The sequence below is a fragment of the Calliopsis andreniformis genome, unplaced genomic scaffold (genome assembly GCF_051401765.1).
Source record: "Calliopsis andreniformis isolate RMS-2024a unplaced genomic scaffold, iyCalAndr_principal scaffold0001, whole genome shotgun sequence".
Taxonomy (NCBI): Eukaryota; Metazoa; Arthropoda; class Insecta; order Hymenoptera; family Andrenidae; genus Calliopsis; species Calliopsis andreniformis.
Window position 1 is genome coordinate 41,260,827 of NW_027480422.1, and position 144,179 is coordinate 41,405,005.

The window sequence follows — 144,179 nt, forward strand, 5'->3', positions numbered from 1 at the left end:
ACCAGTCAATGCTTTGTTCAGCAGCGACAGAGTTTCCACTTTTGCTGATGTTGCTGCTGTTGCTCGACAATTCGGAGTTTCTAGTACCGATGAACTACAAAAAGAATGGAACTTTTTGTATAACGGTACAACGCAAGCCCAAAAAGACGACTGGGCAAAAATGATCTTCGACGACATGTGGGCAGACATTTGCAGATTAGAAACTCCTGAAAACATATCTCTCTTTCCGTACCTCAAATCTCTAGTAAACACAGTCAGATGTCTGCCCCACTCTAATGCAACTGCGGAACGAATATTTTCTATGCTGCCCGATATTAAATAAAAAAAAAGAAATAAAATAGGAGCCGATCTCCTAGATTCAATCTGTGTGGTGCGCACATCCTTAAAAGCTAGGCATGAGACTAGTCGCACCATGTCTGTCGATGACCGACATCTAGAGCTCATGTCAGGGCAGCATTTGTACAAAAATTTGACGCGTTTAGAGACCTTTAAACAGTTGACTCTAAACGCTGTCGAAAATAGATAATTCATCTTTCTGTGTGTACCATTGATGGACGGAATTCGAAGTTTTTAAACAGTTGCAATTCCCAGAAACATAGTCCTCCGTATCACAGATCTGTCACCTATCCTTTCATCAGAAAAATTTCAAAAAGGTAACTTATTACAATTATATTTATAATTTGTTTTAATGTATCAGAATTACAATTTTAATTGTGTTTGTTTTTTTTATGCATGAACCGCCCATTTGTCACATCGATAAACTGTATTTTTCGATTTGACAAATGAGCGGTTTATTTCTAGTGCTACAACGGAGAAAGGACTGAACAACGTGCACGAATCAGTTAAAGGAGTTTTAGGTAAATTACAGAATATTTAAAAAAAGTTTATTGTAACGTTAATATTTGTTATTATGTTATTAAAATTTTGATTATGATTTCAATTATTTATTTCTCTCTTCTTATAGGCGATTAAACAAGGTATAGTTTTCGGAGACACCAATATTCATTCTCAAATTAGGACTCCGGAACATTAAAAAAAAAAGATAAGTTTATAGTAGCATTAATACTTTGTTCTATATTTTTATTGCAAACAAGATTTTAATTGTGTATATTTTTTCTTTATATGTATGTAGAGCAACAGAAGTGGTTTTGGCAACGTGTGTGAATCAGTTGAAGTTTTTAGTAAGCCAGGATTTTCTCTCGAAACTTGAACATCAAATGATATAAAATTAAGAAAAAAAAAAGGTAAGTTAATGGAAATGTAGTATTTTAGGTAAATTTGTTCAACTTATAATTCTGATTTCAGTTTATTTTTATCGTGAAGTCATAACATAAAATTATGAATTCATTAAAATCTGCAGTATTGGGATTTGAAGTGTGTCGCCTAGTCGCGAGTCGCCGTTTACGTTAGCGACCGACGACGGCGACGGCGACGGCGATCGGCGATTCATTTTGCCTTCCTCTGTGCCTCAGCTCGAGCTTTCGCCTCTGGCAACGTGAAACATGGAACATTGCCTGAAAACAACGAGTAACGCGGACCGCACACGCACAGGGGACGCGTAGCTTGTGTGCGCATCGATGGAAGCATAGTGGGGGACGCCGGTAGGTCATAGTGAGGGAACCGTCGAGCGCCCAGTGCCCACGATTTTGGCATCACTGTCTGGCAGCACAGCCCGGAACCGGACTGGGAAGTTTACAAAAGCTTACCCCAAATCGACCCCCGAAAGAACCTGTGGCAAATCGGGAGGCTATTCGGTACCGGCGCCGCGGACCCCCCAAACTCACGCAGGAACTGCAGGTGCACCGGATGCACAAGGCCACCGACAAGAAATCCATCTCAGCCCAGATGGTAGGTAGCAAGAACTAAAAGCCCGATGGATAAAGTCTAAGTCAAGACTTGATCTCTCGAGGACGAGAGATTCCGCAAGGGGGGAGGTGTAACGATCCACGGTCTTCCCTCTCACTCCATCTATTACCCTCTCACTCCATCTATTACCTTCTCACACTATCTATTACCTATCTATTGCTATCTCTCTATCTATCACCATCTCTCTTTATATTTGTATCTTTCTAATACTTTATTACTATATTACTACATATTATATTATCCTAACACCAACTAATATTTTTGTACCTTATTTTTATACCATATATTATGAGTTTCAATTATATATTAACATAAAAACAGCGTATATCGTCCAATTTCATTCACGATTAGAATAAGACCGCCACTAGGAAGTAAGGCATTACGCATGCGCTAACTCCGACTAGCGGGTATATAAGGAGCTGCGAAAGCAGCAGGAGACACACTTCTCTCATCAGGCCGCGCGTCTTATGCGTGCCAAAATCCGACTCCATAATTTACAAAAGGATCAACTGCCATCGTGGCATTTACTTAAGCAACTCATCGTCTCCCATCTCCATTATGCCTAAGAGACAAGGGACAAATTCAACTATAAATGGCTCGGATGTTGGACTTGTTTCGCATTCGACGGGCGGCACTACAAAAAAGGGGAAAACTGAAGAAAAAACTCCTGTAGTCAAGGGAAATCCAATGGACATTGAAGTTCAACCTAACATTCCTATAAAAAACAGGTTTGAATTTATAAATACAGAATTCTTCAGAAAACAACTTTTATTTTGTTTCAGGTTTTTTTGTAAATTTTTCCTGAATTATTTAATGCATCCCTTACGGACATCATCTCAAGAGTTTCTCAGGACAATATTTCAAGCCAGTGCGCAGTAGGTGTAACCACCTCCCAGCCATTATCATATCAGGTCTCAATAATTTATAAAAAAAAAAAAAAAAAAAAAAGCAGGAGACACACTTCTCTCTGGCATCAGGTTCCGAACAGACGAAGATCTTGAAGGCAGCTGATATACTCGTCCAGCGAAGGGCTTACGGATGCTTAGGCAATTAAGGCAAAGATTATATGTTTCATGAAACCTTGAGACCGCTCTGAGGCTATAGCCACCTATAGCTTTGGCAGCGACCAGGACGTGCGAGACAAGATCTATTGCAGACACACACACACACAATACACTTCACTTTGTACAGAGGATCCTCTACCGCGAATAGTATAAATAGTTACATAACCTAACTCTCGTTCAACGACATATATATATCGTATTTGCATAACTCTTGCGTTATCGAGATAATTAATAGATAATTATAATCACGTTTAATATAACCTCACAAATAGATAATTACATATAATATAACCTCATATCATCTTATAATTTTATTTAACCAGATTAGAATAGTTATCATTGTTGTATTAACGTTAGGATTAGAATAAGTATTATTGAATAAATTATTGTTAAGAAAGATATAAGCCTTGGATTTTAACTCCTTAACCGCACGCCACACGAACCCCCACCTTTTCGTCCATTGGAAAGCCGCTCTCCCATGGACAACGTAGCATAGGTTTAAAGCCGTTACACTACGCTTGGCTCAACGTTAGTTCCCAAAAGATTCTGGGCTGTTTACAGAGGGGTGGGGACACTAATGGGTCTACCTTGTGTCTTCATATAATATAATCCTCGCCCATTAGTTTTGGAAATCTCTCGTCTTAAACATATGCCAACAAAAAATTCGAAGCCAATAAAATATTTCAATTTATTTTTACTCATAACTTTCTGGATCAATTGAGAACTGAAACAAATCGCTACGTAAGACAGTTTTTCGCTAATTTTGAAGTACCAGGTGGATTTCGAGTAGCAGAGTGGAAGAAAACAACAATCCCAGAGTTGAGGGCTTTTATTGCCGTTCTTCTGGAAATGAGAATCATACGTAGATCTATAATTTTTAGTTACTGGTCAACACACCATAGACATATTCCATGGTTTCAGTAAATGTTTCGCCACAAAAGGTTTCAATTGCTTTGCAAGTTCTTTCATGTTGTGAACAACAACACCATTCCAGCATGAGATAGTAATGAATACGACCTATTAGCACTATTTGAACCTGTTATCGCCCATGCAAATAATTAAGTTTCCTTATTTATCTAACCCCAGCATTCGAGTATAGATAAATCATTTGTACGCACGAACAGTAGACCATTACTGACGTAATATTTGCCAAACAAGAAACATCATAGTTGGGGCATCAAATTCTGGATACTAACCGATGCAACTTTTCATTATGGTTTATCATTTTCTTGCTATCGGCTATTTTGTTGTTTCAAATAAATAAAATTATGGATAATATCCAGGGTACCTGGATGTCGTCGACTACTGAGTCGTTTATACACAGTGCGGCCGAATAACATGTACAAGCGAGCACGAGGTGGTTCCTTATGAAAAAATGAAAACAAAATATAGAATAAAATGTTTTCATTTAAAACTTAGTTTTTGAGAAAATTCAGTTTGAAGATTCGATGCATACATATACTGTTACGGCTAAGTTACAGTTTGTTGAGCAACGTATAACGCGTATCATGTTTCTAAACAATGATCTGAGACTTCTTCTGTTATGTTATGTGCTTAAGCGGTTAGTTTTCGTTCACCTAAAGGTCGCTTCCCATTGCTGTAAGTTTGGGCCGCGAGCGCGTTCGCCGTCCACTTGAAACTGTCAACTCTACGAACAGGAGGGTCTAAAGTACCCAGCGAGCTTGCACCGTGATCTGCTTAATCACCAAACGAGCCCGGCAGACCCGAAGCGACCATGCACCTATGCTCGTCTAGTGGGAACGTCTTTTCGAACAAAATTCGCCGAGCACACACAATTAATGACTAAACGAGCCCGTTACAGAGATGGGAAGCGACCTTTACGATGATGTACACGAATAGGAAATACGTTGATATGATCCGAGCTTTGGGAACCTGTACTGAAAATTTGTCTGTTATTGTTCGTTATTACAGAGAGAACCATCCTAACCGAAGGGTTCCTGATCGAAGAACAGTGCAAAGAATAGAAAGGGGTCTCTTGGAAAATGGTTCTTCTGAACCGCGACGTCGAGATTGTGGTCGTGTGCGTCAACGAAGTTCTATTAAAAATAATGTTCTGGAAGACATTTACAATAATTCTAGACTTAGTTCATGATTGTTATCTTCTTGGTACGACGTCAGCGATAGAACTGTTTTCAACTAACAAGGGCACAGAGTAAAAAAAATCTGATCGGTTCGGCCTTTAGCACAGGTGTTATGGGTACTTTAAAGTAAAAAAAAAAAAAAAAAAACGTGGACACTTGAATGGTTCCATGATTTTTCTAAAAGTGGTATCATGTTTTGTGAAAAGTGGTAATTACCTCATCTTCTAGGTCATTTTGAAATAACTTGTATACGGTGAAAAAACATTCTCACTAAATTTCCGAGAAAATGCCCTTAAAGAGAAACTTTTCAGCTTTCCAAAACACCCTTTGCAATTTTCCTACGATTACTCAGTCGTAAGTTATGGGCGCTCAACGTTAAAAGTGTCATTTTTCATACAACAGTAAATAACATGGTAACAAAAAATGGTAGAACAAATCTAAAAAAGGAAATTGAAGGGAAAAGTTGCCGCCTTAAAAGCATTTAAATGGATTCGCGAAGAAAAATTTTTTTCATCCCATGCAACACTTCAAAGTTGACAAAAATTTTAAAAAATTTTGTTGTTGCGGTTTATCTTGAAAAAATGGTTCTATACTGTGCAAAAAATTAATTAGGTACATGATTTAAAAACTAGAAACTTCAAGCTGAAAAATAGCTGCTTTCAATATTTTTTACATGTATTTTTCACGGAGATACTACCGTTTGAAAATGACCAAATTTTTCGCAAAATTTTAGTGGACCCTTAATTTTGTGCACCAGTGTATTATACTATCTTATATACTACAGTAGTGCCAGGCAGGATTGTTCTGATATTCTTGGTCAAGTGGAGAAAACTGAGACTGTTATTGGACGTTGGGTACTGAGATTAATGGAGACAGCTGCGTCGTGTTATTACAGAATGTGCTCCCACCAGTCTCGCTGGTTTCTTCATAAGTACTCGCGAATAGTTATAGGGAGTTCGTTTGCGATTTTATGTATGTAGGACACACAAACGGTTCGCTTTCCCCGCATGATTAAGAATTTCAGAGCAACCCTGGTGCCCGATTATTTGGTTGGAATTTTTCTGGAATTGCTAGCCGTCGCTATCCTAACCTGTTGTTAGAACTAACTTCGTGAAGGGTCCTAAACATATTTCTTTTCAGAATCTCCAGACTTTAGGATCTTAATATGTCACGCCGGTTTACATTTCATTCGCACCCATTCTTTACTACTCTATCTATTTATTCATTGTAAGGCAAACCACCTGGAGAAATAAAGCATTCCGGAATTCCTGGAAATAAACTTTCGGAGATACGTGACTAAATCTGGTCCCGAACTATAACTAACTACTTCTGTATTACTGTATTGATTACATACTACAATATTTACGAAAATTTTACATCTATGTACATATTGCGTCGAGTACTGCGACCCTTATCCGCAGATGTTTATGACATAAGCGCTATCTGATTACTGCCGTGTCTGACGGTAAAATGATGGTTTTCAATTTTCCTTCTGTCAGTCTATTTAGATCCAGAGGAATCTTGTTTTGTTTTCTGTCGTGAGTCGACATTCGGGTGGTCACTGCTATTGTTAGACCGATCGGTGTCTGTATCGTGTAGTAGCTTGTCCATGTGGTCGCCTTATGGTAACTGGTCCTCTATAGACGCTGCTCTTCGGTTTTGCTCGCTTGGCCTGTATACTGTCCGTTGTTTTTACATAAAATGCGATAAAGCCCACGCGGCAGTCAGCTCGATGCCGGCTAGCTGTGATGCAATCGTTTGAATGGTGGCCATGATTGACCGATTGACTGGTATTGGTCGGCCAACGGACGTTGCTGTTCCTTCGGTGGTATTGACCCGTGTTGTCTGACAGACATAACTGCTAAGGCTGGTGAGTTGGTAACGGCTGGCGACTAAGACCTATACTCCTTGGTCGGAGATGGTTATGACCGAGACTGAACGGGTAAAGGAGCTACGGGCTGATGCTGTTCAACTGGTGGTTAATTGGCCGGTTGGTAGCGGCAGCAGATGTTATTCGAGACCGATCGGCTGTTAATGGCGGTCGACTTAGACGGGCGGCAACGACTGCTTCTGTCCGATCGACAGTGACCGAGATTGGCTTGCTAGCGTCTGTGATTGATCGGCTGGCGACGGCCGCTATTGGTCAATCAGTGATGATGGTATTGAGACGAAGCTAACCGTTTTGACTTCCAGGTCGTTTGGATTCATCAAGGGTATTCTCGAGTTCTTTGGTTAGTATGGAGGAACTCGAACTTTTGTCAAGTTATTCTGCTCTTCTTCGTATTTAGTTTTTCCCCAGTGAGATCTCCACTGCTTGTTTTCCCATTGTTCGCTTTATCGATTTGTCGCATGTATCCGTGCCTTTTATTCAATTTATAAAAATCCACAAACCTGAGTGCAATACCTTAAGATACCTCACGTAGCTTCGGGTGTCATCTTCGAAGATCTGTTTCACTGCCTATCGAGCGAGTTCTGCCGCGTCATGCAAGTGATCGATATTTTCGATACGTGTATTCTGTCATGTCATCCAACGTTTCAGTTTCTGTTCGTAGTTCAGGATAGCCGTCGTTAACTCCGCCAAGACGTGTCAATTAGTTTGTATGCGATTGTCAGTTCACGGAACCGCAAATCCTGGGAGTAGTGATTCGCTCCTGTAAATTCTTACATTTGACTAGATTGTCTTGCAAGATATATGCTGGTATTTTCTGTCGTCGATGGTGTAGCTTCATGGGAGCGTTGTAAAATTTTGGCTCTCGAATTGCCTCACGTTGTTCGTGATGACTTAACACGTCGTCTTCCTCGGAAAACGAGTACACTGAACGTAGTTCGATCCATTTCATAAATTTGTCTTACATCACTAATACTGTAGTGTTACTCTTGTTAAAGCGTGGCAGTGATCTTACGAGACCGATGAACACAACATCCCACAGATTGATGATCTACGTTCTATGCATTCCTATGGATAATACGCGCTGTAGTGCTGTAGGCACTTGGTGCACTTTCAATCATGGCGTGCAGCATTGTAGAACATTTTGGGTCAATGATAGATTGTGCTAGCCGTGTGTTGATTTTTGAAATGCCCAAATATGCTGCTGTGGAAGTCCCGTAGCTTTCTTAGAGGATTTTTTGTTTTAGAGACTGGGGTAAATACATCTTCTATTTCCGGTCTCTGCGAAGGCCGATGGCATTGCGAAATCAGCAATATACACGCAATATACATTACCATTGGTTATGCGGTAGTCCACGTAGCCCGGCGATTATGTTCCCACAGCTATGCATTTACTCTTGCAGCATGAGCATCTGCCGTAATCCTCCATACATCCAGCTTCCTCGGGATAACGTGAAGGCATCGATCATCAGGTTGTTTTTCCCTTTTCAACATTTTATGAAGAAGTTGCGAAGATTTCGTTATGTTGTCCATTGTCTGTAGCCAGGTTAGTGTGTGGTGGTAGGTGACTAGGATGGACTCTTAACCTTTGTAGATACGGTTTTATTTTCCTTAAGCCTTAGACGATAACAGGGCATTTCTTCTCTGTCACCGAATAATTCTTCTCAACCTTATTTAGTGTCCGGTTCCCATAAGCGATTACTCACTGTTCGTTGCTTTTCCCCTATATTGTCGAGGAAGGCCAATGCCCTCGGTTCCAAGGCAGGGTCCAGTTACTTTATCGAGGAATCATTAGAATGCAGCAAGAGTTGAGTGGAATTTAAACGGCACTACTCTGAACTGGAAAAAAACCGTGTTTGAGGGCATTGAATGCAGTGATTGATCGGCTTTCGACTGCAAGCGGGACTTTTCAATAGCCATTAACTAGATCAATTGTGGATATATACTTGTCTTTTTTAGCTTGTCCAATGTTACCTGAACCTGTAGCTGTGACATCTACAGATGTCACTACAGATAGTGTTGGCCAGGTAAGCTTCGCAGACTTGGGGGTAGTTTGAGAATCTGATTGGCCAGCGTTTTATCAATATCCTCCTATCGTTTTTCTGCGGCTGAGTGTTCATCTTCAAGCTTCTACCTGCTTGAAGTTTGGTAGCTGTTAGTGAAGGAGCTACTGCAGTGCTTCCTATTGTTACGGTGTACGGTGGGTTAGTCCCAATGCGGGCTGGCTCGTATCAGTTTCGTCGGTTTACGTTTACTGATGTCTGCTTATCTCTGTGCAAATCCCCCATGTGTCCTAGTATATCAACTCCTAGCAACACTGACTGAGTTAGTGTCAGTAGAATTGTGTACCAATATATTATATTTCATCTATTAATACATGCCGTTACTGTAATTTCCAACTATACCAAAATCTCGGAGTTATCGACAATTTGGACGTGCTTTTGTTCGTCGTCCTCTCGTTCTCAAAGTATTGACAGAGCACGGGCATGTCGTCTTGCATGTATAAACGCGTCGTGCCAGTATCGATCAGTACGCGGTACTCCCACTCGTGAATTAGGAGCCTGAGATGCACTGTGCCCATAGTTGGGTTAAGCCTTGATTGCCGGCTGGTATTGCGTTTCGCGGCTGTTGGTGGAAATTTCGGTCTATTGTCCTGCGGTCGGTTACCCCGTAGTAGTTGCAAAAAATTCTTGGAGTGTTTTGGTATTCTTACCGTTAGTCTTCTTCTACTTGCTAGTCTTCTTTCTCTCTTCAGGCGGTGAAGTCGTATTTGGTCGGTACATCCTACATGGTGTTCCTCCTTATAGGAATAGGAGGATAGGTGAGAGTTGGTTCTTTCCTCAGGTGCTCGGACTTTGCGATGAATCGTATCAAATTCAAGTAGTCATGAACGTCCTCTAGCAATATGTACTGACGGCATTCCTTGTTAAGGTATTACCGTTCCAGTGTCTCTCCCTCCAAGAGTTCCCCATGCCGTTCCTCATCACGCATCGGTGTCATGACAGTCTCCAGGGAGTGTCATCTTGTTCTATCTGATCACTACTATTGAGTACAGATGGTCGCCAGGAGATTTCTCATCCAAGCATGTGGCAGGTACTGTTCGTAAAAGCCGTCCACGGACTTCCCTCGTGTCGTTCGCCCTTCGCTAATGTTCTGAAGCTGTGTCAGTACTTAGACCACGGTTAGTAGCAAACGTAATGAGTTCTTCTTAATTCAGCCAGTATGTTCAGCTGACCTGGCTCATCCGTGTTTCCCCTTCAACTGTCCTTGTTTGTGTTTTAAATTATACAACCACGTTCAGCGCAGCAATTGGAGGATCGAGAAAGAGGTACCGATTTAATCGCAAAACTGGCCTTGCTGTTACGAATAAGTGAGACCAGTAAATCCCAAAAACACAATTTATTCAGTTACGAACTTGTAACTAGCTTAATTGATACTTACTACTATGACGCTGATAATAACGCAAAATAAAAGCCGCTGCTCCTACTATATTATACAGATCAGATAGATTCTTTGCTCCTTGATATCAGGTGTTGGTTTTCAAAGCAGCAATAATTTTGAAAGAAAACGGTACGAACAATGTACAGATCTTGATCTATCTAGATTTAAAGATTTTCAAAAATATTTATGATGAATGGGAAATGAAGATTTCCTTTTTTACAATTTTTCCGAAAATTACGCTTCTAAATACTTTTTCCTCAGTTACTAAGCAGCGCGGTATAATAAGGAGGTATAATAATATAGCGTGTGTATGTTTTCTAAAGAAAACTTATATTATTACAAACATTATTTATAACAACAGCATAATAGAATAAATATATATTTCCGCCTTTATGTATTTTTTCATCCATTTATTTTACTTTAGTGGCGGCGACAGACCGACGCCACGTCGCCTTCGAATGTTTAGATTAAGATTTGGAATGAACGTCTGAATGTTAGCGGAGTGTATAAGGTTCGAGAGGATGTTTGGAAGTGTGTATCGAGTGTCGCGCAGAGTTTAGAGTGCAAGCGAATCGGTGAGAAAGAGAAGAGAATGGCTGTGGAGAATGTCAGTGGGTCAGTGATTATGAAAAGAGCATTCTGATTTGAGAGGCAGTAACGAGCAGACACGCGGACATCGCGACTTTTATACCGCTTGAATAAACTAAGTCTCATGCACCAAATTGAGTCAAGCCTATTACTTTCCGTCACCCATCATCCTCGCTAAATTGGTGACCCCGTCGTAATCGCGACGTGATTGTGACGTTATCGTGATCGTGAATGCGATATCGGGTATACCGGACCTAATAGACCTTTGCATGTGATTCGCAGAAAGTGCCAAGACACTATACTTATTCGTAGTTAAGTGTAGTTTTTAACGGTTAGACTTTAGTGTAAGTAGTCTTTTCATGTCCGATAAGGAAACAAAAATACAATTTTTGGTCGACACAGGAGCCGACCTCTGTTTGTATGGTGCAGTTACGTTAAGGTTAGATTTGGGACTGCGTCGGGCGTTTACGTGGCGATTCGTTGTGGCCGAAGTATCGAAACCAATAATCGGGGTGGACTTCTTATACCACTACGGACTTTTAGTGGATATATGCAACCGTCGATTGTTGGATAATGTGACGTTTTTGTCGGTACTTAGGCAGCTGGCAGGTCAGAGTGCGGATTCGATTCCGTGTCTAAAAACGGTTTCGGGCGGTTCGGTGTACATAGAACTTCTGCGAAAATACCCAGAAACCACAAAGCCAGAGAGAATTCCGGCCCCGGCAAAGCATTTGACGATGCATTACATAAGGACGACGCCAGGTCAGTCGGTCACCTGTAAGCTACGGCGTTTGGCACCTGATCGACTGAAGGCTGCAAAACAGGAGTTCGACACCATGATCAAGCTCGGAATTGCCAGACCGTCGGAAAGCAGCTGGTCGTCACCTTCGCACGTAGTGCCGAAAAAGAAATCGAGAAAGCGGAGACTATGCGGTGATTATCGGACACTTAATGCGCGAATATTGCCGGATAGAAACCCCGTTAGACATATTGAAGATTTCGCGCAATCTTTATCCGGAAAAAATGTGTTTTCCACGATTAATTTAGTGCGCGCGTATAATCAGATACCCGTGAACCTGAGGCTCTGTGTAAAACGGCTTTAACAACCCCGTTTGGATTGTTTGAATTTTCAGCGATGCCTTTTAGTTTGCATAATGCAGCACAGACATTTCAACGATTCATTGACGAGGTGATTCGCGGGTTGGATTTCGTGTACGCTTATATAGACCATATCATCGTGGCATCAGAATCGGAAGAAGAGCACCTTGAACATTTAAAAGCGTTATTTGATAGACTTAAACTGTACGGTGTAGTTGTTAATTCCGGGAAGTGTGTGTTTGGAAAAGAGAACGTGCAGTTTCTGGGTTATTTATTTAGTGACTGAAAACGGTACGCGACCTCTAGACAATAAAGTGCGTGCAATTGTAGACTATCCGCAAGCTGCTACAGCGAAGCAGCTCAGGCAGTTCCTAGGTATGATGAACTTTTATAAACGGTTCATACCTAGGGCTGCGCAGGTTCTGGCACCGTTAAATAACCTGCTGCTGGAAAATCTGAAGGGTCACGCACCTATTATCTGGACACCGCAAGCGACGGCGGCAAGCGACGACATTCTAAGAGTCGAAGCGGACGCTAGCGCAGGCTACCCTATTGGCGCATCCACGGATCGGCGTCCCTTTTGCGCTTACGTGCGATACTTCGGATTTCTCCGTCGGAGCCGTTTTACAACATACACAGACAATGAATGGGAGCCGCTAGGTTTCTTTGCGAAGAAGCTGACCGCTACGGAAGCGAACTATAATGCTTATAATAGAGAACTTTTAGCAATATATTTACCAATTAAGTATTTTAAACATATGGTAGAAGGTTGAAAATTTATAATTTTCATGGACCATAAGCCAATCACATTCGCCTTCCAACTGAAACCAGAGAAATGTTCTCCGAGACAATTTAGGTATTTCGATTTCATTGGACAATTTTCAACTGACATCAGACATGTAGCCGGTAAGGACAACATGGTTGCAGATGTTTCGTCCAGAATTGACGAGATAGAAGAATTCCTAAAATATGAAGAGCTGGCTAAAGCACAGGAGACAAACAAGGAACTTCAAACGTGTTTGCGCGAAGATGGGTTCTACGCACTACGTTTGAAGAAAGTTAGGATTCCTGGTGCAAGCAGTTTGCTTTTTTGTGATGTGTCGACGTGTCCGGTGAGACCTTTTATTACGAAAACATTTCACCGCGCCGCTGTTGTCACAGTCCATAGACTGGTGCATCCAGGAATTAATGCAACGGTAAAGTTAATGTCGGATCGGTACATGTGGTCGTCAATTAAACCGAACTGTAGACGCTGGGCGCGGGCGTGCATACCGTGTCAGCGTTCGAAAGTATCTAAGCATGTGCATTCGCCGCTTGGACAATTTTCTTTCTCAGGAATGTTTGAACAAGTACACATAGACATTGTAATACTACCGGTATAGGAGGGTTACAGATATTACCTACCCTGTGTTGACCACTTCACGCGATGACCGACGACGGTGGCGCGTGCATTTTATAACGGGTGGATCGCGCGCTTTGGGACCCCTTTGCGAGTGTCAACGGACTAGGGGAGGCAATTCCAGTCCTACCTGTTTAAGCATTTAAATGAGTTAACAGGACAACGGCGTATCACCCAGCAGCGAACAGTATGGTGGAACGATTTCGCCAGTTAAAGACTGCCATTCGTTGCCACCAAGAGTTCCAGTGGACAAAGGTTTTTCCCACCATATTGCTGGGCGTATGCGCAGCCTGGCGGGAAAATATTAAGACAGCAGCAGAATTGGTGTATGGTGAGACGCTACGTTTATCTGGCGAATTTCTATCGCCACGACGAGCCGAGATCGATCACGAGGCGGCTGATTTCGTTAAAGAACTGCGTCGGTATTTCCGTGGGGTTACACAGTTTCAGGGTCCCATCATGGAGTGAAGCGGATCTTTGTATTTAAAGATTTGGCGATCACCGACGAAGTTTTCGTCAGGAACGATACTGTAAAGAGCATGTTACAGTTACCATACGATGGGCCGCTTAAAGTTGTCTCCCGAGATCCAAAGAATTTTGCTATAGATACTACGGACAAATTTGTAACGGTAACTATAGATAGATAAAAGCCAGCGTATATAGTGTCAGATACTGTTGTAAGGGAAACGATCTCATCATCGCAGGAACCAGCATCAGTACTTGTTCCGCAACAGGAGTTTAGAACTACACGCTCCGGAAGACAAGTTAGGTTTCCGGATAGATTACGTATAGCAAGAGTAAAATATTTTTAGTAACGTATACGTTAGCATTTTCAGTATTTGTCGTATAGCATAAGAAGTATTATGTATTGTATTGTAATTTACTGTTATGTAGGTTTACAGTTTTGGTGTCGTGATTTCTCAATCACTGGCGGGACGGTATTGCGGCGGCAACAGACCGACGCTACGTCGCCTTCGGTTGTCATTTGGAATGAACGACTAAATGTAGCGAAGTGTATAAGATTTGAGAGAATGTTTGGAAGTGTGTACCGAGCGTCGCGCAAAGTTTAGAGTGAAAGCGAATCGGTGAGAAAGATAAGAGAATGGCTGTGAAGAATGCGTCAGTGCGTGAATGAATATGAAAAAAGCAATCTGATTTGAGAAGCAGTAACGAGCGGACACGCGGACATCGCGAGTTTTATACCGCTTGAATAAACTGAGTTTCGTGCATCAAATTGAGTCAAGTGTGTTACTTTCCGTCACGCATCATCATCATCCTCGCTAAATTCTAATATACACAACCTCAAATTATTAATTGCGTTTTAATTATTTCCATTGTCATTCTCAGCAACTTTATATTATACTTAACATTATATGCATTTTTCATGCTTGAATATTTCTTACATTCATTTTTGTGAGGATATCGTGATATATTATGTGGACCCCCCCACCGACCGTGTCGCTGGCGATCATTTGTTTCTTCTTTTCATTTGTAACCTCTCGAGGACCAGTGCCAGTCGTGACGCCACGTGATACGCAACGCTTAATAAATCCTAACAAAGAATACCGATGTTTTGTGATTTATACCTGCGCCTGCTAACACTTACCAAACAGACATACTAATCAAATCACGTCTATCTACCCAACACCAATGAAAACAACAATGTCTTATGCACAAGCGGTAAATCATAATATGACTAATCTAGAACCCACAGACACTAATATTAATTCTAATGAAAGCATCGAACTACTAACAGAAACAATTAGTGAAATACAAAAGCTAAACAGCATCTGTAATCTAAACAAATTTTAGCTTTAGTCAAAGAACTTAATAATAGATTAAAAAATACTAATTCAATTCTTGAACAAACAATAGTTTTTGCAAAAATAATCAAGAATTACAATGTATAATACAAATAATACAAAACTAACCAGAGTTTGCATCTGGAATACCACCAGTGTCAAAAACAAAATCCAAGAATTAACTCTGTTTCTAGAAACTCACCACACTGAAGCAGTGTTAATATCTGAAACATGGCTTATTAATTCAGACATTCTCAAAATAAGGAACTATCAAACAATTAGAAAAGATAGAACAAATAAATCCAGTGGAGGAGTAGTAATAATACTACACCAAAACTTCAAATATGAAAACATAATTCAACCAGAGACTAGACCAATAGAATCTTTATTCATTAAATTACATACTAAACCAATGATCACTATCGGAGCAGTTTACAACACTCCTAAGTCAATCCCAACAAACAATCACTTAAAAAACATAATTAGCCACAACTTGCTATACCTTATAGGAAGAGACTTCAATGCACAGCATACCTTATGGAACAACAGAACTAATAACAGGTTAAGCAATTTAATTTATAATCATATGCAAAATAATACTTAACACATTATCCACAATGACACCCTTTCTCATCAAGCTCCCAGAAAAATACTATATAACTAATATCCCATCCATAGTAAACACAAAAACTATCAACGAACTCTCCTCAAACCATCTCCCAATTCTCACAGAAATTACAAGTAACTCTGCCTTCTTCTCCAACTTCACAATAAAAAAAACAAACTGGGAAATGTACAAAGCCATCTGCTCGACTTACAAAATTAATAACATCATTAATTCTGAGCAACAGATAGGTCAAGAAATTAATAGACTAACTAAATCACTAAACTCAGCAGTCAGCAAATCCACAACCACAACAGAAGCTTATATTAAAACAATTACATCAGACTTAGAACTAATCAACCTATGTAAATCCAGAAATAAATTTAGAAGAAAATTTCAAAAAACTGGGAACCCAAATTATAAAATAATTAAAAATAGTCTAAATAAACTAATACAAAATAAAATTATTCAAATAAAACAAGATAGTTAGAATCAAAAACTAGAATCAATTAGCAAAGACAAAACCAACCTAAGAACTTGGAAAAATCTCAAAGCCATGATAAAAAAAGAACATATAATACCACCTCTTACTAGCAACAAGTATATCGCATATACAGATAATGAAAAAGCCAATACCCTAGCTTCAGAATTTGCCAACATACATAATTTAACCAACGATAAGACATCACCTCATGACCAAGAAGCAATTGGCACATTATGCACAATTATAAATGATGTTGCAGTTAATACACTACCCTCACTAACACCACACAGCATATTTCAAATTATAAAAAAACTCAAAAACAATAAAGCCTCAGGTCCAGATCACATCAATTCATTTTAGTTAAAAATGGCTCCAAAAAAGATAATAGTTCAACTTTTCTACATTTTCCAAACAGCCATAAAACTCTCATGTTTCCCTACAGCTTGGAAGCATGCCAATATCATTCCATTTCCTAAACCTAAAAAGGATCCAAAAATAGCATCAAACTATAGACCAATCAGCCTACTAAGTCTATTAGGAAAAATTCTTGAAAAAATAATACTAACAGAAATTCACAATCACCTGAACAACCAAAAAATAATAATCAATGATCAGTTTGGTTTTAAAGCAGATCATTCAACAATCTTACAGCTATTAAGACTAACCGAATTTATTACTACTGAAATAAATAAAAACAGAATAGCAGTAGCAGCATTTCTTGACATAAACAAAGCATTCGACACTGTATGCCATGAAGGATTAATTTTAAAAATGTATAAACTAAAGGTTCCAGTGCAAATAATTAAACTAATAATCAATTATCTTAAAAATAGAACCTTTTCTGTCTCCCTAGAAAAAATTAAATCTAATATTCAAACAATCAAAGCAGGCGTACCACAAGGTTCCGTACTAACACCAGTACTTTTCAACATACATATCAATGATATTCCAAAGAACCCTAACACAAACCTTGCTTTATTTGCTGATAATACTACATCATTCAATTCTTCTTGAAAAATAGAGCAAGCATCTAAATATATATCAGATCATGTAACTGAAATAATAAAATTTTTTCATGAATGGAAACTTAGTATTAACACAAACAAAACAATAATTATTTATTTTACAATTAAAAGATTAAAACCTCCACCACCACTGACAATAGATAATCAAGCATAACTGGACAAAAGAAGCAAAATATTTGGGTTTATGGTTAGATAGTAAACTAACCTGGCGAAAAACTGTTGAGTTTTCAGAGGAATGGGAGAGTCGTTTTACCACCGCACGTGGTAGCACAATGAAGACACCTTTTAATCCTTTAACATCCGTATATTACAAGTGCGAAAGAACAAAAACTTGAATGTTGTGAGTGACGACATTATACAAATCTTGTATTATAAAATATATAATGCGAAAAGACACAACGATACAAAATCAATTTCGTCACGTGTATTCACCTGAAGCCCGTTCGACATTCCGTCAGCATACACCAACCTTCGCCTCCGCATCGCGGCGCCACATACCACACAGGAACAGAAAATAAGTTCGCCATAACCGAAAACAACTGATACCGCGAACCGCGTATAATTATTAATCAACAAAAACAATAAAAGATAGGATCAGTAAAACTTACGGATCACTCAGAATTCTCAGACCGTTAATTAGCTCAAAAAGTCCATTATCAACAACAACTAAATTACTATTATACAAATCCTGTGCACTATCAATTTTAACATATACTATACAAATTTGGTGAACCACAGCTCCATCATATTTAAAAAGCATCCGAAGAACAAAATAAGTTTCTAAAAGTCATTTTAAATAAACCTAGAGATTATTCAACAATATTACTACACCAAGAGGCTGGAATCATGAATATATCTGAGCTAATTAGACAACACATAGACACACTCTATTGCTACAGTCACTTCAATCATCTCATCAATAAATTAGGAAACTATGATCCTAATTCTATACCTTTCAAGATTAACAAACACACACCGAAAACATTATACAAAACAAAATAAAAACATTACGAAAACACCACATAAAACACATGCAGACAGTACTCAAGAAAACGGGTTTTTGAAAGTTTTCCCCGAAAATAATCAATCTCTTTTTCAAATTCAGAAAATCTCCAGAAATTATATGATATACAAGGAAGTGGGTTATAGGAGAACCTCCGAGGTACCGCGAAATAAGCAGAGTAGAAGAAGCCAAAAAAAAAGCAGGAGACAGACTTCCCTCTGGCATCGAGTTGCCAAAGCACGAAGATGTGAGAGGCATCTACGTAGTACTCATCCAGAGAGATCGAGACCGCTCCTTTAGAGGTAGCGATCGTTCTCCAAAAATCGAGAGTAATCGATGCTCCTTTATGGACCTCGGTTTGCGTAGTTCTATGCAGGTGCGCTACGATAATTCTAAGCGAGTCAGGTACGAGCGACATCTTGGAAGCAGCAGATGTACTAAGCCCTGTTGAATCGAGACCACTCTCTTAGGGGTAGCGACCGTTCTAGCAATATAGTAATTGTTGCTCCTTTAAGGTTATAGTTCGCGCTGATCGTAAGCAGACGAATTGCCTGTTAAACAAGCGCTAGAAGCCGTTCCCAGTCCGACACATATTAACACCGTTCCTGAAGAGTATTTTCTCAAGGGCAGCGACTAATATAGCAAAGATAACGAAAGGCTTACAGATGCTTAGACAAATCAAGGAAGGGTGAATTGTTTCAAGAACACTTGAGACAGCTCCAAGGTAATGGTCACCTATAGCTTTGACAGCGACTGAGGCATGTGAAGCAAGATCCATTTACAGACACACAACACTCACACTGCGCCTCGTATAGAGGATCCTCTACCGCAAACAATATGAATGCATACTCACATATCCTAACTCTTGTTCAACGATATATAAGCGTAGTTATATAACCCTTGCGTTATAGAAATAATTGATTGATAATTATATATATATACAGGGTGTCCCTGAATAAGTGTAAGTCCCGAGAAGGGGTGATTCGTGGGGTAATTGTAAGCAACTTTTTCCTTAGCGAAAATTTCCTCCGTGCCTTCGTTAACGAGTTATTAATGAAAAGCATCGACCAATCAGAAAGCGCCTATAGCGGACGGACGGCTGTCCGGTGACAGGGCACAAGCTACGCGTAGCGTTTACTACTTGCTGTGCTCGAGTCTTGTACGCGGCTGAACAATAAAACAGCTGCTAGTATCTAGATAGAGGGAGGGACCAGAGTGGCTTAGAGGTCCAGAAGCGGCTTGGCCTGTACTGAATTTGGTACCGAATGATGAGGAAGTATGTTCTGAATTGAAGGAATCATCGACGACGGTTACTACACTGACTATTGGTACACGTAGTCACACTAAGGCTGACCCCGATACGTTTCAAGAACCGTGGCATAGCCGATATTTTTCAAGATAGAGCAGAATAGTATGACTAATAGGATGGATATGTCGTTTTATACACAATTGTAGAAGTGTGTATAATCCAATAGCAGGACTGGCAAATTGACAGCCGAAGAATTGAAGATTGCTGAAACCCGTTTGTGGATCTTTGTCCAGAAAGAGACATTCAATAGAAAGCAAGACTCACGTCTGAGAACACTCCACGCTTACACTGACAACGCAGGAGGCATAAGGGTGAAAACAAGAATACTTAACCGCCAAGATAATTATTGTTTTCGATGTCTTATTGTTATAGATTCAAGGCATATAACAGTGAAAAGACTGATACAGGAAGCGCACGAGAAAATGTGCAACGCTGAGGTGCAGACGCTGATGAGTCATCTCAAAGTGTTTAAAAAGCGGTTATATAACGAGCATTTGGCTCGTTCGCGAGATTTGCGATCTGTTGGTATACGTGACCGACCAAAGGTCGCCTTCGGTTGGATATTCCGTTGTCCTAGCAGAAAAACACGGTCTATTGTCGTATGACTCGTTTTTATTGTTTACATTGAAGTTGAAACAAAGTGAGCATTGTCGAGCAACGATTTTGAACTCCAGGCCCGATGTCGAGTGGGGACATCGAATGGGGAGAGAGAGAGCAAATCGTATCACATTAGAACGATACAAAAGATAATTGGTGAGCGCCGCGTAGCGGAAAAAATTAGCATGTTTGGTTACCAGACACTTGAAATCTTACTCGCTTCACAGCTGAAACGTTGTCTCCTGCGACTAGGAAACTGCTCTGTTCGATTTAATATGTATTATACGTACGACAGAGTACCTAGTTCGTCAAAAGGTGACAATTTAGCGACATTTGCGCTCTTGGAATCGGGGCTGCCCGGATTCTCTGAGTTTCGTCTTCGTCGAGGAGCAACAAAGGCCGCTGCCTGGTTGATCTCTGAGAGACGGGTTACAACAGAGAGAGCTAACGTACGTGCCTATCACCTCTGCGTTACTCGCGCTCTGCCACCCCGTTTAGAAGTAACCCCCATGTGATGAATAGAAGCACACGGTGAGGTGAACGGAGTCGTGGAGCCTCTGGCCGTCCTCAGCCTCCAAGATCAGCAATTTCTAGTTATAGCGTGTCCCCCCGCTCGCGAATCCCCGCATTTATCGGAATTCGTACGAAACGAGCCTTTCTATAAGGTGCAAGGTGAAGAGAAGAGGCCTCCCCTCCTCTCCAGCTACTCGCTCATCAACTTCTTCTTCGCTACAGAAGAAGTGTCGATAATACAGTCCACTGCATTCCCTTCTTGTTACAGGCAAGGTATTGCTATCCCCTCCACATAGGCTCGTGATCGAAGGCTGGAGTCAGGAATCTTCGGTACAGCTTGATTTACACTCTCGCTTACCGCCGCGGTTCGGCCGCGTGTCTCTTTTTCAGACGCCAACGTCGCTGAAGAGGCACCAAGCCGGCGTCGCCGCGACCAGCACAGGGCCCGCCCATCCACCGCCAGCCAAGGAGCCGCTGAGGACCGGAGAAGCCCCCAGCCCTCACGACACAAAAAAGTAGAAATAAAGATCGTTATTAAGCCCTTGTAAGGGCCGACTTAAAATTGAACTTGTGTAACTGTTTCTTTCTCTATACCCTCACTCTCACCTTGTCCGGACCTCCGTTAGATCACTTATTTTAAGCGATTCTAATACAGAGAGAAATATTGGTTAATAAATATACGAAGAGGAATTAAAACTGTAATTTCCAAATGTATCATCTGTAAAAGGCAGAATGTCAAACACATGGAGTCGACATGTCCACCTTTACCCGAGGACCGAGTGAGAGACGTGTTAGTATTTGAGGTAACGGGGATAAATTTAGCACGTCCGATTTTTTTCACTAACGGTCAGAAAGCATGGATATGTCTGTTTACTTGAGCAATATATAGAACAGTACACTTGGAATTGTTAACTTCGTCGTCGTATTATGATTGTAATTCTTTTATTTTTGTTTTACTTGACATTCCTGTTTAATGTTCTTTTAAAATGTGTTTATCATCAGAATATATTCACCTATCTTAATATTGCAAACGCAATACAATATATTTAATAATCAGATGTTCAAACAAGCCTCCGCCCTTCCTCGAACAAGCATCCACTACAGGGCCTGTATAAGACTAGACAAAAACGAATCCACAATAATTAATCCATCATTGAGGGTGAACTAACTGCTCTACTTTATCGTCGAATGTACTTGTTACATTATCTGGAAATAATCAAGGAACAAAAACAAGTTAAGTGTCGAAGGATACGTAAAGTGTTCTGTTTTATTTCCATGGTATTTTTTTTGGTTGTATTCAAGTGGGACCCGATAAGGGCTTTTCGCCCATGACTTTTCGTTTTGCTCTTCACTTCTGCCTGAGTCTTTGTATTGTACAGACTTCTTCCGTGCGTTACGTGTTAAAAATAAATTTCTTTTATTTTAAATCGTTGTACGATCCCATATTCGAATAGTACTGTTGACGCGCGTAGCGTTTGAGCAGAAAACATTCCGCCGACCGACGGGACCGCGCTACACACGTTACACTTTAAACCGCAGTCACAGTGGAAGAGGTCGTGGACGATCGAGATTGGAAAGAACGAGACAGCGCGGTAAATCTCGAAAATTGTATCATAACGCTAATATTGCTAAATGTCAAGAATATAAAGTACCGAAAACAGTTGAGGAGGCGATACACTCGCCGGAAAAATCATTCTGACTAGAAGCTATAAAATCCGAGTTCGATACGCTAAAGAGCAATAATACCTGGAGTTTGCAAAGTAAACCGTTAAATAAAAAGGTGTTAAAAAATAAATGGATTTACGGGGTAAAGCGAAATCAGGATACAAATATTGAGAAACTTAAAGCCAGATTAGTTGCACGTGGAGATCAACAAATACTGGGACAGGATTATGACGAGACATTTGCGCCTGTGGCAAGATTTGAGATCTTAAGAGCGTTCTTGGCTATAAGTGTCGAAGCCGAGATGTTTATTCACCATTTAGATATGGTTTCGGCGTATACACAGGCTGAATTATCTGATGAGATATACATGGAACAGCCAACGTTATTTGTAACAAAAGGACAAGAAGATAAAGTATGTAAGTCGCATAAATCCTCATACGAGTTAAAGCAGGCAGTTCGCGAATGGTATAATAAGCTAAACAAGTATTTAATAAGTATTAATTTTATTAAGTCCGAAATAAATCCGTGTGTATACGTTGATAACTCAAATGAAAATGACGTTACAATAATAATTTACGTAAACCACTTGCTGGTAGCCTCTGCCGATTTTAACCACATGCGCTGGAAAGATGTGCCACGCACGTCGTAATGCTTTTGTCACAGAATCGTCCACGACGTGGTATGAACGTCGTCATGCGATTGTTACAGAAACAGAAACGACGTGCGTGGCACGTCAGGTGGGATTGTTGTCAGAGTACAGATCATCAGTGCACTGCATAGCGTACAGTTATCAATATTTAACCCATATTCTAAAATGGAAAGCAAAAGTGAAGTTAACGACATTATTTCGACAAATGGAAAAAGAAAACACAGTGGTAGTGATAGTCATAGTGATAGTGACTTCGATGAAATAGTTTTTCCACTCCGAAACCGGCGAAGAATTTTATCTGATAACGAGGAAGAATACATAAATGAAGATTGTGAAATTGATCTTATTCCTAATGAATGGGTATGGAAAGATACCGAAAATATAACTAAAACTTGGAAATATTCACGAACTTCAAAAATAAATATACCTTTTGGGCAAACTGTCACAGTTTTACAAATGATAAATGAAATACTAACGGAAGACTTTTGGCAAATTATCGTAACTGAAACGAATCGTTACACGAGCCAGATACTCCGAAATGAAACTCACAAATTAAAAAAATATGAAGATAATTGGAGAGATACAAATACATACATTTCTTGACGAAATAAAAGCATATTTTGCTTTATGCATTCTGATGTCGCAAGTGAAGAAAAACAGTCTTCAATCTTATTAGTCGAAAAGAAGTATAATCGAAACTCCGATATTTCGAAAAATAATGCCATTTTGGAGATTTTCCCAGTTACCGCGCTTTTTACACTTTAGTAACAACGATGTTGAAGACCACAATAATGATCGTTTATGGAAATTGAGAAGCATAATCGATTATTTCAATGAAAAATGTAAGTCTATTTACACTCTCGAGGAAGATCTATCATTAAACGAATCTAAATATACAACAACAACAAAATATACAACTAAATATACTGCATTCAATTCAAGATATACACAGGTCAGGATATAAATAAAAATGCTGACACAAGTGCATCGGAAAGTGTTACAATGTTTATGTGCACAACAATATCTGGTTACGGTCACACTCTGTTTCTCGACAATTGGTATTCATCACGAAGTCTATTTGCAAAGTTACAATCTATAAAAACGAATGCCATAGGAACGGTGAGGTGTAACAGAAAGCATATGGCCAAAGAACTAGCAGCGGAAAAATTGAAACGATCTGATGTGATCTCAAGATCGTCTAATGGTATCTTAGTTGCCAGATGGAAAGACAAAAAAGACATATACGTAATGTCCACAAAGCATTCGAAAGTAGAGATGAAAGAAATAGAAAAGAAGAGGTGGAAAAATAACAACGACCCTGTAACAAAACCCAACATTGTTTTGGAGTACAATAATAGCATGGGTGGAGTCGATTTATAAGATAGTTATTTATCTTCTTTTGCTCTTATGAGAAAATATGTAAAAAGCCATAACAAAAATATTTTTTTACTTAGCGGATGTTGGGCTTTTTAATTCTTATGTTTTATTCTGTAAGAAAATGGATATAGCAAAAAGCAAGAAATTTTCCTTCCCGAAATTACGATTAGATGTGGCAGAGCAACTATTACAAGCTGTGTGTATTATCGATTATAAAAAAAAGCGGAACGATGTCTGTTGGAAGCACACCCAATTGTTTAGAGGCAACGCAATGGGGACATTTCCCGAGAAATATTCCACCCACAAATGCCAAAAAGAATCCACAGCGAAGGTGTAGAGTGTGTACCAAACACAAAAGGCGAAGTGAAACTGTATGGAAATGTAAGAAATGCCTTGTACCATTGCATGTTCCAGACTGTTTCGAAAGATATCACACGTTGCATGATTACTAATAAATAAATTTAATATTTATATTTGTATAATTTTATAATCAACCGATGCTTCATATTCTCTTCAAAAACCTATAAAAAATTGTAGGTCAACAATAAATTAGTTTAGAAAATATAAACTTTTTCCGATTTCTCTGAGGCATCGAACACTGCACCGAACGGTCCAGTGTAACTCCCAGCGAGTTACACTGGACCGTTCTGGTACACGCGTCAGTGAATTTTTTGCCAGTGCAAGTTGTTAAAGAAAGTGCTATGTCGCATGTTCCTGTGGAAAATAGTATACTAAAAATAGAACTATTCTACCACGAGAACAACGGAACAGAAGTCTTGTTTGGCAGTATTTTAAAAAACTTAATCGGTATAGAGCCCAATGTTCATTGTGTACGCAAGTGTTTCAAATAAAATATAATAGCACTAGTGGTCTTATGCAACTACTATATCCTGCCTTCACCTGGTCCCCTTCTTCGCTGTCAATAAGCGCGATATGCATCAGCATTTCATGACATTGTTATGCGAGCGATAATAACCGCCGAGCTGATTCAACAAAACAACACGTAAGTGTTTTCCATTTGGGTATTACGAATAATGACCCAAAAGGAATATTATAAAGAGGAGGGGAGTCAATCAGTTAGTTAGTCTTTCAGTCAGGATTAGTCAATCCGGGATCAGAGCGAATCTCTGACATCGCCGAGACGTGAGACCTGTAACACTGTAACAGCGAGGGCGTATCGCGTAGTAACGAGATATCGCGTACAGAGACGAAGGGAACATCTGGTAATTCACGAAGTTCGTATCCGCCTCCTTATACCGCGTAGAGAAACTCCGCGAAATACGAACTAGGAAACTGCGTGAAATAAAGGAACACCAGCGGCCAAGGTGACCAGCGACCGGCTACACTAGCGAGGTGACGTCCTTGACTTTGTACACTCAGTTAAGAAGAAGGAATTGGTATGTAAACTACGACTTGTTAAAAATATATATAATTGTTAAAGCTAAACAAGATATACCAGTTCACTTTCCTCCCTCTTCTTCAACTACATGTAAGAGAAAGTTTAATCAAGGTGTGCTTTAGCACTTTAAAAGAGCAAGAACCCCCAAGGTTGATCTCCACCGCTCGAGACGACTGCCGTCTAGTTAGGACGTAACACGACACTTGAAGTCCTAACATAAAGAAATAATAGACAGACCTACAGGTACAATTAGAGAACCACAGAAAAATATTTCCAGATAAGATAGAGTATATTTAAATAAAGATTCTGCACGTGCGAAACAATTAACCCAAGCAATCGCACGTATGATGGCTTTAGATATGCAGCCGTATACTATTGTTGAAGATGTCGGCTTTCGATTCTTACTAAATACTGCCGAACCACGGTATGAAATTCCAAATCGTTCAACATTTGCGAGAAGTATTATACCTCAAATGTATGAATATTTAAAAAAGGATATGTGTTCTGTAAAATCATACGCAACATCTCGAAAACCATTTGAAAAAAAATACATAACTTGTATGTCATTGAATTTGTCTTGAAGCGCACTACAAAATGATCTGAAAAAAAGGATATAGTTCCGTTTAAAAAACTGAACTTGACTGTCATATCTTTGAAAATAATAATCTAAAAATTAATTTGTTACAGCCAATAAATTTACCCCTTTGTACCATGCAAATTTCATGTGAACTATTTTTTTGTATCTTAAATAGTTTAGGAAATAGTGGACTGTCCAGTGTTACGTGCGACAGACTGTATAAATATGGCTATATATATGCAAGCAATTTTGCGGCACATTTTAATCTCCTACATGGGGATTAGATAGGTCTTCTAAACCTGCCTTTTTTGTCACCGATAATGGTCGCAATATAGTAAAAGCTATAGAATCTCATAAAGATTGGAGACGAATTCCGTGTTATGCTCACTCTCTGCAGTTAGCCGTTAAATCTGCACTGAAGCAAAGTGCAGAGTGCATGCTATGTTACAACGACTAATACTTTTACAAAGATCTTTAAGCATGACATTGTGTGACGAAAATATACCGGAAAATATAAGTGCCGATGAATGGAAATTCGCAGATGCCATAGTAACTGTCCTCCAATCAGTGAAAGAAGCCACCAAGATAGTGAGTGGAGAAAATTATCCTACATTATCTCAGTATCTACCAATGTACATTAGTCTGGTAAATGTACTTAAACCAGATGAAGCACAATTCGAAATAGTTTTAGAATTTTTAGAAAACGTTTTTACGTAACAAAAAAATTTTGTTATGTCCTGGTGCGTACAGGACGTTTGTATCTCGACTATTGGCTGCTGTCACCAGTGCAGGTGATTAGGGAGCCTGCACTCTCCAGAAAAAAATGTGAATTTAACTAGTGGGGCCGCTTTGAGCAAGTCTATGCGACTTATAGCTCGGGATAATTGAAGGTTTAAAATAAATCTCGCACTTTCACGGTACTGATTCTCATTTTATTATTGATCGAAATCAAAATACAAGATAGGGAACATTTCCTTAGATGGAGAGTCTGGGCGTGAATCTTTTTGATCGGTTTCTTGTTCTATCTGTTCGAACAATTTTTCTTCCAAATATGTCGCCGGAGACGCAGGGGGTGCCGTTGGGTACGAGGGGGTACTCGGTCTTAACGCGATAGACAGTCTCGGACTGCGGCCAGCATTCGCGAGTGACTCTAAACGTGTATTTGACCTTGAATGTGAAAATTGTGCAAACTTATACAAGTCACGTACAAAAGACATAGTCTTGTGCGAGCGACCGCCTCCCCCTGGCCGTCTGAGTACGTGCGCAGTTAGTCGGAGTGTCATGTCATCTTCACATACGTACTCAGCACAAATGCGTAAGGAATTTTCCAACCTATTCACAAATGGGTTGGGGTGTTGCCACGATTTCAAGGCCAAATTCAAACTCAGAGTTGGTGCACGGTCCGTGCGACTTCCGTGTCATCACGTCGCTTTCGTAATGGAACAACCACTTGCAGAAGAGTTACGCCGCCTTGAAGATTTGGGGATCATTGAGCGCATAGACTCGTCCGATTGGGCTTCACCGATTGTCATTGCTAAAAAACACAATGGTAAAATTAGAGTCTGCGCAGACTTCTCCACAGGCGTAAATCAAGCCTTGCTGGATAACCGATACCCTTTGCCCAATACGGAGAACGTCTTTGCCAAACTGAATGGAAATTCATATTTTACCCTAATCGATCTTAGCGATACCTTTTTTCAGATCGAAATTGCAGAAGACTGCAGAGACATCACAACGATCATCACGCCCAAGGGACTATTTCGGTACAGACGCGTGCCCTTCGGCATAAAAACGGTCCCGGCTATATTCTAGCAAGCAATTGAGGAAACGCTTATGAGTATAGAGGATGTGTATCCGTACCTGGACGACGTAATAACACTGTTCGACAAATTTTGACTTTTTTTCGATTTTGTAAGCGTGAATAAACATTTCAAATCATGTTTAGCGTCGTTTTGACGCTCAGCACGTCGAAATCTATAAGAAATGTTTATTCACGCTTACAAAATCGAAAAAAAGTCAAAATTTGTCGAACAGTGTAATAGAATAAAAATACAACTCGAGCGGTAAAGTTATATTTCGTGTGGGAACGTTCGCTTATTTCTAAAGATTGTGGAGTTAGAATGCGGGTTGAAACTTTAACTCAAATTCAAAAGTTAAAATCTAAAATATATTGTAACTAAATCTTTTCTTTACAACTGCGTCGTGTAATTTTTGTGACGTGTAAGAATATTTAGAAATTACCAAATAGTTCATACTCGATTTTAACGCACTGGCAATGCGAGGGTAGAGTAATTGAAAATAATGCCTGAATAGAATTTATGCCGACTCGCGGATCCTATAAGGTTTGCTCCGATTCGAAAGGGAACCTTAGCCCGATCTCACAATATAATCGACTCTGGAGCATATGACGCGACGTTGACTCTGAACGTGACGATATACAGTTACAGACAAAAGTTTCCGAACGATTTATTAATACTTGGCAAACCCGACAAATGTTTCTGAACAATTTCTTAATGTCTGTTTGTTAGGATCAATCGCAATTCAAATTACGCGCTATACAGCGCCATGGGCGTAAGATATACATATGTGTGTATGTGTGTGTGTGTGTGTGCGAACTATGCGGTTCCTCTTCCGTTTTCCCATGTGCGTTGATTGAGATGCAGAAGAGATGTGAAAGTGTGTTTAAGTTACTGACTATATTGTCATATGTTAATTTTTGTCATTTCAAAATGTAACAAATATATTACATTTTTGATTCTCAAATCACGTGAGATATGTGGAAACCTTTTTATTTATTTTCTACGCCATATTCCACTATTTGAAAACAGTAACCAAAATCCAAGACTGTTAATGTATTCTTCTTAGATATCCAGGAATCTATTTTAACGATTATAGCGTTAATAGTGAAATTGACTTCAAGTAAACAATTTTTAGTAATTGCATTCATAAGTTACAAAATGGCTCGTAAACGCATTGACCAGAAAATTGAATCTGTAGTTATAAAACTTCGTGACAAGGATAAGCTCTCATTTGGAGCAATTTCAAAACATTTACAAATATCAAAATCAACAGTTTTCGAAATTTTGAAGTGTGTGAGGAACCCTCAACTAATAAATGAAGGAGGTCGACCTCGCAAAACTAGCAACAGGTTAGTGAACTTGATTAATTATGTTGATCAAGGAGAAATTAGAGAAAAATGAAGTTGCACACAACTGAACAAATCATGTTTAGGACGGATTACAGAATCGTACGGGAATCTAAGAAGAATCCTAAATTGACAGCTCCTGAGATTCGCGAAAAAATCGGATTATTTGATGTTAGTGCACGGACAGTTCAAAGACGACTTGCTGAAGTTGGCTTACACGGAAGACGACCTGCAAAGAAGCCATTACTTACAAAAAAATATATAAAAGCACGTTTACTATTTGCACGTAAATACGTAGAGTTCACAATCGATGACTGGAAAAAAGTATTATGAAGCGACGAATCCAAATTTAATTTGTATTCAGACGATGGGAACGGATACGTTCGTCGTCCAATTAACAAGTGATTGGATGTGAAATACACGAAAACTACCATCAAATTTGGAGGGGGAAATGTAATGGTTTGGGGTTGTTTTTCATGGCATGATGTTGGTCCTCTGTACTGTATTAATGGTAGAATGGATCAAATACAATATCGTGAAATTCTACAATACACAATGTTGCCACATGCTACAAACAACATGCCACATGATTGGTCGTTCCAACACGACAACGACCCCAAACACAGCCAGATCAGTTAAAGCGTGGCTGCAAAGTAAAGAAATTAAGATTTTGGATTGGCCTGCTCAATCGCCGGACCTCAATCCAATAGAAAATGTATGGAGTGAGGTAGAAAGATTAATGAAAGGCAGAAAATTTTCAAATGGTGACGATTTATTTACAGAAATAAACCGAAATTGGATGTCCTTATCCGAATCCTATCTGCAAAGTCTTATTACAAGTATGCCAAGGAGGTGCCAAGCCGTCATTAATAGTAAAGGATGTACAACTAAATATTAATAAATCGTTCGGAAACTTTTGTCCGCAATTGTATATCTGTCCGGCTAGGGAATTATCCTATGTCGCGACAATACCTTATTACACGAAAACAAAACCAACGCATTTGAAACAATTCGTAAAAATAGAAGAGAAATGCCCCGCATGGAAGAAAAGTTGAAGAGAGGAGAAATTAGCTACCGATCGACTGACATTTTATTGGCAATGAAATGGCATGATAAAAAAGGGGTTTGGATGTTGTCTTCTGCACAAGCAGCTACATTGGTTGAAACTAGGAAAAGAGATTATCGTACAGAGTTATATAAGAAGGAACCATTATGTATTGCGGATTATAATTCTAACATGGGTGCTGTAGACAGAGTTGATATGACTTTGAGTACACTTCATTCCGTAAGGAAAACTATAAAATGGTATAAGAAATTAGTTTTCCACTTGTTAAATTTAGCCATATATAATGCATATATTGTATATTGTTGGAAATGGGACCTAAAATATGATCGTTGTGCCCTCATACTTGCCATCGCTTCACGTGTGATAGGCTTTTGTCCCATGCGTCTCTCTTCCGGTTTGACCGCGTGGTGATACACACGTTGTTCGCCGTGCTCTCGTATAATTTAACTAATAATAAGTACTATCGTATATCATGTGCGTGCGTGTGTGTGTGTGTGTGTGTGTGCGTGTTCAGTTCTTTAATAATCTTACAGGTTATGTGCCCAGATGCTCGTTCGATTTAAAAATAAATAAGTTAAAACGTGTAAAAAATCGCGAGTGTAACCGTCGCCACATGGGAAGCAGAGATCTGAACAGCAACATGGCCGCTTTGCATTCAACACACCACACTGAAAAACTGTGCGAAACAAATTACGAATCTTGGAAGCTTCAGATGAAGAGCGGGCTTATTTGTAATGAACTTTGGGCGTATACAAACGGGAAGATTGTTTCTACGCCAGAAAACCTAGATGCGTGGACGACCAAGGACCAAGAAGCACTAACATTAATTCTACTAAGCGTGTCGAAAAATCAACTAATACACATCAAGAAAGCGGAGACATCGGCTGAAGCGTGGGGATTATTACAGGAAGCCCACGAATCGAAGGGACCGGTAAGGAAAGCTGCCCTGTATAAGCAGTTATATCGAATGAAAAAGGAATTGACTCAAAGTATGACGCAATATACTAACGAATTCCTTTCAAAAGCAGAACAGTTGGAAGGAGCCGGAATTAAAATACCGGATGAGTTGCTGTCAATAATGCTGCTGAATTCTTTATCGACCGAGTATGAAGGATTTTGTATCGCGATCGAGTCACGCGACGATATTCCGAATATCGAGTCTCTGAAATTGAAGCTTATTGTACAGGAAGCCAGAAGGGACGATCAGACAAACAAAGAATTGCTCTCTAACAATGACGCGCTATTCGTCAAAGGAAAAACGAATGAAAACAATAATCATCGAGGAAACGCCAGAGGACGTAATACAAGGTCCAAGTCGACCAGATACAGCGAAAATTGTTTCAAATGCGGGAAACAAGGACGTAGATCAATGCAGATGGAAGAAAGAGAATTTCGTCGGAAATAGCACGGAAGACGCCATGCCAGCGATAGTGCTGAAAAATTCAATAACATTTACAAACCAAAACAACAAGTATCGTTAGATGAGGGCATAATTCCTTGGAGAGGACGATTCTTTATTAGAGTTTACAATGCTGGAAAAATTATAAAATACGGCATACTCATACGGATATTGTCTGAAAGTGATACAGGTTTTATTTGCAATTTTCAAGTTTATGCAGCTCAAGAATCACGGTTGATCGAAACGACACGCGCAGTAGTTTCGCCATATACTGATGTCTGGCACCATTTGTATATGGATAATTACTACAACAGCGTCGATAACGCGGAAGCCATTTAAAAAAAAAAAAAAAAAAAAAAAAAAAAAAAAAAAAAAAAAAAAAAAAAAAAAAAAAAACAATTTGCGGAACAATTCGGAAGAATAGAGGTCTGCCACAGTGTCTGAAAAAACTAATTTGAAAAAAGGAGAAACAATCTTTCACAGAAAAAATGCTATATTGGTACAAGTTTGGCAATCCAAGAAAGAAGTCAGTCTCATCTCTTCAATCCATTCCGCGGAAATGAAAGAAAGTAGTAATGTTAATCGTATCAAGAGGCAAAAATTATAAAACAAAATGCTTTGATCGACTACAACTAGTACATGAAAGGAGTAGATCGGGCCGATCAGTATTTGTCCTACTATAGTATTTTGCGTAAAACAGAGAAATGTTCAAAGCGCTTAGCTATGTACATGATGAATTGTGCATCTTTCAATGCATATGTAGTATACAATTCAACAAAGACCCAAAAAATAAGATACAAGAAATTTTTGCACGACATCGCACGGCATTGGGTTACTCATGAACTACCTGAAATTAGCACTGAAGAATTAGAGGAAATGATATCGAAACGCGACCCTCCTGGAAGATTATCCATGAATATGCGCAAATACATATTGGAGAAAATTGTTAGTGCCGGGAAGAAGAAAAATCCACAAAGACGATGTCGCGTGTGCGCAGCTAAAAAAGTGCGAAGTGAAACGTATTTCATATGTAGCTTCTGCCGTGTTCCTCTTCACAGAGGAAAATGCTTTGAACGGTACCATACTGTAAAAAACTATTAACGTGTTATCAGTTCTATTTGTACTAGTAATAAAAAAATATTATTTAATACATTGTACAATTTCAAAAATCGTTTATTTTTATGATTTCGTAAAAAATCGTTTTTTTGTTAAATGATCATACAGTATATATTTAACTGTAAAATAAAAAAAGTTTCGTTCATAAAAACGAAGAAGTTTTCGATTTACTGCGATTTTTCTGAATAACCAAACTTCCGCGTGATTCAAGAAAAATGTCCGCTGCACGCATAATTCGGTGGCGAATTATACCCGCATGCCAAGTGTTAAATGTATCATGATTTGTAAAAATTTGTATATGTATGTATAAATATGTATCGAATAATATAAGCCTTGTTGATGAAATACTTACGTACACTTAATTTTTCCCCTACATCTTCTATAAATTATATTGCTTCCTGTATTTAAATATATAAATAAACATAAGGGGAATAATGAACAATGAAAGAAATAAACATACTACAAACATTAAGGTTTGTTTTGTGACGTTGCGCATAGCGCCGCCCCCGCTTTGGTAAAGTAAGCGAAATTTGTGATAAGAAGGACCATACGGTCTCCTTGCGGAACTCATGCCGAGAGACGCCTCCTGGAGGGAAATATCGTGAATTTGAATCGTCGCTAATTTCGGGTGCCTCCGTGCCGAGCGTGCACGACGTTTCAGGGCCGTAGAGGAAACCTGAGAGACCCTGAGGCCGTCCCCGTCCCCTGGCTGTGCAGTTTCCAGATTCAGGCGCCGCGCCGTATCTACACCGGATAGTACAGGGGCCCTCCACCCTCGGAGTTGGGGGATTTGCTGTCTCCGCGGAGGACCAGAGAGCCGAAAGAAAATCTGCCCACAGCGAGCTAAATGATGGCCCCGCGGTGCTGCTCTTCTACAACGGCTCAAGCGGAAGGCGAGGGTGGAGGTGAGCCCGGAGAGCGTTGTCCAGGCGGCAGGAGTCATAGGAAGTCCTGGGGAAGTCTCCACGATGTCGAAGAAATGTGGATCGTCGCTGGAGAGAAGCGGCCCGCCCCGGGCAGCCCACTCCTCGCATACGCGCCTGAACCATAGCGAGTACTCCAAGGAGCTGTCGCGCTTGCGCAGAGAGGGACGTGCCGCGAATCAGGAAGATCGCATGCGCGCGTGCCGAGCGTCGTCACTCGTTGCCAGGGGGAGTAAACTCTTATGTATGACTTTGGACACTCATTAGTACACTTTCTAAGAGAGTTATCTCAGATGGCACCATAATCGCAGCACATCACGTGACTGGACGTGACTGATGTTCAAATTTTTTGGCGCTACTATTACCGCCAAAACCACATAGCAACACATAGCAATAGCGTGTGCCTTGATTGCGGACTGTTGCGGACTGCGAAGAGAATTACAAAAAATTTCATATTGTTTTATTAATAATAGAATTGTGTTGAAAATTTGATTAATAAGCTCACGGAATATTGTTCACTCAGTGAACTTATTTTTGAGTTTATTTTTCAAATTTTTGTGCATAATTATACAATTTTATTAAGAATTTTTTAAAAAAAAGTGTAAAACAGTGAATAAAGACATATAAGTGCACAAGACACATAAATGCAGACAGTTTATATAAACAATTTGTGTGAACGTTTGAACATCAGAACAAAATGGTGAGAGCGTGTGCAGTTCCACAGTGTTCATCGGTTGTTACTATCCCAGCGTACCACTTTCCCAAAGACGTTGTACGATCAGAGTCTTGGACTAATGAAATTCAGTGTCCTGTACTACTTAGACTGACAAACACTGAAAGGCGCAGATGCATTCAGGGTGTGTTACACACACTCTGAAAAAACCTCATTTCTGCGTTCCACTCAACGAAGAAGATTAAGACACGATACTATTCCAACTTTGGATTTGCCGATGCAGAGCCAGAACAAAGAATATGCATCTGAAAATATAGAAGCCGAAGTATATCCAGCTTCTGCTACAACAGTAGAAATTGAAAACAATAACGAACAGAAGAGTCTCATAAAGAATTGCATGAGCGAAGAAATAACTGAAACAATTTGTGAAGAAACATCATGGAATATTAATGAACGCAATGAAGCTGGTCCAAGTAGTTCAGTAATCTCAGGGCAGCTAGAACAATGTTCAACGTCACAGAAAAGTCACAGAAATATACTACTGCAGGACAACATGAAACTGTGCCAATTGACACCAAAAGCAGCTAAATTATACAAAGTTGCTAAAACAGTGATGAAACGCAACCGTTATGCACACAGGAAGAGAGAAGATTTAAAGGCACGAGTGGAACGAGCAATGGTGTTATCAGAATGTAATCTGGTACATAGATTTCAAAATCTACCCACCACGCAGAGGATGTTCATCGAAATGCAGTTACGTACATCCAGATCCATGCCACAGGTAAGTAAAATTGTAGATGTAGCTAATGACATACCAGTAGCTATCCAGCATTTTCAGCCAGCCACAACAAATCGTACCAGACATGTTACTACTACTACTACTGTTCACATGGGAGGCAACATGATGCAGGCAGTAAGAAAGGTAATGTTTACAATTTTAATATTTTTTTGCACGCTCCTCCACATGCATGAAGTGCCTGAAGACGTGCTCCAGTGATGATAAACCCTGTCACCCTGCCTGCCTGAAAAAATGATGCTGTCTTATGGTTTCTACTTATAATCATACTACTTATTTTTTCTACTTATTTCTTATAGTTTCTACTTATTCCTCTACTTAACTGCAACCATATGCCTCTAACTGGTTTTGTGTTTGGGTATGGCTATATAACTATACTTCACTTATAACTATTTATTGCTGCTGTGTAATATATGCTGTATTTTCATTGTTTATTTTATTGTAACTTGTTTATAACTTTATGAAATACAGAGTGGTCCATCTAGTGTCTGGAATTTGAACTAGCAGGAAAAATATTAAGCCGTTTTTTTTTTATAGCAAAATGAAATTCCAATTATTAAAAGGACCACCCTGTATGTTTTCAGGGAAGACGCTATACAACATACGAGAAAATACTGGCCTTAGCATTTCTGAAATAGTCTTTTAAATCGTACAGGCTCCTGAGGATGCGATGCAATCTACCAAGTGTAACCACATTAAAGAAGATGCCAAGAAAAATTCCAATCAAGACTGGAATATCACAAGCTGTGATGAAACATCTACGTGGTCAAGCGGATACCATGGGTGCGCAAGAAAAGCTGTGTGTATTGATGTGGGACGAGATGTCATTGATGTCCCATGTTGACTACGACGTTAACGAAGACAAAATATGTAATAGGTTTCGAAGACTGGGGCACAAGAAGAATTTCAAGATTTGCCGATCATGCCTTTGTCTTCATGTTAAGAGGGCTACACAGTGGTTGGAAAATGTCCATTTCCTACAATTATTGCAACAGCCAAACAAAAGCACCACAATTAATACAGTGCATCAAAAATATGGCTGAACTTTACTTTGAGGAAACAAAAATTAATGGTTTTTTTTTACATATTTTAATAATACTGGACGAGCGTAATCCAAAAATGCAGATTTTAAGTTTAGAAATCCAGCGGTTGAAAAGTTATGCGTATTTAAAGGTGAGCATTTTTAAACTATTTCGCTAGCTATTTCGACGCCATATTGGCTTGTAGAGGCAGCTTAGCCAATGAGCGGAGCCGTTGGATATGGGCAATTGCGCCACTGACATTATAATAGCGATCATTTAGACAGAACAAATCAAATTTCGATGTTCAAAGTTTTATGAGTGATTTGATTTACGTGGTGATACCACAATATTCCCATGCGTTTGAGTTTAAGGTGTTCATTGCTAATTTCTTTGATTTTGTGTATTTTCGACTTTAATATAGTATTTCTTGTAGAATAGTAGTTTAGTATCTCACGGGCCGAGCAAAGTAACAAAATAAACCAAACGAAAAGCTAACGTTAGAAGCGACGCAAACGCGACGAGCCAACGTACGCCGAACGCAAAAGCCAACGTTGGGCCAAACGAAAAGCCAACGCGAGGAAGCGATAAGAAAGAGTATAAAGAAGGGGGCAGGCGAACGCGAGAGTCAGTCCAGAGTTAGACTCTGGTGGTTTTCACGTCAAAATCATTGTCAATAATTGTAACGTCAATTGTGAACGAATAAAGGTTTCTCTTCTCGAAACTTCGTGTGTAACAAGTATAGTATTTTAACATTTATAGTGTCGTAGTATTTATAGTATTTTAGAATTATTTATAGTATTTTATCATTTATATTAGTTTTTATTTAGTATAGTAAATTAGTATAGCATTTTATTAACGTATTTTAAGTATCTTACATATAGTATTTTAACGTTTCATTCATATATTGATAGTGTGGCGACCCATGCACGCGCATGGCGTCACATTTCGAGGAATTCGGCGACATGTCAATCGCTGCCTTTCACGCCCGGGCAGAACGGTAATTAGATTAAGATTGTATATATTTCGCGGCGCCGTTCTGCCCCAGCGCGATAAGTCGCCGCCTAACTGTCGCGTAGTCCTCGAGTGTTAGAAAGAGAGGATACGCGGCAGGGGCGATCGAAAACCAAAAAGGTTCGAGGAGTCGGTTCCGGAACGCCAGTGAGCAAAGACGCTCATCAATAAAATCCTCGGGTGACAAACCTATATGTGTGAAAGTGATTTCATTTACATCTCCTTTCCCACATAATTGGTGACCCCGACGTGATTCGCTGCGCAAGGGCGAATTGAGCGCGAACGTCTCGACGTGGTTTGTGAAAAAGTGCGTGCCGAACTCGTCGCGATGGAACCTGCGGTCGTTTCGGGAATGACGAGCCCCGCCGGGTCGGACGCGACCTTAGCACCAGCGGTAGCACCAGTAGCCATCCGCGTTCCACCGTTCTGGGAGAAGAACCCAGCGACCTGGTTCCGACAGCTGGAATCCCAGTTTGTCCTTTCTGGAATCACCCGAGACGCAACCAAATATCACTATGTCAGCGCGAACCTTGAAAACAAGTACGCCGACGTAGTGATCGACATCATCAATAATCCCCCGGTGTCCAATATGTATGAGACGTTAAAGGCAGAGCTCATCCGGCGGTTATCGGACTCCAAGGAGCAGAATATTCGGCACCTGCTGGAGCACGAGGAGATCGGCGACCGGAAACCGTCGATTTTCCTGCGACGGCTGCAAAATTTCGCGGGTGATACGGTGTCTGATGATTTCTTAACCGCTTCGTTCTCACGGACGTGTATACACGCGCCGCGATATCGTTCACGCAGCCCCACAGACGCGTAAACACGCGCCGCGCTACCGTTCACGGAGTCTCACAGACGCGTAAACACGCGCCGCGTTATCATTCACGGAGTCTCACGGACGTGTACACACACGCCTACTGATTTGCTCCGTCTGGAGAGACTAAGTTTGTGGTTAGTACTAATTTGTAATTTCATTTAGTGTACGTTTGACTGTTCTGCAAAGATGACCACCATGCGACGATCTAGAAATCGAATTATTAGTGATAGTAGTAGTGAAAGTGAAAGTGCTGTGGAAAGTGATATGACTGACGAGGATGTTCCTTTGTGCGAAAGATGGAAAAATATTTTACGCCAAAGAAAATGGAATATTCCTACTGCCACGCAAAATTTTACGCCACAAGTTTGGAGGTACAGCGATTTACATCACGGTGTGTTACCCCAATCTGGTATATCAGAAGATAGTTCTTTTCTTCAAATCTTCAAATTTTTTTTTTTTGAAGAACTCATAGAGTTAATTGTGAAGGAGACTAATAAATACAGCCGAAAGCAAGGTTTCTCCAGATCTCAGTTTCATGTATCTAGTAATGATTTGCACTGTTTTTTTGCAATTATTATTCATATGAGTATTGTTCGCTTGCCGAAGATGTCCATGTATTGGAATACAAAGGCAATGTATAATTTTGTGTTTATTAGACAAATCATGTCAAAAAAAAAGTTTTTCAATATTTTGCGATTCCTTCATTTCACTAGTGTTGATGCAAATAATAATGAAATTAGAAAGACCGAAAAAATCCAATCCGTCATGGATATTCTTATTTGTCGTTTTCAAATGGCATATCGACCAAGACAGAACATTGTAGTCGACGAAAGTCTGTTATTATGGAAAGGCAGACTTTCTTTCAAGCAATACATTAGCAGCAAACGTGCAAGATTCGGCGTGAAATCATTTATTTTAGCCGAATCAGAGACAGGATATATTTATAATTTGAAATTATATGATGGACGCATATCAAATGAAGGACAGTCCAGATTAGGAAAGTCGGGTTCAATTGTAATGAATTTGTCAAGAAATTTATTAAATGAAGGACGAACCATATACTTAGACAACTGGTATACTTCCCCCGCATTATATGAGGAGTTACATAAATATAAAACACATGCGTGTGGTACCGTTCGAATGAATAGAAGAGGTTTGCCATGCGACGAAAAAATAAAAAAAATAAAAAGTTTGAATAAAGGTGAGCTGACAGTGCGCTATAACAAATTCATGACATTTAGTGCGTGGAAAGATAAAAGAGTGGTAGCGCTTCTCAGCACCGTACATACCCCAGAGTTGGTAGCCACAGATAAAGTTGATAAAAAAACGGGGCAACCCATTAAAAAACCAAACGTAGTGTTAGCTTATAATATGCACATGGGTGCTGTTGATCACACAGATCAAATTTTACATGGCATTGGATCATTTAGGAAAACAATCAAATGGTACAAAAAGTATTTCTTTTATTTATTAGATATTGCTATATGCAATGCACATGCAATTTGGAACTGCCTCCATGTAAACCGAAAAAGTTTGTGCGAAGTGAAAGAAGATTTAATATTGCAGTTACTAAATAACTACAACGATCCAACAGAGAATTTTCATCGGAAAGGAAGGAGGAATCATCTTCATCCATTGCGACTGCAATCTAGATGTTTCTTAAAAAAATTACAGCCAACAAATAAGAAATCTATGCCGATGAGACGGTGTGTATGGTGCAAGCAACAATCGATTCGCAAAGAAACCAGATATCATTGTATCAATTGTGATGTTGCATTATGTGCAGTTCCTTGTTTTGAATTATATCATACAGAGCAATAATAAATTTGAAATATTTTGAAATCAATGTTTATTACTTCTATATACCGTTTCCAAAATTAACACTTTTCCAAATTAAACTCTTTATCTAATACTAGCGTGTTTACGCGTCTGTGGGACTGCGTGAACGCTAGCGCGGCGCGCGTATACGCGTCCGTGAGACTGCGTGAACGCTAGCGCGGCGCGCGTGTACACGTCCGTGAGACTGCGTGAACGATAGCGGGGCGCGTGTTTACGCGTCTGTGGGACTGCGTGAACGATATCGCGGTGCGTGTATACACGTCCATGAGAATGAACCGGTTAAAGACTCTGTGGTTGGGACACCTCCCAACAAGCGTGCAGGCCATCCTCATAACACGTCAGAAGGAGTCGCTCTCCGATCTGGCCGCTCTTGCCGACGCGGTTGTGGAAGTGTCACCGCGTCCGCAGATCGCCGTCGCGTCGTCGGGACAGAACGACCTCCGAGCAGAGTTGGCCGAACTCCGCCGCGAAATCGCAGCCCTCCGTATGGGAGCGAGCAATTTTCGCCGCTCGCGGTCCAAGTCGCGAAACGGACGACGTGGTTCTTCGCGATCACGAAACCGCGGTGATGAGGACATGGCAACCGATGGCAAGTGTTGGTATCACAGGAAACATAGGGCCGCGGCGAAAAAGTGCCGAGACCCATGTAACTTCGCGTCGGAAAACTCACGGACCGATCGTTAATGGCGGCTATCGATTCCGAGCCCGCGACGAGCCGTCTATTCGTTACGGACCGCGTCACCAAGACGATGTATATGGTTGATACGGGATCCGACCTGTGCGTGTTTCCGCGTCCGCGAGTGAGTGGACCGCGTAACAAGACTACGTACGAACTGTACGCGGCTAACGGTTCGACAATTTTCACGTACGGCTACGTTACCCTGAGTCTTAACTTGGGTTTGCGGAGAGATTTCACGTGGAGATTCGTCGTCGCGGACGTCACGACCCCGATTATCGGCGCTGACTTCCTCAGTTTCTACGGTCTCCTCGTCGATCTGCGAGCGAAAAGGCTGAGCGACGGTGTAACCACCTTAACGACGATTGGTCGAGTCGTCAGGAGTGCCGCGGAAAGCGTGAGGGCGATATCTGGAGAAACGAGATATCACGCGATTCTCGCCGAGTTCCCGGATGTCACGCGCCCGTCGGGAGGACATCGCATGCCGAAGCACGCCACTCGTCACCACATTCGGACCACGCCAGGTCCACCTGTATCCTGCAAGCCACGACGCCTCGCCCCCGACAAGCTGAGGATTGCGAAGGCCGAATTCGAGGCCATGGTGAGGGACGGAACAGCGCGACGTTCTGAGAGCTGTTGGTCATCGGCCTTACACCTGGTCGCGAAAAAAGGCGACGGATGGAGACCGTGTGGTGATTACCGTGCGTTGAACGCGAGGACAATTCCAGATAAGTATCCTGTGCCTCACATCGAGGACTTTGCACAGCGCTTATCTGGTAAGACTATATTCTCTACCGTGGATTTAGTGCGCGCGTACAATCAAATCCCGGTGAACCCGGACGATATACCGAAAACGGCGATCACGACCCCCTTCGGCTTATTCGAATTTCCGTGGATGTCGTTCGGACTTCGGAACGCAGCGCAGACGTTCCAGCGATTCATGGACGAGGTGTTGCGTGGTCTCGATTGGTGCTACGTCTATATAGACGATATTCTCGTGGCGTCCAGCTCAATCGAGGAACATGAGTGTCACCTACGCGAATTATTTGGCCGTCTGAACGACTATGGGGTGTTGGTGAATTGCGCGAAGAGTGTTTTCGGTGCGCCGGAAGTGACGTTTTTGGGATATGCCGTAACCGCGCACGGCACGCGACCGCTGCCTCAAAAAGTCGAAGCAATTCGAACTTTTCCGCGCCCTGCAACAGTGAAGGAACTGCGACAGTTTCTCGGCATGGTGAACTTTTACCGTCGGTTCGTGCCGGCCGCTGCCCAGATCCAGGCACCTCTAAACACGGCCCTGCAGGGAAACGCCAAGGGTCGAACCCCCGTCGAGTGGACGTCGGACCGGATCGAGGCATTCGAGTTGTGCAAGGAAAGCCTCGCACGCGCGACCCTCCTGGCACATCCCGACGTCACGCTGCCGTTGGCGATTTTCACGGACGCATCCGATTACACGGTAGGCGCCGCATTGCAACAGCGATCCTGCGACGGGTGGAAACCGCTGGCTTTCTTTACCAAGAAGCTAACGCCGGCCGAGCGAAAATACAGCCCATATGATCGGGAACTTCTGGCGATATATAAAGCCGTCAGATACTTCCGACATATGGTCGAAGGTCGTACGTTCGTGATTTTTACCGATCACAAACCGTTAACTTTCGCATTCCGACAAAAACCCGAGAAACATACCCCGCGACAGTTTCGATATCTCGACTTAATCGGACAATTCACGACCGACATTCGACACGTGTCCGGTAAAGAGAACGTGGTCGCCGATGCGTTGTCGTGGATCGCAGGAATTTCTCAAGCGCTCGACTATGTGAAACTCGCGGAATTGCAACGCGAGGATGAGGAGTTGCGCGCGCTCCTGCGTTCGGACTCGTCTCTCGTTTTAAAAAAGATCGCGTTACCGGGTTCGAACGTCGAACTGTACTGTGATACTACGACACCGACTGTACGACCGTTCATTACGAAGAGTTTACGGAAACAAGCATTTGCGTCATTGCATGACCTCGCGCATCCCGGTGCGAAAGCGACTGCGAGGCTAGTTTCGGAAAAGTTTGTGTGGCCAGGTATCCGAAAGGATTGTACGACCTGGGCACAAGCATGCGTGCCGTGTCAGCGCGCAAAAACTAGCAGACAGGTGTCTACTCCGGTCGGTAGTTTCGACGCATCCTCGGCACGTTTCGAACACGTCCACGTGGATATCGTTGGTCCATTGCCGATGTCGAGAGGATATCGGTATTGCGTGACGTGCGTTGACCGTTATACGCGATGGCCGGAAGCGTTCCCCGTCGAGAATATCACCGCGGAATCCGTAGCGTACGTGCTGCTTTTCGGGTGGATTGCGAGATTCGGGGTACCGCGTCGGCTCACGACCGATCAGGGCCGACAGTTCGAATCTACGTTGTTTAAGGAATTGTCGCGTCTTATCGGTACACAACATTTGCGTACGACCGCGTACCACCCGGCCGCGAATGGTATGGTGGAACGTTTCCACCGGCAGTTAAAATCTGCTATCGTTTGTCATGCCGACACAGGCTGGGCGGAGTCGTTACCGGTTGTCCTGTTAGGCATTCGAGCGGCCTGGAAGGGCGACATTAAAGCGACGACCGCCAAGATGGTGTACGGTGAACCGATCCGTCTACCTGGCGAATTATTAGAGAACCCGCGAACGACCGACACTGGCTGCGAAACGTTCGTTGCCCAGCTTCGCGATCACTTACGAAACTTGCGACCTTCTCCCGGTTCACGCCACGGAGACAAACGAACATTCATTTTCAAGGACTTGACGACGACGTCACACGTATTCGTGCGGCACGGCGCACTTAAAGGCGCCTTGCAACCGTCCTATAACGGACCTTACGAGGTGATCGAGCGGCACCCGAAACACTTTAACATTCGCATTAAAGAGCGAACGATCCCGGTGTCGCTGGATCGTTTAAAACCGGCGTACCTGCTGCGGGACGAGGAGCTGGCCGAGACCAGCAGACCCTCACCGCAGGAGGCCCCCGCGACAGTCAATGTGCCCGAGCGCACAACGAGATCGGGAAGACGCGTACAATTCCCTGACCGCTACGTCGCATTGTAAATAGTAGTTTAAGCGAAATCAAGAGCGAACCGTAGTTTAAGAGCATAATAGTTTGTAAGCTGTATATAGCATAATACGCATATTAATCTTTTGTACATAGTAATTTTTAAGTGCGACCGCACCCCTAATTTCACCAAGGCGGGTGATGTGGCGACCCGTGCACGCGCATGGCGTCACATTTCGAGGAATTCGGCGACATGTCAGTCGCTGCCTTTCACGCCCGGGCAGAACGGTAATTAGATTAAGATTGTATATATTTCGCGGCGCCGTTCTGCCCCAGCGCGATAAGTCGCCGCCTAACTGTCGCGTAGTCCTCGAGTGTTAGAAAGAGAGGATACGCGGCAGGGGCGATCGAAAACCAAAAAGGTTCGAGGAGTCGGTTCCGGAACGCCAGCGAGCAAAGAAGCTCATCAATAAAATCCTCGGGTGACAAACCTATATGTGTGAAAGTGATTTCATTTACATCTCCTTTCCCACAATAGTATTTTAACGTTTCGCTCATTTTATTTATAGCATTTTAACGTTTATATTAGCTTTTATTTAGTACATTCAACTAGTATAGCATTAATTTTATTTTATTGTCACGTATTATTCATTTTTGCCTACTTTCCGCGTTTTTTTTCTTTTTTATTAGCTGTAGTATACTTTATATTTCTACTTTCTTTCAATTATTTATTTTTCTTTCTTTTGTAATAATGAGTGTTGGTAAATGGAATTTATCGAATTTACCAAATTCAAAAGAAAGTGCGATCGCCTGGGCTCGAGAGCATGGGTTGTTAAGGACAGATAAAAATTGTTCTGTCCATCGAAAGCCGATGAAATTATATAAGTCATCGCAACACGGTGCTGGGCGGTTTCTCTGTTCCGTTGGAAGGTCCAGATGCAAACAATTTGCAGCCACAATTGATTCCTTTTTTGAGGATGTCCGTTTGCCTTTTATAAGGCGATAAAGTTAGAATTATTTTTCGTGATTTCATCAAATTAACAATTAAAAAATTTAGCAGATTCTTAAAAACGTTTTTTTGTTTTTGTAATGCTCGTTTTAGATTGATGTATTGTTTCACGCGAGATTTTTCGTACGAAGATACTGCCCACGAGTTGTGCGACTTCACAAAAGAAGATGGTACCAATTTATTATCTGCCACTATTTCTGCGTGGTATCAATATTGCCGAGAAATGGTTGCAGATCACTTCTCAAGAATTCAAGCAGGAATGCCTAAATTAGGAGGCATTTCCGAATCTGGATCTCGTATTATTGTTCAGGTATCTTATATAACTGTTCTACAGTACTTTTTCCATTTCTTTTCTTAGTTTTTATTCTGTAGTGACACATCGTTAATTTTATATTATTTCATTTATAAAAGACTGACGAAGCCAAATTTGGAAAAAGAAAATACAATCGTGGCAGAAGAGTGGAAGGCCACTGAGTATTAGGTATAGTCGATACCAAAACGAACGATTGTCGAATGATAGTCGTTGAAAATCGAGAGGCATCGACTTTAATCGACATCATCGATAAACATGTAATTGCCGGCAGTGAAATACACACGGACAGTTTTAAAAGTTACGCGGGACTTACTGCCCATGGATATGTCCATAAAACAGTAAATCATAGTATTGAATTTGAAGGTAAGGGTTAAACTAAACTTCGTGCTGAGGACCAAAATTTTTGGTAATTATTTAGAATAAGGGTCTCCTCAACACTTTCTTCGAAACTTTTTTATATCATGTATCTTGATACGTGGATTAATTTTTCTAAATGAAGTAATTGTCGCTCTCTTTTCGTTTTCGAGATAAAAATTTGTATATGCTTGAAAATTATGGTAGCAGGGCAAGGATAGGTAGCAAAAAGGGGATTTGAGTTGGGTTAGAGGTAGGGCCAGGAAAAGAGATGTTTCGAGTTGGTTAGAGCTAGGGCCAGGAAAAGAGATATTTCGAGTTGGTTAGAGCTAGGACCGGGAAAAGATATACTTTGAGTTGTGTTACGTCCCCGTAACTTTTGACGGTAATTACTAGAGCCCATTATCTACGCATACATATATAGACATAAGCACGATTTTATTTCCGGTTCGGTTCAAAAAGGTCTTAACGGAATCATTCTCGCGCGACCGAATTCGAATTCTTTCGCGGCCCTAGCTCTGACCCAACTCAAAGTATCTCTTTTCTAACCCAACTCAAATCCCCTTTTTGCTACCTACCCTCGGCCTGCCACCATAATTTTCAAGCATATAAAAATGATTATCTCGAAAACGAAAAAAGAGCGACAATTATTTCATTTAGAAAAATTAATCCACGTATCAAGATACATGGTATAAAAAAGTTTCAATGAAATCGGTGAGGAGGCCCGTATTCTAAATAATTACTAAATTTTTTAATCAATTTTAATCTTTTGATAACTTATGACATATACTCATCAAATGTACCACCGATTATGTAATATGTAAATAATTTTTTAATAACAGCCAGTGTGGTACCCACACTCAAAAAATTGAGTCCAACTGGCGACCAGCGAAAGACTGGATGCGTGGAAGAGCTGGTTTTCACGACGATGAATTCGCATACCGTTTATGTGAATTCTTATGGCGTCGATTTTGTAAACATAATAAAATTGATATGATGTCATCTTTAATGGATGCTATTAGAAACGAATATATATTTAATTGATAACATAATGAATTTTGTTTTTTGCACGCAGTCACCACTTACAAGGGAACTACCCGAAGTGATAATCTCCGATTTTTATACAACTTTGTAGGTTCGTAGAGAAGCCAAAAATATTCGGCACCTATTTTTTTATTTCGGCTATATTCGATGTTAAAGGGCTGAAAACAGCCCCCAAAGTCGGGGGTGGAAAACATATTTGGTCTCCTATCTCGAAAACTATTTGGTATAGAAAAAAAGTGTAAATTGGGCGATTACGTATTTTTCAGCAACGAATCTATCTGCATAAATAGTTTTTAAGAATACTTATTTGTTTAAACAATATATTGAAAAATGTCATATTTTTGTTAATTTTTCCGGTAAAATGTAAATAGATTTTCTCGCCAATTTATGTGTAGATACTATAAGGTCGAGTCATAAGTAACTTCCGACGCAGCTATGTAGAATCTATTATTCGAATTTACCCGCTATGAGTTACCATGACAACGAGTTTTTGTTTTCATTAGTTACACGAGGTTTCCGTTAGTCTTTTGTCAACAATTTTGTATGATACACGTTGAAATAAGCTGCTTCTTTATCCTCTGAAATGGAGAGCCAAAAAGTACATATTCGTCATGTGATGCTTTGGGAATTTAAACAAGGCAATAGTGCTAAGGCGACAGCCGAAAAAATATGCAGAGTGTATGGTGAAGGATTGATAACTGATTGGGCAGTTAGAAATTGGTTCGTAAAATTCCGTTCTGGAGATATGACTTTAAAAGACGAAACGAGGGCGGGACGTCCTTCCGACTTCGACGACAACCTTTTGAAGGCAGTATTGGAGCAAAATCCACGTCAATCGACAAGATGTATAGCAGGAAGGTTGAATATATCGCAATCAACCGTTATCCGCCACCTGGAGAAATTAGGGAAAGTCAGCAAGTTAGGAGTATGGTACCTCACAATCTCAGTGAACGGAATAAAGAAGATCGCATGTCAATCGCCACAAGTCTACTCTCACGGGTAAAAATGGAGCCCTTTTTAAACAAGATTGTAACAGGCGATGAAAAATGGGTCACCTACGAGAATATAGTCCGCAAAAGACAGTGGCTTGATAAGGATGAACCACCCCTACCAGATCCGAAAGCAAACATCCATGGCAAAAAAATCTTATTGTGTGTATGGTGGGACTGTCGAGGAATAATTTACCACCAGTTGTTAAAGCTAAATTTAACGATTACTGCGGATAGATATGTTCAGCAGCTACAAAGAGTTCAAAAAAAACTCCGTGAAAAGCGTCCTGCACTCGTCAATCGCAATAATGTCATCCTTCTGCACGACAATGCGCGACCACATACAGCAAAGGTGACTCAAGAAAAAATTCTTGAGCTTGAATGGTCTGTTTTACCACACTCTCCTTACTCCCCGGATCTTGCCCCGACAGATTACCACCTTTTCTGTTCCCTACAAAACTTTTTGAATGGAAAAACTTTCAATTCTGAAGAGCAAATCGCGCAGACAGTCGAAAACTTTTTCCAGTCCAAACCAGCCACATTTTACAAGGAAGGAATTTATAAACTGCCAAGAAGATGGGAGAAGGTTATAGATAACGGTGGCGAATACGTAGTAAACTAATGTAATTTTTTTATTTAGTGAAAGCAAAATAAATATCTGATAAAGAAACGGAAGTTACTTATGACTCGACCTTATACAGGGTGTAACAAAAATGTCGCAGTTCCTTAAAAGGGGTGATTCAGGGGGTGATTTGAAACAACTTTTTCCTTAGCGAAAATGTAAGATGAGGCTTCGTTAACGAGTTATTAATGAAAAACACCGGCCAATGAGAGCGCGAGTTTGCCGTTCGAGCGACTGCGGTAGCGTTGGGTACGCGCTGGGCGCTACGGTTGTACTCCGAACAAGAAAGTCGACATGCGTCGAAGGAAAAGCATTAGTGTGAAAATATTTGCATAACGTGTAAACGAAAAAGCAATGCAACAAAAGAAATGAACGGAGAATTGGAGAATTAACGTTGAAGATAGAAACGTTGAAAGTAGTCTGCGTTAGATTTAAAAAATAATAATCATTAATGAATTAAATGCAATTCATCTGTAGTTTGTAAATCTGTGTCACTGGGTCACTGTACCGATACTGGTCATCGACCTCTGGAGTGGTTTATGGCAGGGTAGAATTTTTCCAAAGAAGCTCCTTGTACCCCCCACGTAGTTTAAGCACCTCAGACCTTCTTTGTTCGGACACTCCGAGATCATGTCTCCTTCGAAACCAAAGCAATAAAGCCATAAATTACCTAAACGCGTGCCCTAGCATAAACCATTTCGACAGTCGATGACCAGGATCGGTACAGTGACCCAGTGACACAGGTTTACAAACTACAGGTGAAGTTTGTTCTCTTCTTCCTTTATTTTTCGTTGTATTGCTTTTTCGTTTATACGTTATGCGAATAAGAGATTTACATATTCGTATTTTTACGTTGCACGTAGTTTTCCTCGATTTTAAGTAATTATTCACTTCAAGTGATAAACAAAAAAAGGACTCGGTGTTATTTATTATGTCGCTTTCAGTTTTCATACTAATGCTATTTTCTTCGATGTATGACGACTTTCTTGTTCGGAGTACAACTGTAGCATCTAGCGCGCGTACCCAACGCTACCGCGGTCGCTTGGGCGGCAAACTCGTGCTCTCATTGGCCGGTGTTTTTCGTTAATAACTCGTTAACGAAGCCTCATCTTACATTTTCGCTAAGGAAAAAGTTGTTTCAAATCGCCCCCTAAATCACCCCTTTTAAGGAACTGCGACATTTTTGTTACACCCTGTATATATCAAAATACAAGATACGGATATTTTGGAATTTTGAATTTTTGCCTTATAAACCAAATAATTACAAAGTTTAACCAAGAATATAGTAAAAGCACTGAAAAAACTGGGTTAGAAGTTGTTGCTACTGTATGTGATCAAGGATCGTCGAATTTTGCTGCCATCAACACATTACAGGCAGACACACTGAGGAAAAAATGGAAATAAGGAGAAGAGCACCGTATGTATACATTATTAGGTTTTCCGTACAATTTAAAAAATGTAATATTGTGAATCAATGCAATCATTTTATGCTTATAGGTGATATAATTGAAGTAGATGGTATTCAATTGATACCATTTTATGATCCGCCGCACTTAATTAAAGAAATAAGGAATAACTTATTAAATAAGGATCTGGAAATAAATGTGACACCAGGAAGAAAAGAATGTGAAAGGCAATTCGCATCATGGAGAATAATTGAACAGGCATATAATATGGATATCTCTGGTTACGTAGTACGCCCCATGATGAAAAGACTCACACACGAACATGTGGTACCTGAAAAAATTCCAAAAATGAAAGTGAAGTACGCATCTCAAGTGTTCAGCAAAACAGTGACGTCACATATAGGATTCCTTAGTCGCTACCAATGTAAATAAAAGTTATATTTTACTATATGAATAGTATGGACGTTTTGTTATGCTTGAATACTGATAAAATATTTATTACTACAGGCGTTGTAGAAACAGACCATGGCTCATTAAAAATACCGAAGGAGGAAGGCCTCACGACAGCGGAAGTCCTTAACTTTCTCAACAAATTATTTGACTCCGTTAATGGGCATAGTGCAGCCTCAGAAGCTTAACTGAGGATAGTCATTTCAGAAGCCAGTGCACATGAAGAATTTTGTCCACTCACTTACAAAAATGCCAGTGTCTGGATTACTATGTTTGAAGAATTGGATGAAGACCATCTCCGCATTTCAAATTCTATGGAGATTATTGAAGACACAGGGATTTGAAAATTTCAAGACAAGATTGATTAATCAAGATCCCTTGGAAAATATTGTTGAATGCATACGACCTGTTGGGCATTAGGACGTACATCCCACTCCGTACGGCTTTCAGGTGACATATAAAATTATGCTCATCAATAATATTAACCCCCAGCCAAAGTGTTGGCTTCAATTGTGAAGATGTCTGCAGTGGACATTTTCTGTTTACATTGAAGAAGCTTTTAACAGGAGAAGAGGAAGGAGAAGAAGACATCCAATCTCCAGTGTCCGAGGTAGTAATGAAAGAAATGAGTACTGCGTCTCAAAGTACTGAAAATATAGCACAGGAAGAATATCAGGAAATTAATAACTGTGCAATTGTGAAGAAAATAATTTGTACTAGCCCACACAAAGAATGTCAGTTGTGCAAAGCATGTTTTTGCAGATTTAACGAAAATGCATCAATACAAAATGTATTGAAAAAAATTGCTATTATGCTGCACAAAACCATGCCTCATGTTTATTTCAGAAGTAAACTCCAAGAACACATGGAGAACATGTTGCATAACAAAATAAACTTATCATTTATTAAATGTAAGCAGCATGCACAACAGTTAAGAAAGAGAATACTGACTGTGAAAATTTCATATTTTATTAGCAAGTGGTGCATCACAGTCAATAACATTCTATGTAGGAAGGACGTCAGAAGACAAGACGCAGTACTTCCGCAAGCATTGTTAAAACAGATGAATTTAGAAGATCCGTACGGAAGAAGACCAATTAACCATTATTATTATGTATTTTTATTATTTATTTATTTTCTTTATTTATATATTATATTATATATATATAGTAATATATAATATTATATATATATAATATATAATATAATTATATTATATAGTAATATATAATATAATAAATAATATACATAATACATATATAAGTAAATAAATATATACATATATATATTCCGTACCGACCACCTGTAATCTTCCGTAACCGTGCCGTCTGCACGGTGCCGATGTTAGAATAAACACCTGTGGAAGATAATAAGCGTTTCGTCTCTGCCTTGCCATGAAGGCTCGATTCTTCTGCGTGTCCGGGCCACGACCCTTCCTTTTCCGCCGAGCTAGCCGTGGATTGTCGCCGTACCTGCACTGCAAGTGTCGCATATTGTCGCTAGTTTTCGTTGTAATTGACACGAAAGTGCCTGGCGCCCATCCGGACAATTTGTCCTTTTATAGAGCGACTTGCAGGGCGGATACGGCGAAGTTATCAGGCCGTCCTGCCTCGAGCTCACGGCAGCTCGACACAGGAAAAATCTCTCGGAAAACCATCATACCGAATAAAACAACCTGATAGTACATAAAATAAATGGGAATGAAAGTAACGAAGAAATTGAATTTGTTCGATCAGATGACGAAGAAGCAGTTTCAAATATGAATAAAAAGAATAATAGTATCGAAAAATACTACGTTAGATTAATATGCTGTGCTACTCACAAGTTACAATTAGCGGTGATGCACGTACTAAAAAATAGAGAAATTACTGCGACAATTGTTAAAGCCAGAGAAGTATGTAAACAATTACGTTCGGCAGTCACTAGAACCTTATTAAAAGCAATGCATAACAAAGCCAATTATAGACTGCCCTACACGTTGGCATTCAATCTTTTTATATGCTAGAACGTCTACTGAAATTAAAAGAATGTTCTGACGAATAGAATAAAAAGCAATATTTACATCTAGAAACGTGGATAGTAGTGAGTCATATCGTGCGTGCTTTAATCCCAACTTGCGTTGCGACCAAAAAATTGCAAGAAGAACAGTTATTTATTGAAGATTTTTATAAAACATAATCGCAATGCAGATTGGAAACAAGTAAAATAAAAACAACATTAGCAGGAAAACTAGTCGAAGCCATGAAAATTCGAAGAAAAAATTTATTTAATAACAATGTTTTCCTATCAGGTATGTTCTTCAATGTGCAGTTTGACATAGATTTAAATCAACAGGAAATTGTACAAACTAACAATCATAATAATGTTCTTTGGTAGGCATGTTTTTAGATGTGCGGTTCAACATACTTCTGAATCAGCAACAAATTGTACGAGCTACCAATCATCTTCGCCGTACTTGGGAATGCAAGGAAAAACTACCTAAAGAATACGGAGAATCAGTTAGTAACAGCACAACAAGTTCCTCAACTACAATTGAAAATGAAGTTAAAGTAGATATAGAAAACATGCTGCAAGAATTAGACCATAAAAAACCTACTTACGATAATGCTATTCATTCATTAGATATTATGGACACGTTGCGGAAATTTGCAAAACATCCTCTTATAGATTCTAAAAAGAGTATTTTACAATTTTGGAAGAAACAAAAAAAAATATTCTAGAATTATATTTCCTAGCCGAAATTGCTTTAAGGGGACTAAGTAGTCAAAAAATCGATTTTTATTTTTGCATTTTCTGGAAGTGCTATCCTTCCCGAATAAAATGCCATTTAGTTTTCGTGGAAATTCAAAAAATTAAGCATGTGGCAGCCAAAAAGGTCGAGCGCGGTACAGTATCCCTGCGTGGACGTAGATATGCGAGGGACATCGAACAAGACAAAGGTTCCCCGTATTGAGAAAGCAGTCGGCTGCTAGTCTACCTCGATACCTGCTTACGAATCCTTTATTTATTCTGTAAAGGACGGTTCTGTAGAAGTCACACAACCTCTTTTCTGTGATATTCACATAATACTATCACACAGAAATGTTGCCGTTGTTCCAAACGTTTTAGACGCTTGTCCTTCAGTCGTGATCGAACATTCGAAGCGAGAACTGTGCTGTGTACGTTGAAAAAATGTTTACATCTGATTAAACTGTTATTCGATTTAACTGTTATTGAAGAAACGCAAGTTTCACGGTAACCAACATACGGACTGTAGTGAAGACCAGGAAGCTTACTCATTGAGAACGCACAGTGGTAGTGGCATCGCTTATACTGTTATCTCCAATCTAGAATATGAAATAATAGACTTCTTTTACGTTTTTAACATTATTGCCGCATTAGTGACGTGCAAAGACTGTGGTGGAAGTGCCAAGTTTGAAAAGTATTTGCACCGCGCGCTTGGTTTTCAAATCAAAATATCATGCGATAAATGCAGTGACAGACTCATTCATTCCTGTGCTCCATCCTTTGTAGTGTTGCCACTCTCCCATCTGCTCGCGAGAGCAAGCGTGCTCTACCTCCGATCGCCGTCAGGTGAGAAGGAGATAGGATGTTTTGGGTCCTTGGACAGGTTAAAGACTTGGAACTCACCGTAAACTTAACTACTTCTTATTCAAACACTGATTAGCTCTGGTACTATCGCGATGTGGTTCGCCAGACAGGCTATGCCAAAGTGCGCCACGCTCTTAGATCGTTCCAACGATCCGCGCTCTTTTCGGAGGCAAAACGGGGGGCCAGAGCCGTCACGGTTTGCCGACTCTTTGGGAATTTGCTAACTTGGCGCGGAGTTATTCAGCTCCGCGGTTTCTGCGATTAAGCGCACGTGTACGTACACGAGCTACAACAGTACACAGTAATATCATGCATAAAATTAATTCAAAACTTAATGCAGTTATGAGATATTTGGGTACCGGATACAGTGATTTGCACCATTTTTGTGGGCTTATGGATTTGCGTGCGCTCTTAGCTCGACGCACATATAATACATTTGTAAAACAAATCGGCAACGTCGCTGCGGCTATTGCCAAATTATCAATGACTTCTGCAATCAGGCAGGAAATTTCTAAGAGCGAAAAGGAAGACAATTTGTTTGTGTCAGGAGACGGAACCTGGAGGAAACGAGGCTTTCGGTCATTAGGCGGCGTCTCATCCCTTATCGGACACTACAGCAGAAAAGTTATCAATGTCATAATCAAATCCACCTACTGTACTGCATGTAAACTTTGGGAAATTCGCAGTGGTACCGACAAATACATAGAGTGGCTGGAAAGTCATGAAAGTGAATGCCACATAAATCATGACGGTTCATCAGGGAAGATGGAAGTGGTCGCGATTTTAGAAATGTTTAGGAAATCCCAAGATCAGTACGGAGTCAAATATAAGTTTTATATTGGAGCTGGAGATTCTAAAACTTATAAAATAGTTATGGATGAAAAATCGTACGGCGACGACTTTTTAATATTAAAAAACGAATGCGTCGGACACGTGCAAAAAAGAATGGGTACGCGGTTGCGTAATTTGAAAAAATATACCAAAGGACTTGTTGGTCCAGTAAAACTCACCGATAAAGTAATTGGAGAATAGTCGAAATATTATGGCAATACCATAGAAGTAACAGTGACGATATTGAGGCAATGAAGAATGCAATTTTAGCCACACAATATCGCAAGTACTCGACAGACACCAACCCGCAACATCAGTTTTGTCCACAAGGAACGGAGAGCTGGTGTACCTGGCAAAAGGCAAAAGCTGAACGAAAATTAAATATTTATAAACACAAACCTGTACTTCCTCAAGATGTATTTGAAGCTGTACGTCCAATTTATGAAGATTTGTGCAACGAGGAGTTACTTACACGATGCATCGACGGATATACGCAAAATGCAAACGAGAGCTACAATAGCTTAATTTGGAAAATATGTAGCTCCAAAGACAGGCTTTAGTGGAGCTGAAGGGGCCGAAATAGCAACGTATTTATCGGCTTGCGTGTTCAATAATGGCTTACAACCATTACTATTGTTTTTGGCACAATTAAACGTCAGAGTTAGAGCGCGCGCTGAAACAGTCTGGGAACAGGACGAACGACGCTCAAGTCGACAGAAGGAGGTCTAAAGAGAGTCAATAGCAGGCTGATATTGAGGAAGCTTTGGAGACATCCTACTATTCTGCTGGAAACTTTTAAGTAAAGTATGTAGAAATTATCACACCGTAAAATCTTTCAAAACTAAAACGCCTTTTTCTCGAAACCATGTTTTCTCTTCGTTCTGCAGTGAATGCGAGAAAACGGAGGTTCCGATCGATCTGAAAAAATTGAACAAACGTAAACCATGTGTAATTTCGGCCGGAACCTCAAAGAAACTTCATAAAAACCCTCATTTTGACAAAAAAAAGGACAAATTTTTGTATGAAAAATCATGCTTCTGCAGTTTTATGGCCGCCATTTTCATAATTACACATTTTTTTCCAGAGGTTCCGTCCGAAGTTGTGACCCTTACGATGAGAATGCAACACGAAACGTCAAGAAAAAAAATTGTTTCCAGCCAGAACCACTGCAAAACCACAGTGGCGTCTGCAAAATAACATATACTTTAGACAATAATAACACAATTATTTACATGTATGTATCGTCAACAAAAATTTTTTCTTGCTCACTAAAGTACCATTAAACATATTTTTATAGTAAATTGTCAAAAAATGTTTTATTTTAACCCAATTTAATTGCCTAATCCCCTTAACAGTGCCACTAATCCAAGTTAGCGTTGAAAGATTGTTTTCATCTTTAAAATACGTACTATCACCATTACGGTATCATTTATCTGATGATATCCTCAACCGCATATCAATACTTAGGGCTAACTAAAAACGTAAACTTATAAGGTGGTTTTTTCAAATATATTTTCATTATTTTTAGACTTAACCTACCATGCCTAAAATGGAAAAACTGAAAAAATACCGGTATTTATTTCAGTTTTCGGTATTATATATATCAGTTTCGGTATTATAACGGTTTCGGTATCTATCGGTTTCATTATAGCAAGCATGTCAAACACGCGGCCTGCGGATCGCATGCGACTCGTCAATACATAGGTTGTGGTCCGCCGAGACTTTTTAAACATTTTTAAATATCAAGCTGTGACGCTTAAAGTTGGAAAGTTCGAACTTTTTGGTTAACGCTGGCGTCGTGTGTGGTTGCGTGATCGCTTGGGACGCTGCGCGCTGGCACGAGGCGTCAAATAAAAGACAGCGACCAAAGCCGAACAGAGATAAAAACACAAGATGATCAGAAACATGAGAGAACGCGGAACGATCTAATTTGACACATGACACATGTTTGTACAAATCGTCACAAAGTGCAGTATTTGCTCAATCGTTAGCGAATCATCTTTTGAACTCTAAAGTGGATGTTTTTATTCATTTTAAACTAATAAGTTATTTAAAAAAAATGTAATCAAACTTCAAGAACAATGGGTAAGAAAAGATCAAATTAAAAGGAACATCGTACTTTTCAAGACAAATGGGAACTGCAATATTTTTGTGACCAAAACAAGAATAAAATATTTTACCTGATATGTAAAAACTCTATTTCAGTTGCTAAGGAATATAATTTTAAAAGACATTATGACACAAATCATAAAACAAAACATAAGCAATACACTGCAAAACTTCGTGAAGACAAATTGTCGGAATTGAAATCAATTCTTCAAAAACAACAAAGTGTATTCGCTAAATCTGTTGAAGACAATACAGCTGCTGTAAAAGTTAGTTACATATTATCACATTTAATCGCAAGCAGATTGAAACCATTTTCTGAAGGGGAATTTATTAGTGAATGCTTAATTAAAGCTGCGGAAGTATTATGTCCAGCAAAAATAAAAAAAATTTTTAAATGTAACTTTAAGTCGAAATACGGTTGCTAGCATAGTTGATGAAATAGCAGAGAATTTAAGAAATCAGCATAGTTCAACAATATCAACATTTCAAGCCTACTCTATTGCAATTGATGAAAGTACAGATATTTGAAATATCGCTCAGCTGGCTGTTTTTATTCGCGGATGCGATGTTAATTTAAAAATAAGTGAAGAACTGTTAGAAATCATTTCTATGCATAATACAGCCACTGGAGCTGATATTTTTGATGCACTCATACAAGCTTCGAAGAAGTATAAGTTACCATTAGAAAAGTTGGTTTTGTCTTGCAACTGATGGTGTACCTACCATGACCGGTATTACTGAAGGAGCTGTTGCAGGATTAAAAGAAACATGCAAACAGCACGATAATAATAATTTTGAACATTTTCATTGTATCATGTACCAGCAAATACTGTGCTCCAAAGTTTTTGATACCAGACAAGTTTTAAAAATAGTTACCAAAATTGTAAATTATATTCGAGCACGTGGACTTAATAATCGTCAGTTTGCTTCATTTCTGGAAGATATAGAATGTGAATACACCGATCTACCATATTATACAGAAGTTCGATGGCTTTCGAGTCATAAAATGTTAAAACGATTCTTCAAATTGCGTGACGAAGTCACAATTTTCTTGGGAACAAAAAATTATGAATGTATTGAATTAAAAGGTGGACAATGGATAAAGGACATGGCTTTCTTAGTTGATATTACAAGTCATCTTAATCAACTTAATCTTAAGTTTCAAGGCAAAAATCATGTTGCTACAACGCTGTTTGATAATATTAACGCCTTCAAACAAAAATTATTACTTTAGCGAAAAGAAACAGAAAAAGAAAACTTGTCTCACTTTGAAAACTGTCAATATCTATTGCTTAAATCGCCTAAATTAAAATTTATAGAATATGCTCACTATTATTGTTTCAATTAGCTCATAAAGTTTCTTTATAATGTTTTCACGTTTTTCATTCATCTTTATTAAATATATATTGTGTGTATAACGTAATTTAATGTGCCTACGTATTTTACTCGCCTAACTTTCTACGTTCTCTGATTTTAAAAACTGTGAATTACAATTTCGTTTTTTTACTTCACCTCTGTCTATCGATATTGAAATTAGTGATGAAAAGTTACAAATGAAATTAATTGAAATCCAATGTGATTCTTTGCTGAAGCAACAATGTGTGGAAATTGGAATTTCAGATTTTTATACACATTTTTATTTGTAGATCGGTTTCCTAAAATGTTATCGTTTGTTACGCGCATATTGGCTATGTTCAGAAGCACTTATTTATATGAGCAACTATTTTCTTTAATGAAAAATAACAAAAATTCAGAAAGGTTAAGATTAGCCGATCAACATTTATTATCAATTTTTAAAATTGCATCAGCTCAAGATATTCAACCAAATTTTGATGACTTGCTTTGTGAAAAACGATGTCAAATATCTTCTAAAAAGTAATATTAAACTGTGATTTTGCTTATTTCTTATTATAACTTTTATTTTTGCTTTTTATAAAAAATATAAAATATTTAAGTTTAAGTTTAAAAAATAACATGAAATATAAAATATCTATGTATGCATTGTATATTGTATGATATACAATAAAAAATGACATGAAAAATAAAATGCCTATAATAACGTGTTGTATAATATACAACACATTGAGCTTGACATTGAGTCTAATAAATACATTAATATAATCGTTCCAAAAATCGTATCTTATTAATTTTTTGAACATTGAAAACATGCGGTCCCCAACTTAATACAAAACAGATTTCCCTTGGCCCGTAATATCATATGAGTTTGACATGCCTGCATTATAGTATTGTTGGCGTAATACCAGTATGGTTTTAATGTCGTAAAAACTGTTTAATACCGTAAAACCATACCAATATTAAGTCCCTGATTTTGCATACAACTACAAAGCTTTTTAAAATACGCTAAGAGAAGATGAACGAAAGATGAGGAAAGACTAAACAAACTTGTTTTTCTGGTGATGTATTTTCCCATGTCGCCGTAGTTTAGAAATTGTTTTATTCTGCAGACGTAACGTATCAAAAAGTTATTATGTGTTATATATAGAAATCGTACACTGAATCATTAAATTTCACGCAACTCCGTTTTTACATATATCCACCTTATGGCTGCAAATATCCCCTGCAAAAAAATATACAACGTTAATGTAAATAATACTATACGTTATTTTATGATACAGAATGTTTCAGATAATTAGACGGTAGAAGAGGCAAAAGAATTTCATTAGGCAAAATTAAGTAGCATTGGATAATACATGTTCTAGTATGTAAGTCTCTTCAGAGATTTCAAGGTCACCTCCAATTTTATTAAATTCAATTGTAGATATATCTCTTTCTTCTCTATAAAAAAGTTATTAAGGCATTTAGAACTAACACTGATTAGCTTAGAAGATACTTGAATTTTACTTTTTCAATGCTATGTTCAGACTTATACGGACCTGCCTGCATGAATGTTTCTTACGTTTATCGCTTATTTTATTAATACTTTCATCATACTCGCAGTATCGGCTAACCCAATATTTTCAGAAGTTACCAAAGAATTTAACGAAATGGTAAAGTGGGTTACAAAATTAGTCGCTTAGTCGATAGTGCGGTAAAGGTGAATGAAGTAATCGTACAACGATGGACTTTTTCAGATTTCTTTTAATGCACATACATTTTTTACAGCTTAGTGTAACAAAATGGTATAAAAAGTGAAAAGTTTTGATTTATAATTGCAAACAAAACGAATTGTAGTAAATATCTACATTTTTTTACGTCGCAAAATTATTCGCTCATGTTACGAACCAACCAAATTAATACCATCAATGTGACTTTCGTAGGCATTTGTTTATACTTTTCGCTGAAAGTAGTCAGTATAATGTAGACAAGTAACTAAGAAGCATTGATCTTCATTTGTAACTTCTTGTTTCAACGATTCAGTATTATGGGTAGAAAAAGTAAAGAAACAAATCCGGAACTTAAAAAAATTATTATTTTTCATTGAAAAAATAGATATTGCAGAAATTGTTTGCAAAAGTTATTCTACAGTGCGATGCGTTATAAAACGATACAAGGAAGAAGGACGAGTACATAGGAAATAAAATAGGCCGTGGTAGGATAAAATTATTAAATTCCGCGGAAGAGCGATTTATAGTAAGAAAAGTCAAAGAGGATCCAAAAATAAGTGCTCCTCAAATCAACTCACTCCTTCAAGACTTTTCTGAAAAAGAAGTTTCCCATGAAACAGTTAGAAGAACACTGCGAAAGAATGGGTACAACGGCCGTGCAACATGGAAAAAGCCTTACAAAAGTGAAATTAACAGGACAAAAAAGAACAGAATTCGCGAAAAACTATATTTTGAAGCCTCCTGAATTTTGGCAAAATGTCATGTCTTGCGACGGAAGCAAACTTAGTATTTGGGGTTCCGATGGCCTGCAAAAAGTTTGGCAAAAACCAAACACGGAGTTGGATCCGAAGAACTTGCGCCGTACTGTTAAGCACGGGGCGGCCATATAATGGTTTGAGGTTGCATTAGTTATCATGGAGAAAATAATGTATTTAAATATTTTAAAAGAAAATTTAAAGCAAAGTGCTCAAAAAATGGGGATCTTAGACGTTTTCCACTTTTACTAAGATAACGGCCCCAAGCACAAATCAAGAGTAGTGCAAGAATGGTTGTTATACAATTTCCCGAAAATAATGAAAACTCCACCTCAATCGCCGGATTTAAATCCTATCCAGATGGTGTGAAATATATTAGATACTAAAATACGTAAACACACACATAAATACTGCTTTGTGTTATCATTCTAACATCAGGACAGACAAAAATTCCTATGAGTCCTGTGCATAACATTTTTGTCGATAATAAAATTTTTTGTATTATTTAGATTTCTTGGAAGGATGTACATTTGTATTTGGCGGTCTGGGTGTGAGTCACCATCTGATGAACTCCTAGACAACTAGGGTTGGAACATATGGCGAAAACGCGTTACAGAAAGAGTCTACGTATTGTAAGCTTAAGGAAAGTTTCTAATTATTTTTATTAAATATAATTATTCCTTCCTCTTGTTCGATATAAATGTCCTTCATTTTGATTTCTTATATGGATAAACCGTGTTACTTCATTAAAAATAATTTATCTAAGAAAAGCGTGATTATAACAATCGTTTCTGTAACACATAAAAGAATGAAAGTTGCAAGAAAGTATTGAAGTCAAGTTAAAATAAATTTTTAATTAGAATCTGTTATTTCAATTATCCAAGTACGATTAAAAAATTGGTTATTAAATGTTTTTATAGTATCGATATCGATATTTGTAATCAGAAAAGTAACTGTCATAACTAGAAAATAATTACTACAATAAAAAGATTGTTTCTTTTTCATGTGCACATGAAAAAATGATTTTGTTAGAAGTTTGTTATGACAAAAGTATTTGCAAAATAAGTAAGAAAAATAATGAATACATTAGTTGCCAAACATATGAACACTGTTTTATTTTAATAATAAAAACATTTACTGATTAAAATTTAATATCATATGAGGATATATTCTCAGAATTCTTTTTTTGGATTGTACTTATTTTGATTCGTAATGATTAAATCTGATTCGTAAACATGTATTAACTACTTTTTTCATTAATTCTGATCTATATGTCTCTTGATCATTTTTATGTCTCAGTCCAAGCAAAAATGCTAATATTTTACTTAATAAATATCATTTAATAAATTGTTAACTTCTCGCGCTAATCCATGGGTTCATTGCGCACGTGTTTTTCACGGAGGCGCCGCCTCGTAGTGTGCAATTGTTCCTCTCGTCGATTCGTGGCTGTTTGATGCGATTTTGGTTGGGCGATGCCCATCTCTTCCGGTGGCATGGCCCCGGGTAACACGTGTGTGAATCACGTTGCATGCCGCGCGCGTAGTTAACTCTTTGACTGCCATGTTGGTCATATATGACAGGCCACAGTTTTTCCCGTGACGCCACGGTGGTCATTGGTGACCGCAGCGCTTTAACTTTTTACAGTTGTAACAATTTAATGAAAACTGACAGTTAGTGCATTTTAAATATAGCCAATATATACAAGATACTTTAAAATTAAAAGTGCCTTATTGAATAATTAAAATTTTTTATTAGAACAAGTTTTACATCTAACGATGCACTATGTTAAAACACTTTAAACGCAATCTGGACAGTAGGTGGTCACTTTTTTGGTCCGAATTTTAGCAATTTTCGATCCGAATAGTTTGACATTTTTTTTGTAGCATTCTCTGCATAATTTTCGTTCCAGACACGCTTTGTCCAGAGACGAGTTGCAATGCGTGCACATGGTGAGATGCGTCATAGGTTTTTCCGGGTTTCCCTTTCAAAATTCTGCGTTGTCGTATTCTTAAGTCTTCATTTTAAGGAATTTCCGGTGTTCAGTATTGTCATCGTCGTTCCGCCGAATTTCGGTATTGTCCAGCGGCTCGACCAGCGCGTTTATTACTTCGGGGAGAATAGGCCTGCTGTTTTACAACTTGTTGTAAACTCTTTTGAGAAAGTCTTGTCCGGAACGGGCGGAAGTATTGACCATTTGCCGATTCTCGCGCTTAAACCGTGCCGGTAAAACGGAACCGGAAGGAACACAACGGACCAATAGAAAAAAGGAAAGGCAGCTTAAGCCAATACAGAAATAGAGATTTCCCGCACCTATTTTCAACCAATGGTGGTTGTGATAACCATCCCCATCAGACTCAACGGAGCTTTCTTGGAAAGACGGAACGCGAAGACCAGGAGATATCGTTTTGAACATCAACCAAGAAAAAGACTTCCGTGAATTCGCATAGCGCTCGACGAACCCTTCGTCTCAATTCACGAAATTATTCCTTTTATTTTAAACGCAAACTGGAAACTTTGTTAACTTTAAATATAAGTGTTGAATTGTTAATGTCATTTGAATCTTAAAATATATATTTGTTAGTCATAAAATTCATAATTATAATCTTTATTTCGGGAAATCGAAGTAGAGTCCCGCGGAATGTTTATTAGTGCAACCGAAACGTCCGTGTCAAAACAGTTTGGTCCTTCGAGCCGGATTCAGTGACATTTGGACAATACAAACGAAATCAATCAACATACTGGTGCCTATCAGTTTAAAATCCAAGAAGGTAGAACATCGGATCGACCCATTCAACGAAGCGGATATCTGAGGCTCTCGTGACACTGAACATCCAGGAAGCATCGCTGCGACAGGGACCAGCCTTGATCCAGAGCGCAGCATTCTTCGCCCAGAACCGCAGCCAGAACTTTAACTTCGTGGCCGATTCTAAAGACATCCTTGTCTCGACAAAAGGTAGGCTCGCCTGTATCGCCAATTTCCTTTGTCTCCTATTCCACGATGACGAACAAATCATCTGACGATTCTGCTTCCCAATCAATCGTTCAGGGAATTAACATTCATACTTTGCGACGCAAACGCGGTCATGTAATCGGTCAAATTAACACCTTCGCTAAATTCTTAGATTCGTGCGAGAGATTAGAAACGCGAAACATTCCACTGATTGAAACGCATTTGAACGGTTTACAAGATATTTGGAAAAGATTTGACGAAATCCAATTCGATATAGAAGAGTTAGACGATTCTGAAATACAGCGCCGATACGAAATTCAAAATCATTATTATGAAGTAATTACACGAGCGAAAGTAATGATCGATAGAACCCCTGCGAGCGTTTCAATCCGAAGAAATACATCTGATTCGAATACACCTTCAGGATTAACGCCGATAGCTATCAAATTACCACAGATGCGTTTGCCGACTTTCGATGGAAGCATTGAAAAATGGTCATCATTCTTTGACATTTTTACTTCGGTTATTCATAATAACGAGGATTTATCCGCTGTGCAAAAATTGCAATATTTGCGCTCCACTTTGACCGGTCAAGCCGCCGCCAGCATCGAATCTTTAAGCACAACTGAAGCGAATTATGCCACCGCAATCGAACTGTTAAAAGAGAAATATGACAACACGCGTAAAATTCTTTTGCGACACTGTAACGCGATCCGTGAATATCCAAAACTGGCGAAGGATACACCTGAAGCAATAGGAAAGCTCGTTGATACTATCCAACAACATTTGCGATCATTGCAAAATCTAGGCGAAAACATTGATGCCTGGGACAGCATGCTAAATTCCATAATATTATCCAAAATAGGTTCTGATACTGCGTGGCATTGGGAACTTAGTTTAAAGGACAAAAAAAATGCCTTCATGTAAAATTCTTCTGGAATTTCTCGAGAAACGAGCGGATTGTGGCCAATCGCCTTCTTTAAAATCAAACTTTGCTACGGAAAGGCAAATAGAAAATCGAAATTTTAAAAATCGTCCTCAACGCAATCAAGTCTTTGTCACGGGAAAAATTCAATCTTCGGAACAAAATCCGAAACATGTTTATAACGAATCAGCTAGCACCTTTGTAAAGCCATCGACATGTCCAATTTGTAATGAACAACATAGCATTTGGAGTTGCGAAACGTTTCACAATCAATCTGTAAAAGATCGCATAACGACTGTTAAAAAATCAGCTTTATGCACTAATTGTTTGAGAAAAGGACATCTCCCGGAATCTTGTAGAGGAGGTTCTTGTCGCATATGTTCCAAACGTCATCATACGTTATTGCACAATCCAGAACAGTCAAAGGGTAATTTTAGAGATAAGACTGCAACGACTAATTTAATACCAAAGTCTGAACCCTTTGAGGGTCAACCATCAACTTCTAGTTGACTAAAGCATTCTGAGATTCCGAATAAACAATTCCAAAATAGCTTTATCATTAATTCAATCACTAACGAACTTCTTGTAACAGCTCAAGTTAACATCTTAAATAATAATAATCAATCAATTTGTTGCCGAGCATTAATTGACACTTGTGCAACAACAAATTTCATAACGGAATCCCTCGCGAAAAAACTTGAAATTCCAAGTCAAAGATGTTCGATCTCTGTCGGAGTTCTCAACTCGATATCTACTGTCTCTAAACATACAATAACAGCGACAATTCAGTCAAAGAATAGTGATTATCAAAGATCTCTTACCTTTCTCACTATCCCGAGTATAACTTCATTTATACCGGATCAACCAATTAATCGCGAAATGATTAGAATTCCAAAAAATTTAAGACTAGCTGATCCCGATTTTCATAAGCCAGCACCAGTCGATTTACTGTTAGGCGCTGGTGTTGCATTGTCGTTATTATGCGTAGGACAAATCAATTTGTCCCTTCCAAAGGATCCAGATTTATATTTGCAAAAAACGAGACTTGGATGGGTTATTGGGGGGAGTGTGCCCACATCGATTACATCTAAAAATGCGTTTTGTAATGCTACAAATACACTTCCATTAGATCTGACTCGTTTCTGGGAAATTGAAGAAGTTTCTAAAGACTCACCTCGTACTTATTCGGATGAGTTATGCGAAAACCACTTTCGAACTCATGTTACGCGCAATGACGAAGGCAGATACGTTGTTGCTCTACCTTTTAACGAACAATCTTCACGTCTCGGTGAATCGAAAACTCAAGCGCTAAAACGTTTTATGTCTTTGGAACGTAAATTGTCTCGCGACGCATTATTGAATCAAGAATACCGTAGAGTAATGCAAGAGTATTTAGATTTCGGTCATATGTCAGAAGCTAGCGATATCTTAAATGACGGTTATTACCTGCCCCACCACGGGGTGATCAAAGTCAGCAGTCAAACCACAAAACTTCGAGTAGTCTTTGATGCGTCTGCAACAACTACTTCCGGTATCTCGCTTAACGATACCTTATACATTGGTCCAAAAATTCAAGATGACCTCATTTATGTACTATTAAGATTTCGATGCCATAAATTTGTAATCACCGGCGATATTGAAAAAATGTATAGACAATTCCTCGTTCGTCCGGAAGACAGAAGATTTCAACGCATTCTCTGGAGAGATGATTCAGGCCAGCTGAAAACTTATGAATTGAACACGGTCACTTTCGGCCTATCCGCAGCACCTTTCTTAGCAATCCGTTGCCTCAAACAATTGGCGTTAGATGAAGGTCATAATTATCCTCACGCGTCTCAAATTTTATTACGAGATTTTTATGTCGACGACGTTCTCACTGGTGCTTCAACTATCCAAGAAACAATACAACTGCGTAACGGACTCTCAAATTTATTGAAATCAGCGGGATTAAATATTCGACAATGGGCATCGAATGATAAACAATTGCTGCAAGGGTTACCGGAACAAGATATCAACAAAAATCTACACCTTGGAGAATCCTCTGTTCTGAAAACATTGGGTGTAATCTGGAATTCAGTTGATGATTCTATAACGTACAAAATTAAAACTTCCATGTCTCCTTTAACGGTGACCAAACGTTCCATTAGCTCGGAAATCGCAAAGATTTATGACCCATTGGGTCTGCTTGGACCTGTCATCATCGTTGCGAAGATTTTACTACAGAAGCTTTGGACTTTAAAGGTTGATTGGGACGAATCATTGCCGATGGATATTCACACTGAGTGGATGCAATTTTACACTCAGTTACCACTATTAAATAATACAGTTTTCCAAAGAAGAGCATTAGATACATCATCAAACCACATCGAGATTCATGGATTCTGCGATGCCAGTAACAAAGCTTATGGAGCCTGTGTATATTTGCGTTACATCAATGCAAGCTGTCATGCGTCTGTGGAGCTTCTTTTAGCGAAATCTAAAGTCGCACCTTTGAAAACGCAGACAATTCCACGACTTGAATTATGTGGAGCGTTATTACTATCAAATCTAATAACCATAGTAAAAGATGCACTTAATATCAAAGTCAACCGCACCATACTCTGGACGGACTCCATGATCGTCTTGCATTGGATAAATACATCTCCACATATTTTGAAAACATTCGTAGCTAATAGGATATCAGAAATCCAATGCAAAACCCAGGATTCCAATTGGCGTTACGTTCCCACAAAGGACAATCCTGCCGACCATATTTCAAGAGGACAATCTCCGAAGGAATTCTTAAGGCCATCCACCTGGCACCATGGACCCGATTGGCTTAAACAAGATGAGTCTTTCTGGCCAATAAATACGTTATCTTCGCTGAACAACATTCCAGAACGAAAAGCTGCGATTTGTCTCACTACAACTTCTGTGGACACATCCCTTTTGGATAATTATTCTTCTTGGGGCAAAATGCAACGAGTCGTGGCATTCTGTTTTCGATGGAAACGTAATAATATAAACAAAGGAAGTCTTAGTGCAGCAGAGTTGAAAGAGGCCCACGATGTACTCATCAAACTGATGCAACGACTGCATTTTGCAGACGAATTACGGTGTCTCACCAAAGACAGTAATTCCGTCATAAAAGGCAAACTACAACGCCTAAACCCTTTCATCGACAAGAATGGTATTCTACGCGTCGGAGGTCGATTAGAACATTCGTTTTTACCATTCGCCCAAAAACATCCTATTATTGTGCCGAAATGTAGGGCAACCGCACTCATAATTGAAAATGAGCACCGGGGCCACCTTCACGCAGGTGTACAAGCCACCCTGTACGCAGTTAGGAGACGATACTGGCCCATTGACGGCCGAAGTCAGGTATGGAAAGCCATAAAGGACTGTGTTCGCTGCTGTCGAGCCAACCCTCCACCTGTGGACTACATCATGGGAAACCTGCCTGAAGCCAGAATCATTGAAGCTCGCCCATTCACCAACGTAGGAGTAGATTATTGCGGACCATTTTTTATAAAGGAGCGCCGATATAAAAATCGAACCCGCGTAAAGGTTTATGTAGCGGTTTTTGTTTGTTTTGCAGTTAAGGCAATACATTTAGAATTAGTAAGTGACCTTACCAGCGAAGCGTTTATTGCGGCCCTTCGACGATTCATTGCGAGACGCGGATTTTGTGCAAACCTGTACTCCGATAATGGTACAAATTTTGTGGGAGCAAACAATGATTTGATGGAATTGCGTAAGCTTTTGCGATCTGATGATCATCACTACAAAGTTAAATCATTTTTAGCAGAGCGGAATATTCAATGGCATTTTATTCCTCCTTTATCACCGCATTTCGGAGGTCTTTGGGAAGCGGCTGTAAAGTCGTTCAAATACCACTTAAAACGCGTCGCAGGTATTGAATTATTTACATTTGAGGATTTTAATACTCTAATCATAGAAATAGAATCTATTCTAAATTCCCGTCCACTTACTCCTATTCCTTCAGACCCAAACGATCTTCTTGCACTCACTCCAGGCCATTTCCTTATTGGTGATACACTAACGAGCTTACGAGAGAGAGATTTTAGCGACACCCCGTCCAATCGTCTCTCCAATTGGCAACACATTCAGAAGTTAAAACAGCACTTCTGGATCAGATGGCATAAGGAGTACTTGAACGAGTTAAATAGCCGCAGTAAATGGACCAGCGGCACACATCCAATCAAGGAGGGCACCATCGTTCTTCTCAGGGAAGATAATACGCCATCGATGCAGTGGCCTCTTGGTCGAGTCATCAAGGTGCAACCAGGATCGGACGGTATCATTCGAGCCGTCACTGTAAAAACAGCCACGAATACACTAGATCGGAACGTAAAGCGCTTGGTTCCCCTGCTCAATCAGGATTAACAACGAAAACCTTTTGTTTATATAGCGAACTGAATCATTTTTTAATTACTCATTTATCTTATAAGTTTTCGATACATATATACATGCGCAAATAATTTAGATGCATATATATATTCACGATTAATCTTTATATTTACATTTAATCATACCATACTTCAGTTGTTATTCCTATTATCGTATAAGTATTAATGTTTAACTTGTTTGTTTTTTATATTCACTTTAAGCTACATACTTATCTTCCTCATTTTTATATTTATTACCGTAAACAAATTGATTAAGTTAGTTGTGTATTCAGTGTTGATCGGACCCTCTCAACGGGGGGAGTATGTCCAGAGACGAGTTGCAATGCGTGCACATGGTGAGATGCGTCATAGGTTTTTCCGGGTTTCCCTTTCAAAATTCTGCGTTGTCGTATTCTTAAGTCTTCATTTTAAGGAATTTCCGGTGTTCAGTATTGTCATCGTCGTTCCGCCGAATTTCGGTATTGTCCAGCAGCTCGACCAGCGCGTTTATTACTTCGGGGAGAATAGGCCTGCTGTTTTACAACTTGTTGTAAACTCTTTTGAGAAAGTTTTGTCCGGAACGGGCGGAAGTATTGACCATTTGCCGATTCTCGCGCTTAAACCGTGCCGGTAAAACGGAACCGGAAGGAACACAACTGACCAATAGAAAAAAGGAAAGGCAGCTTAAGCCAATACAGAAATAGAGATTTCCCGCACCTATTTTCAACCAATGGTGGTTGTGATAACCATCCCCATCAGACTCAACGGAGCTTTCTTGGAAAGACGGAACGCGAAGACCAGGAGATATCGTTTTGAACATCAACCAAGAAAAAGACTTCCGTGAACTCGCATAGCGCTCGACGAACCCTTCGTCTCAATTCACGAAATTATTCCTTTTATTTTAAACGCAAACTGGAAACTTTGTTAACTTTAAATATAAGTGTTGAATTGTTAATGTCATTTGAATCTTAAAATATATATTTGTTAGTCATAAAATTCATAATTATAATCTTTATTTCGGGAAATCGAAGTAGAGTCCCGCGGAATGTTTATTAGTGCAACCGAAACGTCCGTGTCAAAACAATTAAAATTTTTTATTAGAACAAGTTTTACACCTAACGATGCACTATGTTAAAACACTTTAAACGCAATCTGGACAGTAGGTGGTCACTTTTTTGGTCTGAATTTTAGCAATTTTCGATCCGAATAGTTTGACATTTTTTTTGTAGCATTCTCTGCATAATTTTCGTTCCAGACACGCTTGCCCTTCTTTTTTCTACGTTTCGTGTCGCAGTCTGCATCGAATAGGTGGATTTGGTAGTGCTGGTGAATGGCACTGTGTAAGGTGCATTGCAAGTGCTATTCTAAATTCTGGTGCCTTGACTTTTGTTCTATTTGCTAGTTTATACAGTATCATCGCGTTTGAGACTGATATTTTCAACAATAACTCTAAAGTTAATTTTATATACCATTTGAGGGTTCTTCTGTGTGACGTGGAATATGCTATCATTTGATCTGATAAAATCTACACCACATTTTCCATTGTTATAGTCTACAACTACTACTTTATCACAAACATAATAATCACAAACATAATTTTTTTGGCGGACCTCAGGTCTACAGGTATTCCCTTTCTATCTTTTCTTAGGGTTCGTACTAAATGGGTATTGCACTCGATTACTTTTTCGGTTAAATTTATACTTCTATACCAATTATTGGTGTAAATTATATGGTCTCTAAGTAGAATATTATTGCATAAATTCAGTACCATACTTGTAGGAGTTACGCATGGTTCGTTTAAGTTTTTTCCCGAATATATTTGAAATTGGTATGTATATCCTTGGTCGGAACACATTTGGAATTCATTGATGCCGTATTTGTGTTGTTTCTGTTTCAAGAACTGCCTGAACTTTATGCGTTCCCGGAAAAGTATCAGAGACTCATCGACGCATATATTTTCATCTAAATCATAGTATTTAGAAAAATTTTGATTAAATATATCAGTAAGCTGTCTTATCTTATATAATTTGTCATTTAAGTTTGCTGTTTGGTTATTGGCAAAATGGAGGAATCATAATAGCAACATAAACCGATTTCTTGACATAACTGTTCTTGGGAATGATTGGCAGTAGGTGTTATTGGTACACCCATATGAATCGTATTTTGGTAGTTTCACCAGACCCATCCATATTAATAGCCCGAAAAATCGTTTTATTTCACTTTTGTTTGTTGGTATCCACTTATCTAAATGAGTGAATCGTCTGTTTTGCATGTATTGTCCGGCATATCTATTGGTCTCATCAACAATTACTAGTAGAATTTCTTCCGTAAGGAAAGCAAAGTAAAATATACGTGGCTGATTACCCTCGATCTGTATAGCAGTTCTGGTTTTTTCAAATGGAATTACATTTGCCGCTGTTGGTGTTATATTAGTTAACCATTCATCATCATCTGTATTATGATCATCCTCATTTTCGATTTCTACTTCATCCTCGGTATCCAATTCGATTCGGCGTCACCTTATCATGGATGACATGTGGACTATTTCATCATCCGATACTTCGTTTTGTGACGAGTCTTCCGATGAAGATTTCTCGGATAGACTCGAAAAATATTCAGTATCTGTATCCATATTTTCGAGGGGAACTCTACGAACACTATTATAAACACATCCCAGAAAATAATCGTAGATGCTACTTTATAATCATATAATTCACGTTAGAAGTACCTTACTATTATATGAATATAGAATGAGCAAATACTGTCGACCTTCTGCACGTTTAACCAATATATTTTTTCTATATTCTTTTCGACACGTTTCGGCAATTCTGGACGTTTCGTTTACCACGAAATAACAGATGCTAATATTTGTGGAAATAAACGAAGCTTTGTTTGAATTTCTCCTCAGCGACCGTTCCCAAGGCGCCGCGGTGGTCATCCGTGATCAACAGTCAGATAAACACTCCATTGAGTAAAAATATTGTCTTATATCATCAATATATTATTATTTTGCCATTATATGATTTGAGTAATAAAATTACTCCCGTGGCGTCCTGAGCAAAACATGTGATTTCGGCGTGGCAGTCAAAGTGTTAACTTATGTTTTATAATTATATTGTAACGCTAACTGTTAGAGCGAACCGCGCTCAAATTAAACAGTTAATTCTAATAGGTTATGGGACCAGGCGCGTATTCTACTGCGCCTATAAAGTAGAAAATAGTGAAACTACCTAAGTGAAAAGTGAGGTTAGAGTCGCGTGCCACGTGTTCGATAAAGTCAAGAAAATGAACTTAGAAAAGATTGAGCGAATAGAAAGACTGAATAGCTCGAACTATGAGACGTGGAAGATACAAATGAAGAGTGCGCTTAGATTTAATGATTTGTGGGGTGACGTGAATGGAACCGTACCCAAACCCGAAGAAGACTATGGTGATTGGATCACGAGGGACGAGAAGGCTCTAGACGTAATCACCCTAAGCATACAATCAGCTCAGTACAACTATATTAAAAGGGCGAATACTTCGATGGAAGCATGGGAAATGCTGAAAAGTATTTATGAATCAAGAAGGCCCATGAGGCAATGCGTACTTTTCAATCAGTTATATCGTTTAATAAAGTCCGGAGATCAGAATATGTCTAAATATATAAATGAGTTTGTAAGAATAACAGAACAATTGGAGAAGTGTGACATGAAATTACCAGAAAATCTGCTATCTATTTGGCTTCTAAATTTATTACCAAGCCGCTATGAAACTATCAGCATAGCGATACAGTCCAGAGATGGAATGCCAACTCTAGAAGAACTTACTTAAGACGAGGCTGCTCGAGGAAGAAGCTAGAAAACTGGAGAGTGCGCAGGATCAAGAAGATGAAAAAGAAGAGGAAGCTCTACTAACAAAGAAAAAAGGGGGGTACAGAAATATAAAATCAAAAGACCACACGAAACCTCCACAAGGTAAAAAGACAATCAAATGTTTTAACTGCGGAAAGGTAGGCCACCTGGCCAAAAATTGCAGATCCAATCCAAAATCAAAGAGACGATGCGATGACAGCGGTTGCTTCGAACACCGGTCTCCCAAAGTTAGGCACATAGTGCCTAGACAATGGCGCAATAACACATATGTGTAATGACAGCAGCAGATTCAACGAGTTGAACAGGAGAGAAACAACCAAGATTTACACAGCTGCGGATGACTGCGTCAAGTCAGAAGGAAAGGGAGAAGTTAATATGAAGGTGCAAGCCGAAGGTAACAAGCATAACAACATTAGGTTGCAAGACGCAATGCTGGTACCAAAATGCAAAAGTAACCTACTATCGGTGTCAGGCATTTCGAAGCATGGTTACAAGGTAACATTTCACAAAGAATCTGCTATTGTAACCAGAAAGGATGGATCTGTAGCGATGAAGGCCACCATGACAAATGGGTTGTATGTGGTTAACAAGAATTCTTCAGAGTATGCAGGTATGTCAAAAGTTCACAACAATAATTTGACAAAACGGCATAATAGGTTAGGACATCTAAATTTCAATGACGTACAAAGGATGAAAAATATGGTACTGGGAATGAACGAAAACGTGGGTGGCAAAGTTGAAAAGTGCGAAGTATGCGACAAATACAAGATTCACTAACTGCCTTTCAAATCATCAACCAGAAGAGAGAACAGAGTCCTAGGCCTTGTACATAGTGACATATGTGGTCCGATGCATGTGGTATCGCTAGGGGGAGCGAGGTATTTTGTTTCTTTCATTGACGACAAAATGAGACGTACTGAAGTTATAATGCTGAAAAACAAGTCCGATGTGTTCAAGGCATTCCAGAAGTATAAATCCAAAGCGGAGAGACTTACAGGGAAATTGATAAGTACAGTCCAAACAATTTACATGTCCAAAGAATTTACAAGCTACCTGAAAAATGAAGGAATATCAAGGGAGCTGTCAGTTGCATACACACCGCAACAAAATGGGGTGGCCGAGAGAGCGAACAGAACATTGGTTGAAATGGCAAATGCATGCTACTACAGGCCAAAATACCTTTCATCCTATAGGCAGGACAGAAACAGGTGCCCAACAAAGGCTTTGGATAAACACACACCGTACGAAGGATGAACGGGAAAGAAACCGTATGTCACATTCATGCGAATATTCGGCAGCCGCGTCATTACATTGAACAAAAGACAGATACAATAAATTTGCATCCAAAGCAAAAGAGCTCGTATTGGTGGGCTGCTCGGAAGAAGTCAAAATATACAGACTATGGGAGAGAGGGAGCAAAACTGTGGAGAAATGCAAAGACGTAAGGTTCCTGGAAGATCGGGAGGTAGAATCACCAGACAATGCCGAAACGTTTTTCGAAATGCCCATGGACTACTCAGCCACGGACGAGAGGGATGAAGAACAGGAAGTCCAACAACAGCAGAAACTCCACCGACACAAACAGCGAGAAGAAGCCCTGGCCATCACAGAATAGAAAGAACTGGAAAAAGGAAGAGGCCAAGGAAAATATTACACACGCGACCCAACGAAGAAGATGCGCCTGTGGAGCCAAGAACAATAACCGAAACCATGAGCATGTCGGAACGAGAAGATTGACTAGAAGCTATTCGCACGGAATACAATGGCCTAATGGAAAATAATACTTGGACCCAGGTAAGTAGGCCAAAAAGCAAAAAAATACTAAAATGCAAATGGGTTTTTAAGGTTAAAAAACACCAGAATGGCTTGATTGAAAACTACACGGCTAGATTGGTTGCTAGAGGCGATCAACAGAAAGGAGGGGGCGACTTCGATGAGGTCTTCGCACCAGTAGCGGGACTGGAGACGATACACACCCTACTTGCGTTAAATGTTGCCGGAGGAATGCACGTTCACTAACTGGATGTGGTGACGACTTACGTCCAGGGAGAGCTATACGCCGACATATAAATGGAGCAACCTGAGATGTTCTTGAGACCGGGTCAAGAAGAAAAGATTTGCAAGTTGAAGAAGCCATTGTACGGGTTAAAACACGCAGGTCGTGAATGGTATCCACGCCTAGACAACTATTTAGATAGGTTAGGATTTAAAAATACTGTAGTAAATCCGTGCTTGTATACAGACTCTAGAGAAGATTGTGATACAGTTATGTCGATGACTTATTAATAGCGCCCGCAAATTTACCAAATATAGTAGAGATAAAACGTAAGTTAGGGAGAGAATTTAAGATAAAAGATCTCGGTAACGTTAAGGAGATACTAGGTATGCGTGTAAAGAAACAAGGCGATCTCATAAATACAAATATAACGTAGGAAAGATACATAGAAAATACGTTGCAAAGATTCGAAATGAGTGATTGTAAGCCGATAAGCACTTTAGAAACTAATATTAATATCTCCGCGATAGAGAGCGTAAGCGAAAAAGACGAAGATGAAATAGTGAATGCACCATATCGAGAACTTGTGGGATGTCTAATTTATCTTGCTAACTTTTTGAGTTGATTTTGCAACAGTCCCAAATTAATTTGCTGGAAAAGTGCATAGTGAGTACTGCGATATTTAAAGGGGACAAAAAATTACAAAATTGAATACACTAGTAACGAGGACTGCTTAACGGCATATGTAGACTCCGATTGGGGAGGAGATATGACAGACAGATGATCAAATACCAGATACTGTAGAAAACAAAAATCCGTTGCACTTTCTACCATGGAAGCCGAGTATATGGCTCTATCAGATGTTACCAACGAAATAATATACGTAAGAGTCTTATTAAGACATATCTGACATTATAATGTATTAAAAGAAGCGACTGAGATTTACTGTGATAATCAGAGTACTATACAGTTGTGTAAGAATAGTGTGTATCATGTGCGAAGTAAACATATCGATATTAGGTATCATTTTTCACGAGAAGCGTACAAGCGTGGCGACATAATTGTAAAGTACCCTAGTAGCACAAAATATTGTATACACATCCATATAATATTAAAAAGAGATGAAGGATTGTTATGCCCATCCTAACGAACGGCGCTGGTAGCACCTGCATAATTTTCGTCTCTTTTGTTTTTTTTTTTACGCGTTCCGTTACTGTTCTATTATGGCTGATGCGATGCGCGTGGCCACGTGTTTTACGCGCGAGTTATTTTTATATGTTATCAGTATTATATAGCATCTAACCGGTATTATGTATTAGGCTAAGTTTTCTACTGAAATAAACGTTTTTCTCTAACAGCAAGTAATGAACGCTACTGTTCGCTATAGGTGCTCTCTGATTGGCCGATGTTTTTTGTTAATAATTCGTTAACGAAAGCCCGGAGGAAATTTTCGCTAAGGAAAAAGTTGCTTAGAATTACCCCAAGCATTAACCCCTTCTCGGGAGTTACACTTATTCTGGGACACCCTGTATGCATTCCATGCTATTAGACCTAAAGTTTAAAGACCATCTTTTACCAGTAGAAAAGAGACGTGTAATAATGGATACATTTAGCGAAAAACTTTCAGTCATCCATAATGATGAAGGTATTGTATTATATGACAATGCAGTATAGTATGCAGTATAAATTGTAAGTATAATATTCCTGAATTGATTTCACGAATATCAAAATTTGTCTTTATATTATAATTCTTTGATTAGCTGAAACAAAATCAAAACTAATGGAGTTTTTAGATAAAACACTAGGAAATCCAGAAGCAGAAGTTGAAACTTTTACTACTCAAAAGAACAGCGATACAGACATGTTGCTCGAAAAATATCGTATCGAGAAAAACTGATATTATAGAATGGTAGAAAGATAATCAAACACGATTCCCTATACTAGCGTTAGCAGCAAGATATTTTCTTGCCCTATCCGCTACACAATGAATGAAATTACTGCCTGAAAATATTGAAGAATTATGTTTTTGATGGATATTTGTCCCACATTTAAAATGCGCACGATAATGGAGACGCACGAAGCGTATACGAACGCAGCGCTAAGAGAGCTTTTTGTTCTATACAATACGTTTTATACGCACAAATACGTGGTCGCTTTGTTCAAACGAAAAAATATAATGTTTAGTTTTACACGAAACTTGGTTTATTCTATAATCCCGACATAATAATTTTAGAACAAAATAAAAACTATTATAATTGAAATATTTGTGTTCTCTATTTTTATTCAGAAAATAGTTTGCGTTATGTATTTATATCATTAAATACTTAAGAGATATTTGCCACGGTTCGATTAGATTAATTATGAGCGATAGCCGGTAATGCACTGATTCTGCCCGATCGTCTGACTTTCCTGCTTTGAATAGTTGGGCTACCCTTACAGTACTGGGTAGCCAAAATATTCCTATGTCGCGGGTACCCACCCGAGCCCGCCTGAATAGTCGGATACTCGTTATTACGGATGCCAACACGCTCCTAAACGTGAGTATGTACAAGTGCAGTTACCGCGACGTGTGTATATACAATAGAGCTGCGGAATACTTGGAAAAAGCGAGCCGAGTTTTAGTCAGATCGAATAACCGATCCTATGCGAGTACTCGAAAGAACCGAGCTGCTCGGTTTGGAAGCGATTAAGTTCGAATTCTTTCGAGTATCTTGAAAGGTTGAAACGGACGATTCGTGTGACAAAGAAAGTCGTATATCTTTCTTAATATTTCGTATTAAGAATATTACTTTTTTAATCAAACGTGCGACGAAACTCATATTGATTCATATATTTTAATAAATAGTGATAAATATCAACAACCAAAACAAATGGATAATATGGAAATACTTGCAAATACTTTATAAATACATATTTTGTAATTTCATTTGTTATACATTAATTGAACAACTTAAATAATAAAATGTCTACTAATTAGTGCAATGAAAAAATTATGACAATGATAATGGTAATACGAATAGCGATAATAACAATAGCAATAGCGAAGAAGATAGTAATATTGCGGACCCTTTTTCTTTTTTCAAAGATAACGAATGCTAAAAGTATACGAATTGTATAAATGAAAAATGGAAATAAAGATAAACCGGATTTTAACAATAGTCGCATACGAAGAAAATATCGCTATTAAATACAATGCATAAGGAGTGGATACATTTTGGACATTTCACACACTGAAGTTGAAAAAAAAAAAAAAAAACAGTTAAGGGGTATTATAGTATAAGGTATCCTTTTTTGAAACACTTTTTCAGAATTGTTTTATGAAGAACTCATAAGACTTATTTGCTATCTGGTTTTTTCGTACATATTTATTAACATTACGAAAGTGTTAAACCATTTTTTTTTTACATAGAAAACAAGGAAATTATTCCAAATGTTAGTAAATGTGTACGAAAGAGCCTGATAGGAATAACTGTCCCGACCAGACGGACGTCTTAGGTGAGGCGTACTGATGATTCGCGTAAAAATTATATTATAACTTGAGAGCGAGGTGCGCTTGGATCTCAATAAAAGAGCAAAAAGTTTCTCATAGTTTTCTTCTGCCCACCGTTAAGCTATAATATAATTTCTACGCGAATCATCGGTACGACTCACCTAAGATGACGGTAACATTGCTGTGCGGACTCTGGGACGGGTCAAATTCAATAACGGTGTTCGCTGACCGAGGGTCTTTCTTTTTCATTTTTATTTTTCGTCATCTGTTTGGTAGCAACTTAACGTCTTAACCGTGGAGTCTTTTCTTTTCTACATGTTTTGTCCAAGTCGAGGAAATTGTGCGGTTTATTGTTTTATACCGGGTTTCATTACGGTTTGGGACACGCAGATTCAGAGAATCCCAATCTCAAGTTCACACCCACACCGAGGTATTCTAATCAGCTGTCAATCGCCGGAGACATCATTCTGAAAAGTTCTCGGTTAGAATACCTAGTGAAAGCGTAACCGGTTTTTTGTCTCCGATTAGTGACTGTTTCCAGGAAATGGACTTCGCAAACTGTGACGAACACTTGGTTGACATGTAAAGTGAAGATAATGAAGGTGCCGAACATCAACCAGAAGTTTCCGTGGGAACTTCTTCGCTTTCTCAACAAAGGCCACGAAAAAATTATAGTGTCGTGTGGAGGTGGCACACAAGACGAAGCAAAGACGAAAATATGTGCAACATTTGCGGCAAGAAATTTAAAAACAAGGGGGTCAGTACAACTGCCCTCAAGAGGCATATTGAAAAAGAGCATCCGGAGGTGTAGGAAGCTTCGATGTCATTGACACCAGAAAGCATTGAAAGGAGGGAACCGACAATGCTGGAAGAGGCTCTTCAAGAGCAACAGTGATTACCGCAGCTATCGCTAAAATGATTATTATGGACTGCCAACCAATTTCCATCGTCACTGTTGACGAAAAAGAGGTCTAAGGACTGGTTTTATTTTGTATGATTATTACAAGTTTCGTTTGTGTTACAGTTAGCCGTATCGTTATGATTAGGTTATATCTTGTGTTAAGTTCTGCGATTGTTCCGATATATATGTAATCATTGTTGTCGTTATTATTAACACTGCGCTGAGTTGCGTCAATGGTTGCGTTATGTTCAGCCCTATAATTGTATAGTATTACTGAAGTCTGACCCGAGGTAGGGGATGTAGAATAAGGCGCACCGCGGGATCAGAATAGGGGCTTTTTCTTGGAGAGAGGCACGGGTGACTGACGGAACGGTCGGGAAACGGGGCTCGTGTCTTCTTAACGGTTTTCGGGCGTGGACAGTGGTTGAGCATATCAGAGTCGTGTTAATGCTCCGATCAGAGTAACCTTGTGCCAAGTAACACGACTCGGTGTAATCGCTCAATGGCAAGAGCTCATATCTTGGGAGGACATTCCGGGTTTTCTCCTGAGGCGCGTTTATGCTCGGTTAGGAGCAAATGGTGCCAACAAACGCGTCTCAGCAACCAGCTACCCGATGGCAAGGGTCCTTAGGAAAGGCAAGCAACTGGGAAAGGTTCCAGTGAATAAATAGGGTGAAGTCACTGTTCGCCGATCTTACCGGTTCGGGAAAGATTTAAGACGACCGTTTATAACTAAGCGCGGGTATGACCAATGAAAATTAGAGTTCCGTCGAATCACTCCTGTCTTTGCTCAACGTTTAATAAATCGGTCATAACAAGTGAAAGTGTGATATAAGAATCCTAAGAAATGGCGTCTGAGAGTATAACCCCTCCATTCGAAATTCTGTCGTACCATGCCGTAGTGGGAATGCCTGGCATTGTAACCCTACGGTGTTGCGGTCCGGTACAGTCACGAACACAGGTTTTAAGAATCTTGTGAAGGAATTGGAGCCAGGATACACTATGCCACACCGATCTACATTGTCGGAGACTATCATTCCGAGAATGTATGAAAACGAGAAGAGGAAAAATCATGGAAATGATAAGACCAGATGCGGAAACTGTAAGTCAGTGGACTTACGTTAATATTTACAATGATCTTTTATATTATTTTTTAAAAAGAAACTTCCTGCATAGATAGACAATATAATAATATTTTTTTAATACTTTGGATTAGGTTCGAACATTCGCATTTACTACGGATGGATGGACATCCAGAGCCAACGACAACTCCCTATCAATCACCGTTCATTATTTGGACGCCAAGTTGAAAACAAAAAATCTCACATTGAAAATTCATGCTATGCAAGAGGTGCACAGTAGTGAAAATTTAAACGAATATTTGAGAGATGTCCTGGATGAATGAGGATTGAAGTCCAGAAAAAAAACATTTTTTTCGTTACAGATAACGCAGCGAATATCGTCAAATCAATTAAATCGACAAATACGTGGGAGCGTATTGCGTGTTTCGCACACACCTTGCAGGTAAGCAAATAATAACAAGGAATTGAAAATCGAAATAATTTAATTTCATTTAATTATTATTTGTTAATGTAACAATTTTATTTCAGTTGGTGATCAAAGACTCTCTAAATGCAACAAAAGAAGTTAGAGAAATTTTTAAAGAATGCAGAGAAATCGTAAGATTTTTCCATAAATCTGCAGCCGCACAGAATAAATTTAAAGAACAGGCCTTATTGTACCCAAATCGCAAACCATTGAAGTTAATCAATGACGTGGAAACGAAATGAAATTCTCAATTAGATATGATGAACCGCATGCTGAAAGTGCGACAAGCATTGAATGTCGTATTATAAGAGCCACGAATGCCCGAAAATTTAAAGCAGCCACGAATGGTCGCTGGTTGACATGTATTACCAATCAAAAATATTTAAAGAGGTGACAGAGTTTAATTACCGTCGAAACCACCCCATCAATACCCCGCTACATTCCTAGTATTCGTGGAATAGCGGAAACATTAAATAAAATAATAAGAGAAAACAAAAATTTATAAATTTTAGATTTTACGAAAAATGTATTGCTTCACACAAAAACAAGGTTTGAAAGTATCAAGAAAAGCCAACCGCTGATTGTTGCAATATTATTGGATCCCCAGGTCAAAGACCGATTATTAACCGAAGACGAGAAAATCGCAGCAATTGAGATGTTACAATTAATTGCAATGAAGCATGCTGGTAATGAAATTTCAGGAGCGTATGAAACTATTTGAAAATTATGTATCGTTACATGTAGTATTGTAGGGTCAACATATATTTTTTTTTTACAGATTCATCGCCATAGTTGTCATCGGCATCTTCATCGTCTTCATCAACGGGAGCGGAAAGTGCGAGCTTATTTGAATTTTTTGAAAGTATTTCTCACGGGCAGTGAGAAATGAAAATCTGATTTCATCGTACAGCTGTATCCTGAAGTGGTGGGAGGAAAACGAGTTCTTCATAAAACAGTTCCGAAAAAACGCTTTAAAAAAAGAAACCTTATACTATAATACCCCTTATCTGTCCTTTTTTTTTTTTTTCAATTTCAGTGTGTGAAATGCCCAAAATACAGGGTGTCCCACGTAACACTTTTCACGATTTTTCAAATACTTGCAATAATCTGGCAAAAAAATATTTTAGACAACAGTTGATCAGTTTTCGATTGGCTATACATTACAATAAAAAAAAGTTCGAAAATTTTTTTTCATTATTGTCGGGGGCACCTTCATTTTTTTAAATGGTACTTTGTATTTTTGACTTAATTATTCAAATAATTAAAATAATTGGACTTATTTTTAACAAATAGTAAAAAAAAATTAATTGAAAGCGATAGATTTAAAGTAAATGTACCAATGACTGGCCATATCTCAACACTTGGTACATGATACAAGTATTAATAATTATTAAGCTGTATGCATATATAAAGTAGGCACAATATTTTGGACCAATCCATATTACTCAGTCATCGTGTGTGAGACATGGATAACTTCATAACTCAAAAATTATTTATAACATGTAATTAATGCCGTGTCGCACCATGAATGCCACGAGTAATTACAGTAGGACGGTTACTGCGCAATCCCCGATACGTAGCACAATTAGCGGCCACGCAAATATACGTACAAAGTGTAAAGAAATTATTTGTCGTGACTTTTAGAGGTGAATCTAGACTTCTGGATCGATGGACACTTGTTTAAAAAAACTGTCCACAAAACTGTTTACAACGTAGATAATTTATGTAAAATTTTTTTAAACAAACTCATTGTTATATACAGAGAATATTTTCCGTTACTCTTCCACATATTCGAGTCTCTGTCTGTCAGAAAGGAAACGCCCTTGCACTTACGTTTTTCGTTATCTTAACGGAAACGCAACTCCGAGCAGCTAGGTAGCAACCACAACGCTATACCAACCATGAGAAATTTCCTTATATGCAAATTTCTAACGAATCCCCACTCATTCTTTAGCCTATATAAATCTCGAGATTTTAGCCCTAACGGGTTCAAAACAGTACCGTCACATGGACAGTCACGTTCGTCAAAGTTGGTTGCTATTCAGTTAGATCGGACTAAAATTATCTTTTAACACCGAGCATTAGGATAACACTTTACGCAATGACACTACGCCATACAGGGTGTAACAAAAATGTTGCAGTTCCTTGAAAGGGGTGATTCAGGGGGTGATTTGGAACAACCTTTTCCTTAGCGAAAATGTAAGATGAGGCTTCGTTAACGAGTTATTAACGAAAAACACCGACCAATGAGAGCGCGAGTTTGCCGCCCGAGCAACCGCGGTAGCGTTGGGTACGCGCCCTAGATGCTACGGTTGTACTCCGAACAAGAAAGTCGTCATACATAGAAGAAAATAACATTAGTATGAAAACTGAAAGCGACATAATAAATAATACCGAGTCCTTTTTTTGTTTATCACTTAAAGTGAATAATTACTTAGAATTGAGGAAAACTATGTGCAACGTAAAAACACGAATACGTAAATTTCTTATTCGCATAACTTATAAACGAAAAAGCAATACAATAAAAAATAAAGGGAGAGAAAAACAAACTTCACCTGTAGTTTGTAAACCTGTGTCACTGGGTCACTGTACCGATCCTGGTCATCGACCGTCGAAATGATTTATGCTAGGGTAGAATTTTTTCAAAGAAGATCCTTCTACCCTCGCATAGTTTCCGATCGTTCTATTATGAGTTAACTTTCACTACGACCACAAGATTAAGAGAGAAAAAAATCAGTATCTGTCAAGAAAACATGTGCTTTGCAGAAGTGCACAACGAGCACCAACAAGCAGTTTTACAAAAGCGCTCACCCCACTCTTTTACTGCCTACGTATCCAATGCTTCGAGACAGAAAACAGACACATAATAAGACGAAGAATAAGAATCAAATTTTTAGCACCATGTGTCGAGTTGTCGCTGCTAGGACCAGTCTAACCACCTTAGCAGAGATCAGGGGCACGCGTTTAGGTAGTTTATGGCTTCATTGCTTTGGTTTCGAAGGAGACCTGATCTCGGAGTGTCCGAACAAGAAAGGTCTGAGGTGCTTAAACTACGTGGGGGTACAAGAAGCTTCTTTGGAAAAATTCTACCCTACCATAAACCATTTCGACGATCGATGACCAGGATCGGTACATTGACCCAGTTACACAGATTTAGAAACTACAGATGAATTACATTTAATTCATTAATGATTATTATTTTTTAAATCTAACGCAGACTACTTTCAACGTTTCTATCTTTAACGTTAATTCTCTAATTCTCCGTTCATTTCTTTTGTTGCATTGCTTTTTCGTTTATACGAAAATATAAACTAATGCAGGTGTTAAGACGATCATAATTGTGTGACATCTGGTAGACTAGGTTTACGATACGGACGAATTGGGCTTGCTATTTTTGAGGAAATACACTGTCAGTTTATTGGTAATCATTTGTTAATTTGAATTGAGGAGTAAAGACCCTAGAAATCGCTTCATCGTTTTACGAGTCTGAAGAACACATGTACTTTAGGGTCCCGAGTCTCTGCTCAATAGCAATTGACGTATCGTAAACATAAAACCCGAGCGTCTTCGGTTAGTGCGCTACCCTTGGGGTCTGTCACCCCTTGGGCCTTCCCGGGGTGATGTCACCCTACGGAGTCTAACCACTACCCCCACGCGCTGTCGACAAAAGCTTCCCTCCCATGTCTGTGGTGGGAGTTTGAGGCATAACCTACCCCAGAGAGGCCTCCCTCTAAGGAGTTACGAGGATTCCTATTTGTAAATATTTTCTCCTCCCTCTAACTCAATTCTGTATAAAGTAAGATTCATCAAAATAAAGATTAGATACAACTTAGAATTCATCGGTATCTCTGGTCCTTCGAGCTAAACCTTAGTCGGCACACCACGTGCAAAATTCAACAAAACCAGAAAGATCTATTGATCAACCGCTGGTCTAAACATTGGTCCTTCGAGCCGGATACTTATCCTGGAAGTGGACACATCAGTTACACATTGGTGCTGGTGTAAATAGTTGACATCAAACAGTTTCAAAGTGCATTGGAACCACAATCTTTGAGTATCAATGACTACGAAGAAGAATCTCCAATCTTCAGATGCTGGTAGCAGAATAGCATTCAGGAAGGCAACAGGAGATGTCATTATTGGACATCACCACTCCTGAACGAGATAGTTAGTGCTATCACATATTATACGGGAGTTCAGCGTTGGACATCATTCCTAGTCGAGATAGTTGGTGCGAGCAGAGCTTCAACGGGGTTCATCGTCGTTGGAATTCTATACAAGATAGTTAATACTATCACGCATCATAAGGATCGTCAGCGTTACTCCTAGTCAGTATAGTCAGTATTAGCAAAACTGCATCAGGGTTTGTCGTCGTTGGAAATTCTACATCAGAACAGCCAAGGACAGTTGCACGAGGATCATCAGAATTGACAGACTTCGTTCTTTTACAACCACTCCTACGTAAAGTTACAGTATTTCAATTTTCGTATTAATAGTAAAATGGAAGGTCAATTGAAATCATTCACGTTAGAACACGGTCGTATAAAGTCGGCTTTGACTCGTTTTAAAACTTTCGTTTATTCATTGAAACCTGATGCGGATATAGACTCGTTAGATATGCGTTTTAAGAAGAATCAACAACTGTATGACAAGTTTGATCAAGTGCAGAGTCAGATAGAAATCTTAGTTGCAGATACTGATCAAGAGACAGTGCATATCAATGAACGCGACGCATTCGAAACAGCATATTTTGATCTTATGGCGAAGGTAGAGAAATATATTGCTAAATTTCGTTCTTCTAACCAACCCGCGGCAACATCGAATGCATCGCCTTTGACTTTAGTAGAAACACAGAGTACACCCCGACTTCCAACAATCGTGTTACCGAGTTTCGATGGAAATTATAATAACTGGTTAAAATTTCGCGATACTTTTGAGTCACTGATTCATAACAATGAATCTCTGACAGATATACAGCGGTTTCATTATTTAAATTCTGCACTAAAGGGTCCTGCAGCACGCGTCATACAATCATTGGGTGTTTCTGATGCAAATTATAAACTCGCATGGGCCACGTTGAAAAGACGTTTTGAAGATGTTAAATCGTTGATTCATCACCATGCTAGTGCATTATTAGAATTGCCACGTGTTCACAAGCAAAGTAGTGTCGCACTTCGTGACTTTATTGACACGGCCAATAATCATATACTTGCGTTAGGTGCTTTAGGCGAATCCATTCATACGTGGGATATTTTAATAATTTTGATCTTAACAAACAAATTAGATTCATGTACTTGCAAGGAATGGGAAAAACTGTATCTTGGTATGACCGACAGTCCTAAATTTAAGGATTTCGTAGAATTTATTGAACAACAGGCTAAACTTCTTGAACGACTATCGTCAAAAGCAATAAATAACCAACCAAAATTAGGTAATACACACGTTGGATATAGTAAATCAAGAAATAGAATTGATCAAGTAGCATCTCATGTAGTAAGTACTGATAGTCAGTGTTTATTTTGTAAGGCAGGACACTTATTACAAAATTGTACAAAATTTAAGGCAATGCCATATGCCGAAAGACATGAAACAGTTAAGAAATTACAATGTTGCTTTAATTGTTTGCAGCAGGGACATAGCATTAAGGGCTGTACACGCGGAAAATATAGAGTATGTGGTAAAAAACACCACACATTATTACACCCCGACAACGCGATTGTAGAACGAGTCGGAAATGCTCAAGCTACAACACATGCCGCGTCCTCTGATACACCTATTCAATCTTGTGTTTCCAATTCCAACAGTAGTACATCAATGAGTTATACTGTATTATCCACAGCATTAGTATATCTCCAAGATATTAATGGTAAACTGCATGCATGTCGAGGATTGTTAGACGTAGGCTCACAGGCACATTTTATATCTGAATCGTTTTGCAAAAAATTAGGACTTCCTTCTACAGTCATAGACGCAAAAGTTGGTGGACTAGGTAAGGCAAGTAATCCAATTCGTGCAAAACTTGAAATTAAGCTTAAATCAAGGTGTAATAGTTTTCAATCTAACATATCGTGTTTTGTAATAAGAGACATAACTGAAGATATGCCTGATTCTGTTTCATTTTAAAATGTTCAAGATGCTCTTCCCTTCTTTCTCCGCAACAGTACCGATAACAAAATCGCATCAGCAAGCCAGTAAATCAGAAAGAAATATATTGAAAGCAGTATTCATTGTCAGTATAACAGCGATCCCGCAAGACAAATGTCATATTACGTATTTGAATTTGAATCCTTACAACACGTCTGAGTTAAATGTATTATATGAAAGTGACGATGAAAATTTAATTGATTATTCATGTGATGATTCCAATTCAAGTGATGCTAGCTCCATTCGACGAAATGTTTGTAAACGTGCAAGAAGCATATCAAGCAGTGATGATTCTGACGGACGAGAGGATGAATGGAATTGGAAAGAAAAAAAATATTGCAAATATAAAACAATTTACTGAGATTCCCGGTATCAAGCTTTCCATTTTACGAAAATTGGGAGTAAATGCAACACCTCTGTGTGTTTTCAAACAAGTTTTATTTGATGATTTTTTCGAAATGATTGTCAGAGAAACAAACAGATATGAAGCTTAAACGAGAATGAAACAGAATACGAAAATGAACGAAGAATGGTTTCCGATAACAAATGATGAACTCAGAGCATATTTTTCGTTATGCATTATAATATCACAAGTAAAAAAATCTAAAATAAACATGTATTGGTCGAAGAATATTACGAACATCGATCTTTTCGAAAGTTATGCCTCTTAGACGTTTTTGGTCTACATGTAACACACTTCCTTCATTTTGTGGATAATGAAATGATTCCTAAAGAAGACAGGATACCAAAGGTTCGATCCGTGGTTGATTATTTAAATACCAGATTCCAACAATTATACATCCCGGAAAAAAATATTGTTATAGACGAGTCCCTAATGAAATTCAGAGGGCGGTTAAATTACGTGCAATGTGTAGCATCGAAACGTGCCAGATTTGGAATCAAATATTACAAATTGTGTGAATCCAAATCTAGGTACTGTTCCCGATTCAAAACTTACACAGAACAAGATAAAATTCAAGGTACTAATATACCTGTATCATAAAGTGTAGTTATGGAACTAGCCGAACCTATTTTAGGGAAAGGATATACCTTGTTTTTCAGCAACTGGTATTTATCACCAAACTTATTCCGAATTTTGAATGAAAATGATACAAATGCTGTTGGAACGGTCAGAAAGAATCGACAAAATATGTCAAAAAAGCTGACATCGTATAAATTAAAAAAGGGAGAAGTAAAAACATTATCTTGTAGAGGTATTCTGTCATTACGCTGGCTTGATAAGAAGGACGTACATATGATAAGCACTAAGCATTCAAGAGTAGAAATTATTTACATACGAAAAATAAAAAGGCGGGAGGCGAGGAAGAAAATGTTTTAAAACCCAGCAGTGTGGTGGAGTACAATCGTGAAATGGGAGACGTCGATAAACAAGACCAACTTCTTTAATGTTTCCCACTTATACGGAAGAGTACCAAGGGATATTAAAAAATGTTCTTTTATCTGCTTGGCATAGCTCTTTGTAATAGCCCTTTGTAATACTTATGTTCTGTATTCTAAGTTGCCTAATTTAACAAAGCAATCGATTGTAGATTTTCGATTGAATATCGCAGAAGATATGCTACAGAATTTGTCTCTTCCTAATTATTCGACACGCGGCAGACCGTCGCAAAGTGAGTACCCAACTCGATTAGAAGCAAAACATTGGGCACATTTTCCAAAATATTCCACTAACAAAAAGATACATTCGACAAAGAGATGCCATGTGTGAAACAACTTGGCAGTTAAAAAATGTCTAGTTCCTTTACATATTCCAAAATACTTTGAAATGTATTATTCTTTACAGAATTATTAATTTATTATTTTATAATGTTACTTAATTACTGTCCATTAACATTATATATCAACCTGATTAAATATTATATACCACTGTAAATTTCGAAATAAAATGTTCTATTTCTGAGCGTACACATAACTGTTCAGTTCAGCCAGTTAAATAGTATTCTTCGGACGCGTCAAATTCCATGTTATTCGTACGTCAAGGGGTTAACAGCACCTCAATTTATTTTGAGTTCGCCTGTGAAGTGATGCTAACGACACCCTAATTTCGCATCAGGTGCGTTCACAAAACTTACATTCCTGCGATTCACCGATCACAAATCAGTTTTGTCTGCAAGCACACCTATCCTCAGAGGCTCCCTGATCTGACATCAGGTTCGTCCTCGCCTACAATAATCTCAATGGCTAACCGATTTTGCATCAGTTTCGTCCGTTGTACCAACTAACACATCAATCACTATATTCTTTGGAAATATTCCTATCCTCGACGGCTCTCCTCGCGTCCCGTCTCATAACAATATATTTAAGAAACTTATTCGTTGCTGGATACTTCACCATTTTCTTCAGCTATACTGGTCTTTAATGCTCGAAAAAATGCATGATGAATTGAACGAATAAATTTTAGCATATCTACATGTTCTTTTTGGCCGCAGAGACAGGACGCATAGATGAATATAAACTTTCCTGTAGTATATTTTTCAACTGCAATGACCTGCCACGCTCAGTACGCTGAATATTTCATATCTCGAACTCAACATCCGGAGAAATTTTAGTTTTATAAAAAATATCAAATTGTTTTCCATGTTCATAGTGTAACCACTAAATGCTGAGCCAATTTACAGTTTGTGCTAATGTATTTTTCTTACGCTTTGTTCTTGACTGTTCTAGCTGTTTAGTTGAAAAAAATTTGTTCCTTTTCATTTCATAAACCACAAACTTGTGGTTGTTAAAGGACGTAAATAGATGAAGGGTGTGCTGCAGATTCTACACATCCAAAATCTGTATCATTTGGTAAAAATGAATGTCCTGATATTAATAACTTCTGTTCTATAACCTTCGCTGCAATATTATCACTTGTAATTAATTTTATAACAGAGACAGAGCTATTTTTATATTACGATTTTGTCTAGTACAAGAGTCACTATAAATAATTATCTTTCCTTTATTACCAGCCACAGATTTAATATGTTTAACTAAACATGATGCTATTTCTTGCGAACCTCTGGATGCTAATGTTCCATCCCAAACATAAAAGTATCCTTTATTGTCACATAAGTCGTGAATACCGAGGTTATAACAATACATATTTCTCTTACAGTACGCATCAGAAACTGTTAATATTAGAAACAGTAATGCTTTCTGTAAATCGATACTACATACATAAATATTATTTGAACACATTGCTTGTTTCTATATCCTCTTTCATAGAATTACGTGCTACTTCAGCTTTTCGTAAATGTAACTCATATTCATCTTCGACTATAACAGTAAAGTAAGTCCATATGTTCCGTTGAATAATAGAATAAGTCCAATTTCCTGGACTTATGCCACTCTTCAAGATATTTTTATAGTCACTTCATTTATGATGTAAAATTGACTCTTACTTTTTATTAGCATTAAACAAAATATACACAAGTTGATATGTTAAATAAAACAAGTATACTTAATGTTTAGTGTTTCTGTAGAAAATCCATTTTTCGTAATTTGGACTTATGCCGCTTATCGATTAAGGGGCTCATGTTTTTCTTGGGGTCACTCATCTCAGGGCTCAATTTCGTACAAAATGTAGTCTAACTAAACGCAAAGAAATTTTTAAAAAAATATACATAAATACAAACCATGTATTTTTAGTATGTCATTTACGCTGCTATTTTTGCATGAAATTTCTGTATTGGACTTCATCCGTACAATTTGGTTCCTCAAAAATGATTTATGAATGTTTTAGCGAATTGTAGGAGTTTTTTCCATTTGTTCTGGAAATGTAAGAATATCTTCCTGCCCGCTCTATCACGGTATCTTTCCGTAAAGTTTTCCGAACTGTTTCCAGCGATATTATTTTTAATTCGTCTTGAAATCTCTCTATAATTAAATTGTTCACGTTCACTCTCGGATTGATTTTTGTTATTATTTGCATTCTTTTATTTTAGTTTGCGTTGTGTTCTACCAACAATTCTAGCCATACCCCCCGAAAATTTTCCGTCGCACTATAGTCTTATAATCAATTTTCGCATTAAAATATCTGTTTCTTTTCTCTAATTACCCACTTTATCATTGTACATTCGAAGTTTCAAATATTCCGTCGGAGTTGAAACACGACGAATCTCCCGGTAATGTCTCACGATAAGCGTAGCAGCATTCGAGAACAGAAATCCTAGAAAGACCTTCTAGTAGACCAGTCATCATAATTTACATTTTCCTAACAGTGACTCCTAACATAATAATTAATGGTTTCGGCACAAAGTTTCGGTCCTTTATCAAATTAACAAATGTCAAGCACTATTGCATTAAATGTTTAAATCTTTCCGACGTTTCGGTTTTAGGTGTGATCTTTCTCAAGGAAAATTTTCAAAAAATTATGCATCTATAAAACAGAAATTTTGGAAAAATAATAAATCTCTGATAGGGAAGAAACCACAAATTTTGATAATACATACTTCCTTGTAAAGTCCATGTGAGAACAGGGACTCTTAAAAGCGTGTGTACGATATGTTGGTTTATAGGCGATTGCGAGTTTCGTAAATATTAGACAGACCTTGCAAGGACATATAGGAAGTGTTGACAAACTGTAGCAAACCACGGCAAATCGAGGATTTTTCCATTCATAACACTTTCCATAGACCCATACATGTGGGATGGACGAATCCCGTTGTGTGTGCGTGTGTGTACGTGTGCGTGTGCAAACACGTATGTGGTCGCGAGGTATCGCCGAAGTCGAGCGACGCGGAAAAAAACACGCGAGGCAAAACCGTTGGAGAGGCGTTGTGTATGTGAATGTGTATGTGTCCGGGGTAGTCAGAAATCAGGAGACAGAGGACATTGTTTCTCGAGCGTCGCGAAGAAACGGCCACGAGGTGCGAACGTTACTCCGCCGTTCCTTACATATTTTCCTTTTTAATAAACCTATATACATATCGAAAATACAAGAACATTCAAGATCAATGATACATAATTCGTGTCAGAACTATGACTATGATCATAACTCATAACTATGATCATAGGGGAAGAAACCAATCCAAAAATTATTAGAAAGCTACGTCATATTACGTAGATTTTTCATACCTAACATTTACGCTATTGGTTTTAATTATATGCTATGTTTCTAACAAAATCGTAGTCTGTAATTTATTCTCCTTATCGACAATTTTCACATTGTCAAAGTCAAATTGTATTAACTAATATAATTCTTCATATTAACAATATATCATAAGATATAAAGCTAAAGGGCCTAGCAGGATAAGGGGGTCTCAAAAGTGCCCTTGAGCTGATTTTGATCGGGTATGTGGCATTCGATAGGGCATCAAAAGAAAACATTCGGTGTCAATTTTCAACCCCCTACCTCAATCAGGGAGGGGGGGGGGGGGGGGGGTAGTTATAGGGAAAATTAAAAATACCGGTTTTTGCCCCATTTTCCCTATTTAACAGAATGAAAAAACTCTGAAAAAATTCTATAACATGGATGATATGGTGGTACATGTTGGAGAATTTTTTTAGATTTTTCGGTTACGAATGCTAAGCATAAGAAGTGAAAAACTGAAAAAAATACTGAAAAATGCAGATTTTGTAGTGAAGTTTAAAAATTACCACTTTTATATTTCTACAGAAACAACATAATGGAACGACTATTATTCTCAATTTTTTTCAGATTTTTTGGCAGGGTGCGCCGTAGTTCAAAAAATCAAAAACCGAATTTTTCAGGATTTTTCGGACGAAACCGTGAAATACATTTGATTTTTACATAATCTTTACACAGTAAGTGTATTATGTGATTTTTAACATTTTACATTGTAAAGAATAATGGATAAGTATGAGAATTTTTTAAATGGCTCAATTAATGACACATGTGGGCGCTTCATATTCAGGAAAATCAGCCACTTTTTCAACAGCCGTCGTGGCGCAGTGAGTAGGGTGTCTGACTGGGGAACCGCTGCATACTTTTTTAATCTAAAAAAAATTGAGAATAATAGTCGTTCCATTATGTTGTTTCTGTAGAAATATAAAAGTGGTAATTTTTAAACTTCACTACAAAATCTGCATTTTTCAGTATTTTTTTCAGTTTTTCACTTCTTATGCTTAGCATTCGTAACCGAAAAATCTAAAAAAATTCTCCAACATGTACCACCATATCATCCATGTTATAGAATTTTTTCAGAGTTTTTTCATTCTGTTAAATAGGGAAAATGGGGCAAAAACCGGTATTTTTAATTTTCCCTATAACTACCCCCCCCCCCCCCCCTCCCTGATTGAGGTAGGGGGTTGAAAATTGACACAGAATGTTTTCTTTTGATGCCCTATCGAATGCCACATACCCGATCAAAATCAGCTCAAGGGCACTTTTGAGACCCCCTTATCCTGCTAGGCCCTTTTGGAAGGGTCGAATACAGGCTGAATACACACGATCTTTAATATTCCTTGTTCTTTGAAAATGTTCTTTCCATCTATCAAAGATAAAGTGTCGGTTTTAAAAAAATTGATCAATGGTTTGACTTTGACAATGTGAAAATTGTCGATAAGGCGAATAAATTACAGACTAGGACTTTGTTAGAAACGTTACATATGATTAAAATCAATAGCGTAAATCTTAGGTATGAAAAGCCTAAGATCCATGAATACTATGCAGCATTACTGAGGAAGTAATGTCATATAGTATAGCTTTCTAACAATTTTTCGGTTGGTTTCTTCCCCTATGATCATGTTTACGAGTAATACATATTTCTGATACGAATTATGTATGATTGATCTTGAATGTTGAATGTTCCCAACTGCGTACCAATCAAAAGACATTTTAATTGGTCAGCTAAATAATTATAAGCAGTGATCCGGAACATGAACAGGCTCCTGTATAATAATAGAACGCCACAAGACACACACCAGTATCAGCGTATCTTTTGACCCCTTGATGAAGCTAGTTGCAATGCTTGCAAAACGTTGGGAAAATAATTCCACAAGGACACGACTTACACCCGAAAGCCTCAATAGTGAAAACTGTATGCCTATTTTTATTTATTTTCTCGTCAAGTTTTATTACCAACATACGTGTACGCTCAAAGCTAAAGACAAATGACAAAGCGAAACATTTGAATGTTAAAAATCAACAGTCAAATGTCTCAGAAGAGTACAATCATACCCGTTGTAAAATAATTTTACAAATATGTACATTTAGCGCACATACTGTCAATTGAAAGAATATTGACAAATTCTTGTCACATTTAACTATATAATACATCAATTGAAGTCTTTGTATTTGCTACAAATATCCTATTACAAACCAATCGTGGTGTCAACCTTGAACAGATACTTCTAAACCAATTCCTCTGTTTACATTCAATTTATTGCATAGAGACTCACTTATAATATCGAATGTTCGTAAATAACAATAGTTAATTTTACGTCGAAAGAATTGATTATAGGACCTATGTTGGTTACTAGTTTTTTGTACACCTTGATGAATACTATAAATTGATTTCTCGGACTTTTTTTTTTACCATACTGCATTTTTTCATTTATTAATTTTATCACTTTGTTTCAATGATTCAGTTATTTTTCACTTGAATATGTTACTAATGTAATCAAAGATATAAAATGGCTAATTACTGGGAACTAATCTTTTATTCATTTATTTACATCTTAATTAGCAAAATTAAATTGTTCTTTTGACAAACTCGATATTCGTATCGAATTTCTTTAGTTTCACAATTGTAAGTTCTACAATCTCAATAAAAACATTTCATACACTGAAACTGAAATCTTTAAATCATTAGAGCTTCAAATTTATATTGAATATTCAAATGTTCAAATATTAAAATCTACAAACTGCTTAACATTCAGATCTTCACAAATTTAAAAATTCGAATCTTCAATATTCAAATTCATAAATTATCTAATATCTAAATCTTCAAAAATTAAACATATACATACTGTACATAGTTTTACTAAAAATACAAGTTATAAAACCAAGTTACAAATATAAGTAAGTATAAACTTGCAACTGTCAATGTTATCCCAGATTACAGTATCACAAGACATAAATCACTTCAGTAAAAAGCCAACAGAAAGAAAAGTTTGCAATTTGCAAGTGATAACGTGGAAAAGCCTGTGTGGTTTTTGGAGGAAGCTATATTTACCTATATTTAGAGTATATGCAATGTCTTTGGATTCAACAATACAAAATGTGATAAAAATGAGGAACAGAGTTCCATGAAAAATAGTTCTTGAGTATGAGTATCTACAGCAAAAATTTGACTAAAAATTAGAAAATGGAGAATTTTAAGTTAGAAAAAAATGAGCATCTTTTACAATCTAAATGAGAGAATACAAGAAATAAAATTATTTAGAATGTAATGCAATTAAAGTTGAGATGATTGCAAGATATAATTCATGCAAAGGGTTACACTCCGTAAGAACAGTTCCTTAAAACAAAATTATTTTATTCAATTTGTACTTATCCTATTTTGAAGATTCAGAATTCTACTTTAATTATGTATAATTACACTTTAAAATAAGGCTATTAAAATAATAATAAAATAAAGTTAAACAAATTTCATTACTGAATACAAACACCTTTGGAGACCACTGTATATAATTCACAGTAGCAATTACAATAGAAATGAACTATTAAAAATGAAGGTGCTAAAATTTTTCAAATGAAAATGCGATTAAATACACCATACTCATGCTCACTATTGCTGATACTAATAACATAAAAATTTTTAATAAAAACTATAAGGAAGTGAATTTTTAATCAATGATTTACGTTAAGTATCAGTATTAAATTTTTTAACTTCTGTTATTCACTAATAGTCAATCTGTGTGCAGAATGAATCAATGAAATCTTAAATGCGGAAAAATGAATTCTTTAAAGGCTTAAAATAACTAAAAGCTATTAGAAAATTACAAATGCAGAAAAAGCAATTATGTACAAAAATTATCACAGCTTTGATAAAAAACATTTTTTTTATAACATGGCACAACAGAATCTCAATTATCGGAACACCTAATATTCGAATGCTTAACTATCAGTACTGTGAATTTCGTACTACGTGCACGTGTAATTTATCTAGTCGTCACTTCCTTTCATCAAAGTTATCGAAGTTAGGTAATTATTAAAACAAAATTTCTTCACAATATTTCAGTATGGTTTTATAGTTCATAGAACTATAATAATGTCATCGAAATGAAAATGAATAGTGTTGTCAATTGAAATAAAATGTAAAGTTACTAAGAAACTGACAAATGGCAAATGTGCAACAAACTTAGCACAAAAATATAGTATTAATAGATAAATTACTGGAATAAAAACAAAGAACAATCAATTGAAAAATACCTACAAAATATTGACCTATTTGATAATAATACTACAGAAAAATATTCGAAAATAATGATTTGGATATTACTCTCAATACCTATATCAAGGCCACTAATATAGGAGAAAGCTCAGGTAGTTATTGGAAAAATAAATTTAGTATAGGGAAAACCATGGTTCTATTATCTGAACCCAATTCTTTCCCTATTAGTTTCCATAATTGAGATTCTATTGTATACCCTATATTTCATATAAGACGATAAATAGCTTACGGTAGTTTCATTCTCATAAAAATCCAACATGTACTGAATGACACCAGAACACTAATAAATCCAACACATATTAGAAGCATCCTATTGAGTTTAGGCGTTGATGGACTATGTGTTTGATCCAATAATATAAATCCAATCCCACCCAGTGTAAACAGAAAACTAGATGCTAAGCCTTCCATTATATATTGACCATTTACCCGATATGGCATAAATGCAACCTGTAATAAATAAATAAATAAATAAATAAATAAATAAACAACTAAATAAAACTATATAAATACATGTAAAACATATTGAAGAAACAAGTTATTATTACATGTACTTACAGGTCGTGTATGACCATGTTCATCAGTTGTTGATCCTACACTTGGAGGTTCCACAATTACATCATATATTATACCTATTAAATAAACGTTATCAAAGTATGACCCATGTGGTTTCGTGCAATTATAAATGAAGCAATGTGAAGTTAATCGTTATGCAATATTATACATATCACACATTTAATTCAAAATGTAACACACCGTAAAGAATGTGATTTTTGAGTTGCATAGCTACAAATCAATTTGATAAGTATACCTCTATTCACTATAAAAATTCTACTAGTTCAATATCTAAATTATAAAATTTATTCAGAGAACTTTTCAAATATATATTACAAATTATTTAAATGACAAGGAAACCATATGATGCAAATAAGGTATAACTATTTTTCAGGTCAATAATTCAAGACAACTTTCATTAAATAAACCTATTCTTTATAGATTTAATAGATAATTTTCTTCTAAATTCATACAGTTTTTTGCTTTCCTTAAACATATTTTCTTCAGTTGTATTATTTTTGAAATACATATGCGATATATATAAGGGCGTAAATATAATGAACATAACCTCCTGTTACTAGAAAATATGACAGAAGTATAAATGAAAAAACAACCATAGCACTAGGTTTTGTAAACCATGACGGTTTCTTCAATTTTAAATTAGGTACTTCCAACACTAAAAATGGTAAACGGTATAAAAATTCCATAATGAAGGCTGAATTCAAATAATACGTTTCTACACAATGTACACTTTAAACGCCGGCAAATACAATTCTCAATTTTGTGACTTGTGACGCTGTGCGCCACGCCGCGCCACGCCGGCTGGGCTAGGTTCAGCTAGGTCTGGTTACCGGTGATCATCGGCTAATAAAGAGTAGAGAGTAGAAACCCTTTAGTCAGTCTCGAAATAATATCAACGTTTGGTCAGCCGCGCCATCTTCCAGTTAAATCTGTAACCGGGAAACTTCAATTACAGAAAAATTTTCGTCTTACGTTTAGGTCTAGAATGGGGTTCTCCTTCGTCGCGGTTTTCCCGAGACAGTCCTCTTTTTTTGACAAAATATCCCGGCATATTTTATAAGTACAATTTTTCTAATTAAGTACATTTTTTATTTATAATTCTTGTATAAAATAGAATTTATGTTAGTGACTGTATATTTTTATACCAGTATCATATTTGAAATGCAACATATAATATATAATAGATTTAACTTTGACTTTCTTCCTTTTTGAACATGTCTCTTTTTTTTACAAACTGTACCAATTGTTGGAAACAGCATTGGGTGCATCTTGCACAACCACCGCTCATTGAATGGTACACGCACTTTAAATAATTCTGGCTACACTGACTCGTCCTCCATCTCCCTCGCTCTTATTCAATGACTCCTATCTAAGAGAAAAAGAGAGACTGTCAGTGCAACCAGAATTGTTTGAGATACACGTATCGCTCAATGAGATGTTTAGGGAGCGGTGGTGTACTATGTGCATCCATTTTGGGAACGGGAACTCTAGTTTAGAATCACCCCTTCTATTGACAGTCTGTCTACTGATAGATAACTTTTTCCGTGTGTCACTTTGCAACTACTGTTATCAATTGTTATCGGTGAAGTGTATTGATACTGATAATAAAGCTTGGAAAAACATTCTTCGTAAACATTAGTTCTTATTTTATTACTGGAGTATTACAGAATCCCATTAGAGTGTTATCATTAGGTACGTTACCAATAAACAAGAAGTGCTCTTGAAAATCTGTTTTAGATGACTTCTTAAAGAGAAAAGTTGATTTTCCGAATCTCGAAAAGACAACTTAAGTCAGCCTTAAGTCAGCCAAAATAAGGCCACTATAAGTTGTCTTCAATAGATGACGTATGATGGCAGTACAGTAAAAGTTGGATAACTGCCTGAATTTCGGGACTGGTACGTAGCAGGCAGTTATCGAGCGGAGGTAAAGATTCTTTCCCCTGATTGAACTCGAGCCGAGGGCACGAGATTCCTTTTGAAGTGTTCTAAATGTGAAAAAGGACAGTGAGTGAAAGAGAGAGGGTAGATAGTAAGGGTGACGTAAAGGAAACATCATTAACATAATACTAATACAATGATAAAACTTTTTAATTTTGATAATTTTTTAATAACATTTTTACAATTATATTTTTAAGGTTCTTCTGATGAAAGCAAGACCAAACACGAAATAATTTGAATCATATCAGCGTATTTAATGAATGATAATAGCTCTTTTTTTCACCTACTAAATAAGTAAATATAATCCGAAATATATTGTCATATTGTGTTTGATATTTATTTTAATTAGAAAACCCTCACAAATACGTTTGTGAAAGTTTTATTATAAAATAACCAAAATTACGGAAATTTCATCTTTATATTAGTGTCGTATTTTTGATACACGAGCTCAGACTGAGTTACAATATCTTACCCGACCATCGAGCATCGGTATAAAGAAATGTGTACTTTGTTTGCCTCGTCTAATCTTTTTGACCACCGCAATTCGTAACTGCATGCTTCTGGACAATTGTAACTGCCTGGTACAATTTTCTCATTTTTAAGACTAAGAACTTTTACCCATGTAGTCAACTGATTTGAATTCAACCAGTTTTGTCACATGGGCAAATCATTTGAATTATATTTACATATTTAATGAGTGACAATAACTCTTCTTTTCACCTATTAAATAAGTAAATATTATTCAAATTATATCGTGTTTGAACTGCAAGTACATATCCCTAGAAAAAAATAGAAGATTACAGTATAAAAAAAATATGTGAAGTCAAAATGAGCTGCAAGTACATATGATATGAATCACAAAAAAATAGAAGAGGTGGCGACCCGTGTACGTGCACAGCGTCACAGTTCGAAGAATCCGGAGACGCATCAATTACCTTTTCATACGCGGGCAGTTGTGTATATTTCGCGGCGCCGCGCCGTTCTGCCCCAGCGCGATAAGTCGCCGCCTAACTGTCGCGTAGCCCTTGAATTGTTTAGAGAAAAAGGCTACGGGGTAGAGGCTAAGCAGAACCAAAAAGGTTCAAGAGCCAATCGGTTCCGAAACAACGACGAGCGACGATGCTCCCAATAAAACCGTGAACGCCACGTTTTTATGTGTGGATTTATTTCCATCTCCTTTCCTACAGAAGATAATAATTACAATATAAAAAAGGATGTGAAACCAAAATGTGTTACAAGTACATAAATGTGCTTTCCAGCAGCATGTAAAAGCGACAATATACAACACAATGTAAGATTCGGTGCTTTCTAACTGCGCTTATTAAGATGACACCACTATGCACAACTAAAATGCTGTGTTCAACTTGGCGTGGTCAGGCAAGGTCAAGGTGTCGATGAATAAGAATTATTTAAAAATTGCAAACTAATGAAAGTGTACGCAATGTGTTAAAACTTTATTTAAATTGATGAATTAGTTGTACGTCTGTGAAAGGCAAGATATTGATATCGATAAATGATCTTAGAAAAATTTTAAAATGCAACATAATGAAAATCTACTCATATTGTCAGAACTTTAAATTCACAAATTATCTGAAAGCCTGCGAGAGAAGGTATGGTATTGACGATCTGAGAATACCTTGCCTGACCACGCCAAGTTGAACACAGCATTTTAGCTGTGCATAGTGGTGTCATCTTAATAAGCGCAGTTAGAAAGCACCAAACCTTACATTGCGTTGTACATTGTCGCCTTTACACGCTACTGGAAAGCACATTTATGTACTTGTAACACATTTTGGTTTCACATCCTTGTTTATATTGTAATTATTATCTTCTATTTTTTTGTGATTCGTATCATATGTACTTGCAGCTCATTTTGGTTTCACATATATTTTTTATACTGTAATCTTCTATTTTTTTGTGGGAATATGTTGATTTCACATATTTTTTTTATATTGTAATTTTCTATTCTTTTGCGAGGTTTTCTATTTTTTGGTGTTACTCCTTTTCATCCTTGACTTTTTCATGTACTTGTTGTAATTTTTTTACTTTTGTGAAGTCTTTTGTGGCGATCTCACATCTTTTTACAAAGATCATCAACAGCCATGAACTATCTTGTCACGGGACGGAATTAAGGATAGATTTTACGTAAGTTCAACAACTACTAAAAGAAACCATGTGCATCGAATTGCCGACCTATATGTATTATATTATGTGTATAGTACCTTGTGTAGGATACATGATGCGCGGAGCAGCTTATGGCGCTAAAGCAACCTTCGGCGCTGAACGTATTTAACATTGAACTCTAATAACAACCACAATTAACACCTTTCGAAGAAAAATATCTATGCATTTTTAGAATTTCGTGGCCAAGCTTGTTTTTCTACTCGTAAATCATCAACGGATATCCACGTCGTACCCTTACCCCTTACCATACTCATGTAATGATCATCGGCAATACTTTCACCGTAGTGATAAGTCGCTGCCTTAAGTCGATAACAGTGATCTCCCATTTGTATTTTAGCAGTAGGTATTGCTTTGATGGAAAAATTTTCCACTTTCGTTGTTCCGCTACTATTGTGATCGAACAAAAGTAATTTTACAATAAGAATTTGTTTAGAAGTAGCTATGTTGACTTTCTACATTATGTTTTAATTTGAACTATTACAATTATTGCAAGGATGTGTCAGATTCATCCATTTTGTGAAATTATGTTTCATTCTATCTTGAAATTCAGATGATTTTTTTTAACATCTTGGGCAATGCAAGATGTACCACACAATTTGTACTGATAGCAGTATTTGTATGATTACACGTTCCATATCCTAATACCGTTGTTATTTCATGTTGTACTGCATTCTTAATAAGAATTTCATGATCACAAAGAGAGGTAATAAACTCGGCTGCATCGTGTAGCTGATTGTAAGCGTATTTTTCTCTTACGAATTGTCGTAACGATAATATGTTTGGATTTGGATCCGACGATTTATATTAGTCCATAAAGACTTTTATAACATGTTCAGCCTTTTCAGTCGAGAATAAGATTTCTCTTATGGGTGAACAATATAACATGCATCGGATTGTGGCATTCGCATAACAAGACACACCATCAGAATTCGAGAGACCTCCTACGTAGTACTGAGTGACATCCACGATGTGATCATTAGTATTCTGACATTTAGATACATAATTAGGTACTGCCCAAACAGTATCACAATAATTCCTTTTTTTAGTCATTATAATTTGTCGCTTTGAAATTTAATTTCCTCGATTCTAAAAGCTTTGTGTCCGAATCGGTCACTATTCCGGTGCGAATTCTCGACAAGATGTCTTTGTAAATATTATCATCCTGCTGTCGCATGTTTATTATGTAATAATCGTAACACCGGAATATGAATAGCTTTGATTTATTAACAAGAACTTATGTTCTTAATATATTGACAGTTAAACAATCACTGACTCAGGGGTGCGCCTCCGAGAGATATTTATACTAAGGGGATTGTGATTTCAGAAGGACCGTGTGCAAAGGTGTCTAATAGTTCAGGTGGGAAGGTGTGCAAAGGTATCCTATTGTCCAGGTGAGATGTCATCCGATGCACGTTTCATGTGCGAAAGTGTCCAGTAGTTAGGCGAGAAGATGTCATTCGAAGCACAAGGTATTCAATCGATAATGTGCTATCTGAGAGGGAAGAGGCACGTTACAATGTCGCCGCTCAGACATATCTGATCGTACCCCCTTAAGACACAATGAACCGTTTATTACACGGAACCTGAACTCCGCCAAAGCACCTAGGTTCGGACAAAAGAAAGATTTCGCGAGGTGTTACCTACACCGCTAATTAGTTAGCCGGAAACTGATTCGTGGAATTCGAGAAGTTCCGCGAGCGCGCGTGCGAGAACATTCGAGGCGATTCCGCCGTCTCGAAGATTCCCGACAGCTAGCGACCACGAAGCTGAAAGCGATCGGTTTCGAATCGGGCGCTTACTCACATTTCCTGCGACTCTCTGATTTTACATCAAATTCGTCCACATGCTCTTACTCCCAAAGAAAATTATATCCACTCTAGTGGCTTCTCAATTTGTTCGAGTTCGTATATGAAAGTTAATCTATGTGCACGCTGCTAATAACCCTGTAAAGGGTTCATAGCATTATATAAGAAAAAGGAACTGAATATATTCCTGAACATTGAGAATATGAAAGTACTCTGACATGTCATGATTATTTTATTTTAAATGAACAGTAATGTACTGAATGAAATTCTGGAGACTTATTTTTAATAGTACCTACATTAGTCTCAATGAGATTTGATTTGATTAATAATATTTCTCATTAACGTTTATGGAAGAAATAGAAACATAAAGATGAACATAGAAAACTTTGTAAATATGTATACGTAGGCATATAGAACGATTCTTATATGTGGTAAAGACGCATTAGTAACACATTTCATTTTTTATGACAGTATTTATTCATATACCATAAATCATTAAATACAATAGTAAAAAGAAAGAACTTGAAATTCTTATATCCATTTCAAAATCCTGCTTCTGGTTCGATAATTTTTTTGAGGAATAGTTCTTCGTTATCCATAACAGTAGCTTTTGTTATTTAAGTACGTAGAAATTTCTGTAATCAATATAAATATTACGTATGCAAATAGGATAAAAGTACCTTAAATCGCTGTCAATTGAAAAGTAATTGATATTTTTGCATCTAATTTGTCTCAAACTAAAGAAAAATTATTTGTCTTATATAGAATAGGCCAGGACTGATATAATCCACAGGTTTCTAAGTAAAATTTAAAAAACGTAAGATATGTGAAAATTATATAAAATTATATATATATATATATATAAGCTTGTAAAGCTGCAAAGCCATTTTTACATGTGTATTTACAATTTATTACTATATGAATGTTTTTGACAATTTTTTTTATTGAGGTTATGTGTAAAGAATGGTTTTATAATAAAAATATACAAATAGGTACATTTCTAAAATATCTGATTTTTTAATTAGACGTTCGAATTTACGTATTGGACAAACAAAGCCTAGTTTACAAGCTCTGTAAATTTTATGCCCGTATCTATAGTAAATACTAAATTCAAATGGAAAAAATATTAGAGGTAAGCCATATATTAAGAATACCCATACTCATAATACAAAAAAGCTATTTTCATTAAGAAAAATGTGTAAATTGATCAATCTGTTTAAGCACACTATTGATTAGATACTTCTAGTGGATATTCACGTATACACACATAAATTTTGCACCTAGTCAGATACACGGAAATACTTCCCCTTTGTTAATTGTTAATCACATGACACTGTAATTGCAGTATGTTTTCCTACACATGTTTCAGTACTAATTCAGTAAAAAAGCGATCAGTTTTAGTGCATAGTTCACGAGGTATTACAAATGATCATATTAGGTACATGGGCGCAATTCGGTACCTTTATCTTATGTATAGGTAAAGCTCTAATTTCTTCTAAACATTAGTTGTTTATTAATAAATACGATCGTAGTTACTCACAACATTGAGTGTATAAAAAATAAAAATTTACAACGATATTGCTACTTGGAAATGACTTCAGGATGTATAGATAACGTGATCTTATTACTGAAGCGTTAAATTCTCATTTGTTTGTCACATTTATCAATTGTCGTTAATAAGACTTCTGAACGAAGAGAAACAAATACTTCTATACGAAAATTAATAATAAAATTATACTATGAAGGGAAAGGTTTACAAGAAGTAGGGAGAATAATAGCTAGGCCTTATTCAACAATGAAAAAAATAGTAAATAATTTTAAATACGAGGGCATATTACGAAATTAACCGGGTCGAGGAAGAAAGGAAATCCTAAGTAACAATAGATATAAGTTATCTAATAAGAAAGTTAGTGTGCCAAAAAGGAAGTGCCATTACAAATTAATAAGTTACTATCAACTAAAACAATTCGTCGTGCATTACGAAATGTACGATACAATGGAAAAATTATTCACAAGAAACCATCCATTTTAAAAGTAAACAAAGTGAGGAGTTTGGAATTTGCTAAAAAGTATATTAATTGTGAAGCAAATTTTTGAAATAACATCATATTTTCTGACGAAATAAAAATTAATGTCTTTAGTTCAAATATGAAAGAAATCGTGTAGCGGCAGCTAAATACAGAGTTTAAAAAAATCACACAAGAGCTAGCGATGACGATGAGTTCTGAACTAAAGTTCATTAAATCCAGCATGAATAAGATAAAGTACCTTACGATCTTTAAAAAAATTTATAAGTTTCAAATGCCATAAAAAAATTACAAATACCACGAATCTATTACTTTCAACAGAATAATAACCCAAAACATTTATCTTCCTTTGTGCAGGAATGGTTATTGTATAATATTTCAAAATCGATAAAAATGCCACATTAATCGGATAGAGCATTTGTGAAGGGAAATCGAAAGTTCGTTAAAAGATTATCGTATAACTAATACTGTAGATGCTAATTATTGCTACATATAACAAAGCCAATTTCAATATAATCGGTGACAACAGTTATTAGTTACTAGGTAATTATACTTTAGTCACGCTTGGCTATTAAGTGCTAATAATTGCTATTCGACTGTGTCAATTTCAATAATAAACCTACCTTTAACTTTCTGATATTTTTCATAGAACTATTCATTTAATTAAAGGTCAAACTTTTATTTCAGATAAACATTAAATAATAAAATTGGTAAGCCTTTAACAACATACCTCTCACACTTGCTGTCCTTAAATCCTTAACCGTTCATTTACAAGCAGACACGTAAAGCAGTGCAAACTGCTAGGGGAACACCCTTATCGACGATCAAGTCAATGATTTGCTCGCCATGCTCGTTAACAAAGTTGTTACATCTTCCAGAAACGACGTGGGGGATGTGGTTGCATACGGAGTGCACTTCATTTACTACTCTGCCTCGGGTTCTGTCACCAGCCAAACGTTGGTCAAGTTTTCGCATGGCCAATTTGCAGACCGAGCACACCGGATTGAGCTTAGCCTGCCAGACAAATTATGCTTTATTTTAAAAAATTAAATCTATCAACAGAAATCACTCAAACTATGGAATATAATTTCTTGAAACTGACAGTAACAAAATTGTATCACATCCAGTTGCTCGTTAATTCCAGTTAAACTCGAGCAAAAGTAATTATAATCCAACATTTTTCGAAACCAATCAAGACCAAGAAGATGGCTTAAGCTTAAAAGATACTCTAAATAAGTTAAAAGGGAACAATACGAATTCCGTATTGAATGTTCAGATAACCATTAAGGAAATTACGAACCAAGTTTTCTGTTGAATAGTGAGAAGAAATAGTAGTACTAATTATTAAATCAACTAAAAATAAGCAGAAACTAAAAAGCTACCGATCAATCGCCTACACCACGTGTAAGCTACTTGAGGAGATTATAAACAAAAGACATCGATGGTACCTAGAAAGAAATAATCACCTAATCCTAACCTCTATCGAGTTCGGCTTCAGACAAATTCGTTCAGCCAAAAACGTCCTAACCAACATCGAAATGAATATATGTGATGCCTTACAAAAAGGTGAATATCTGGTTGCAGTATGTCTTGACATAGAAATAGCTTAGGGCGTAATTTAGAAATCTAAAATAGTTAAAACCCTTCTCAAATTAGATATTAACAGAAAGCTTGTTCGTATATAGTAAACTTCATATCGAACGGGTACAGTCAAGTAAGACTGCAACTCTCAACACCTACACGTATACAAAACGGTGATTCCAAGGGCCAGTCATAACGTCATAAGTGACACCCTATTCTTGGTCATAATCTATAACATTGTCAAAAACATGAAAACCTCACTAAAAGCTCACCTCTTCACCGATCACTTAACAACAACGTGCGGTGGAATCAACTTGAATATCATAATTGAACAGCTACAAATTGCCATCCAGCAATTCAGGAAGAAGCAAAATCCAGAACATAATATAACATTTCTATCAACCAATTCCTTATCACAACATGAACAGAAAACAACAAATCATAATAGGTAGTATAAGATCCGGAACGCTTAATTTAAAGAACTTAATTGAAAGAATGGAATCACACTTATATAAGATGTGTAAAACCAAATAGTACTAACAATCTACCATATATGATACCACTACAGAACAATGAAACCGCTAAGAAGAAAATATAATACCAGCCATGGCCTCAATAGAAGAGAAGCACGTAAAAGACACACTAGAATGCCGGAAAGAAATAAACATGTATCACAAAATATGGACCACCAAAACGGAGCATCGTCGCTAATGACTGAGTAGCCAACGCGACTTGAACGAAACAAAGAAAAAGCAGAAGTTTAGTATACAGTGCATATCAGAAAATGTGGAGCACTCTATACACAAAAACAATTAAAAAAGTTAATATGCACATACGTCCGGAAATACTTAGGTTTTTAGTTATACGTTATTTTATATTGCGTACGATGTGATACTTTTTCTAAAATCTACGGCTGTGCGGCATTCTTTCATGGGGCTGAGATATCTCTGAGGCTAGTAGGATCTTAAAGAGGACAGTACACCACACAAGCAAGAAAAGCATCAGTTCAATCAATATTATGTAATATATAATAATGTGTACATAAATAACTGTGCGTTTTCAAGCATATGTGCATTTTACCCTTTTTTAAACCCTTTGCGTCTAGAACTTATTCTCTAAAGGTGTCCGACATTTTTCTTACCAGTGTTTAAGGCAACACAAAGAGGCGTACAATTAAAAAACTAGACGTTTTCGAACGTATATGCACATGAATTTTTTTGATTGTCTATAATGTAGAACCTACCCTACAAAAATGTATCAAAATTTCTGATTCACCCTTATAGCAAGCTACTGCTTTAATGGAATAAACTGCTATATCAAAAAAACCGATTCTACATCAGTTACAACAGTTATATTCTACCTATACTCCGTCGGTACATCAGTTCAAACTAAATAACACTTTCAAAATTTGTCTTAAACCACTAAACGACGAATTCTTTTATACTTCAATTTTTACTTTCAAATCCAAAATATCACATTTTTTAATAAAACTGATACACTTCAGCAGAAATTGACATATAATAATAGAAATTTAGAGTATTTGCTCCTCTATTTAAAGTAAAGAGAAGTTGAAGTTATCTCGAAATCCATCCGATGCCCATTATTGTTTTTGCTAAAAGTATCTTTTGATTGCTGCGTTAATAGCGTAATATGTATCAGTATGTCTATTAATTCGTAAACCATACAATTAATTGGTTATTTAGTTAATGGCCACAGCTATAGCAAAATGCAACAGTAATTAGGTGCAAGTTTTTTTAATTATTACCTACTCAAAAATAATAATTCAGTTACAGTATTGACTTGACCTGTTACAATACCTTAGTTTTAAAATTTTGCTTTAAAATTGTTATTTCGGGGGAATATGCTCATTTTACTACAAACGAATATTTATCGTGTAAAGTTGTTTAAAAATAAGTGATGTTTGTGCGAATCTAGAAGTCGTAAGTAACTATTTACCTGTGTTGTTTCGAGGAAACAGATGCAGAGGACGGCGCACAACAAAATTGTGAAGTACTTCATGTTAGTTGTTACTTCTTCTATTCTTAATTCGTAATTTTACTTCGTAAGTCTGATTCCTTTGTACTGGTTTCAGGTAGGCTCGAGTTTATATAGCACAGTTATCATTAGACTGCGGACGTTTATGCAAATTTTATATATGTCAAAATATACAAAATGTATGCAAAATTAATGCAAAATACGTAACAAGTCACATAACGTGACAATTTAAAAGAATTTGTAAAACATATTTTGGATGAAAAAGTATTTCGAACAAGAATTGCACGATTACAATGGGAGCTAATCAGTAATATAATCAGCTTATGTTGTTTTACTCTTTTATCGAGATATAGGGATCAGTTTCATTTTTCTTTTTTTTTTTTCATGTAATGCCGAAGTTTTCTTTTTCGTAACACCCCTTTTCACAATCATATTGGCTATCTTCTCATTATGATTGTTAATGAAATTATTACATATTCTGAAAACGGAGTGTGAAAGATCGTTACGTATACTATAATGTATAAAATCTTTCACTTTTTCCATTTTATCACTAATTAGTTGTTCTTCAATGTTCTTCAAATTGTTCTTCAATTGTTCTTCAAATATAACAGATTCTCAGATAAAACACAGAGTGTCGAATATTTAAAACCTCTGAATATTTTTCACCGAATCATCTGCTGAAAAGATTATTATACCTACACATACCTTCTTCAATAATTGAATTTATATCTGGGACATAATATATTATATCCATGTTAGCCTGCCAGAATAGTTATGCACTGTAAAACATGGACTGTACTTTTGTAATTGTAAAACTATAAATAATCCTTACTTGGGCTGATTTGAGGAAATACTTTTCGTGTTCTACAAGAAGTCCCCTACAAACCATTGCCTCTAATGCGTTCCAGGCGACTTCTAATAGGACACGAACAGTAAATGCAAAAGATGAAGTTCAAAAAAACTACTAAGAATATCACGTTGAGTTTCTCTTACAAACTCGTTTCAAATTTGTTCACCTCGTTCTCCAGTAAGTTCGAAGGTAAATATACAGATTAGGGGAGCTATCTCCGATTTCAATGACCTTAGAATATCATGTCAAGGTCATCATTCTGAACAACTTTTCCCTATACATATACCCGGCGGTCTCTTTTAGTTTTCGAGATATTCGCAAAAATGTTTTCAATATTAAAAAGTGTAATCGGAGTTGGCCTGGGTTAGGTTCATCAGCAGGGAGGGGTTGCTGCCCCTCCCTAAAATAATAGACACGTTCCTACTTGTTTATTCCTCTATATCTTCAGTTATTTTATATGTATCAGCCAATACTTGAAAAAAAGCATCCAGTCGTTCGTCAAAATCGAATGTTCTTTTAAATACAAATTCTGCCAGATAGTGGTTGAAATGATATTCTCTATGACTATACCTAGGAATATTGTCACGAATACCTCTCCATACTCTTTCAATATTCTGGGTATGAACACCTATGATTGGATCAACATTTTTTGAATGATTCACTACAAAATGTTGATATATATTTTTATCAATTTGTTCATATGCTTTCCAACAATCACTATGGATTATTGTTCCAGGAACAATCTTTTTTAAAATAAGAGGCAGTGATACTTCTGATCTACGGGACAGAATTGGTACTACAAATATCTTTTTTGTGTCACGGTCTATACTCTCGAAAATCCATTGTCCCGTAATAAGTCGTCCACGGTTGTACTTTCGACGTCCAAATTTGGCTTCATCGATTTCTACAATAATTAATGCACGACGTTACGTTACAACGATTTGTTCGAAACTGATAATAATGAACCGTCTTTCCTCGAGTTCTTTCGACATCATAAGAAATATCAACAATATAGGTTTCAGCGAGGAAGGTAAACAGAAGCTCTCGGTAACGAATCTAACCCAGACCTATTTCGATCACTCTTTTCAATATTCAAAACTTTCTTTTCGACTATCTCGAAAACTAAAAGAGATCTCCTTGTATATGTATAGAGAAAATATACGGAAATGTGTCAGTTGTTTGGGGAGGGGCTACCGCCTCCTAATATTGAAAACATTTTTGGGAATATCTCGAAAATTAAAAGAGACCGCCGGGTATGTGTATAGGGAAAAGTTCTTCAGAATGATAACCTCGACAGCATATTCCAAGGTCATTGATGTTAGGAACTGCCGCAAGATGGGGTTTTAGTTTTTTCTTTTTTTTTTATGCGTGTGTTGCTTTGGTACATGTGTGTGTGTGTGCGTGCGTGCGTGCGTGCGTGCGTGCGTGCGTGCGTGCGTGCGTGTGTGTGTGTGTGTGTGTGTGTGTGTGTGTGTGTGTGTTGGACATGAATTAAACGTACGTATCAAATCTAAAACGATTATTCCCATCAATTGAAATCGGACTTGGCTCCCCTAATCTATATAATTACCAGTTCGAATATATATTCCAAATTTATTATTCAATTAATATAGTATTTGATTCATTTGTGGTCAGTTTGACACTTCGTCATTTCCATCACGTATATCTGTGATTATAAAGCAAAACGGCCTATGTTACACTTTCAAAAAATTCAAATTAAGACTTTAATTGAATTCTAGGAAATAGAACTTATATTTTCAGAAAGAAGGAGGAGCATTAAAAGAATGTTTTTACATTAAAATAAGGATTTAAGAAGACACATGTTCATAAGACTGTATTGAAGTTGAAACCTTAAACGCTAATATCTCGATAACAAAAAAAACATGCGAGTTAGATCATTTTGACTTACAACTAAAGATATAATGTGACACTGTCAGATAAGCATATACGTGACATTGTTTTCGCGGCCACTTATGTCAACATAATATTTTCACTATTTTTTCTTTGCATCTAGATACTTGTCAATCAACTTTTCATGCGAGTGTATTCAATGCTATACACGCAACAGCAAATAGTTGTAAGACCGACTTGTTTCATATTAGTGAAAATATTAAAATATTTCAGCATCTAATAATTATTTAATTTAAACTAGGGCTATTACAAGGCGCATAAAATTTCTGAAAAACAAGTTTCCATAATATCCTCACTTTTTCGAATACAATTTTCTTATCAATTCTTCTTTATCGTTACAGAAGAAAGAGAAATAGGGGGTGATAACACAAGGCATCATATACATATGTACATACATAGTTTATTAAAAGTCTAGTAAATACACTGTCAATCAGTAATGGTAAATTGTCATTTCGTCAATCACAATTGTAAGAGGAGAGAACGTATGACTTTGATGTACATTGAGCTTGATGTTCTTTGTTGTTCGTGTTAATAGTCCATAATGTTTAACAAAGTGTCGTCTACTGCAATGATTAGAAACATAATATACATAAATATTTATATTACATTTGTCTATTATTCGAATATTGATTTCATCAATTAAAGACTGCAGTTACAGCTACATATAACCGAGTTAATTTCATTATAACCACTGATAGTAGTTATTCATTATCAAAATTAAATTAAATTACATAATAAAATTGATAAGCCTTTAACAACATACCTCTCACAATTGCTGTCCTTAAATCATTAGCCGTTTATTTACAAACAGACACGTAAAGCAGCGCAAACTGCCATTGGAACACCCTTTTCGATGATCAAGTTGATGATCTGATCGCCATGATTATTGATGAAATTGTTACATCTTCCAGAAAGAGCGTGTGGGAGGTGGTTGCATGCGGAGTGCACTGCATTTTCTACTTTGCCACGGGTCCTGTCACCAACTAAGTGTTCATCAACTTTCTTCATAGCCAATTTGCAGACAGTGCACACGGGGTTGAACTTAGCCTCCTCAATTCCTTCTCCTTTGACGTCTTCATTAGCCTGCCAAATTATGCACCATTTCAAAGTTAAGCGTTTTCGTAGTAGTCGTAATAATTGCAAAGAATAATTTTTTATTCTTAATCCAATAACCGTTTTGTTAACGTCCAAAATAAACGTGTGACATTTCTAACTAATTGTAGTGATCAGAAATTCACTAAATTTTTGTGTGGATGTCAGCTCATATAACAATTATTTAACCTTTATATGCAAAATTCCATTATAAATAAACAATTGTAAAAAAAATACTTACCATTGCTGAGCCAAGGAGGCAGACAGCGAAAACAACGCTCAAAAGGACTGCGAAGTATTTCATGTTTGCTGTGGTTGTTTCGAATTAGACTGTCTTATTCACCGATAGGGGCCTATTTATATGTAAAACTCATAGTTTAATCAACGTACTGTTTGGTTTAATTATCTATAATTTTATGTAGCTCTCACCTGCGTACATATTTGCTTTATAACTGCTCCAAAAGTTAATCACAATTAGTGCCCATGGTTATATTTGTATAGAACTAAAATTACAGAATCAATTGTTGTTTGATTTGATAAGAAAGTGTGATCTAGTGGGTAAAATTTTCTAAAAATAGACTCCCACAATATCTTCACCTGTTTAATTACGATTAAGTACGGAGTTTTTCTTGATCCGTAAAGACACACTGAATAGAGAAAGTTCTGTTAATACGTATTATCAATAGATTATGAATTTACGTTTCTAAAGCGAATTCACATTTATTATTTAAAACTGATAATATTTTTGTTGCACAGGTTTGTTAAGTGTTGAATAATTTTTACTCTAGAAGTATTAATGTATGCAATGTTACATCCCGGTTAATTTCAACATAATATGCAACTTTCCATTCCGATTGTTGCTCTGAATTCGAGTAACTCCGTAACTTGGTATTTTGTCAGAGTCGGCAGGTCGTTCACCAGCAGGTGACAAATATACGTTCATGACTGACCTAGTATGTATCCCGCGTTTATAGAATAGATATAATACGAGGAAGTAGGAAGACTAGACCATGCCCTCGCTGTTATTTTATTTGAGGACTATCGTTTTCCAAATGAACCACAATTATAGACGATAGCTTTGCGATTACAGAACACGCGTTGGTAATATCGCGGAGGTAAGCATCCTTTGTAATCTGTTGTAACTTTGCTTTTGGCATTCTTTTATTCGCATTCAAGTATCGAATACTAAGCCCCTCGAGTGCACAGTTATTAGTCCGTGCCCCACACGACGTAAAAATCGTGGCCGAGAAGAAGAGACAGCTTTGTAAGGTTTTTAACGCTGAACTATTAGGGTTCTTCTTCCTCGTGATCTCCTTGTAAGGTAAACAACCAATTGTCAACATTGCAAACTATATTACTATCTTCGAGAAGAGGTAATTGTAATAACGTGTCTACATTATCTCCAAAACGAGATATATAAAAATAAACTACGTCTACCCTTGTACGTGCGTATTTAAGTGACGACCAGTCTCACTAATTCCTAATCACAGATATTCCGACGATCCCGTGGAAGGCAATAATAGTCTAAAGGCTAGGACGTAACTGCAAAAAGCAGAAAAAATCATTTTATTTACAACAAAATTTGTTTGTCTTTTTAAACTCATTTACTATATGTACATCAACAATGAACAACAATTAATTAATCATTATTTCCTTCCTTATACAATTGTTATTTATTCTAGAAGTATAAGTTCGTCATAGTCTCAACAACGATTGTTTTAGTATCAAGAATACATTCTCGCTTTTTACGATAGCGGTTAATCGATACAAATTATTTTATTTCATTATAAAGATTTTTTATAGTTGTCTTAACAATAACTTGATTCTTGTTAGTACACAAAACAGCGTAAAATGTCTATCGAATATTTTTTCTATGTTATTATCTACGTTTAATATGTTATTAAACAATATACAAAAATTTTCTGACATTCAAAATACCTAATATCCAATATTCTTAAATTATAATTATGTTATGCGTGATGACAAAAATAGAACGGTTGTGTGTTAATATAATCTTTTAAGTTGCGAAACTACGATTTTTATCATCTAAGGTTAATTCCACTTCTTCAGTATATCAATTAAACATTTCTAGTTTGTCTATGTATACACTATAAATCTTTAAAGTCCGTCTTTATACAATGAACTCTGTTTTATCTTTTGTAATAGAGATTATGAACAGTACACATCTTTCGATAAAAAAACCAAAAAACATAATTTTGAAAGGGAACACATTTTGATAAATATGGCAAAGGGACAAGATTTCATTTCATTATTTTCATCTTTTTCAACGTCTCGATGTCAAATGACAGTATTTTCACTAGAAATATTTCTTCCCTGTTTCGTCTTGTGTTCTTTTTGGACAATGGGAGATAAGTTTTTTACAGATTTGAAGAGCTGTACTGGCTTCTTGCCCTGCTGGAAAAAATTAAATGAAATTTAGTAACTGATACTTGTAATGATAGTACGATAGAATAGCACGTATTACAAATATGTACATTAGTTTGTACATTTCACAAACATTAGTTCACTAATTGAGAATTCAAGACTCTTTGAGAACTCAACTATTTAATTCAGTAGTATGAAATTGTAGGTAGTCATTAGACTGCAGATGTTTATGCAAAAGCATTTTTTTAATAGAAAACAAGTAAAGTAATAGAACCTGCAGAGAAATATGATTTGTAATTAGAGGATTTTACAAATATATTTTTTATTTTGCACCTTTTATATAATGCATGTATTTTGCATATTTATATGCAAAAACATTTGCAAGAGTACATTGCATATTGTTCGGAATTTTCTCGTATCAGGAAGTTATCCCGAGACCAAACGCAGGGGGGTCTTGCAAACCGGATCAAAATGCTCTGAATGAAGACTTAGCAACCAAATCCTCCCGTCGATGTCGCGGGCACACGATCACTCGAGCGCAAAGAGGTTCCCAGATCGACGTTATCGCTAGAAGGAAGAGAGCGGGGCCGCGATCGATCAATTCGCGAATCTTCGGCGACACGCGTGCCCCCGATCCCCACCCCGCGAGGCCCGAGCTACTCGGTCCACCAGTGGTCTTCGCGGTTGGGGGGGCAGGGGGGACGGGACCGCTCGGGTGACGCCCCATCTCTCGGCAATCGCGATCGGCCGCTCTCACGCATCATGTTTACAATCGCTTAAATCTTGAACACATATGTTATTTGCACCGTATGAAAGGTTTATCCCGTTACATTAACCTAGTCCATCAGTAAACAGACGATTGTAATTCGTACTACAGTAGAACCTCGATTATTAAAACACTAATTAACAATACGATCGAATGGATATCTGATGTATTTGAAATGAATTATTTTGACCGATCCCACTCTGATACACGATAAAACTATCGTTGGAAGTAACCGTATCTACACATACATTCGTTATCGTGAGAGCACCGGTGCAGCTGGCAATTTTGAACTTAGAGTAAAGGAAAATATAGGAGGAACGTTTTGAATTTTTTCTTAGGATACATTGTGCAAAACATTAATTAAAATGAAAGAAGAAAGTAAAATGCTTAAATGTCCGTAATACTTTCTCAAACAAATTGCCCCATCCAAAATCAGTGTTACGATGATACAGTAAAATTAATTGTGATTATGGTTTCACTATCGAATCATTTAAGGCAGTAAAATCTAAAAGTGAATCTTGTGGATATAGGATATAGGATTTAAGATCGAAAACAAATTAGAAAAACAGTATGCATATTTTAAAAATAAAAATAAATAATGGAGTAATAATTGGTACTGTATCCTCGAATTAAGTTTGAAATGTTAATGAGCTTAAAAAAATAAAGAAACAATATTTTGTTATACACTTTTTATTATTGTATAAACTGTTTGAAATTTTGATCAGCGTGGTCAATACAGTATTCAACACGTTTTATAATATTTCTCATTGCTTCCTACATTTCAGTTGTAATGCCTTCAACAGTTCTAGTGATCTTGTGTCGTAAATCTTCATTTTCGGATGCAGTTGCATACACATTGTCTTTAATGTAAACAATAAGATATTGTTTGTTTACTTTCTTAAGCTCATTAACAATTGAAACTTAATTCGAGGATACAGTATCAATTATTACTTCATTATTTAAGATGCCAATTATCTTCTAAACGACTTATAGTAGCAATTTTTAACAAGATATCATTTTGGTTGCAAACGACCTTTACTAACTACCTGCGCAAAAAAAATTATATATGTCCATTTGAAAAATCTAAGTTGTTCTTCATAACTCAAGAAGGTCACGAATAAAAATAAATAATTTCCATACGTCTTATAGCTGATTTAAAGTCACGTAAATTTTTCTTTACGAACTTTAATTATTTACGAGATATTTGTTTGGATATTCATGGTCGGACATCCTCTAGACATTTCTTTAAGAATTAAATTATGACTTAATTATTATTATTTTCGTACTTGTTTGAACAACAAATTGAAGATGACACATAGATTTATATGAATAACAAAAAATTTTTTAGATTTGGTTAATTTTTTCGTGAATGAGAATACGTTAAGAAAACCATGCTTCGTTCCCTTAAGTGATTAGAAACTGAAGCTATTAAAAGAAAAATTAAGGTGACCTTCATCTATTCTTTACGTATTTGCCTACGAAACATCTGTTTACATTGGGTTGTGTGTCTCTTGGTGTTATGTAACTTTTATCTAAAACATTTTTCGATATCATCAACTGTTTAAATCCAATTTGAAAACAATTCTTTAAAATTCATTAACATATTAACTCTCCATCTAAAATAACGCGACCACTTCACAACGGCCAGTCGCACAGCTCGACGATATCTGAACACGGTTGTTTTACGCTTTCGCGCGTGAACGGTCACTTGTTAGTCAGAATCTCATCACGCGCTAACGAGTGATTGGCAACGAAAATATTAAAATACTTCGATACTGTTTTCCAAGGAAACAGTTGAATTACGGTATATAATGCCTTTGAGACTTTGTTTCCTTATAATGTGTAGAATGCGGTAAAATAAAAATATTTAACCTTGAAAAATATGATCGAGTTTTATTTTGCGGGATTCTTTTCTAATAGATCTTCATCGATCCGAAGCTGTAGAATACATCAATGATAGCGAAGATTAATCATTTTTGTATACCCTGTATGTACAAAAAAGAACTAAATGGCAAAACGGCCTTTCTTAACGATGATATTAAAGGCTCGTTATAGTTTCTGGACAAAAATAATGAATTCCTAAATTTTTGTTCATTATTGGGGAAACTCTTCATGGATTTGACCCTTTGGGGTTGTATTCAGGGCCACCTTAACATTACAGGTTAATAGAGCTATAGCCCTAGGGCGGCATTCAGCGCACGGGCGCTAAATCATCTAATTGTCGAATTTTTTAAAATTTCCCACTTTTAAGTAACTTCATATTCTTGCGATTGGTTAGAAACGTTTTGCCAGGGGTGGTAATGGCTAAATATTTTCGAAAAACTTTCTATTATTTAAAATTCTGAAATCATAAAGGCGCGCAAGTATTATTTTAACTTGATGGAATAAGCATAGATGGAATAAGCATGAAAGATGCTTTATCAAGATTCCTGGCCTTATGGAGTACACGCTTATTTTTATGATAAGAAATGAACTTACAAAATCCATTGCTTATTTAACAGAATGAGTTTTGAGCCGCCGTTTTACTCAGCATAAAATCGTGTACAACTAAAAATCTCGACGTCTCCGGACGTATGTGTACATGAACTTTTTTCATTCTCTATATAATGTAGAATGTAACCTACAAAGACATGTCTTGCATTTTTTTATACAACTTGCATAGTAGTATTTTAAGTTTGAATATAAATCCTTGTCTGGGTAATGATGACATTCACCCTCTTCTGATTAAATCGTTCGTCTTTGTTTTATTCAGAATTCTATGACCAATTTTCAATAAATTTCTGGCAACGGGCGCTTCTCCTCTTACATGGAAGACGTGTATTATTTGTCCCATCTACAAAAGTAGAGATGCATCCGATATTCAATATTATAAACCAATCAGTATCCGAAGTATTATACCCAACATTTTTTAGGGTATCGTAACGAATAAATTACCTTTTTTGTGCAAAGACATAGTTATTATGAAACAGCATGGCTTTGTAACTTGTTCCACTTCCATAAATTGTCTTATTTATCTTCATTACCTCACCAATACCACAGAAAAAGGATACCAAATTGACTCGATTTATACAGACTTCAGGAAAGTTTTTGATTTAGTGTGTCAGTCTTTCTTTATCCAATAAAATTAACTCACAAAAAATTTCCAAAAAAATTAATTCATGCAAAAAAGCATCCAAAAGATATTAATAAACTTCTGAAAAGTACCTATCAAAGTCGGACAACCAACTTATGGCATTATGTATATTGTCCTCGGTAGCATATAAATAACGACATGATTTGAATATACACATTACGACCTTAAAATTTATTTGTAAAGAATACATGTTTTCGGCGTTTAATATCTTTTGGATAATTGTTTGGGAAGATTTGATATTGTTAAAAGTCTAATGCTTGTTAAAGTTCATTTTTATGGGTTAATATTTTATGGCAGACTTTATATTTTCTGGGGTTTGTAGATTTTTTCAGTTTTATTTGTTACACCAATTTCGCATGTATATGATTTTGATAAAAATGACCCGTCAAGTACACCTTAGGTTAATTTTTCTGGTTTTTACACGTATCCGTTATTTATAAATCCATTTAAAGTATTAATGTTTTATCGTGATTTTCTAATGAACATGTTGTGGAGCATACTGTACAAACGGGGCAACTACTTCTGATGGTTCCACAATTACCGAGATCTAGAGCACCTTTATAAATTGCACAACTATTTCTTATTTCAATACTCTTTTCGAATCCAATGGTAATAAACATTTTTTGGGAAGCTTTTTATATTTTTTTATGTTTAATATTTTGTGGATTAATATTTTTCGGAGGTACTTTTGGGGAGTTTATTAATATCTTTAGGATGCTTTCTTAGAGAAAGCATTAATTAATTTTTTTTGGAAATTTGTTGTGGGAACCAGAATCCAAATCAAATTCAACTACTTGGTGTTTTTACATTTAAATGTTTTTTTGAGGATTCCACTTAGTTTTGCTACTGATATGTAAAAAATTATTATTTCTATACAATATAGCATATTCACATATGTTTTTCTTACTTCTTATGCGTATGTATCAAGCGACGCGGCAGTGCTGCGACGCCAAGTATAGATGGAGTGTAGCCAACACTATCTTGTACATTGTTTGAAGTTTTGCGTACGAAAAACTTTAATCATGTATAATAGTATATATCATTGGACCCATAGCTCAGATCTAAAATTCCGTGGTATTATCGCAACATAATTTGGGTACGATCTTTCGATTAAGCCTAGTCTCATCAAAGTCGAGGCAGCTGTTGCTGAGACCTCATGATGCAATTTTGAAAAGTGTAACTTTTATCATCATTTTTTAAGTTATTCTTCTTCATAGTATATAGGGATGTCCGGATGTTCGTCACGTAAAAGTGCAAGCGCAAGTCTACATTATGGTAAGGGTATTCGGCACGACATGGAAGGGATACCCAACGCAGTAGATCACTCGCTCATTCCATTGGAGTTGGTTAAGCAGTCCGATAATGTTACGACGCCAAGTAGGCATACTGTAGTGGTCATTAGAATTGCACCACCTTACAAGTACCACTGCGTTTAATTTAATTATCATACGAGAAATAATTATCTGTGTCATTGGTTATTAAGAATCGAATTCCTCTCTCTTTTTACTTTAAATTTTGATAACAATATATTACTGTCGTATTCAATAAACAATATTTTTTGTGTGTGCTGTAGTTTTATTTTTCGGATCGTCTGTAACGATTTTATAAAATAAGCCTTATACATATTCTAATGTACTGTAGTAGTCAGTATAATTACAACACAAGATCTCTTAAATAGGAAAGTAATTACAATCCTGACAACTAAATACATCTAAATTATTATAAATATCAAAATTTTAAGTGAAACAGGGGAATTCGGCCTTTAATAGCTAATAGCACAGACGATGATGTCTTATGTAAGTCAAACCAAAAGCATCGACACCTGTAGAGTAGTGCAATTTCAATAGCTACTACTGTATGCAAAGCATAGCCGGCATGATCATACATATTTACTGGAGTTTTGCGCATAGATACCTTTAATCGTGAATATCATTTGATCCGTAACTCAGTTCTAAAATTCAGTATTAGCTTAATATAGTTTTCATACGATCTTTTGATTAAACCTAGTCTCATCAAAATCAGTGTATCTGCTGCTGAGATCTCGTGATGTGATCTGGAAAAATATCACTTTCAACATTTTATTTTCAAGATTATTTTCTTTTAGGATTGGATCTCTGTACGTTCGCATGTCCGGCTATCCATCGGGTAAAGTCGCAAACACAACCATACATTATGCGAGGGCTACCTGGCGTGGCAGATTAGCAGTACTCGATGCTTGGGTCTTAAAAATTAAAGTTTCATTAATATTTAATTCATATTTCTTTAATATCGGCTGCAAACAATTGGTAATGTCGTCAATAATTTTCAATATTGATAATAGTAGTTATCCTGTGCGGGCCCAGGTAAAAGAATAAAAGTCGTTCTCCTTCCTACATAATCACTTTTCCATTGTAAATCAGTTGTATATTTTCTGTGTTTTAGCATATTACTTTAAGTAATATAAGTAATATAAGTATTACTTAAAGTAATATAAGTAATATAAGTATTACTTTAACACAAGTCAATGCTTAATCCATTTACTCGTAAGGAAAAAGAAAAATGTACTCATTTTGCAGCCATTTATGAAATTAATAAGTTGTTGACAACTGCATCCTTTGCAACTCTTCAATTCCTGTTCTTTTAATGATTAGCAATATTAGATCGTTTTCTCATTCAAGAATATATTACGGCACTTCATGAATCAAATTAAACAATTCCTTATATTATTAAATAAGTTGCTTTAATCCAAAAGGGTGCGTAGCATTTCTCCTTTAGGCTAAAATCAGCTTCATAAACAATAATCAAACCTTTATTCAATGTCATAAAAAGGCGTGAAATCCCCCCAAAATATCGTAAAAAGGTAAACAAAATCGCGCCAAGTATGTGTGATCCCCTGAAAAATCTGCCCTATAGAATCCAATCTTTTAGAAAGTATCAATCATTTGAAAAAACCAATTTAAGGTATTAGGGCAAATAAATCCATTGAAATCATTGGAAATCGCCAAGCGCAGGAATTTAATCTTCTACCAATATATTATTGATATTGTAGTCCCAACAAATATCACTTTTAATCTTATTAAATCTACAAATATCATTTTTAATCTTATTTCTTCCATGAAAAATATTTTTGACGCTATTTGCACATGCTACACGAAAATCATGTTTTACTCTATGAAGTACGCCTTTATTTTTGTAGCAACAAATCAACTTACAAGAATCATTGCTTATGTTACAGTTAGTAACTTTCGTGACTAAAAAATACTTGGTGAGCTCTCTTGTAAAAAAGTTCAGTCATAATAATGGAAACACAGTCCTCTTATAACAGTGATGATAGTCAGGGGCGACGAATTTCTTCTCCATCGCGAGTCGGTCTCCTACGGTCTACGGTAGAGACCCTACAATCAGAGACTAGACATCTTGTATCCACTTTTGATTGGTCCGCCATGAACTGTCCATTCCCGTCAATTTTTAAATGTACTATTTTCAAAAAATAAATGCTTGAAAGTTAATGAAAGAATTTTCGTTATACAATCCTAACTGTTTTATGATATCTATTTATATAAAAATGTAAAGCTCAATACTAACCAAAATAATATATGTATATTTACAAAATTCTATATGTAATCATAGTTTTCATTTATTAATTTATTTTTTATATCACTATAACTTTTGTGTTATTCATTTACAATAATGGATTAAAATAATCTAAATAAGGTGAAATAAATAAAAAACGTAAAAGAAAAATGTTTTATTTACAATGCTAAATTTATTAATCACATTTGTTTATTTTTTATTTGAAGTTTTCAATCGAAATACAATGAATGTCTTTACGATTTTAAGAAATAAATTGTGGCAAATTAATATATGTTCCGCTTTTATATTTTTACACTTATCTATTACAAATATTTGTACATTATTATTATTTAAGTTGCTGAAAAATTTGGAACAGTGACGAAATATACCTTCTAATTGTATACAAATTTTAAATGTTTGCACATTTATATAGTATAAGGAACTTTTTCTGTACGATTTTAACTGTACAAATTTGCTAAATGTGCAATCCAACAACGTTTTTGAACCCGCAGATTTTAAGCAATCAGGGCATAGTTTGCAAATTTTTGCAATCGAATGCATAATATAGCCCGCAATGTTATATAATGAATTTAAATCCAAGAATGTTAAGTTTGCATTCACTGAATTATTGAATTCGGGTATTTTGTTTGAATTGAATGCAATGGCAGGTGTTTCTTTTTGTTTTTCTATCGTTTTAATTTCTAAATACTCCAGAAACCCCGTCAAGCATTCATAGTCATCGTTTTCATAGCTACTGTTTTTTACATGCTGCATATATAAAGCTACGGAAATAATTTTTAAGTTTTGTGTAAATTGCAATGGATCTGGCGTGACATGTTTTCTTCGGATTTGGGAAAAAAGGTTTTCAACACAATCTTGCGTACATTTGGTTGTGAAAACGAATGCAAAATTTTTTTTCATGAATTAAATATTCAGTTAAATTAATTATTGACATTGTGCTAGTTATTATACCTCTTTAAATTGACTTGAATTCACCATTCCCTATTTTTAGTTCGATGAATATATGTACAATTTCATTATTATTAATATTAATAATACACATATTTTGGTCTTTTTTGCCTAAGACTAAAACGCAGGTTCTTGAAATCATTAGACCAGAGTTCGCTCCCAATTGTCACGCGGTACGGACGTATTAGTAAACTCTCTGTTCGGGATTCGTTTCGCGTATTCAACACCAGTTTCTAGTGACTGTGTGGTTTACACAATATGTTTTATATATAAAAAAGAAGGGCACCTGACGAAACATTGCACTAGTCAAAACGTCAATGTAAACCAGGAGTCCAATGACTCTTCTAACACGACTCAGCTTACAAACTCGGGTTTCCGCAACGTAAATATTTCTAAACCTGATGGTCACCAAGGTTCTCAGGAAATAAATACAACATATGTCAACCTTACTGCTATGTCTAAAAATAAAGTAGCTACAAAAAGACCTCTATCAACTGTTACGTTCCGAACAGGAAATTTTTCGGATTTTTGACTTTCGGCCATTACGTCGGCCGGGGTGTGTCACGACAATGCTTTGTCATTATGGAATTTCCTAGTCTGGCACATTCTGGCCTTTGGCGTTCAAAATTCTAAATTATAATTGTTGTGGTTGTATTATACGCTCTCCTTGGAATCGCCGTCGAAAGTCGACGACGCAAATGTGTGTGAATGTGTGAGAATTGTGAGAATGTATGTGTTCGTGTGTGTGTGTTCTTCTGAAGCCTCGAAAAGGTGAGCATGAACACCTAAGGTGCCGTAACAACTATCGTTACATTACGATGTTTGGAATTGCGGGTTCTCATGCGCTTGAATGAGTGTGCACCGAGAGTGTGGTCAACACCTTCTGTTGCAAGTCAAGCATCTTGTTGTCCGTGATGCCTGTTGGAGCTAATTGCAAATTGTTCATAGGGTTCCAATGCACCTGTATCTTGCATGAATTGGGACGGTTGCGAGTAATTGCGGAAAACTTTGTAATGTGACGGCGTGTCAAGAATTTGGAATGAGAATCTTTCGCGTTTGGTTTTGGAATTCGCACAAAAACTGTATACAGCGCGCGACACGACGCGACGCGCGAGCGACGATACCACGCGACGAAAACGCCGAGCGTTTCCCGCGAAAGTGTGAAAAACTTGTGTAAATTATTACAACAAGTTTAGTAATTATTGACCGTCCTTAATTGTAAAGAGTAATAGAGGATGTTGTTCATGTGTAGCTTTGCGCAAAATATTGAGCAACCTGTGAATTGTGAAGGAAACCGGAAGTAGAGCACACGCGACATATCGAAATGCGAGTTGACAAATCGCGCGACGGCTCCGGCACGCTGCCTCACCTGATTCGTCAGGACCTCTCACGGATACGGTAGAAGATCACTGTATTGGTGATCCTCGAAGGATCCTACCTATCCTGATTTCCGTGATCGATCACTCTTCGTCGACAAGTCGCGAGGTGCGTGACGGGAGACCGTGGGTTTAATTATATTCTATTTCTTTCTTTCCCTCTACCTTTTTGTTCTTTTCTCAATTATTAATTGTTTCGAGCGTAGATTCACGGGAGTGAATGGACTCAATCGCCCACGTAAAATTCGGCAATTCGTTCAGAAAACCATAGTTCGATTTAAAATTCAATTCTCTAACCATTCCGCGTGTGCTCTCTTTTTCTTTACAGTATCATCAGCATTCATAGTCTACATTGTATCATTCTGCAACTTATAACCGAACTGGCATACCTTAAGGATTTGATTTGGCTCATTATTGGATTTGTTATCTGGAAAAGGATTGATTACGTTGATTTCTTCAACTGCGTGGGTCTTTTGAATATTGTCTGATTTTGATTTATATATATAATTGTCTGGAATTGTTTCATATTCTTCGTGTATTGATTATATATTGATTTCTCATTGTTGTACATGAATCATCGCCTTTTGTTTCGCCACGTGGTTTGAGGGACATCGATATCGCCAGTCGATATCGTGGATTTACCTTGGTGTCCTTACGGCCACCTTGGCGCGGGATAGTCCACGTGCACAGCACGGTTTAATATCTCGGTTGCGATCACATATGTGAATATTTTCTTTTCTTTCTTTTATACGATGTGTGCATTTATTAACGTCATATAATTGTGATTAATATCTTATTATATTATATAATAATTATTGTAATTATTTTACGGTTGTGTGCTCATTCACCGTGGTGTATTTCAATTCTTTTCTCTTCAATTTTCTTTTGTTTATGCATACGATTATCTGTTGTTAATCTTGTTGTTAATTCGACAACAACTTGTTAAAATCTCAGAGACTATAATATATTTATTTTTCCTTTTGTCTTCATATATACTTTGTGTTGATTACTTTACTTTTCCAAATGCAGTATTAACATAAGCCTCCACCTCTCGGGAAAATCAATCACGCATAGCGGGGCCCGTATGGGACTAGATGGTTTCCTAACCCATTTACCTTTATCCTCCTTGGATGTTCCATTAATAGAAGTTTAGATATACTTGCGCATCGTGACCGAGCTTCCTTTTCAAAGCCGCTCTGTTATCGCGACCACACTACCATTTCGCACTGTCTCAGTACATTTCATTTACAGACAGAGTAGTGGCTCGGACTAGATGTTAGAACGCATAGAAGTATATATATATATATTTTTTTTTCTATAAAAATACCTCCCATGACTAACCTGTGGGGTGATTGTTTATGTGACGGACGGAGTTACGAATTCCGTTCGTAAGAGAAGCGATACGAATGAACGGAGTTACGGACACCGCCCGTAACACAACAATGTTGTAGCTCGTGTGAATACACGCGCGCTTAGCAGCAGAAACCGCGGAGTCTCAATACTTCCGCACCGAGGTAAGCGAATTCACAAGAATTGGCAAAACGTGACGGCTTCGGCCACCTCCGTTTTGCCTCCAAGAGAACACGGATCGTGGATACGATAGAGGAACGCGGTGCACTTTGGTATAGCATGTCTAGCGAACCACAACGCGACAGTACCAGAGCTAATCAGTGTTTAAATAAAAAGTAGTCAAGTTCACGGTGAGTTCCAACTCTTTAACCTGGCCAAGGACCCAAACATCCTATCTCCTTCTCACCTAACGGCGATCAGAGGTAGAGCACGCTTGCTCTTACGAACAGACGGGAGAGAGGCAACATCCTGCAAGTTTCACCTTCAATGTTCACTCTTCTGTAGATAGTTCTCAAATTCGTTTTAAAATTAGCTACAATACTAGCAAAAAATAAAGGTATGGTTCTATTTCAAAAAATGGTTGTGATCGTCACCTCCCCTTTGTGCGTCCACCGGGAAAAATAAAAGTCTCACAACATGATATTTCTCTCGGCGCTGAACAACTTTTATTTGAAACATTTTTGCATATAATCAATAATTTTGGAGATATTCGTCTGTAACGCTTTATAATTTCCACCCTGTATATTATGCATAAGAAAGAACAGAATTTAAAACTATAACACGGTTGTCCATGTTTCTACATTTCAAAATGCCTTGCGACATTAATGTACTTTCAGCCATATGAGCACACAAGGCGAGCATATGTATTCAAAAAATGAATAATATAATCGCAACAAAACCAATCAGAACGGAAAATTGATAACAATACCAATAGAAATAAAGTCAAAATGAAACTTCTGCGAAACATCGTGCCAGTGTCGACCTCTCTGTCCTAGTCGCGCTACCGAGAGCCTACCAAAGGATGAATTAAAAGTGATTGTGTCTCGAATAATTCTGAGTCGCTTCATACTCTGTGCGACTTTCTGACCTTCCTGGCATTGATTATGCAACCTTTCCATTTCTAACTTCGACGATTTTGGACGACCATCGACCGCTTGTTCAAGCCATGCTACGCGAAATTAAAGAAATGAATACAAAAAGTTGCTAAATCGAAGTCCAAAATCAATTCCGAAATCAGAGCCTGGTCGTTGTATGAATTGCCTGATAGAATGATGTAGATGTGGTAAACACTGTGGCTTCTGCTGGAATAGAGAAAAGAAACACACACAAAGATATTGAAGATATTGAAAATTTGAATGCACTGTTGACATTACAATATTCTCTCCGGTACAAGTATTACAATAGTCTAATGTCTCTCCGGTCCCGAAGATTTCACATTTATCGCATAGGTACTACATTCTTTATAGTTTTCCGAACATAGAAAGAGATAGTTGAGTAACGATTGATAGGGACCGAGAGTCGAGGTAATTGGGCGAAGATTAAAGATCGCGTATCGGTAAGACAATACTAATGCAAAGGCAAACATTTTTTATTTTTGGTTTTTTCATGCAATTTTTTTAATCATATTCATGACATTTTTCTGAATGAAATGACACCAAACATGACATAATTTGGGTTACATTTACGTGTGTTATACATATAGTGCTAAGAAATCATACGCTTTCACATACGCTTTCATAACCAGATGTGAGGTGATATACGTGGAGAATAATGCGTTTCTATGTACATGTATATAGAAAAAAATAGTTTTCCTTGAGAAGGATGAGTGGCTTTTACAGATACGATGCTCGGACAAGAACGAACCGACTTGTTTGACAAGAATATTTCTTATAGTTTGCGTTTCGCCAAACAGTTTCATTGCCCAGTATGTACATATTGGAACCTTTAATTTTCCGAGAGGAAGTATGACACAGCGCAAAGAAAAACTGGCGGCTAGCAACTGCATAGTCTGCTCAAATGTCTGAGGGTTAACTCGACGTTGCAATTAGCCCAAAATTTTCTTATAGGAAGCATCGCCATAAATATTTCAAGGACAGAGATCTATACTACTAAGCTCTTTGTTTGTCGGTCAAAAAGTTACAAGTCCTTGTTTACATTTTCATTTATAGTGTAGGGGATACAAAGTCTACGATCGTGCTTGGGGCGCAGTCCAAATGCAGAATTCACTAAGAGTTCAGGACAAAGAAAGTTTTTCATCCCGTCGCGTCCGGTGTTTCAATCTTTTTACTTGTTTTAATTCATTTTATATCTATATAAATTTAGATTTTTTTATTAGTTTTATCTCATTTATTTGAGATAGATTTTCTGTTTAAAATACAGTTACAATTACGACTCGTTTTTCATCCGATGCGGTAGAAGTTCGAACAGGTGAGCGATCACGATCAGCTGTTTGAATCTCAGACCCGACATCGAGTGGGGGTATCGGAGCCTGACAAAGAGAGAGAGTGTTAAAATCGCTGAAATTCAGGGATCTAACGGGGTCCGGATTGGGTGGTTGAGAGGAGGGTGTCAAGAAAAAAAATTGTACAAGTAATCGAATTTGAGTCGGCCCTGAATTTCAGCGATTCTAACATAAGGTCCTTCGAGCCGGATTTGGTTGAGAAAGGGCAAGGAAAAGTTGTATTAGCTTCTCTTCAGGTCGAATTTCGAGTAGCATTTACCTCTCGAACCGTACCACCATGTCCACTCCCCAAAGGGAACAGGCGCTTTCGTCCAACCTCGAGAGTGACATGGAGGATATCGTCTCGCGAGTCAGAGGCTTGACCCGACTCGTGACGAATCTGAAGAAGAAAGGACGAAGTAGTTTTACTATCTTCCTCCTGAAAGAAAAACTAAACTATGCCACGGAAGTGTGGAGGGACGTGCTCGAGCGAGTTAGTCGTCTCAAACAGGGCATTCCCCTCCATCACCGTAAAGGTATACCCTTCTTCGATCAGGAGGTGCTTCAGGACGCCGAAGACACGTTCCACGAGGTCCAGGATTTCCTAATGTCGGAAATAGCACAACTGGTCGAAGCAAAGGAACGGGTTGAGTTGGGTATTAACCAACGTAAAGCCGAGGGTGCCGGCTTTGACAACCCGCAGATTCCGGTCGAGTTGCCTAAGCAAAGCCTTCCGTAGTTTAGCGGTGATTCCAGAAAGTGGAGACACTTTGAGGATTTATTCACCGCTGGCGTGAAGAATAATCAACGGTTGTCGGACGCACAACGGTTGCAGTATTTGAACGCGTGCTTGGAAGGTGCGGCTCTCGCGACGATCGCCGAGTTTGAAATTGCGGATCGCAATTTCAGCGAGGCGTGGGACGCCCTGAAGAAACGATACGGGAACCCACGCACAATTATCACTCAGCTTCTTGAGACCTTACGGAAGCTGAAAATGATAAAAAAAGGCGATCTACCCAGCTTCCAGCAAGTCACAGTGAGCTGGAGACAGACGCTCGCTGCGCTCAAGAAATTGGGGCGCCCTACTGAAGAGTGGAGTGACGTGCTGGTCATTCTCATAAAAGAGAAGCTGGAAGCAGCCCTGCAATGGGAGTGGGAAATGTCTCTTCAATCGGACACGGACTTCCTGTCGTTTAACGACATGGTGAAGTTCCTTGAAGGACAGGAGCGCGCGTTGGTGGCATTGGAACACCAACGATGTAACGCAAAGGCGGAAGTCACGCCAAAATCTCGCATACAGCAGCATAACGCCGTGGTCGAGAACACTCCCACTAGTCCCGAAAATTGCGTGTTTTGTGAACAGCCGCACGTAGTTGCTACGTGCAAAAAGTTCAAGACACTTTCGCCGGAACAGCGGTTTCAATACATGAAGAATAATCAGTATTGTATAAACTGCTTGGCGTCAACGCACACGGTGACACACTGTCGAACCAGCGTGTCATGTAAACAGTGTAACGGACGGCATCATACCATCCTGCACTTCGAAGCACAGAAGGTCGGCACAAGTAACCGTCGTTCGACGAACAAGCCAAAACAGGGCAAGCGGGAAGCGGGACGGAGCAACGTTCCTGTGCGCAGTCCTGCACAGGCAAATGTAAACACGAATTCTCGTGCTTCTACGTCAGCCGACAACGTTGCGTCTCACTGTGGTGCGACAGAAAGCGTAACGGGATCTGTGTGTCTTGCGACAGCTGATGTGCGAGTCTATGGAAAGGGAGGGACGTCGCGTATCGCGCGTGCACTCATTGATCAGGGATCTGAGGCCTCTTTCATAACCGCGAGTCTGGTGAATGATCTACGACTCGCGCGAAGGAAAACCCAAGCCATGGTAACCGGCTTGGGGGGCGGAAAGACCCACGAGATTACGCACAGCGCGGACATTAAATTCGGGTCAACACGGTGCACTGCACAGGCGTTCCGCACAAGTGCATACATCGTCCCGAAAATTACGTCCTACGTCCCACCGTCGGTTCACATCTCAGATGCTGAGATCTTAAGTGAACTGACGCTTGCAGATCCAGACCCTGCATCTGATCGACCTATTGAGGTGCTCATCGGTGCAGAGGTATACGCCAGTATTATTCGACGAGGATTCCGTCGAGTAAACAAAACAGGACCGATCGCACAGGAGACGGCCTTGGGCTGGATCCTGTCTGGGCCGATCGACGCAGCAAACTCTTCCCCAAATCCTGTGAGGACGCTGCACTGCAGCGTCCTTGAATCGTTGGACAAAGCGATACGGCGATTCTTGGAGATAGAGGAGGTGCCCTCGACCCTGGTGAACACCAAAGCCGAGGACGAATGCGAAGAGCACTTCGTAAAAACCGTCGCGCGAGACGCGACGGGAAGGTTTATAGTTCGGTTGCCTTTTAACCATTCGAACCCGGACGAACTGTTGGGCGATTCTCTCTGAATAGCTCTCTCCGCGTTGACAAGGTTGAGGAGAAAACTGGACTTGAACCAAACCCTCGTGAAGGAATACAGTGAGTTTCTCACTGAATACGAGTCGTTAAATCATATGACTCGGCTCGAGTCAGTCGATAACATGCGACTCTATATCCCTCACCGAGCGGTTATTCGCACGGAGAGCGCTACGACGAAGCTGCGCGTCGTGTTTAACGCCTCCAGCAAAACAGCGGGCGGACGCTCGCTGAACGACCTCCTCCACGTAGGTCCAAAATTACAGACTGATATCACCGCCGTATTAACGAGGTGGCGTCTGTACGAATACGTGTTAGTAGCGGATATCGAGAAGGCGTTTCGACAAATTCTCGTCGCTAGAGAGGATCGTCGTTTTCAGTGCATCGTATGGCGCACCCCCTCGACCGAGCGACTTATCGCTTACGAGTTGAATACCGTTACATACGGTACGGCGTGCGCTCCGTACCTTTCGATGCGAACACTTCTCGAGCTGAAAAAACAGGACGGCGACCGGTACCCGCTCGCCGCGCCTGTCCTCGAGAAGGACGTCCACGTAGACGATGTGTTTATGGCAGCTCCCGACAAACCGTTGTTGGAGAGAATCTGTAAACAAACGTGCGAGCTCCTACAGCGAGGTGGATTTAACCTTCGCAAGTGGGCTGGAAATTCGTCAGAGTTGTTACGAAATATTCCACAGAGCTCGCACTCACACGCAGTCGATCTTAATTTGTTTGACGACTCCGAATTAAAGGTACTCGGTCTGCGATGGACTCAATCTGGAGATTTTTTCTATTTCAATCTGCAACGGTTTCAACCGTCTGCAACACCGATAACAAAGCGCACTTTGTTTTCGGAGATTGCAAAACTGTACGATCCCCTCGGCTGGCTTTTGCCAGTCATGATCCGTGCGAAAATTTTGATGCTAGCCCAGTGGCTGGAGAAAATCCAGTGGGACGAGCACGTTTCCGCGGAGACGCTCAAAATGTGGAACACATTTTGTGTCGATTGGAGCAGACTGAACGATTGGAAATTACCCAGATGGATCCGATATGGAGCCGATGCAATCTCTGTGGAGCTCCATGGATTTTGTGACGCATCACTCGCTGCCTATTCCGCCGTCACCTACTTGAGGGTGACGACGGTGAACAATGAAATGTTTACATCACTTCTAATGGCAAAGACGCGAGTGGCTCCGATCAAAACGCAGTCGAACCCAGTTCTTGAATTGAACGGGGCCGTACTGCTCGCTGAGCTTATCGTGCATGTGAGAAAATCGCTCTTACTGCCGATCGATCGTGTTGTCTGTTCGACAGATTCTACGATCGCCCTCGCTTGGCTTAAAAAACACCCATCGACATGGATGGTTGTGGTAGCCAACCGCGTGTCAAAAATCCAAACGTCTCTTCCGAGCGCTGAATGGCGTTACGTTCCAACATGCTCAAACCCCGCGGATTTAAATTCGCGTGGGATAGAGGCTGCAGATTTTCTGCAGTCAAGACTGTGGATGTTTGGACCAGGGTGGCTAAGCGGATCGGAAGTGGAGTGGCCAGCGATGCCAGCTTCCGTGGAGACCACTGAAAGCAAGCGCATAGCGCATGCACATGTAACGACTCCGAAACCGGAATGGGAATTTCTGTTCCGATTTCAAACGTGGAGAAAACTGTTGCGTGTAACGGCGTATTGTCTTCGCTGGCGAAAACAAACGCGCGTCAATCAAAGGTCACACGCCGGTCAAGTAATCGAGACGTCAGAAATGTGTAACGCAGCTGAGCGCCTCGCACGCCATATACAGGGCTCGCACTTCGCAGAAGAATACCGATGCTTAAAAAATCATCGCAGTATTCCTGTGAAGTTTCCCTTGAAAAGTCTCAACCCGTTCCTCGACGATAAGGACGTCCTGCGAGTCGGTGGAAGACTGGAGAATGCGACGCCTGCATGGGAAACCAAGCACCCAATAATACTGCCTAAGCATTATGTTTCTACATTAATAATTGGGCAGTGTCACGTAGATACGTTGCATGGAGGCTTGCAGTTGACCTTGCACACTGTAAGGCAAAATTATTGGATCCTCGGCTGTCGAAATGCGGCGAAAACCGTGGTCAACAAATGCATGCGATGCGTAAGGTGGCGAGGTAACCCGTCCACGCAATTAATGCAGCATCTGACCCCGGAGCGCTGCCGCTCGTCAAGAGCATTCGACAATTGTGGAGTGGATTATGCGGGACCTTACCGTGTCCGAAACTCCGGAGGCCGAGGAAAAACAGCTCACAAAGCGTATATCGCGGTGTTCGTTTGTTACGCAACAAGGGCTGTCCATATCAAGCTCGTCCATGACTACACGACGAGCGCGTTCTTAGCCGCACTCGATCGGTTTGTTGCACGACGAGGAATCCCGTCCTGCATTTTCGGTGACAATGGAACCAATTTCGTCGGTGCCGATCGAGAATTACAAAAGCACGTGCAGTATTTTCTGCAGCAGATACGCATAATAAATGCGGTGCTATGGGCATTCAGTGGCGGTTCAATCCACCCAGCGCCCCACACTTCGGTGGAATGCATGAGACCGGCGAGAAATCGGTGAAACACCATTTGAAATGCACGTTGCGCGAGTTCACACCAACGGGAGAGGAAATGCAGACGTTGCTCTGCAAGATCGAAGCGAGCCTTAACTCTCGACCGATCGCCCCCCTGAGTGACGACCCAGACGACTATGCGCCTCTTACGCCTGGTCATTCCCTGACGGACCACTAAATGCGATCCCGCTGCAGTCCGTGGAAAATGAAAAACTCTCGCGATTATCGTGTTGGAGAGCGATTCAGAAATTCCACGAGCAACTGTAGAGGCATTGGACGCGCGATTATCTCACGCACCTCCAAAATCGCTACAAGTGGCGCGCCATCCAACTGCAACTGCAACCAGGAGATCTGGTGCTAGTGCAGAATCCTCTTCTTCCCCCCAATCAGTGGGAGATGGGAAGAATTGAGGAGGTGTACCCGGGGAAAGACGGAAATGTACGTGTGGTAAAAGTACGTACAGCGAAGTCAACATACACACGCCCAATTACAAGGATGTGTAGGTTACCCGTGGATGAGCCCGCTATGACGACCGACGCCGAGGTCGAGCGGCCAAAATAAAATGCCAAAACAATTTTGGAAAAAATAGGTGAGACACCAAGGTGAGACCGATTGTTCTAGAAGAAAATCGAACGATCGCGACCCCCTCCTCCTTGACCCCCAAGCCTCCTGGGAGGGGGGACGAAGTATTTCCGTCTCTATCTCTCCAAAGGAAAAAGCGCCCCAGCGATATCGCGGGTGCAACCGAAACAGGCTGGGAGCGTCGCGACGGCCTAATCAGTTGTAAGCCACCATGGACAGCAACAACGTCGCGACACAAAAAGAGATTTCCGACAGCTTCGATCGCTGTTTGAAGATCGGGGAGAAGGCGTTACAGCCGGATAGCCACCCCGCTGAACAAAAGCTGCCGACGGTCGAGCCCCCGCGGGAAAAAACAGAGGAATCGCCGTCTCAGCTGCCCGTGGAGGTGTTGTTCTTCCAGATGGACCCTCTCCAGCTCCGTGTCCCGGAGCACATTCCCCGCACGACCAGGAGATATCGCTGCACAGTCCCTGGAGGACGTTATGTCCTCCGTTGGGACAAAGAGCAGCGATTAACATCGCTGCTCTGGAGACCCGAACACGTGGCCTCGACGCTGGATTCACGTCCGGGGCAATCCACCACCACCACCCCCGCGAAGAAGGAGGCAAAACCTGGGAACAGGGTGCGAAGAGGCAGCAGGTCCAGCAACGGGCCACGACCTGGGGCACGGGAGGAACCAAGGCAGCCCGCCTCCGCACCATCGACCTCGAGGGCCGCGGAACCTACCCGGTCCACGCCTGCCACCGGACGCTCCCGGCGACCTCCACGGCCACGCGGACCGACCTTGGAGGAGCTGACGCGCGCAGCAGTCGGCATCGCGGTAGAAACCTCGATGCGGCTGCTGCAGCAGCAGCAGCAGCTCCAACAGCAGTAGAGCACGGCTCCACCTGCTAATAAGTAAGTTCAGTTGAATTCATATTTTGATTGAATTTACGACAACGCTGCGAGTGAGTTCACTTCAATTGAACTTCACTTGCAGCACCTGTCTCTCTCACTCGCGGAGAAAGCATCAGTCTTTCGAGTCTCGCGTTACGAAGTGCATACGACAGAGCATTACCGATTCTCTGTTGCACGGACCGTGCAAGGGGGGCGGTATGTTTAAAAAGCGGTTATATAACGGGCATTTGGCTCGTCCGCGAGATTCGTAATTTGTTGGTATACGTGACCGACCGAAGGTTGCCTTCCGTTGGAGCATCCGTTGTCCTAGCAGCAAAACACGATCAGCTGTCGTATGACTTGCTTTTATCGTTAAAATTGAAGTTCAAACAAAGTAAGCGTTGTCGAGCAACGGTTTTGAACTCCAGGCTCGATGTCGAGTGGGGATATCGGAGCCTGAAGGAGAGAGAGAGTACATCGTACTACATTAGCACGAAATAAAAGATAATTTGTGAGCGCCGCGTAGTGGTAAAATTTAGCACGTCTTCCGCTTCGCGGAGACACGCGCGGCTCTCGCCCCAGTCGTCTTACGACAACCAAGCTTGAAACAGTCAGTGCGACCGTTCGTCAAGCGTATCTCAGCTAGCCAGTCTTCAGATTTCAAGTAGTTTGGTTGCCAGACAATTGAAATCTCACTAGCTCTCAAAAGCTGAAACACTGTCGCCTACAAACTAGGATTCTGCTCTGCTCGATTCGTACGTATACTACGTACGAAAGAGCACCTGGTTTGTCTTAGGGGACAATTGAACGAAATTTGCGCTCTTGGAATCGGGGCCTGCCCTGATTCTCTGAGTCTCGTCTTCGTCTCGGAGCAACAAAGGCCGCTGCCTGTTGGATCCCTGAGAGACGGGTTACAACAGAGAGAGAGATAACGTACGTGCCTATCACCTCTGCGTTACTCGTGCTCTGCCACCCCGTTTAGAAGCAACCCCCGTGTGACGAATAGAAGCACACGGTGAGGTGAACGGAGTCGCGGAGCCTCTGGCCGTCCTCAGCCTCCAGGACTAGCAATTCGCTGCTTATAGCGTGTCCCTCCGCTCACGAATCCCTAAGTTATTTGGATTCGTACGAAACGAACCTTTCTAAAAGGTGCAAGGCGAAGAGAAGAGGTCCCTCCTCCTCTCAAGCCACTCGCTCATCGACCTCCTCTTCGCAGCAGAAGAAGAGTCGATAATACAGTCCACTGCATTACCTTTGCGTTACAGGCAAGGTATTGCTATCCCCTCCACATAGGCTCGTGAGCGAAGCCTGGAGTCGGGAATCTTCGGTATACAGTAATGTTGCGGACGAGAGCCGTTTCGTCTACACGGACGAGAGCCGTGGTTTATCCCCACTACCTCGTTTGATACGTGCCGCCGAGAAACCAATTCTTGGAACCATCGCGTTCGAGCTCGACGCCTGAGAACAAGGACGTCATAAAAAACAACGATAGCATTAGGCATTTAAATAGGAAAAATTGAAGTTTCTTATTCCCAAACGGATTTTCACGCAAGTAACACCAATCGATTCCTTGTGCTCTCCCGATTAAAATGATGTCAAACACGACATGATTCCGATTATTTTTAACAAAGATACATAAAACTTGGTTTGTAGAACGAAAGGTCATGCTCGTAAACAGACCCGGGCGCGACTCTCGTCCGCGAGTGGTAGTCGATTTTAAGCACGACCAGTCCCGAGCGCTGCTCTCGTCCGTGAATGGTAGTCGATTCTAAGGCACGACTAGACCCGAGCGCGACTCTCGCTCGCGAGTGGTAGTCGATTCGACGAACGCGGCTCTCGTCGTGGGGCTAACTCCCTATTATGTATTCCCTCATATTTTTGTGTTTAATTATTTAATGACTGAAATTATTAAAAAAATGAAAGCGTAATACAAAAAGTATGTATATAAGTTCCGTTTTAAATGTTTAGAAATTTTTATTTTTTTATTTTTAATATCTTCTTTCCGACATCGATTAAATATAATATACATAAATTCTGTTTATGTCATTTTTAGCTCGTAAAGAACTGATAGAAAAGTAACTTTGACGATTCTCCGTAACCGTCGCAGGGTTCCAACCTTTATTATTTAAATATCTTTATTATAAATAATAGGAATCATGTCGTATTTGATATCATTTTTATCGGGAGAGCACAAGGAATCGATTGGTGTTACTTGCGTGAAAATCTGTTTGCAAATAAGGAACTTCAATTTTTCCTATTAAATCCCTAATGCTATCCTTGTCTTTTCTGACGTCATTGATTTCGGGCATCGAGCTCGAGCGAGACCCTTTTTTTTGTTTCTCCAGTCGTGTACCAATTATCTCGGCGACCGAGAGCAAAGGAAGCCGAATCGACTACCAGTCGCGGACGAGAGTCGCAACCAGACCCGAGAGCGGCTCTCGTCCGCAACATTACTGTAGCTAGACTTCCACTCTCGCTTACCGCCGCGGTTCCGCCGCTATCTCTCTTTTTCAGACGCCAACGTCGCTAAGGGGAGTAAAGGCGTCGCCACCACCAGCCAGGGCCCTCCGATCCACCGCCGACCACAGGAGCCGTCGAGGACCGGAGCAGCACCCAGCCCCAAAACGAAAATTTTAATACACGTCGTTTACAAGCCCTTTTCAGGGCCGACAAAGATTAAAATTGTGTATCTGCTTCTTTCAAATACCCTCACTCTCACCTTATCCGGACCTCCGTTGGATCTCTTATTTTAAGCGATTCCAACACTGTTACTAAAAAAAATATTAACAAAATCAATACTTAAATTTTACAAGTATCACCAATATCAATTTATTTTATTTTTATTCACACCACATCTGATCTCCATACATACCTATAAAAGAACCCTCGCTCCATTTTTATAATATCTATCATACATGTATTTGTAACGAGTAAGAGGAAGGCCGCGAACTCCCCACTCGAGGCCGCCCTGGTTCGCGCCGCGGCCGCCAGGCGGCAACCGCGGAGTCTCGCGATCTCGCGAGTGAAATCGCGACACCGCGAGAATAAAAGGCGGGCAGGCCGGACCAGGCAGGAGAGCGTTCCAGTTACCGAGCGTGCCTACAGCGAGCGATACCGCAACGAGCACACAAGCTGGTTCTCTCTTTTGTAATAGACTGTCCGCAGTCCTCCAACGGACCCTTCGAGGTGGTGTTCCAACCGCTCCTTGTTGTAATAACCGTGATCCTCGACGGGAGAGTTACCTCTCCGCGTCACCAACCTCGGGTCTCTGTGCATCACCCGTGGCGTAGCCCGGTGGACACAGGCAAAGGACTCTTCGGCCCATGGTCAACGGGTGGCGTAGCCGCCGTGGCCTGTAGCGCCAACCTCAGATTCCAATCCCGATGATCCTACTCCCCAGCGTACTGTAAGCACAGCGTGGAGCAGCGGCTCCCAACGTCCGCCGACACCGCCGTTGGGGATACCAAATCCCCTCTACCGCATACCGTAGGGAACAGCGGTTCCCAACCTACCGACGCCGACTAACCGGGGAGCTACGACTCCCAACGTGAGCGACCAAGTGGGACTCCCCACTCACCGAGAAGGAGCAGCGGCTCCCACTCCGAATCGTATACGAGGGGCATCCGGCCTCTCCCGTCGCGCGTAACTAGAGAACAATAAAGGACTGTTTAAAACCGAAATATAGCTGACCCCCTTCATTGGCTACACGAACCCGGCGCCCGACTGAGGCGGCACCTTCTTCCTCGCTCCCCCCGGCGACCACGCACGGCGTGGTCACAAAGTGGCGCCCGAACAGGGACCTGGAAGAGGAAGAGCGAATGAGCGGGGTCAGTTGGGTGTACCGGTTAAATAAAGACGCGCTAACCGACTTCGCTGCCGAACACGGCCTCGGCACCGCCGGCAACTACAACGAGCTCAGAACTCGAGTCCTCGCCTTCGTCAGAAGGATGCCAGACAAAGGGATCACCGGAACACCCCCCGGCCCAGTCCCGGGGCCAAGCCACAAGCAAGAAGACAACACCGACCGACGGGAACCCGACGACCTCGCAGTGATCGACCGTGTCCGAAGGTGGGGCACCCACTTCGATGGCCGAAACGCCGAAGAGTTCTTGGACCGGTTGCAAGACCTCGACGAAACATACGGGGTAACGCCAGAGCAAGCCTACCGATGCCTACCCGAAATCCTACGGGGCAAAGCACTGGTGTGGTTCCGCAACACCCGAGAACTATGGCCAACCTGGGAGAAATTCCTAGAAGGATTCAGGAAGCAGTACCTACCGCAGACCCGAGCCAGCGATCTTCTGGCGGCCATCTATACCAGTCAACAACACCCAGGCGAAGCTGGGCGGGATTACCTCGACCGTCTGATGACACTAATGCGACGGCACGGAGGACTCTCAGCAGAAGAGAAATTAGACTGCCTACACCGGAACCTCAACAAGGAGTTCCGACGATACATCCGCCGAGAGGCAGTACACAGCTGCCTCGAACTGCTGGACCTCGTCACCGAATACGAGGAGCTAAGGCAGGAGACGAAACCCACCCGCCCTCCCACTCTACAAAAAGAAGTCCAACACGGACTACCCTCCGCCTCGTATGACCGCGCCACCTCCTGTTGGCGATGTGGGCAGAGAGGACACCAAAGACAAAACTGCCACAACGTCGCAAAGCTATTCTGCAGCTACTGCGGAACAACAGGCACAACAACCGCCAACTGTACCTGCCTACGCTAACCGGGAAACGAGATAATGGCCGGCAGCCGAGGCGCACGCCGGCCACCAGCTCCGCAGACGCCTCCGCCAACCGGGAAGTAGAAACCGACGGCAGAATATACTTGGAGTTCCAGGTCCACGGCAGACGATACGAGGCACTCGTAGACACGGGGGCAACCCGCTCATATATTAGGAGCGACCTGGCGGCCCTATGCCAATACTACGGAGACCAGATAACTCCAAGCCAACACAAAGTACGAGTAGCCGATAACACCGAGGTCCCAACAGATGGAGAAATCATCGTAACGGCCAAAATAGACAACCAAACCATCTCACACCGATACGCCATCCTGCCGACGCTAAGCCAGATGGTGCTGCTAGGAGTAGACATACTAGGCAGAATGAACACAAGCATACAGATCGGCGAGAGTAGATGGGACTGCACATCGGAAACCAACACACTGCAACCGACGGTAGGGTTGGCCCACATCACACCGGAACAAAGCCAAACACTACAACAATTACTGGAGGAAGAACTGCCAAGATTCCTACAAATCAAAGGGCCAACCTCATGGGCGGAACACCGCATCCGGCTAAAAGAAAACACCGACCCGATAAAACAAATATACACGCCGCGTAGCCTCGCCATGCAGGCAATCATGAACGAGGAAGTCGATCGCATGCTAACCGAGGGCATAATAGAACCATCTCAGAGTCCGTGGAGCTCACCGCTCGTCCTCGCAAGAAAGAAGAACGGAACATACCGCTTCTGCATCGACTTCAGGAAAGTCAACAACGTCACCGAAAAAAACGCATACCCACTACCCCAAGTACAAGCAACATTGGACAAACTCCGAGAAGCAAAATATATCTCCACGATAGACCTGGCAAACGGATACTGGCAAGTACCACTAGCACCGGAAAGCAGGGCAGTCACCGCATTCACCGTACCCGGACGCGGACTATTCCAGTTCAACGTAATGCCATTTGGACTACATTCGGCACCCGCTACATTCCAAAGGCTACTCGACCAGGTGATCGGACTGTACCTGGAACCCAAGGCCTACGCCTACCTGGACGACATCATCGTCACCGGAAAAACCTTCACGGAACACCTCTCAACCCTACGGGAAGTATTACGTCGGCTACAGAAAGCACACCTCCGCTTCAACCCAGAAAAATGTAACTTCGGGCAGACCGAGCTAAAATACCTAGGACACATCGTCACCAGCGAGGGAGTACGCACCGATCCCGACAAAGTACAAGCAATCAGAGGGATACCCCCACCAGAGAACCTGAAACAACTCCGAAGATTACTCGGAATGGTATCCTGGTACAGAAGGTTCATACCGCAATTCTTGGACCTCGCCGCACCACTAACACGACTCCTACAAAAACGCCGTAGGTGGCAATGGGACGCCGAGGAAGACGCCGCATTTAACCTCCTACGACACCGACTAGCAACCGCACCAGTACTAGCATGTCCAGACTTCACCCGACCGTTCACACTACAAACCGACGCCAGCAACGAAGGACTAGGAGTAGTCCTCACCCAAGACACCGATACCAAAGAACGAGTAATCGCCTACGCCAGTCGAACGTTAAGCAAAGCCGAAAGAAACTACTCCGTCACCGAAAAAGAATGCCTCGCCGTGGTTTGGGGAATTCAAAAGATGAGACCATATCTGGAAGGATACAAGTTCACCGTCATCACCGACCACCGATCGCTCACCTGGCTACGAACCATGGAAAACCCCACCGGACGACTAGCACGCTGGAGCCTGGACCTCCAGCAATACGATTTCTCCATAAAATACCGGAAGGGAGAAAGCAACATCGTCGCCGACGCACTCTCACGCCACCCCGAAGAAGCCGGAACGGTGGAACACACAAAATGCTCATGGTACGACCGGATACACACCGCAGTAACGGAACACCCGGAACAGCACCCAGAATACAAAATAAGAAACGGACAGCTATACAGGAAAATAGCCGCCACCACCGGCCTACACCGCGGACTAGAATGGAAGACCTGCATACCCCAACACCAAAGAAAACAAATTTTAGAAGAAAACCACGACACACCGACAGCCGGACACCTAGGGATCGCTAAAACTAAAGCCAGACTTGCACAACGATACTACTGGCCAGGAATGTTCTGAGACGCAGCACGACACGTACAAGGATGCATAAAATGCCTACAATACAAGGCGATACAACAAGCAGCACCAGGAGAGATGCAAACAACTCCAGCAGCCAACCCGTGGGACGTCGTCTCCATAGACCTAGTAGGACCACTACCCCGGTCCAGCAAAGGCAACACAGCACTGCTGGTAATGCAAGACAAATTCTCGAAATGGGTCGAAATACAGCCGTTGCGACAAGCAACCGCACCCGCAGTCACAAGAGCCTTCCGAGAACGAATTGTACTTAAGCACGGATGCCCTCGGAGAGTCATAACCGACACCGGAAAGCAATTCGAAAGCCGCGAATTCACCAAGCTGTTGCGGGGGTTCAACATAGACCACCGGAAAACACCTCCATACACACCGCAATGCAACCCGGTAGAACGCAGAAACCGAGTAATCAAAACAATGATCGCACAGTTCACCGAAACCAACCACCGAACCTGGGACGCACTACTACCGGAACTAGCATTCGCATACAACACCGCGCAACACGAAACAACAGGAATGACACCAGCATTCCTAAACTACGGACGGGAACTTACAGCCCCAGGTACGACACACCAACATCCAGAAAGCGGCAATCCAAACCGCCTGGAGGACATAAACCATTTACAAGACGCCATCGAACTGGCCCGACACGCGACAGGACAGGCGTTCGAAAAACAAAGTAAATACTACAACCTAAGACGGCGAAAATGGCGGCCAAAAATAGGCGAAGAAGTCATGCTACGGGAACACCACCTATCGTCAGCCTCACAGTACTTCAACGCAAAACTCGCGCCGAAATTCGCGGGACCATACGTCATCAAAGACATATTAAGAACAAACGTGGCACTTCTCCATGGTCCGCGCGGGAAAATACGGGCACACATACAGGACCTCAAACCAATAGGAGCGGCGCAAAACCCTGGAAACGGTATAAAAGACCGAGCAAACCGGAGATCGGGGATCAGTAGCCAACAAACAACCGAACGAAAAGGATATGAAGAGAACCAGGAAAGTCAGGATGGAAGCGGTGCCGCTGGGACGATCAACCGCGCACCGGCCACCAGAAAGCCAGCCAAGGCAGGCAGAAACCCCCGCAAGGAGAGGACCGCCGCCGAGGATGAGGCCGCCACCTCGGAAAGAACCGTTGAGCCACGCTGCCGACGCAGTAGCCCCAGCCGAGAAAGACGCCGAGGAGTCCCTGGAGGAGCTCATCAAGTTCCTGGAGGAGCAGGCCCTGGGGATCCCGGCGGAACCAATTACACCGCCACCACCGCCCGTACAGCGGCAACAGCAGCAGGACGCCACTCCACCAACACCAACACAGTGGCCACAGGGCCACCCTCCGCCACCGCCGGGCCAGCAGCCGCAGGACGCCACACCACCACCACCGCCAGTGCAGCGGCCACAAAGCCACCCTCCACGGCGGGGTCAGACACCAACCGGCCGGACCAGCCACACACAGGCCAACCGGCCACCAACTGGTCAGACCCAAGCCAGCCGCCCACGGACCAGCCGGATACCCACCGACCGGACACCGACCATCCGCCCCCAGGTCAACCGTTCGCCGACCGGACCTCCACCGACCAGCCGCCCACCTATCAACCGCCCGCCGACCAGTGGCCCACCGACCAGCCGCCCACCTACCAACCGCCCACCGACCAGCCGCCCATCAACCAGCCGCCCACCTACCAACCACCCACCGACCACCCGCCCACCAACAAGCAGCCCCCCACCGACCAGCCACCCCACAACCAACCACCCCATAACCGGCCACCCCAAACTACAACCGACCACCCACACTCCAGACCGACCCCCACGGACAGCTACCACGGCCGCACAAACAGACGTGCGGGCCACCAGAGAGGCGGGGACACAGACCCACGGGGAGGTAACACCCGTGGCACCAGGGAAACACACCCGGGGAGCGGCACAGGCACATGGGGAAAGAGAAATCCGCCTGGACCTCAACAAGCTAGGGAAGTCACACATAGAGACGGTCTCCCACGCCGGGGCCAGGGTATCGATGAAAAGACTGTGAAATAACTTCCTAAGAATTAGAATAATAAGTTAGGAATTAAGGCAAAAATGTACATACAATAAAAAAGAGTTAATGAACATGGTGTATAACTAGACCCCCCCGGAGTTCGCGGCCCCCGAAGGAAGGGGGAGATGTAACGAGTAAGAGGAAGGCCGCGAACTCCCCACTCGAGGCCGCCCTGGTTCGCGCAGCGGCCGCCAGGCGGCAACCGCGGAGTCTCGCGATCTCGCGAGTGAAATCGCGACGAGAATAAAAGGCGGGCAGGCCGGACCAGGCAGAAGAGCGTTCCAGTTACCGAGCGTGCCTACAGCGAGCGATACCGCAACGAGCACACAAGCTGGTTCTCTCTTTTGTAATAGACTGTCCGCAGTCCTCCAACGGACCCTTGGAGGTGGTGTTCCAACCGCTCCTTGTGGTAATAACCGTGATCCTCGACGGGAGAGTTACCTCTCCGCGTCACCAACCTCGGGTCTCTGTGCATCACCCGTGGCGTAGCCCGGTGGACACAGGCAAAGGACTCTTCGGCCCATGGTCAACGTCCGCCGACACCGCCGTTGGGGATACCAAATCCCCTCTACCGCATACCGTAGGGAACAGCGGTTCCCAACCTACCGACGCCGACTAACCGGGGAGCTACGACTCCCAACGTGAGCGACCAAGTGGGACTCCCCACTCACCGAGAAGGAGCAGCGGCTCCCACTCCGAATCGTATACGAGGGGCATCCGGCCTCTCCCGTCGCGCGTAACTA

General features: G+C 39.1%; 7 protein-coding genes and 1 pseudogene across 7 annotated transcripts; 5 read left to right on the plus strand and 3 right to left on the minus strand.

The window, feature by feature from the left end:
* The first annotated feature begins 12,835 nt into the window (after positions 1-12,835).
* On the plus strand, positions 12,836-14,362 carry LOC143186489 (uncharacterized). Its single transcript, XM_076390168.1, has 6 exons — positions 12,836-13,386; positions 13,430-13,578; positions 13,628-13,876; positions 13,936-14,075; positions 14,151-14,243; positions 14,297-14,362. The coding sequence occupies exons 1-6, from the start codon at positions 12,836-12,838 to the stop codon at positions 14,360-14,362; spliced, it is 1,248 nt and encodes a 415-aa protein (XP_076246283.1).
* A 13,023-nt stretch (positions 14,363-27,385) lies between these two features.
* Positions 27,386-53,182, minus strand: LOC143186490 (uncharacterized). Its single transcript, XM_076390170.1, has 2 exons — positions 53,141-53,182; positions 27,386-27,984 (listed from the first exon to the last, which is right to left on the minus strand). The coding sequence occupies exon 2, from the start codon at positions 27,731-27,733 to the stop codon at positions 27,386-27,388; it is 348 nt and encodes a 115-aa protein (XP_076246285.1). The 5' UTR covers positions 27,734-27,984; positions 53,141-53,182.
* An 873-nt stretch (positions 53,183-54,055) lies between these two features.
* Positions 54,056-55,306, plus strand: LOC143186491 (uncharacterized; annotated as a pseudogene).
* Positions 55,307-57,410: 2,104 nt separating this feature from the next.
* Positions 57,411-58,034, plus strand: LOC143186492 (general transcription factor II-I repeat domain-containing protein 2-like). The gene is made up of 2 exons (XM_076390171.1): positions 57,411-57,863; positions 57,921-58,034. Exons 1-2 carry the CDS (start codon positions 57,411-57,413, stop codon positions 58,032-58,034), a joined length of 567 nt encoding a protein of 188 aa, XP_076246286.1.
* Positions 58,035-58,053: 19 nt separating this feature from the next.
* On the plus strand, positions 58,054-58,565 carry LOC143186493 (general transcription factor II-I repeat domain-containing protein 2B-like). The gene is made up of 3 exons (XM_076390172.1): positions 58,054-58,094; positions 58,224-58,285; positions 58,333-58,565. Exons 1-3 carry the CDS (start codon positions 58,054-58,056, stop codon positions 58,563-58,565), a joined length of 336 nt encoding a protein of 111 aa, XP_076246287.1.
* A 157-nt stretch (positions 58,566-58,722) lies between these two features.
* Positions 58,723-97,383, minus strand: LOC143186513 (oligosaccharyltransferase complex subunit ostc-B). Its single transcript, XM_076390195.1, has 4 exons — positions 97,185-97,383; positions 96,620-96,693; positions 96,294-96,511; positions 58,723-59,264 (listed from the first exon to the last, which is right to left on the minus strand). The coding sequence occupies exons 1-4, from the start codon at positions 97,321-97,323 to the stop codon at positions 59,246-59,248; spliced, it is 450 nt and encodes a 149-aa protein (XP_076246310.1). The 5' UTR covers positions 97,324-97,383; the 3' UTR covers positions 58,723-59,245.
* Positions 97,384-103,032: 5,649 nt separating this feature from the next.
* On the minus strand, positions 103,033-108,238 carry LOC143186534 (saposin-C-like). The gene is made up of 3 exons (XM_076390217.1): positions 108,129-108,238; positions 105,322-105,605; positions 103,033-103,199 (listed from the first exon to the last, which is right to left on the minus strand). Exons 1-2 carry the CDS (start codon positions 108,189-108,191, stop codon positions 105,360-105,362), a joined length of 309 nt encoding a protein of 102 aa, XP_076246332.1. The 5' UTR covers positions 108,192-108,238; the 3' UTR covers positions 103,033-103,199; positions 105,322-105,359.
* A 19,329-nt stretch (positions 108,239-127,567) lies between these two features.
* Positions 127,568-133,223, plus strand: LOC143186494 (uncharacterized). The gene is made up of 10 exons (XM_076390173.1): positions 127,568-127,577; positions 127,618-127,670; positions 127,720-127,798; positions 127,887-127,962; positions 128,012-128,090; positions 128,156-128,217; positions 128,265-128,714; positions 128,748-130,445; positions 130,488-132,904; positions 132,952-133,223. Exons 1-10 carry the CDS (start codon positions 127,568-127,570, stop codon positions 133,221-133,223), a joined length of 5,196 nt encoding a protein of 1,731 aa, XP_076246288.1.
* The last annotated feature ends 10,956 nt before the right edge of the window (positions 133,224-144,179 follow it).

What these genes read in the sequence shown, in the direction of transcription:
- LOC143186489 (XM_076390168.1), top strand. Translation starts at nt 12,836, where the DNA reads ATGGACCATAAGCCAATCACATTCGCCTTCCAACTGAAACCAGAGAAA. An exon ending in CAATTTTCTTTCTCAGGAAT is followed by an intron (nt 13,387 to 13,429) that starts GTTTGAACAAGT and finishes CTACCGGTATAG; the next exon opens with GAGGGTTACAGATATTACCT. An exon ending in AGGCAATTCCAGTCCTACCT is followed by an intron (nt 13,579 to 13,627) that starts GTTTAAGCATTT and finishes ATCACCCAGCAG; the next exon opens with CGAACAGTATGGTGGAACGA.
- LOC143186490 (XM_076390170.1), bottom strand. Translation starts at nt 27,733, where the DNA reads ATGACACTCCGACTAACTGCGCACGTACTCAGACGGCCAGGGGGAGGC.
- LOC143186492 (XM_076390171.1), top strand. Translation starts at nt 57,411, where the DNA reads ATGACCGGTATTACTGAAGGAGCTGTTGCAGGATTAAAAGAAACATGC. An exon ending in AGTTTCAAGGCAAAAATCAT is followed by an intron (nt 57,864 to 57,920) that starts GTTGCTACAACG and finishes TTATTACTTTAG; the next exon opens with CGAAAAGAAACAGAAAAAGA.
- LOC143186493 (XM_076390172.1), top strand. Translation starts at nt 58,054, where the DNA reads ATGTTTTCACGTTTTTCATTCATCTTTATTAAATATATATT. An exon ending in ATCTTTATTAAATATATATT is followed by an intron (nt 58,095 to 58,223) that starts GTGTGTATAACG and finishes TATTGAAATTAG; the next exon opens with TGATGAAAAGTTACAAATGA. An exon ending in TTCTTTGCTGAAGCAACAAT is followed by an intron (nt 58,286 to 58,332) that starts GTGTGGAAATTG and finishes TTTTATTTGTAG; the next exon opens with ATCGGTTTCCTAAAATGTTA.
- LOC143186513 (XM_076390195.1), bottom strand. Translation starts at nt 97,323, where the DNA reads ATGGAATTTTTATACCGTTTACCATTTTTAGTGTTGGAAGTACCTAAT. An exon ending in ATATTTTCTAGTAACAGGAG is followed by an intron (nt 96,694 to 97,184) that starts GTTATGTTCATT and finishes TTTATTTAATAG; the next exon opens with GTATAATATATGATGTAATT. An exon ending in AACATGGTCATACACGACCT is followed by an intron (nt 96,512 to 96,619) that starts GTAAGTACATGT and finishes TATTTATTACAG; the next exon opens with GTTGCATTTATGCCATATCG.
- LOC143186534 (XM_076390217.1), bottom strand. Translation starts at nt 108,191, where the DNA reads ATGAAGTACTTCACAATTTTGTTGTGCGCCGTCCTCTGCATCTGTTTC. An exon ending in GTTTCCTCGAAACAACACAG is followed by an intron (nt 105,606 to 108,128) that starts GTAAATAGTTAC and finishes TTTGTCTGGCAG; the next exon opens with GCTAAGCTCAATCCGGTGTG.
- LOC143186494 (XM_076390173.1), top strand. An exon ending in AAATTCAGGGATCTAACGGG is followed by an intron (nt 128,091 to 128,155) that starts GTCCGGATTGGG and finishes ATCGAATTTGAG; the next exon opens with TCGGCCCTGAATTTCAGCGA. An exon ending in CATTCGAACCCGGACGAACT is followed by an intron (nt 130,446 to 130,487) that starts GTTGGGCGATTC and finishes CGCGTTGACAAG; the next exon opens with GTTGAGGAGAAAACTGGACT.